Consider the following 144,179-nt stretch of genomic DNA (forward strand, 5'->3'; position numbering starts at 1 on the left):
CAGTCTGCTTTACGGGAACCTTTATTACCGCGACCCGCAGTTCTGGTTCTGGAATGAGGGATCTTCCCTGCGCCGGTGAAACTCCTGTCCCGAGTTTCCTCCCGGGTTTTTTCTTCCCGGATTTTTTCTCGTCCCGGAATTTCTCGTCCCGGATTTCAGCACCAATTCTTATTAGCGTTCTCACGCCCGGCCAGGAAGAACACAACAGACCAGAATCTTCTGCGGCAAAACTTTATTGCTTACATCTTCAGGAGCTAGGAGCGCAAACTCCCAGCCCCAAAAGCGAAAGCCCCTTCTATCTTACATCTTTAGGAGCCAGAGCTCCGGCGCCGCCAAAGCGCAGAGCGCGCTCTATTGTTTACATCTTTAGGCAGCGAGAGAGCGCAGGGCGCGCAGAGCCAGAGAGATGCCAGCGAGAGAGAATGGCGGAAACCCCCAGCCCCTTTTTAGGAGAGTTATATTTTGCCTAGGACGCATCACTCCCTGATTGGCTGCAGCCCATGGCCGAGCTGACGTTCACGGGAAAAGCAGAGTACAAGTAGTCGTAAAATACCCTTGGCACATGCGCAGATTATTTGTTTACCACTTAGAACACAGGATGTCAGCGCCATCTTGTGACGGCGAATGTGGGGGCGGCTCCCAACAGTCCTGTGAAGGCTCTATGCCCCAGTGTAGGGGAATGCTAGGACCAGGAAGTGGGAGTGGGTGGGTTGGTGAGCAGGGGAAGAGGGAAGGAGAGGGGGGTTTTGGAGGGGAAACCAGGGAAGGGGATAACATTTGAAATGTAAATAAAGAAAATATCTAATTAAAAAAATAAAGACATTAAACTCTTAAAAAAAAAAAGTCCAGCTCAGCCCTTCTTCCCCAATTTTGCCTTTGCAGACTTGTCTTAGTTACTTTTCTATTACTGCAATAAAGTGCCATGATCAAGGCAGAAACAATCGGGTGTTCACATCTTGATCCACAGGCAAGAGGCAGAGATCACAGTGGGAGGGCAGGAATCTTTTGAAACCTCAAAGCTTGCTCCCACTGACACACCTCATCCAACAAGGCCATACATCCTAATCCTTCCCAAATAGTCCCACCAAGGGACCCAAGTATTCAAACATATGAGCCTATAGAGGCTATCCTCATTCATACCACCACAAGAATCAAGGAGAGAAGCAACAAGATCCCCAAGTCACTGTGAGGACTAATGTTATGTTCTGAGTTTAAATTACTATGCTTAAGAGCTATGAAACAAAATGCCTCTAAGCTGTAAGTTCCACTTATCCAAGGACAAATGAGTTCTTGGAACACAAGTAGCTGTTGTTCATGTAAGATAACAAGCCACATGTTTTTGCTTGTTATTGCCCCAATTGCAAGATCACATGTAGGTAGGAGGTATATAGACAGAAGTACATCAGGATGTATACTTGTCCCTGAAGGTAGACGTATGTGGCCTTGTCAGTTTTGCCTTTATAAGCCTCTGACTAATGTAATTTGTTGCCATACTCTGGAAATCTCCAGAATGGGCCTGGCCAGTGCCCATCGTCCTGGCCCGTATTTAATAAAGTACTGCTTCAAATTTGGCTCAAAAATTGTAGTAGTGGTCTTATTCTTGTCTGGTTGTGATTAATATCACTATAGGAAGGCCCGGAGCCTCACCTCACATGTGGTAAATGCAAATTTCAGAATTGTTTGTCCTTGTAATAAATCTCACCTTTATCCTCATATATTAGTGGAAAACGAATACTCACAAATGAAATGGGAAATGATTTAAAACATGGTACTGCCTGCTGATAAGCTGAATTTATACGGAAGAGGAGTGTGTGTGGAAGCTAGGCTGGGTTTCTATGCTGGGAGAAACTAATGAGCACTATTTGGATTGGCAAAAAGTGATGGTGACACTAGCACTTTATACCCAACAAGAATGTTTCTGATTCCAAAGTCATGACAAAGGCTCATTTCATACTTGAACTGAGTCACTGTTCAGAGGTGCTCAGCTCCACCAGACGTAATGTCATTAGGAACAGAGTCCTGGTTCCTACTCTTAAGACCAAGGAGGCAAAGGTGCTTTCTTCTGAAATATATAGTTCTAAAGATGAAATATCAATTGGAGAGAGAGAGAGAGAGGAGAGAGAGAGAGAGGCTAACAAGGTGGCACAGGCCTTTAATCCTAACACCCAGGATTTCAAGTTCAAAGCCAACCTGGCGGTACTGTCTCAACAAATAAAAAGAGCCCAAGAAGAGAAAAACAGTTTGTCAATGCTGCTAACCTTTAATATCTCAGGATGTGAATGTATTTGAAGATAGAACCTTTAGTGATCTAATTACATGAGGCCATTAGGTCTTAAGCCATTATGCTTGGCCTCCCTGATAGAAGGGGAAGTTTGGTGCCAGGTGAGGTAGAGTATACATGTAATTCTAGCAACTGGAGGTGGCTGACGTAAGAGGATTTGGGGTTTGATGTTTGCCTGGGTTATACAGCCATATTATTTACCTTTAAAAAGTTCCTGAATTGGCTGAGACACACAGAAGGAAAATGACCTTACTTAAGTCATTGGAAGATCCAGGATAAGACCACAGAGACAGTACCAGTTAGCACCTTGGTCTTGGGCTTCTGAAACTGTGAAAGTAAAATAAATAAATAAATAAAAGAATTAACTTCAGCTAGGGCCTGGGGGAGTTGATGGAGGGGTTAAAAGGAGCATAGAAGATCCAAGTTTGGTTCCTATCGCGCACATCAGGCAGCTCCAGGGTATCTGAGGATAGTCACATGCACACATCTCTGCCACATACACACAATTATGATACACTTTTATATCTTAAGGAAAAACAAGTATATCTCAGCTGGGCATGGTGGTGTATGTCCACAATCCCCATACTTAGAAAGAGAGGGAAGAAGAGCAGAAGTTCAAGGTTACTCTTGGCAACAAAGAGATTTTGTGGCCAGCCTGGGCTGGATGAGACTGACAGACAAAGAGTGTACTGTGGAGATATAAACTGGACAAAACTGATAAGGATCGAGAAAGAAAGAAAGCACGAAATAATCTAGACACCAATAATAGGCAAAACCAAACAATATTCTCTGTGATAATTACAATGTTAATGGGAATTAAAATGAATTTTTAAATGTTCATGAACCTTTGGGGGTCTATTTCCCACATCCCACAGTTGATGACTGTGACTCTCCCCACTCTACCTCCAGAGAGCTTAGCAGCCTCTCCTTCCAGACTTGGCTTTGCCCCAGCTTTGCTGAAAAAATTCCCCTGAAAAGTAGGAGTGTTCATGTTGTTCTAACATATACTGTGGTAGCTTTTCATCTAGGATAAGTGTTTTTTAAGAGCTGCCCTTACTAGGCCAGTGAAATGACTTGTCCAGTAGAGGTGCTTGTTGCCTTGACTGAAGACTCAAGTTTGAATCCAGGGACCCATATGGTAGGATAACTTGTCCTTTGTCCTTTGATCTCCACACATTCATTACATCATGTACCCTACCTCAAATAAATAAACCAGTATAATAAAAGAGTTTCTTTTGACCTGAAGGCCCACCAGTAGTAGGAGACACAATCAAGTCCTGGCCTGTGCTGCTACTGAGGGCCAGGTCTGAGTCTATGGCCATGCAGCAGCAGTGATCTGTGTTGATGACTGTGACTCATGTTACTACCAAAGGCCATGTTGATATCTCTGGTCTGGGCTGCCACCTGGGACCATGTTGATGTTCAAGGCCCATGTAGAATGGCCCCACACCTCACTAGCTGCAGCACTCAGGAGAGCCAGCCCTATATCACATCTGGGTAGCACAGTAGAGCTGGCCCTGTTGGCAGTAGGGTGGTGGTGGGTCAACCTTGAGGCCATGAGCACGGGAGAGTTGGTGCAAAGGAGAGATGCCCTCCCCAGCTTGCTCCTCTAAGCGTGTGACAGGCAGGAAAGATGGCCCTGCCCCTTGCTAGCCTTGCATTGGGTGTGCTAGCCAGGGCAGTAATGGAGAACTCGACCTGATGTAGTAGGTATGGGAGAGCTGTCAGGTTGACCAAACTCAGCTACCACCAAGGCCCAGATCCAGGAATTTGAGTTGGCCCACTCCAGTATTTACTCTATCTATGAACTGCTGGAACATGTGAAGGAGCCAGTCCTGGAGATCCAAAGATGCACAATCTCCACGATATAGGGCAACAACAGGATATCCAAGAGGCTTCCAGGTGAGGATCCAGTATCGATAGTGTAGCAGAAGCCAGAGGCCTCAAATCAGACCAATGAGTCATCGCAATAAACATTTTCAAGTGAAGATGTGTGGACATACTACAGCTTCCATAACAAGATGCTTATTATTATTATATTTTATTTTGGGGAAGATGCTGCAAGAAAGGGTGGAGGACTGATACTGAGGGATAAGGAGATGAGTGGGAATGGGATGCACCAAGTGAAATGCACCAGAGGCCCCAGGTGGCAGCCCAGACCATGGCTGTCAGCAAAAGAATCAATAGCTTTTAAAGTTACCTTTATTGAGTCATATTATGAAAAGTATATTTTCATGGTACTTTAGTAACTTTTAGTTCCTGAAAAATCTAGATTTACATAGTATAATGAAAACCTAACACTCTGTATTACATATCATTCTTTACATGAATGTGATTCAGATGTCAGTTGAAAGCTTTCTTCTGGTTTCTAAGTCTATAGAAGCCTACAGTCTGGTTCAACATTCCTATGCATTTCCAACACAAACACTTATCACCTCTCCTGTTCTTGAGCTGTTCATTGACCACACTTGTGATTCCAGACCACAATGATGCAACACCCCAGACTCAGTCTCTTCTCTAATGTTTACAAGACAAATTCAAGCTTGAATATTAAAAGACTTCATAGGACACACTGGGTTATAAGAAAGTGTTATAAGGTTTAGTCCATACCCTTCTGCCACTGTCTGGGTTCCATCTCTTTATTTTTTTAAAGATTTATTTATTTATTATATGTAAGTACACTGTAGCTGTCTTCAGACACTCAAGAGGGCATCAGATTTCATTACAGATGGTTATGAGCCACCATGTGGTTGCTGGGATTTGAACTTGGGACCTTCAGAAGAGCAGTCGGGCGCTCTTAACCACTGAGCCATTTCGCCAGCCCCCCCATCTTTTTATTTTTTTCTCTACTCTTTTTTCCCCTGAAGGTCAAACATCCAACTTTTAGAGAGATTTATTTTTTATTGTTTTATGCATATGTATGTTTTGCCCATGTATATGTCTGTACACCATGCACATGCCTTGTGCCAGAAAAAGCCCAAAGAGGATCCCTGAAACTAGAATTATGGATGTTTGTGAGCCATGATGTGGGTGTTGGGAACTGAACCCAGGTCCTCTGCAAGAGCAGTTAAGTGCTCTTAACTGCTGAGCACCAAATGTCAAATTTTTCTACCTCTTCTATGTAAATCATTTCACTATGCAAGTAATTGGGCTGAGTACTTCCCTAAATTTTGTAACTGGCTTATTAGGACAAGTCTTTACAATAGACAGGAACTTAGCACAGAATAGCTTAGCGCTGTGCGTGTGTGTGTTGGGGGTGGTGGGAGAGGCTCATGTAATGTACAAACTTATTGTTACTTCTCTAATGCTGTGATAAAATACTATGACCAAAGCGGTTTATAAACGGGTTTATTTGAGCTTACAGTTTCAGAGGAAGAAGAATCCATCACCATGGAGGTTGGGAAGCATGGCAGCAGGCAGGCATGGCAGCTGGCACAGAAAGCTGAGAGCTCCTGCCTTAAACTGCAAGCAAGAAGCAGAGAGAGCAGACGCGGAATGTTGTGTGGCTTTTGAAACTCTCAAAGCCCACTTCCTGTAACACACTCACTCCAACAAGGTCACACCTCCTACTTCTCCAAAAATGGCCACCAACTGGGGACCAAGCATTCAAATGCCTGAGACTATGGGGGGCATCTCATACAAACCACACCTATCAATCACATTACAAGAAGAGAGATTTTTTAGCCCCAAATCCCCTGGAACCAGACTTAGACCTGTTGTTGGATGATAGGCTTTTTTCTTTCCCTCAGTGATGCAGTTATGGGCCAGATTAGACCACATGCAAAGTAGTTAAAGGCAGGCTTATTAGGAGGCAGCTCTCAGGTGGGTTCACTGGTCTCATAGGTGGAGGTCAGTGAAGTCAAACAGCTAGGCTAGAAGCAGGGGCATTTCTGAGTCTTGGGCTCAGGGTGTGAACTAGGAGCTGGGATTGTGTCTACATATGGTCAAAAACTGAGTCTCTGGGCAGGCACTCTTGGGTGCGTTGTGGGAAACATGGAGACAAGGCATGGTGACCTGTTAGCTGGGAGTTCTTTCCAAGTAGGTGGGGGAATTTTTTCTGAGTGGCAGGGGCTAGAGGTGGGGAAGGAGGGCAAATAGGGTTTCCCAGCTTGTGCAGAGGGATGACCAGGGGTTCCAGCCTAACACTGTAGACTAGCATGTTCCTGTATATTTCCTTTGTTTTTTGACCCAGGCTACTCTCCTGCCTCTTCAGCCGTTTTAGTGCTAGGATTACTGGTGTGTGGCCTCTTTGCCAGACTAGGAAGTTTCGGTGCTTATCATTTTATGCAGCTTTGCCTTCTTTTTACATTTCAAAGTTCAAAACCACTTGTGATGGACTCTGGGGGAGGGGCTCAATGTAGCAAGCTGCCTGCTCCTATCCAACTGCCTATGAATTTGTGTTCATATAAGAACATAGCACAGCCGGGCGTGGTGGCGCACGCCTTTAATCCCAGCACTCGGGAGGCAGAGGCAGGCGGATTTCTGGAGTTCGAGGCCAGCCTGGTCTACAAAGTGAGCTCCAGGACAGCCAGGGCTATACAGAGAAACCCTGTCTCGAAAAACCAAAAAAAAAAAAAAAAAAAAAAAGAACATAGCACATCCCAGAGGACACAAACTCTTAAGAAGGGGCTATTTCCAAATAATATTCTTAAACACACACACACAAACACATATACGTGTACACACACATATGTGTATATATACACTATTCTAAAACTAAACATAGGCTAGCTACCTCTCTAAGCATTTAAGTTACCTCTACATTAGCATTTAAATGAAGTCATTAAACCATTGAGGAAGGGGCAACCTTTACTGCCTGACAAGCAGCAGAGAAACACTTTAGAGGTCTCTTAAGGTGAGCCTTTGTGATTGTGATTTGTCAGGCCTAGGGGGGATTCAGGGAAGAGACTTTCAAGCTTGAGCAAATGGGCAGATACCTCCCTCCTCTTTCTAGACTTCTTTCATATGCTGCAGGTGGGATGGGGGATATGACAGGGTACATTTGAAGCCACCAGAAAAGAAGGGATACAAATATCATGTTGGTTGAGAACAGAGGATTAAATGACCCTTGGTTAAAGTGAAATACAAGCAGTATGAATAAGCAAGCAATTTAGCTCTTTGATAACCCGTTATCTGTGTTACAAAAACAAAAAACCAAACCCCCCCCAAAAACGGTAGAGCAAGACCACAGGATGGGTGGAGTTGTTACACTGTGCCTGACTCAGGCAAACAATCACTGCCTCAAGGCCAGGCTGTTACTGCCCACATAGAAACAGGCTTCCTCAAAACAAGCCCCTTTTAGCTTTTTACTTTCCTGCCTGCTGCATGCACGTAATCTAATAAACTGCTTTTTCTGTTTGGAGAATATTTTTTACACTGGAGTCACCCAAATGACACGGCCAGCCAGCACAGAAGGCTCAACTGGTGATTAAATAAGAAAATTCTTTAGTTCCTTGCCTAAGCACATCACAGGTACTCAATAAATGCTAGAACGTGATATTAGCAAATTTTGGCTAGACTCTGCAACTGTTTAAAGTGACCTCGTTGGGCTGAGAGATGGCTCAGCAGTAAAGCGTTCATGCTGTTTTTCCAAAGTAGAGTTTGATTGCTGGCAGCCACAGCAGGCTGAATACTGCTGTTTGTAACTCCAGCTCCAGGGGATTTGAAACCTCTGGCCTCCACAGGTACCAGCACTCGTTCACAAAGCCACATGTACATATACACACATTGCGTAACTAAAAATAAATCTTAAACATATTTTTAAAAAGTTGCTTATGCAAAGCAGATTTTAAAAAAAAATTGCAAAACACTTGAGGATGCTTTTTCATAGTTCGGCCAGGCACAGCAGCATAGAAATGAGAGAAACCAGGAAATGGAAACTAGAGTGTAGATGCTTCTATTCAGCTCAAGACTGATTGTGAGAAAGGAAGTAAGATAGGCCACGCCTTTCCAAAGTCTCGGCCACACAAGGACTTTGCGGCTGCGGGCCTAATGTGGCCGGCGCTCTTGGCTGGATTGCCGGAGAAGGCATCCGCCAGGAGTCGGCTCTCAAAGGCTTTACCAGAGAACGCGGCGAGCCAGGTCTACAGCTCGCCCAGCCGGGCCTCCACTCCGGCAGTCTAAATGAACTTCCACTTAACCGAGCTCCTTTCCCTGCATCCCCCGCGGTGGTGGTATGACGTAACTTCCGGCCGCTGAACGCACGTGGGAGGAAGTGCTGGTGCCCGCGGCTGCCGCTCCTGCTAGTCTCGTTGGTTACACTCTCCCGCTGGCCCGGCTGCTGTTTCGAGCTGCCCGCTGGTCATGGGAGTCCCGGCGTTCTTCCGCTGGCTCAGCCGCAAGTACCCGTCCATCATTGTCAACTGCGTGGAGGAGAAGGTGAGGAGGCGGCCAGTACGCCGGAGTGGGGACCCGGCGTGGCAGGTCTAGGCCGAGGCCCTCGGGGATGGGCGCCCGCCCCAAGCTGCCTCACGGGCCGCTTCGCGGGTTCGCGGTTCCGGAGGCGGTCTGGGCGGAGCGAGGGCGAGTAGGGGGCTTTGGGGGCTTGGGCGGCTCCTCCCCCGCCTGCGAAGCGGGGCACCCCAGGCTCCGCCCACGGCTTTGTTCCCTCCGCGCCGCTCACTGAGCTCCAAAGGGCGCCCAGGCTAGTCAGCCCCCCTAGCGCGGGCAGCAAGGTTGGCAGGGTAGGGACCGCTGGTTGGTCCACTGTCTTGAGCCCGGAGTTCCCGTTGGCTGGATCGCTTGTTTTCCACCCGAGCCTGGCCATTTGTTGCAGTTAAGCGTGCGCGGGCAGCAGCTAGTTACGAAGGACTAGGCTAGGGGAGCGCTCTTTCTCCCTGGCGGGCTTTGCTGTACGAATGCCGGGCAGCTCGCTGTGTTTCACTTCCTGCCTCCGTTAGTTTGCTAGTTTACAGGCAGACTTTTAAGTCGTTCCGATTCGTGAGTGTTGCTTTTGTCGTTCGCGTAATTCTGTCGAGTTCGACTTTGTACTCTAAGTTAGAATTTCTGGATTGGAAAAGTTCCGGGCACATGTGTCCCCTCCCACTTTCGGCTTTAGAACCGCCTCTCTCCAAGAACCTATTTCTCCCGCTGAAGTTATTTACTTTCTCACTTCCTGTCTTAGAAGAAACCAAAAGCTTTGTTTTGGTGACAATCCTAGTATATTTTTGTGTTCTCCAAAGACAAATTGCTAAGCTGAACCATTATTTCTTTATAAACATTGTGTTCTCCTGGGGGGGGGGGGTCTTCCAAAGGGAGAGCCACTTTTTCGTAACAGACACTTTGAACTGTTTTGGTTGTGTCTCTTAATATGGTTAAGTTTGATTTATCGGTTTTAGGTCTATCTAATTTTGGGTAGAAGAGGAATTAGCTATTTATTCACCACCACCCCAGTTTTTCTAATGCTAATCCATAAATCTGACGGTAAAATTTGTAATTTAACGGAGAACTCGTTTAAACGTATATCGGGCCAAGGCGTGGCACATACTTTTACTCCCAGCACTTGGGAGAGAGGTAGGCTTGAGTTTTGGAGGTCAGCCAGATATACACAGAGTTCAAAGCAAACCAAGGCTTACGTAATGAGACCCTCTTGCAAAACAAACAAAAATTCTATCGCCTATACAAAGTATCATTTCTATTTCTAAGATTGATGTTATTTCCCCGCACCCCCCCCCCCAGCTGTTTAACTTTTTGGTTCCCCTGTACATTTTAGTTCTCATTCAAGATTGTCAAACCTTTGACCATACAAGCTTCGATAGAAGCAGTGTTGTTGGCTGTTTTTAATTGTGATTGTAGTTTAGGCTGTTTATCTTTTATTCGCGCTAGCTCCTCCCTTACCCCCTCCCTTTCACCCCTAGTTGGGTACACTTTATACCTTTCCCCATCCAAATTCTTTTATCAGGCATTCCGTCAAGTCCTTTTTTTTTTTTTTTTTTTTTTTTTTTGGTCCATTGCGCCTCTTTTTTTTATTAGGTATTTTCCTCATTTACATTTCCAATGCTATCCCAAAAGTCCCCCATACCCTCCTCCCCACTCCCCTACCCACCCACTCCCACTTTTTGGCCCTGGCGTTCCCCTGTACTGGGGCCATTGCGCCTCTTTTAAGTATTAATTTTTTAATTTTTTAAGTAGGATCTCCCTACTTAGCCACAAACTCCAGACCCTCAGACACAGGCAAGCTGGGATTGCCTGTATACTGCCACTCCCAGCCTGGAGTTGTCTTTATGTCTGTTTTCTTCACAGCACTTTTTTCAGTATGCTTCCTGGAAAGGTGCTTCTTGAGAATTACTCTTTGCTAAATAGCTCATCTTTCTTGGCTTAAATCTATCCTTGGTTTTTACGTTTGAATTGACTTTTTAGAAAATGCCACTGTGTGATCTGAGTTTTCTGTCATTGTAGGTCCCAAAATTTATTTTCTCCATGAGTATGAGTCCAAGCTGGAAAACCATTTCCCATGAAGATGTTGGAAACACTCTTTCCAGCTGTTATTGTTGATGAAAAGTCACATATTTTCTTTTAAGACAAGGTCTCACTGTGTTGCTCTGGTTGGCCTCAAATTTGACTGTCTCTAATTTCCCAAGTGCTGGGATTAAAGGTGCTGGCCCCTAGGCCTGCCAGTTTTGTGACATTTATTTAGCCAGGTTTTTGGTAGCATTTGCCATGTATCAGACCCTGTTCTGGGCACTGTATTGATATTATGGTGTTAGGTACTTATTTCGGAAAAGAAAGTTGTTTTTCAAGCTTTTGAAAATTTTCAATATTTTTGATAACCTATTCAGCTAACGTCAGTACCAGTGTGAAAACTGGGAAGGTCATGTGCCTAACTTATGACCCTCCCCTTTTATTGTTCAGAATTGATCAGTTTTTTGAGTGCTTGTATTAGTTATTTTCAGTGTTTTCATTGTGCCATTTGCACACATTTACATGATATATTTAGATCCCATCCACTCTTCTTTTACATCTTTCTTTTCTAGGTCAACTAACTACCTTTCTACATTGACTTTTTCTGTGTGTGAGCTGGCAGTTAGTGTTATTTAGAAGAATATGGGTGAGAGCGAGCTTTCTTGCTCACACTCTCCCCTTCCCCTTTTTTCTCTTCTATATGGTTTCTCTCCTGGAACTTGCTCTGTAGACCAGGATGGCCTGGTCTCCAATCTCAGAGTTCTACCTGCCCCTACCTACTGAGCTCTAGGACTAAAGGTGTGCACCACCACCTGGTGAAAGTTTTTAAGGATGTACATATGTGCACAGACGCAAGTTCCCAGGACAGGAGTGGAGGGACAGTGACATGCCTTGGCGTGTGTATTGGAGGTCAGAGAACAACTTTGAAGTCAGTTCTTTTTTCTAAGTAAGCACCTGCTGGTTGGCCTCTATGCTACTTATTCTTCCTGGTTCATTGACTTCTATGTTACATAGTTAAATTTTGAGATTAGTTGATATTGGTTCATGTATTAACCATCTCTTTCATTTTTGAAACATTGTCATTTTCTATGCGCAGCTTTAAAAGTTAAAATACATTTATTTGTTGAATATAGTGTGGCTGTACTATATATAATTATATATAATGAATTTCATTATCATATTCTCATGTGCATATGTTGCACACTTTATTCTTTACTCCTTCCCATTGCCTTATTTTGGCAGAAGTCAAAAATCCTCTTGAGACTGTGTCTTACTTTGAATTTTATTGCTGTGAAGAGAGAGCACGATCAAGGCAACTCTTAAAAAGGCAAACATATAATTGGGGCTGGCTTACAGTTTGAGAGGCTCAGCACATTATCATCATGGTGGGAAGCATGGCAGCTTACAGGCAGATATGGTGCATGGAACTGAGAGTTGTACATCTTGATCCAAAGGCAGCCAGGAAGAGACGGTCTTTCTTCCCCAGGCAGTCAGGAGGAGAGTCTCTTCCACGTTGGGAGGAGCTTGAACACTAGAAGCCCTCAAAGCCTGCCAGTACAGTGACACACTTCCTCCAACAAGGCCACACCTAATAGTGCCATCTACTTGGTCCAACCATATTCAAATCACCACAGAATGTACACATTATTTGTCGCAGTCTGGTTGTTTAGCATAATGATTTCCAGTTCCATCCATTTTCCTGCAAATGGCATAATATCCATCACCTCTGTGGCTTAATAATACTCCAGTGTATGTATTCACACATCTTCCTTCAGTGTTCATGAAATTCTTAAGCTGTTTTTATAAACTGGACACTGGTACTTTATAGTCTCAATAAATATGAATGTACAGCTATTTCTGTTTTATGCTGGCTTGGATTCCTTTTAGTCTATATTCTAGAGTGGTATAATAGCTAGATCGTAGCATATGCTAATTCTGTCTTTCTACCTTTTTCTTTTTTTTTTTTCTTTTTCATAATGGCTGCTGTCTAGCAGTGTGTGTGTCAGCACTCCCCAGTATCTTTGCCAGCATATGATGCTTGATTTCTTTATGATAATCATTTCCACTGGGGTGAAATCTCATTGTAGTTTTGATTTGCATTTCTTGATAACTAAGGATTATTTTTCATATTATTGGCAACTTTATCTTTTAAAAGGTTATTTCACTTATTTATTAATTAGATTGTGTGTGTGTGTGTGTCAGGTGAATAACTGTCAGGGATGGTTTTCATTCTGTATGCTCTCACTACCAGTTGCTTGCTTTTTTATGCAGAGACTTAGTTTCATGATATCTCATTTGTTAATTTTTTTTCATTTATTTTTATTCATGTCTGTGTAAGAGTGCCACAAGAGAGCATTGGAGTTCCCCCTAGAGGTGGAGTTTTTGGCAAATGTGACCCACCCATGTTGGTGCTGGGACCCAAACTTGGGTCCTCTAGAAGAGCAACAAGTGGTCTCAACCAACTGAGCCATCTCTTCAGCCTCTCATTTGTCTTTTTTTCCTAGAAATTTCCTTGACAACTAGAGTCCTTGCTTGTGTTTTTATCTTAGTGTTTTCCATATATTTTCTTCTGGTAGTTGCGTAGTTTCTGGTCTGATATTTAAAATCTTTGATCTATTTTGAATTTATGTTGTAATGAACAAGAGATAGAGCTCTTTTGAATGTAAATACTCAGTCTGCAGCATTGTGTTTTGAAAAAACTGGGATTTTTTAGCACTTTTGCCAAATCCATGATGGCTATTGTTATTTATTTCTGGGTCCTCTTTTCTTTTTTACACATCTGTTTTTGTAGTGCATAACTTTGCTGATTTTATTACCTTGGCTCTGTTGTGTAATTTGAGATGGAGTGTAGTGACATCTCTAGTGTTGTTCTTTATGCTCAGGATTGCTTTGGCTTTTTGTACTCCCATGTGAATTTTTTCTTTCTGTGGAGAATGTCATTGCAACTTTGATAGGGATTACATGGAATCTGTAGATTGCTTTTGGGCTGGTCCAAAGCATGGGGGATTTTCATCATCTAGTGTCTGCATCAGTTTCTTCAGTGTTCTATCATCACTTATTTTGGGATTATATGCACAGTGCATGCACAGAGGTGGTTCTTGTGCTAGTGTATGAAGTGGACATAGGAGGACTGAGTATCTTACTCTCTTATTTTCCACCATATTCTTTTAAGAGAGGATTTTCCACTGAACTGGAAGCTCACTTTTTAGGCGAGGCTAACTGGCTATTTATTATTATTATTATCGTTGTTGTCGTTATTATTGCATAGTCTAGCTATGTAAGCAAAGCTAACTTCAAACTCTCAGGATCCTGTTTCAACTGTTGGAACACAGATGCTTACCATATTGTCTGGTTTGACTTGAATTTTTTTTTTTAAGACTTGTTTTTATTTTATGTATATCAGTGTTTGCCTGTGTCTATGTATATGCACCATATACATAGTCAATGCCCAAAGGCTAGACAAGGTTGTTCTTTGCTTTGTTTTGTTCTTACAGTTTTTCAAGACAGGGTTTCTCTTATATCCCTTGATGTCCTTGAACTCATTCTGTAAACCAGACTGGCCTTGCCCTTGCCTCCCAAGTTCTGGGATCATGTACCTGGTGGCCAGAGGACAATTTTTTGGGTCTTTTGTCCACCTTTATGTGACCTCTGAGGATTGAATTCATGTGACCAGGTTAGCCATTTCACTGGCCTAAGTGTTTTAAATTACATTTATTTGGTGGCAGTGGGTAAGTGGCCATGGTATGCATATGAAGGTCAGTTCCTTCTACCATATGGATTCCAGGGGTTGAACTCAAGTCATTAGGCTTGGTAGCAAGGGCTTCCCCCCCCCCCCCCTGAGCCATCTTGCTGGACTTCATCTTTACTGTTTAATGATAATTTTCCTAGATAAAAGTTTTCCTTGGTTAACACTTTCTGCTTTTATGCTATCCTTCTCAGTAAGATGTTAGTCTTACTGAGGTTTTCTAGAAAGTTACTAAGCATTTACTATTACATTATATAAAAATTTTAGACTTATTACGTGTGTGAGTGGTTTGCCTGCATGGATGTGTGTGGTGCTCTTTGTAGTTCAGAAGAGGGCATCAGATTCACTGAGACTAGGGTTACAGATACTTGTGAGCTGTATCCTTGGAATCAAATCTGGGTCCCCCACAAAAGCAACAAGCACTCTTTTTTTTTTCAACTTTTATTCTCATATATTATATCCTGTCTGCAGTTTCTCCTCTCTCTATTCCTCCAAGTCTTCCCCCTGCCTTCCTCCCACCCTCAATTCCCCAGATCAGTTTCCCTTCAGAAAAAAAGGCCTTCCAGGGATGTCCGCCAAAATTACCCTAATAAGATAAATAATTGGGAACAAACCCTCACAGCAAGACTGGATAAAGCAAACCAGTAGGAGGGAAGGGGTCCCGAAGCACAGGCAAAAAAGTCGGAGATTTCCCCCAGTCGTACAAGAACATCCAGCTATGCAACCATAAGGCATATGCAGAGGACCTAGCTCAGTCAGACCCACTTAGAGGTCCTATGAGCTCTGCTTTAGTTGATTCTGTGGGCCATGTTCTCATGGTGTCCTTGAATCCCCGACTCTTACATCTTTCCTCCCCCTCTTCTGTGGGGTTTCCCAGGCTTCACTTAGTGTTTGGCTGTGTGGCTCTGCATTTGTTCTCACGCCCCTCTGATGACAGTTGGGCTAAGTATGGATCTATAAGTATAGCAGAATATCATTAGGAATTATTTTATTGACTTTTTTTTTCCTTTTCTGGGTTAGTGTGTTTGGTTCTATTCTGAGTCTCTGGGCTCTCCTGCCTTTGGTTCCTAGCCATCCAGGCAGTGTCAGGTCTGGATTTCCTCTCATGGCATAGGCCCAAAGTTGGACCAGTCATGGATTGGCCACTTGCACAAGTTCTGTGCCACTGTCACTATTGCCCCAGCATGTCTTGCAGTCAGGATAGTGTGTTGGTCGAAGGTTTTGTGGCTAGGTTGATGTCCCAGTCCTGCTGAGAGCCTTGCCTGGTTACAGTAGAGAGGCCAATTTGGGCACTGTATCCCCCATTACTAGGAGACTTCCCTAGGGTCACTCTCCTAGATTCCAGGAAGTTTCCATCTCATTAGGTTTCTACCTCGCCTTCCAAATGCCCCACTCTACCCTAATTCCAGTCATTTCTCCTAGTACCCACCTCCTTATCCCTCCCACATTGTGTATTTGTACCACACTTTATCCATTCTTCAGTTGAGGGACACCTAAGTCATCTCCAGTTTCTGGCTTTTATGAATAAAGGTGTGATGAACATGGTTGAGCAAGTGTCTTTGTGGTAGGATGGAATGTCCTTTGGGAATATGCCCAGGAGTGGTATAGCTGGGTCTAGAGGTAGATTGACTCCCAGATTTCTAAGAAACCACCATATTGATTTTCAATGTGGCTGTACCCACCAATTAATTATATTCCCACCAATAATGAAGGAGTGCTCCCTTTGCTCCACATTCTGGCCGGCATGTGCTGTCACTTGTGTTTTTGATCTTAGCCATTTTGACTGTTGTAAGATGGAATCTCAGAGTTTTGATCTGCATTTCCCTGATGGCTAAGGATGTAACACATTTCTTCAAGTGCTTCTTGGCCATTTGAGATTCTTTTGTTGAGAATTTGTGGTTTAGATCTGTATCCCATTTTTAAATTGGATTATTTGCTTTGTTGATGCCTAGTTCCTCGAGTTCATTTTGTATATTAGCCCTCTGTCAGATATGTAATTGGTAAAGATCTTTTCCTAGTGTTAGTGTCCTTTGTCTTATAGAAGCTTTTCAGTTTCATGAGGTCCCATTTAGTAATTGTTGATCTTAGTGCTTGTGTTAATGGTGTTCAGGAAGTTGTCTTTTGCCAATGTGTTCTATTCCCTACTTTCTCCTCTATCAGGTTCAGTGTGTCTGGTTTTATGGTAGGGTCTTTGATCTATTTGGACTTGTTTTGTACAAGTAATAGAGATGGATCTATTTGTATTTTTCTACATGCAGACATGTACCAGCACCATTTGTTGAAGATGCTTTCTTTTTCCACTGTGTAATTCTAGCTTCTTTATAAAAATCAGATGTTCATAGGTTTGTGGACTTATGTCTGGATCGTTGATTTGATTCCATTGATCAACCTGTCTGTTTTTATGCTATTACCGTGCCACTTTTATTTCTATAGTTCTAGAGTATGGCTTAAAATCAGGGATGCTGATACCTCTGGGTCTTCTTTTATTGTTCAGGATGCAAAAAGTGCTCTTTAAGTGCTGAGCCAACTCTCTAACCTGTCTGAACTGCCTCCTCCACCCCTTTGTTCTTCAGTGTATTCTCTCTCTCTCTCTTTTTTTTTTGGATATTTCAGCATTTTACTGTGATGTGTGTATTTTAGAGTTCATAGAGCTTCTGTTATATTTTTTATTTGGATTAATTTCAATCTTTCTTTGAATTTTCTGCTCTTTCCTTGTATTTTTTTTTAATATGGTAAAGTTACTGTTTGTTCTTAGAACCATTTCCAAGGATTGCAGATATATACATATATTTGTTGTTTGTTTGTGTCTTAGTCAGGGTTTCTATTCCTGCACAAACATCATGACCAAGAAGCAAGTTGGGGAGGAAAGGGTTTATTCAGCTTACACTTCCATACTGTTGTTCATCACCAAGGAAGTCAGGACTGGAACTCAAGCAGGTCAGGAAGCAGGAGCTGATGCAGAGGCCATGGAGGGATGTTCTTTACTGGCTTGCTTCCCTTGGCTTGCTCAGCCTGCTTTCTTATAGAACCAAGACTACCAGCCCAGAGATGGTCCCACCCACAAGGGGCCTTTCCCCCTTGATCACTAATTGAGAAAATGCCTTACAGCTGGATCTCATGGAGGCATTTCCTCAACTGAAGCTCTGTTCTCTGTGATAACTCCAGCTGTGTCAAGTTGACACAAAACTAGCCAGTACAGTTTGTTTTTGGAGACACTGTTCTGGAAAGAACTCTGAGCCCTCTTGCTTGATTCAGCATATTTTATAGAACCTTCTAAAGGTTCCTCTTTCCATATCCCTCACTGTCAATTACAATACATATTGAAGCTTGCTTTCATGCCTGTCCCTCCCTCTGAGTAAACACTTTTTCTGAAATAGTTTTTTTCATTATTCCATTGCTATTCTCTGTGCATTTGCTGCATATGTATTCAGCCCTAAACGATATCTAATTAATGTGTATTTTCTGCCTCTTAAATTTTTTGTTCAGTGGTGTGTTCATAACTATCCAGTTGCTTTTTAGATCTTACTTGGCCTGGCAGTCCAGTACATGGATACATGGTACTCTATGTTAGCTTCTGAGTTTTATTCTTTAAACAGCTTTATGAGATATTTGCATACTAGGTACACATACTAATAATAATTTTCATACATATAAAATTATTTTAATCATGTTCATGTCCCATTACCCTTGAGGTATAAATTCTATATCATGAAATTCACTTGCCTAAAATACCAGGGTTTTTTTTTTTTTTTTTTTTTTTCCTTTTGTCTGTTTTGGGTTATTTGCTCTTTAAACAGTTCCACTGCAGTCTTGACTGTCCGGAAACTCACTTCATAGACCAGTCTGTCTTCACATGAATAGAGATCTGCCTGTCTCTGCCTCCCACATGTTGAGATCAAAAGCATGCACCATTATGCCTATTGGTGTTAGTAGGTTTTTTTTTTTTTTTTTTTTTTTTGGTTTTTCGAGACAGGGTTTCTCTGTGTAGCCCTGGCTGTCCTGGAACTCACTTTGTAGACCAGGCTGGCCTCGAACTCAGAAATCCGCCTGCCTCTGCCTCCCGAGTGCTGGGATTAAAGGCGTGGCCACCACACCCGGCTGGTGTTAGTAGTTTTTAGTGTATTTGCAGAGTTGTGTGATCATTACTGTTATATAATTTTAGATTTCCTTCCTACCTAAAACAGTAGATACTCATTAATAGTCACTTTTCATTTCTCTCCCTCTTTTTTCGCATTCGGCTTGACACAGCCTTATCTGCCTTTTATTTCTATAGACTTCTCCATGATAGACTTTTTTCATATAGTTATACAGGATGTGGTCTTTCATACAATCACACAGGATAGGTGACTGCTATCTTTTAGCACAATTTTTTTTTTTTAAATTACCTGTGATTTAGCATGTACATGATGGATGGGCTTTTAATGTGCTTTTTCCCGCCGGTTGCTTTGTATGTGTTTAAGGACTCGTACTATTAGTAAGACAAAAATTGGGTCTTGTTAACACAAGATGTCTTCCATTGACGTTCTGGAAGAAAAAGACAAAAGTACTGTCATTATAAAAGTATAATTGAGAGCCTTTGAGAGTACACCCCTACTTTTTGAAGAACTCACAATGTAATTAGGTAGAAATGACAAACTATTCATAAAACTATGACGATCTTACAAGAGTGTAAGCAAAATCCTCAGAAGTGCAGGAAGGAAACAGTTCATTGCTTGGGGAGTGATATGTTACAGATGGACTGTGAAGTTAGTGACGTTTGATTTGAGTCTGGGCTCTGAAAAATTATTGAGGTTTTAGGAAGTGAGTGTTGGTAGAGAGGAAGAAGACGGTCTACCAAGAGGTGCGACAGAAGGAAGTAGTGAGAGGACAGCATTTTCTTGGAACTTGTGTTTTGCTGTTTTGTTTTGTTTTTAGACTTTCTTTTGAGATGAGGTCTTACTCTAACTCTGAAACTTACTGTATAGCCTGTTAGCCTTAAACTCAGGACAATTCCTTTCTCAGCTTCCTGAGTGCTGTGTTTAGGTGCCAATTACTACACACCTGGCTTGTAGGAGCTTTTGAGAAATGGACTGGGTCTCCATAATATCATTGTGGGTCAGGCCCGTTGTTTAGCTCTTTGGTGTGGGAAGCACTGGGAAAGTAGGCAAGGATGACACAAATGCTTTTGTATCTAAGTGTTAAACACTAGACTGGAAATGAGAGTGTATGAAGGTAGTTGCTACTTTCTAGGTATGATGTGATAGCATGATATCATGCTCACAGCATGAAAGGAGATGAGTGGAAAAGCACTTTAGGTTAAATTGACAGAACTTGTTAGTGTAAATGGTGAGAGACACGACGAAGATGACTCCCTTGGCCTTACTTGATTATGTCAGTGCTCTCACACAATTAACTCGAATTAGAAGCTGTTCACATTTTAATGGGAACATTCAATTTGATTCCGCTTATACTTGCACTTCCGAAACTAAATCAAATCATATTGTGCTTAGTACCTGTCATGTTTAGATCTGCACAATTAAAATATTATTTATCACTTCTTCATAGCCAAAAGAATGCAACGGTGTAAAGATTCCAGTTGATGCCAGTAAACCTAATCCAAATGATGTGGAGTTTGATAATCTGTATTTGGATATGAATGGGATCATCCACCCCTGCACTCATCCTGAAGACAAGTATGTAATCCATTTCGGCCTTGATGGCACAAGTCGCAGAAATTCTGTGTTCTAGTATATTGTCTGCTTATCATTATAGACCAGCACCAAAAAATGAAGATGAAATGATGGTTGCAATTTTTGAGTACATTGACAGACTTTTCAATATTGTAAGACCAAGAAGACTTCTCTACATGGCAATAGATGGGGTGGTAAGTACTTAAAAAAATCATTTCGAAGCCTCTATTTTTGTTTTACTATTTTCTGAATATCTCAGTGAAAGTCAGCTGAATAGTAAAAAATGTTAACTTCGGTTAATTTCAGATAGAAAAGTCTCATACTTAATAATTCATTGACATTTTCTTTTGTCATTTGCTGTGCAATGCTATGGATTATTGATTGATGGCTGCCCCTTTATATAGACGTAGACCGAGTGAATTTAGAGTACTAAGTGATACATGCAAAGGTGTTGGGAGAAGAGGCAGTTTGGATTTACTATGGGGTAAAAAGTGAAGGTTAGAAATGATGCTTAGGAATATTTTGAATAGCATTATGTAAACGTGAGATAATACATTTATAGGCACCACGTGCAAAAATGAATCAGCAGCGTTCAAGGAGGTTCAGAGCATCAAAGGAAGGAATGGAAGCAGCAGTTGAGAAGCAGCGAGTCAGAGAGGAAATACTTGCAAAAGGTAAGGAGAATAAGTTGAACATTCCCCCCTCAGAGAATAAAGTTGGAGAGGGATGCTGAGGCCAATTAGAACTAGTTCTCCCTCCACCCAATGTCTGTGGTGTGGCATTTTCGTTGGTTTTATCAGGTTTACTTGTTGGTGTGTGCTATCCACAGCAGTATAGTAGACAGAAAATACACATACACACACTAACTTTTTTATTTTTTTGTCACTAAATTGCATTTTAAGTCTGGAGAAAAAGATGTCATAGGCCTAACATTTATAAATTTTATTTATGCTATTTTAACTTGCTGGACAGTGTGTAAGTATATATAGTTATTTTAGTCATGGCTTGTACTTAAGATTCCCTTTGCCTCCTCCCCAACACAGGGTTTCTCTGTAGCCCTGGCTGCCCCTGATCTTACTGTGTAGTTCAGACTGGCCTTGAAGTCAGAGATCTGTCTGCCTCTGCCTCTGCCTCTGCCTCCTGAGTGCTGAGATTAAATGCATACACCACCACTACTCTGCTGTAGTTAAGACTCTTGCAGCTTGTTTATGATAGAATATTTTAATGATTTATTGAGAACTATTGTCAAAATTAAAACCATTATTCAATGCTTATGTTCTCTTACAAAAGAAGAACCTCATGATTTTTATGTTTTGTGTTGTAGTATCTTTTGTGTGCTTTGTATTTTTTGACAGTCTTGTTAAAGCAGTGGTTCTCAGTCTGTGGTTTGCGACCCCTTTGGGCAGTGGGAAGACCCTTTCACAGGGGTCTGTATATCATATACTCTGCATATCAGATATTTCCATTATGATTCATAACTAGCAAAATTACAGTTATAAAGTTATGGTGGGGTCAGTACATCATGAACTATTAAAGGGTTGCACCAAAGAAGGTTGAGAACCACTAAGTTAAAGCTTAGTTTAAATTGACGGGGAGAAATGCTGCTTTCTTCTTAGAGAGTGGATCATCTTTTTCTTAAGATTATAACATCTTTCATATTTAAATTTTTTTGTTACTCTTCTACCTTAATATTGATTAATGTACTTCAGTTTTTATGGGGAAAACAAAACATTGCCTCTTTCGTCTAGGTGGCTTTCTTCCTCCAGAAGAAATAAAAGAAAGATTTGACAGCAACTGTATTACCCCAGTAAGTAGTCTCAGGCTTTGCTAGCTACAGCTAACTCCTAAATTATAGGTTAATTTTTTCTTTCTATCATTCTAGGGAACTGAGTTCATGGACAATCTTGCTAAATGCCTTCGCTATTACATAGCTGATCGTTTAAATAATGACCCTGGGTGGAAAAATTTGACAGTAAGTTTCACAGTTTGGTACTTCAGAAAGATTAGAGTGATCCTTTGAGGCTGTACTTTGATATGACTGATATTATTTATTCCTTTCCCCCGATAAAATGCTAGTTGACTATCAGAGAAAAGAGAAGCTTTCAAGGTTATTGGAAATGGGTTGCCTTGCATGGTCAGGTTTTATATAGCTGAATTTTCTCTTAATGCCAGTTTTATTCTCTTCACTGTGAAGCTGTAAAATGGGATTCATAATTTTTAAAAATACAGATAAGAATGTAGTTTTTAACTAGAAAGTACATTTGTCATTAGATATCAAAATGTAGCAAAATAAAAGTTGTGGGACTGTATTTACAAATGGATATTTCTCATGAAGACTTAAGTAAAACTTGAGTGAACTTTTTAGTTGTTGTAGCTTAAGGAGTGTTTCTCTTTAATTAGACTTGATAATTGGACTTAATAACTCTTTCATTGATGGTTTGCTGCTGTATCCTTGGTAGTGAGTAGTTAGACCTTGTGAAAGGGTGAGTAGTCACTCTATTGTTTTGCATCCTTTGTGGTAGGTTAGTCAGTAGTGCTGTGGCCTTAGTGTTCAGCACATACCTTCATTAGTGATTGTTCCATCTACTAATACACACTGAGGAAATTGTTTTTTCCTCTTTGTTCTGATAGAAACTAGGGAGGTGAACTAAACATATGAAACCTTTTTTAATAGGTTATATTATCTGATGCTAGTGCACCTGGTGAAGGAGAACACAAAATCATGGATTACATTAGAAGACAAAGAGGTAAAATTCAAAAGAATTTGATTATAATGAATATAACCCAGGTCAGGGGTGTAGCTTAATCATAGAAGACTTACCTAGTACATGCAGGACCTTGGGTTTTTATCCCAGCACTGACTGAAAACAAACAAAAAGGCATTAGCTAGAAAATACTTGGCAAGTTGTGGTTCTTCTGTTGTTTGTTGTATGTTTCTATAAATACATGTTTCTTTTTTTAGCCCAGCCTAACCATGACCCAAATACTCATCATTGTTTGTGTGGAGCTGATGGTAAGTTTCTTCTTGAGAATTGATTGTTCTTGGTTTAAACCAGAGTATGTTAGTAGGTTGTTGTGTGGTGGGTATTTCAGGGTTGGTTGACTAATTCTCAGATGTCTTACTTAAGTTTAGAAGGAATGACTGTTGATTCGTTGTTAGACTGTGGTTGGTTAACCTGTGATGAATTTTGTTTATTTTATTTATTTTTTTAAGCTTTAGATGTCTTGTCATTGAGTTTACAGTGGACAGTTTCCCACATAATCCCTAGTGGTTTATTATTGTAGGTCCATGTCTCTGAATGACTTTATAGACTGAAAACTACTACTAGATGGCTTTTTGATTTTGCTGCTGTGTTCTGTGTTCAGTGGGACTTTTTTTTGTATCATTGTTTAGTAGTACTTTGATTATGGTACAGGATACATCCAAAGTACCATTCATTTGTTGCTTTCTTATTGATAGCTGATCTAATTATGCTTGGTCTTGCTACACATGAACCTAACTTCACCATAATCAGAGAAGAATTCAAACCAAATAAACCTAAACCATGTGCTCTTTGTAATCAGTTTGGACACGAGGTCAAGGATTGTGAAGGTTTGCCAAGAGAAAAGAAGGGAAAGGTAAGAGCTTTAAGATAGACATTACCCTATTTGAAAAATCTGTTATCATGGGAAAATATGCACACTGTCACAAAGTATACCATTTCAACCATTTTAAAATGTGCCATTAACCACCAGGTTTATTCAAACTACCTCATAAAGATATTTCACAGAAATGTCGCTTTTGAAATAATGTGAAGTAAGCCTGTATTCACAAGCTTATACACACTCAATCCCTTCTACATTACATTTTTCTAATGTAATTTATGTCTCCATGATGATAAGTTCCCATAGATAACAATGTCTATTGAATGTGAATTGTTTATGGAAGATATTTGGAATGATTACTATTTCCTTTGAAGGAAATACAGATGTATTAAACATCGTGATACTTCACTGTTTTCTGTTTTCGTGGGCTTACTTGGTTGAAGTCCCTTCTACATGTATTTCTACTTTAAAAATTTGGTGCTTGGGGAAACTGAAGAAACAGTTAAGTATAGTATACTATGTGATTTTGGACAGACAGCAGAAAAAGTGAAGTATACATGGATCTGAGTAAACACTCACACAAGGGTCAGCAGGAATACACATCAGAATACTGATATTGGAGAGACAGAGGTGAGGCCTTCCATGGTAACCTATGAGTTAGAAGGTTTTTTATTTTTTTTGAAAAGGTTTTAATTTAAGTGTTTGTGTGTGAGAGAGAGAGAGACAGAGAGGAGACAGAGACACATGTTTTGAGCTTCTTGATGTGGGTGCTGGAAACTGAATTTGGTTTCATTGAAAGAACATCAACTGCTCTTAACCATTGTGCCATCTCTCCAGCTCCTTTTATATTTTCTAAAAGGTGTTTAAAAGTATTCTAGAACATGAAAGAATATTCATCTGTATGTGTTTTTCCAAACAACATATTCACTGCTGGCCCTTCATACCAAATAATTGCTCACTTCTGATGTAGATGTGATTATTTTAAAATGGTTTGGTGAACTTTTAAATTTTTAGTACTTAAGTATTAAATGGGTCTTAAATTAGAAAAACTCTTTAAGACTTGCATGGCTGGAAAACTACAGGATTAGACTGGACACAGTCTCCACTGTCTTTCTTACAGCATGATGAACTTGCAGATAGTCTTCCTTGTGCAGAAGGGGAGTTTATCTTCCTTCGGCTGAATGTCCTTCGAGAGGTATGTTTTGATGGTTATTAGAACTGGCTTTCATAAAACATGTTCTTTCCATTGCTTTGACGTTAGCCTTCTTTTCTTGTAGTATCTGGAAAGAGAACTCACCATGGCCAGCTTACCATTCCCATTTGATGTGGAGAGGAGCATTGATGACTGGGTGTTCATGTGCTTCTTTGTGGGGAATGATTTCCTTCCTCACTTGCCATCACTAGAGATTAGGTATGTGAATCTGTGTGCTGTGCCAGTGGTTGTCTCAGCCTTCTTGACTTTACAGAGCCCATTGGTTTTAATGAATAATATTTGTCTCCTGGTGGCAGGGAAGGTGCAATTGATCGTTTGGTTAACATATACAAAAACGTGGTACACAAAACTGGGGTAAGTTTATTCTTGAATAATTTAAAAACATAAGTATTTGGTTTTTCTAAGAAGATCATTTTACATGTATTTTATCACTTACAGGGTTACCTTACAGAAAGTGGTTATGTCAATCTGCAAAGAGTACAGATGATCATGTTAGCAGTTGGTGAAGTTGAGGATAGCATTTTTAAAAAGAGAAAAGATGATGAGGTAAATACATTGTAGTAGCTGAAATTGCTCCTGTCTTTCGTAGGCTGTGATGTACTTTTTACCCGTCTGAGAGTGTTGTAATAACACTGTAGTATGTTGTCACTGATGTACTGTCAAGCTTTGTACTTGATTATTCTATAAAGACTGTGATGTTTGCTGGGTGGAACTGTGTATTGTACATTATTTGAGTTGTGTTGCAGGTTTTCTTTTCCTAATCTTATTTAGGGTATAAATCCAAAAACTTGAAGCCTAAGTTGGCAAGCTATCATGTTTTTATAAGAACTATTTATACTCAGGGTTAAGTCTTAGGAGTTTGTATTTTAGAAGTCCAGGTGTAGGGTCTGAGTTGGATGCCATAAGCTAGGGCTGAATTGGCAGAAAAATGGAGGCTCTGTGGAGAGTGATAGCTCTTAGGTAAGTGAAAACATAAAGGAAGAAACTAAAGTAACAAAGCACTTGGAAATTGCTTATGGAGGATCCACAAGTGCTTGTGGAGAAGTCCAAGTTTCTATTTTGGGCAATTCAGAGTTTGTTGATTCCATTCATGTGTATAGGAAATTGGGGTGAGGGACAGATACAAAGTGTTCGTTTTAGAGATGAGTATGAGGGGACTGCAGGATGTCCTACATGGGGCAAATCTTGAAAACAGTTTTAGAACTTTGGTCGATGGAAGGAAGTACTTGAAGCCATGAGGTGGAATGTGAGATTCTGTGGGCTTGTGTGGAATGAAAGTGCCTCTACAAGAACCCTGGGAACATTGACCATTAGTAAGAATAAGGAATCAGTCAGCTAAAGAGAGGCAGAAGGAAATCCCTAAATAGAAAAGAAGCTATAGTTTAGAGTGATGTAGTCATGCTACCCACCTAGTGCTTGAGCAGAGGTGCAAAACCTCAGGAAGCTGATAGGCCGGAAGGAAGGGCAGCAACCTAGAGGCAGAGTGATTGAAGATTGATTGTAGGGGTAGCAGAGAAGACCAGAATGGGGGCAATGAGCTGATAGTAGCTTCTTAAATGGAAAGAGAAACTTTTGTAAGCTGATTTTTTTTAATAAAAAAGACAAATGGCTATATTGAACAAAGAGCAAGTAATAATTATATTATTTCTGTGTTTTTCAACTTTGTGGACCACAATTATGCTCTCTTAGTTTTAGGACTTTGGACCGATGAGTTGACTAAGTAAGCATCTTTTCCAATTGTCTTCAGTATTTAATCAAGTTTTCTAGTATCTACTGGAACAACTGTTTTGGAGTTGGTTGTTTGGGGTGTGTATGAGGGTGTGTGTGTGGAGTGTGTGTGGGTGTGTGTGTGGGGGTGGGGGAGTGTTTGACTATATCTTCAGCACTATATCTTTCACTTTATTACTGTTGATACTTAACAAAAAATAACATATACTATGCTATAACTTGGTATAAAAATCCCATGGAAAAGCAGTCTTTATGTGTGCTACAGCAAATGTTGTACCATTAAATGATAGTGCTAACTTAGCATTAAATTAGCATTAAGTTTAGTGTTTTAGATGTAGTGTGATTTCTTGCTGACCTAGCTGAGAATGTATTTTAAGCTTTTCTGTCCTTGAAGTTAGTCATATTGTCTTTTCTCAAGGCTGCACAACAGAAGAAACATCAGAATTTCAGTATGAAACTTCTAGAAAATATGTTTGTGGCTTTTGGTCATGAAGGTTTTCATAGCACATAAAAAAGGCCAATACTGTTCATACCAGCAGTGTGTTGTTTTGTTTATGTGTGAACACCAGCCTTTAGAGCCATATATTCATTGGGCAGCAGAATGGAAGGAAGGCTTCAGAAAAGGATGTGTAGGTACTTATGAAAATTGAACAGTTAAACCTAAATTGTGCTATGCAGTTCATGAGCTTTGACAATCTTTACTATGAGCAGCCTAGCTATGTGCCAGTGTTTCAATTGCCAGTGATAAGGCAGCAGACAAAAACTAGACAAAAATTCTGCCCTCTGAGAGCCCTCATTCTTTAGGGGAAGATCGACAACAAACATAGTAGCCAGCTCAGCCTATAATGTGGTGGGCTTTTAAGTGCCATTAAGATAAAAACTAGTTGAGATAGTATCTGGCAAACTGGTAATGGCAATATTGTAGTTCTAAAAAACACAGCAAGGGGCCTTACCAAGAGATGAGTGAAGACACGAATAGTGTGAGGGTGTATGACACGCAGATGTTTAAAGAAAGCACTTACAGCCCAGAGACTAGCTCTGGACAAGTGCTGCCTTGTATGTACACTGAACAGCAAGGGGCAAGCAGTATGTGGCAGCAGGAGAGGTGTGAAGTTCTAAAAAGTGATAGAGGACCATATCTAGGTACCCCTGTAGGCTATTTTAAATACTTAGCTTTGTTATATATCAAAGGGAGGTTCTAGATAGAAAACTGATCCGATCTGATTTTTCTCCTACCTTGCTATGGAGAGCGTATTTCATCAGATGAGGCAAGCACTTGTTTTGAAACCAGTGCCAATGGGGCTGGCCAGTGGGCCAAAATGTAGGTTGTAAGAGAGAAATGAGGTGTCAAGAATGACCACAGGAAAGATGGACCATCTAGAAACTGCCATATCCAGGGATCCATCCCATAATCAGCTTCCAAACGCTGACATCATTGCATACACTAGCAAGATTTTGCTAAAAGGACCCAGATATGGCGGTCTCTTGTGAGACTATGCCGGGGCCTGGCAAACACAGAAGTGGATGCTCACAGTCAGCTATTGGATGGATCACAGGGCCCCCAATGGAGGAGCTAGGGAAAGTACTCTAGGAGCTGAAGGGATCTGCAATCCTATAGGTGGAACAACAATATGAACTAACCAGTACCCCCCCCCCCCAGCTCGTGTCTCTAGCTGCATATGAATCAGAAGATGGCCTAGTTGGCCATCAGTGGAAAGAGAGGCTCATTGGTCGTGCAAACTTTATATGCCTCAGTACAGGGGAACGCCAGGGCCAAGAAGTGGTAGTGGGTGGGTAGGGGAGTGGGTGGGGGAGTGTGTGGGGGACTTTTGGGATAGCATTGGAAATGTAATTGAAATAAATACCCAATAAAAAATATGGAAAATAAAAGAATACTATTAAAGATTTAAAAAAAAATTGGAGCAGCAGCTCCTCTAACATTTGGATGCAGGAATGGCTTAGAAGTGGAGATGAGAATTCTGTTTTGGACTTGTTTAGTTCTGAGTACCCAGAAGGAGATTTTGAAAGGGAAGAGATTCTGGTTAGCATATGGATAGTGTTTAAAGCCAAGACAGCAGGTGCTCATTTCCATGGGAAGAGAGAAGTGAAAAGAGGTGTTAGTACTGAGCCCCAGGGAACAATAACATTGAGCAAAGGCGGGAAGTGAGACTAGAGGAAAGCCAGGTAAACGACTGTGTGTGATTCAAGGAAGTTCTGAAAAAGACTAAGATATCACAGTCTACAGCTGGCTTAGAAACTTTGAAGAGAGGGAGGAGAAAAGCTTGATTAGAGCAGTTAGTGAGGGAGCCAGCTAGATAGCTCAGTGGTTAGAGGCACTTGCTGCCAAGCCTCATGCCCTTCATATTTCTGGACCTCATGTGGTAGGACAGAACAGACTCCTAGAACTTGTTCTCTGACCTGCCTGGAGCGCGCACACAAACACTCACGCACACTGTTCTCTCTGGGTTGGATTTCCAGAACCACAGAAATAAAAGAGGAAGAAATTACCAGTTTCCACACTGGTAATCTGAAGGTTTCATGTACTCATACTGGAGTATATTTTGTTAAAAGCCCTCTCCTGAGCTGAGTGTGGTGGTGCACACCTATAATCCCAGCAGAGGCAAGTAGATATCTGGGTTCCAGGACAGCTTGGGCTACACAAGGAAGCTATCTTAAAAACCAACCACAACAAAACCCACCTTGTGGCGGAAAACACCAATTTCAGGTCTCATTAAAGTTTTGTATTGCACTTGACAGGATACACTTAGAAGAGACACAAGTACATCTGCCTGGGGTAGCCTCCAGTACTTGTACCTGCTGGCTTTTTTCTGTTTTAGGCCACAGCAGCAGCCACGAGCATTTTACTATTGTTTCACTTTGCTGAGTATGGGTTTGTAAACCTGTGGAATAGGCCATTGTTAATTGGGAGCAATATCAGCCCAGTTTCAGAGAATCGAAATCATGGCTGTTCTTTTAGAAGAGAGAAAAAGAACCCTACCCTGTATATTAACTTGGCCTAGAATCAACAATAGATCAGAATTCCCTTTTTTCTATTGATAGCTTTAGACGAAAGGGGTTAGTCTTTGTGGAATTCCACTTCTTGCTTGCTTGCCATTCCTGCTGGAATTAGGAGTGATTGATTAGCCTTTAGTAATGCAGCAGAGTGTATTTATTCAATTGTCTTGTAGAATTTTTTTTTTGGACAGGGTTTGTCTGTGTAGCCTTGGCTGTCCTGGAACTCACTCTGTAGACAAGGCTGGCCTCGAACTCAGAAATCCGCCTGCCTCTGCCTCCCAAGTGCTGGGATTAAAGGCGTGCACCACCACTGTAGAGGTTTTAAATGGCAGTTATATTTAGCAACTTAGGATTCATTGTTTTCTTAACTTGTATTTTCTCCATATTGCATACAAGATAAACCTAAGATCTTTGTCATAGCTCTTATATTTTCCTAAACATGTATTTTTAAGATCCTAAAACTTTAAGAATAGTTTACTTGTATATGAATTCAGTTTTCTGCTCATCTAGAGTTCTCATAAACAGGGATCTATATATATAGTGTGTGTATGTGTGATATGTGTGATGCTCAGTATTGTCATATACCCAGATAAACGGTCTTTTGAATCACTCCTGCTAATGTTTAACTCTGATATTTTTGTGTAATTATTTGACAGAATATGTGGATTTTATACTTTTAGGACAGTTTTAGAAGACGACAGAAAGAAAAAAGAAAGAGGATGAAGGTGAGTTTTTAATTTTAATCATATGAGATTAGCCATAGCTTAACTTTTTTGAAGGATGTTATTGTGCAGTAACTATTCCTTGTTCAGTCAAGAAATCTGTATCCAAGTAGCTGTCATGGAGCTGGCAAAAGAATACTGGTATCCTGGCAGTGGTGGCGCACGCCTTTAATCGCAGCACTCAGGAGTCAGTGGCAGGCAGATTTCTGAGTTTGAGGCTAGCTTGGTCTACAGAGTGAGTTCTAGGACAGCCAGGGCTATACAGAGAAACCCTGTCTTGAAAAATCCAAAAAAAAAAAGAGAGAGAAAAGAATATTGGTATCTCTGTCTCTCTGTTTTTCTGTCTCTGTGTGCGCCCCTCTCCCCTCCTGTGTGTGTGTGTGTGTTTTGATAGGAAGTATGTGTATCTGTCTATCTAGCCCAAGCTGATCTTGAGTTCTCAATCCTCCTGCCTCGGTCTCTGAAGTACAAAGACTACTAGTATGTGTCATCATTTTCTTTAAAAAATATGGTTCATTTTAAAAGAAGTCCTTCCTACGCTTTGGAGTCAGGATTCTACCTAATAGAAAGTAGGCAGCAAGTGACACTCTGCTGTTAGAATTATTTGTAAATATTAGGTAGTTTTTGTAATAAGAACAGTTGGCTCTTTGTCTCTTGGAAGTTACTACACTCACTTTCTCTTTCACCTTTGTCAAATTAATTCTCTAGAATGTGACCTAAGCTTCATTTCTCACCTCTGAAATCTCTTAAGACTCCTCAATCCCTCCAGAATTCAATTCTACTTTGGTTTTGGTCTAACTGTCCAGCTTATCTCCTGCTGTCTTCCAAATTCACCTATGTGTGTGTTTCCTTCATTTGTACATCCACGTGCATTATGCCTTTGCTATTCTCTCCAGTCTCACACAGAGACTCCCTTGTTGGCTTTGCTCCTAGTGTTGATCAGTTCTTTCTCTTACTTTGCTGCTGTTTCTCTGTCTGTGATATTGATTCTATACTTAGTTGCATAATACTTTATAGTCACTTCCTTCTTTCTTCCCCCACCCTCCCTTAACCAGATGGAGTTTGAAACTTGTTACCTTTATTATGTTTTATAAGAACTGAGCGGTATCTGGAAACTGAAAGGGAGAAGTGTTGGGATGCTTACCATTGCATTTGGCTTCAAGAGGACTGTCAGAGTTAGAGTTACTATTACTGTGATGAAACACCGTGACCACAAACAATTCAGGGAGGAAAAGGTTTATTTCCCTCACAGTTCCATATAACATCATCATCACAAACAGTGAGGGCAGGAACTTGGAGGTGGAGCTGATGCAGAGGCCATGGAGGGGTGCTGCTTACTGGCCTGTCTTCCTGGCTTGCACAGCTTTCTTTTCTCCAGAACCCAAGACCACCAGCCCAGGGATAGCACCACCCACAATGTACAGGGCCCTCCACTATCAATCACTAATTAGAAAATGCCTTACAGGCTTGTCTACAGCTGGGTCCTCTGTAGGAGCTCTTAATTGAGATTCTCTCTTTTCAGATGATGCTAGCTTGTGTGTCACGTTGACATAAAACTACACAAGCGTATTATTATGTGTACTTTAGGGCAGAGTTATTAAGTATTACAGACTGTTGCTTAGAAGATGTAAGTAATCATGTGATGTTAATGAACATCCATGTGATTTTCAACTAGTAGTAAAGAACGCAGTAAAATAAGGACTATTCCATTGTTTTCTTTGCTTCCTGTCACTGTGTTATAATTTAATTTTCCTTCTATTTACGTTAGAGAGATCAACCAGCTTTTACTCCTAGTGGAATATTAACACCTCATGCCTTGGGTTCAAGAAATTCACCAGGTTGTCAAGTAGCCAGTAATCCAAGACAAGCAGCCTATGAAATGAGGATGCAGAGAAACTCTGTAAGTGGCTTACTACTTCTGTGTGACGTTGGGTGATGAACATTGTATCCTCCTCAGGTTTTGTTTTACAGGTTTTTCCCAACATCTTTTTACTTCATTAAATCTATCTTTTTCAAGACGAAAATCACTAAATGAAGTGGAAAAAAAAAAGTATATGGGTTAGTCAGTACATTACAAGGTAGTTTAAGCAGATAGCTAAGTGGCTGTGGGGTTCCTATAATACAAATGGCCTATAGCTGTTCTTCTCTGTCCTGAAGCACTGAGTAGTGGATGGTGCTAGAGATATGACTGGGACACCCAACTGTTTCAAGGCTGAGACTAGAGAGGACAGTGACTTAGACAGTTGATACAAAGGTCACCCAAATAGATACATAAGGCTTGGGTATACATTCTTCTGATCAAAACTGGTATGCATATTTGAAAGTGCTTTTAAGTTCTATGTGAAGTATAGCTGAACTTTTCTTGGTATGTAGTATGGACTATCTTCATGCTAAGGTTTTTGTTCTGATATCATTAAAGCCTTGTGAGCTCTCAATTTTAAAGTAGTTCAATTTACATGAAATAACTAATCTGCTGTGATTAACAGAAAGAAAACAACTATGAAAATATTTTCTGTTATGACAGTTTTGGTCATATATGGTAACTATAATTGGAAATTTTTAAAATTTTTTAAAAATTAAGTACTAAAATATTTATGATCCTATTGTGATCTTCGAATTTGGTACAAGGGAAAACTAATAACCTAAAGTATTATCCAAGTTTTACAATATTAATAAAAATTTCCACTTTTCTATTTTATATGCTGTATTAAAAAATACATGTAAAATGATTTAGCAGTTTTCAGATGGAATCTCATTAAATTGCTTCTTTCCTGGGTAGTTGAGTATGGCTGACCACTTCATATTTGATTGTATTCTCATGAGCTTTGTGTGTGTGCGATTGTCATTTATTATAGGTAACATATACCATATTGATCATTTTTTTTCCTTCAGAGGTTTTGGGTTTTTTTTTTTGTTTTGTTTTGTTTTTGTTTTCTTTTTAGAACTTTACTGTTTGATAGTAGAGAATGGTTATAAATTCATGGTACCAGAAAACTACTAAAGGAAAATAAGATTTAAGTTGAATAACTTTTTTATGTCTGTTAAGCTATGTTTCTTTTGCTACAAGTTTTATCCTAATTCTTTGGTTGTTAATTTTCTTGGGAAGAGGACTGATGTGGGACAAGACCAGTCTGTTCTTTCTAGATGTGTTTGCTCTGTTCAATAGCTTTAAAAGCTGTTACCGTGAAACTTGGTAAGTGGTAGGTGTTTGATTATGCCTTCTTACATAAAATGAATAATGAAATCTTTCTGTAATATCATAATTGTCTACAGAGTCCTTCAATATCTCCTAATACAAGTTTTGCATCTGATGGCTCCCCATCTCCACTAGGAGGAATTAAGAGAAAAGCAGAAGACAGTGACAGTGAGCCAGAGCCAGAGGATAACGTCAGGTAAAGCCTTTTTTTGGGGTAGCACTTGGTTAGCGGATTGCTGAAAGAGATGTGGTCTAATTAATGCTGTTTAGCTTACAGTGGCAATGCCTTCAGATTCTTGCCTATGATCTTTTTATCCAGCAGTAATTAATGTGGAGAGTTAGAATAGTCACTAATTCCAGGGAGATGTGTAAGCTATTGCTGTTAAACCCAAGTATCTAGATTAGTATGCAGGCAAGCTCTCTGTCCTCCAAGCCACTTCCCTCAGAGACCAAGCACCAGATTAATGAGGCACGAATGTTTAGCTCTGATGATATGATCTGAATGTTACTGTTTAGAGATTAACCTAGAAAGTTCAGATACATTTGGACAGTAATATAGTTTGCCTTGCCTTGAAATGGTTCCTCCTTAAAAATGAAATGTGCAGAAATCATTTTAAGAGATAAATATGTATTTTTTAAAAAGAACTACGCAATTGCACATGTGCAATTTTGTTGCATGGCAGAGGAGTTTCCTTTAACTGCATATTTAAATTTTGTAGTGGGAAACGTTGATTCTGTAATTTGTTTAGAAACTGGACTTAGAATTATTACTTTAAAAGATTATTAGCCTCTCTTACACCTAGGTCCAGATTACCCTGAGCTTTCTGTACAAAAGAACACAATTTTAAAAATTGTAGCTCACTACGAATTTAGGGAAATAGTGTGTTTCAAAGTTCATCAAGGCATACTTCTTGTACAGGAGATAAAATGTGGGGTTTTAATTTATGATTAAAAACTTCATGTATAGGTCATATGTGGCTTTTCTAATATCCTTTAATATCCGATTAGTGAGTAACCATGAGATAAACATTTATTTAATCTTTCTATAGTTTTACCATCTCTGTCACTTCGGTTTTCATCCTAAAAAATTTAAATTTTCTTCATTTTTTTTTTCCTTAATGTGTTTTAGCCTGGATGTATGTATGTGTATCACATGTGTGCCTGGTACCTGGAGAGGCCAGAAAGGGTTGTCAGGTCCCCTGAAATTGGAGTTACAGGTGATTGTTGGGTGCTGGGATATGAATCTGGGTCTTCTGGAAGAGCAGCCAGTACCCTTAAACTCTGAGCTGCCTCTCAGTGGCCCTTCCCTCTTTTTAAAGGCAAGATCTTACTGTCTAACTTTGGTTTGCATGGAACTTGCTTTGTAGGCCAGGTTGGTCTTGAACTGCCAGAGATCTGCCTGCTTCTTCTGCTTCTGAATTCTGGGATTAAAGGCATGTGATTAACTAGATTGTATTTTGTTTATCGTGTAGCCATCATGACAAACACTGGTTTAATAGGTAACTTGATTTATTCAGTAATTTATGGCTTAATACTGGTGCTTGGGATAATTAAGGTAGAACTGTTTTTCTATTAAGAAATGACTGTTTCATGTATATTTTTATGTAAAACAGTAGAGTTAGAGTATAGGCCATATCTTTTAGTTCTGTGACTCCTTTTGGTGTTGGTAGGTGGTTTGAGGAGGATAGTGTCTTCTCTACTGTTACTTTGTTAAAGTTTAAGACTTGGGCAAAAGTCCTTAATGGAGAATGACTCAATGCTCTTGGCCAGTTTTGATTTCCAAAAAGTGTTCTTTAGTTTTTTCTTGTTCTTTGGATAAAGTGTCTAAATCTTTTAGAAAATAAAAATATAAAACAAAATCCATTGGGTAACAATCTATGGGCTGGAGAGAGAGATGAGAGGTTGAGAGCATAAGCTGCTCCGGAAGAGGACCTGGGTTTGAATCCCAGTAGTTCCACTGCAGCTAGCAGCCAGTCTGTAACCCCAGTTCCAGGAGATTCAGTGCCTGTGGGCATGAGACATGCATGTGGTTCTTAGTCATACACTTAGGTACATAAACATAAAAGGTGATTGTGTATTTTCATTGTTAACGATAAGTGACTGCTTATAGGTTATACCAGGATATAAGTGAGGAGATAAGAAGAGAGACAATGCAGAAATGAATGTCTCCTAGTAAAACTTCAGAACTCTTATTTGAAAGAGGAATAAGACAAACAAGGATAGAGAGAAAAATTATGTACACAATCTTTGCCCACTCCATAGATTATTTTATGCCTTATTAACATTTAAAATAACTACCACTTTAAAAATGACTTAACTCATACCTTTAATATATTAATAAGGACTTTGAAATACAAAATATATTCAATACTTTAATCTTAGAACATAGTTTTAGAGTTATTGCACAATTAAAGCAAATATGGAAAGCAGTATTAAAATTGGCACAGACAAGTATCATGTATTTGCTCAATGAATGATTATCCTCTTTTTTTAAAATGTATTTTCTTAATGTACTTATTAGAGTCAGTATTTGGGTTTCTGATGTTTAAGTTGATAATGCTGAAAATGGAGTGGTTAGAAAGCTAATGAATCTGTTAGCTTTTTTGTTCAGCTTCTTCAATATCCCTTAGATATTAAACATGAATTGATTCAGTTTGGGAATCAGTAGACAATCTTTAGTCAGAGATGTATTAATTAAATATAATGTTACTTTACCTGGTTTAGGTTATGGGAAGCTGGTTGGAAGCAACGATACTACAAGAACAAATTTGATGTAGATGCAGCTGATGAGAAATTCCGACGTAAGGTTGTTCAGTCCTACGTTGAAGGACTGTGCTGGGTTCTTCGCTATTATTACCAGGTATCAAAAGAAGTTTTCCTCCTAAGTTTTTGGCTAATCATTTTAGAAAACAAGTAATTTCTATAATTGTACCTAATATTGAATATCCTTAGATAAAGCCTACACTTGTAGTTTTAAACTTACTACTAAAAATTATTACCATGAATAATATTTGTAAAGACTTGGAAGTTCCTTAAGAATTAGTCTATCAATAAAACTTGGTTCTGTTGTGTTAAAGGATTTTAAGGATTACAATGTTTGAGTTGGTCATTAATATTATTAAAGTTTAAGTGGGTTTTGGTTTGTGTGTTTGTTTTTTTAAAGAGTTTAAAGCCAATTGGGCATTTGAAAGTCACTAAGAAACTAAAGAAAAGATGCAGTATGTTGCGTACCAATAAAAATTTGAAAGGAATTTGATTGTAACAATTCTCTTATGTTACTGTGATTTTACATGAGATGAATTGGGTCAGTGTGTCCAGTGCACTGAGTAGTGGTGGAAAGATCTTCCTTCTTGTTTTACAGCACACTAAAAAGGCTTCTCTTTTTCCATGAGCACAACTTGCTTTTGTTTTGATTTTAGTGTATTTATAGTCAAGAGAAAGTTGCCACATGGAAGTATAATAGTACATTTTGGTTGTTTGATTCTCAGCTACTGTTGATGTTCGCAACTACTACTGCCACCTGTTCAGTAAATACCAGGTGAAAACCGTGTTTGGTTTTATTCGATGACAGAAGCTCTGAGATTGGAAAGAAATGTCATCAAATATATTTTAAGGATAAATATCTTAGTGAATTTGTATTTGTAAATACAAAGTTTGATATTAATTACTGATTATTCAAGAAAGTTTACAATATTTTTTAAATAAAGGAACCACTGATATGAAGCAGACAGTTATAAACAGTATTTTGAACTCAGAAAAATTAATGAGTGGAGTATATGCCAGAAATCATGTTTTACAAATAAGATATTATAGACTGATAGTCATAGCTAATTTTTTTTTTTAACCATGTTCATCATTAAGAGTATTTTGCTTTTAATTGTCATTAATGATTTTAGGGCTGTGCTTCCTGGAAGTGGTATTATCCATTCCATTATGCACCATTTGCCTCAGACTTTGAAGGTATTGCAGACATGTCCTCTGAATTTGAAAAGGGCACAAAACCGGTAAGCTTCAAGTCAATGAGAAGTAGGAATTTGAATTTCATAATAATTGGGAGTCTTTAACCTTTCCCTCTCTTGCAGTTTAAGCCACTGGAACAACTAATGGGGGTTTTCCCAGCTGCAAGTGGTAACTTTCTACCTCCAACATGGCGGAAGCTCATGAGTGACCCTGTAAGTCTTAGTGTTTTCAAATGTGTTAGGAACATTAGGCAAAGTTGACTTTGCATGTCATAGTTTTAAAAAGCTGAAATATGCAAAGAATGTGTTTTTTGCTTTTCACTGCATAATGTGGTATTCTGTACTTTCTTTGTCTCTGAGTTTCCTACCCAGTAAATAAAACTGATTTGTTTTCAATCTACATGTTATTATTTTGAGACAGGGAATTACTATGTAGTCCTGGAACTCCCCCTGTTCAAGGCTGGCCTTGAACTCAAAGAGATCAACCTCTGACTCCCCAGTACTAGAATTAAAGTTGTGAGTTAATCACACCCTGCATAATGATTTTTATTTCTTTCAACCCTATGAGAACTTTAAACATTCTATCTGACTTACCTAAAATTAACTCTAAGCTTGTTCTTTTGTGCTGGTTACGTAGTGAGACCCAGCCAGGAGGTAGGAAATGTTGAGTAACTAAACCTTTCACTGCCTGCATGTAGTCCATAACTATCAGTTCTAAAACTCTTTTCTTTGTTTAAAGTTATTTCATGTTTTTTGAGACAAGGTATGTGGCTTTTGTTTTTGATTCTTTTACTTTCTTCCTGAAACAGGATTCCAGTATAATTGACTTCTATCCTGAAGATTTTGCTATTGATTTGAATGGGAAGAAATATGCATGGCAAGGTAAAATTTAGATATCATTCCTTTTTGTTTGTTTGTTTGTTTGTTTGGATTGGGGGTTTCTCTGTGTACCCCTGGCTGTCCTAGAACTAGTTCTTTGGACCAGGCTGGCTTCAAACTCAGAGATCTGCCTACCTCTATCTTCTGAGTTCTGGGACTAAAGGTGTGCACCACCATCACCTTGTTTGTTTACAGTTTTTAATGAAGTTGATCAATCATGACTTACAGGATAAAAAAAACTCTGGAAACCATACTTTCATAATTACATGTGAAAAGTAGATATAAATATTCAATCATAATCATCAGTGATCAATAGTAATTCTAATAGTAAAATATGGTAAGTGGTAACTTACTGAAATAGGTTAAAATAGTGTTCTTTGTGAGTTTTTCTTCAATCAGTAACCCCTTGCCACCTTTCAAAACTGCTAAGAAAGAAACACAGTCATGCATGTTTGGGGTTATGGAAACTTGTAAAATATATAGTAGAAACTTAACAGTTGACATTTTATGTTTTGCCCGTTCTTTACATTCCTTATGTGAATAGATTATGTGGGAAAGCAATTTAAAAATTCACACTAACTTTAAGATGTTAATCACTACTCAACAAAAGTTGGTCATTGAGTATAACACACAGTAAAAAACACTTGCTCATCAAATTCTCCTCTGACACTTTCTTGTGCTGTATCCTTTTTTTTGGATACTAAGCTCAGAATTGTGAGGCAGAGGGGGCGTATCATCAATTTACAGATTGAAGGGCTAAGAAGTAGCTCAGTGGGAGATTATTTACCTGGCATGCACAAGTGCCTTTGATCCCCCCCCAAACCTCATAAAACTCATCACTCCCTCTACCCCTGGTCCCTGCAAAATCAAAACCAACAAAAAATGTACTGTAATTGGGGGTTAGCTTTTGGTTTAAATAGTAGTGATAATTTCTTATTACTTTAATATAATGATACTAAAAAATGCATCCAATATATTGGGGCTATTTAAAATGTGCTTTGGTCACATGTAAATGGATTAGCGTCTCCAAAGGCTTTTGAAGGAACTTTGTAGAGGATGATTTAATTAGAGAAGCAGTGAGGAAATGGAGGGCTAATTAAAATAAGTTAATTAATAAGTAAATCTATTTGTGTTTATTAAGTACATAATTCATTGCTTGCTTAGGTTTACAAATAAACAAGTAAATTTTTAAATATATAAACATACAGATTGCCAATTTATGTAATCATAGTTATTATAGTATTTATATCAATAACAATAAATCTTCTCAATATAGTAATTTTAGGAAGAAGATAAAATAATGCCCAGTGGTTTGAATTTCTTCATATCCTTGCTAATATTTTTCTCCTGGATTTTTTGTTGTAGTTGTTTTGGTTTTTTGAGCTACCCTAACCACTATGAAATGGTAACTCACAGTAGCTTTAATTTACATTTCCCCACTGGTAATGATAGTGGGCATGTTTTCATGTGCCTTTGGGGTACTTACATCTTTAAAGAAATCCTAGTCAAATCCTTTAGGTTGTGTCGGGTTTTAGTTGTTGCATTAAAATTTATAGCCTTTAAGCATTTGTTGATGATTTTTGTGTATTTCCTTCAGTTCTGTGGTTTTCTTTTCCCTTGTTCTGGTGTCCATTAATGTCAGAAACGATTACACTTTGGTGCTCTGCTTTATCTGTTTTGCTTGTCTTTGTGTAACCAGGGAATCATTTGCCAAGTCTAGTATTGTGAACCTTTGCATATTTTCTAGAACTTTTTATAATTTTAGCTTTTATATTTTAGTTTTCAGTCCTATTTTGACTTAATATTTGTATATGGTATAAGATAAGGACCCAGTCTCATTCATTCATATGTGGATAACTACTTTTCTATGAACCAGCTGTTAAAAAGGCTTTTTTCTATTGAAAAAAGCTACTAATCTAGTCTTTATGTCTGGTTTTATCCCAGTACCATACTGTTTTAATGATATCTTAGAGTTATATAAGCCTTAACACTAGAGCTGGGCAGATGTCAACCATTTATGCCATTTTGTCTACTTCCCGTCAAAATCCCTGAGATATTATTTAACATGTTTCACCTGGGCTGCCCCTACTCCAACAGGCGGGCCTTTCATAGTCATGTGCTCACAATCTACCATACTCATGGTGCCTTCTTCCTCTCCTTCCTAGTGTCCCTGCCTGAGAGCCCACGCCCTGCCCCTTCTCTTCTGCCTAGCTCAGGCTGTAGACATCTTTATTGACCAGACAGGGATGACTTGAGGGCACGTTTGTACAACAAAATCTGGTATTTGTGAGGATCTCCTCATTGTGGAGGCTCTCCTTGTTGGTGAAGGGGGCAACCAGATCTTGGGGTACAGAATTTAGCATTTGAATACAAGCAGCAACAGACCAATCCCCTACTAGGACTTTTCTAGGATATTTTGGGTCTGTATTAATTAGTTAGCACTGTGACAAAATCCTTGACACAAGCAGCCTTAGAAAGGAAGGGTGTGTTGTGGCTCATGCCTCCAGGGACTGAGCCTAGCCCAGGGGAGGGTGTGGGAAACCAGGGGAAACCAGCTATCTGGTTACTGTCATTGAAGTCAGAAAGCAGAAGATGAATGCCAGCTCCTCTTCTTGTTATTGGGGACTCTTGCCAGTAAGAGAGATCTTCCCACATTCAAGGGGACTCTTCCTCCTCAGTGGGAACACTCACGTATACGTATATCCCAGCGTATATCCTCAGTGGGAACACTTACGTATACGTATATCCCAGCGTATATCCTCAGTGGAAACACTTACGTATACGTATATCCCAGCGTATATCCTCAGTGGAAACACTCACGTATACGTATATCCCAGCGTATATCCTCAGTGGGAACACTTACGTATACGTATATCCCAGGAGGCCCCAAAGCCAGTCAAGCCGATGGTAAAGATTAACCATCACAGGGTCTCTTAGAAAGTTTGTTCTAGGATGGCTTCAACGTCAGTTTCTTACTTTTTATTTTATATTTTATGCATCAAATTACATTAATATTTTCACTTATACTCCACCCATAGTCCAAAAATGTCAAATTTAGTACTATTAAGAAATATAGTTTAAAACACAACTTTAAAACTTAGTGGAAGCAATGTTAATATATTAGTTGGTAAAGCGTTTACCTGGGTTGATTATACCTTAAAATGATAGGAAGAGAAATGTAGTTGTTTAAAAAAAACAAAAAACATTTTTGACTGTGTATACTTTGACAATATATATTTAATAGCAATACTGGGATTTTATACAATTTGTTACATGTTATAGTTTTGATTACTTTATGTTTTATATATGAACAGACAGCTTAGGTAATTTTGTCAAAGTTTAAGGATGACAAAACCAAGATCTAAACCTAGGGAGTCAGACTCTAGATGAGCTCTCTTGAAGTGGCTGTTACCACAGTACCCAGTGCCTGGGCTGCTTTGGGATGAAGAGAGGATCAGATGGGGCAGTGCATGGAGCTCAGTGGTCAAGGAGGAGTGCTCTGTTCTTCCTCTGCTTACTTCCAGCACATTGCTGGTAACCATTTCTTCCTGCTCCAGGCCACGAACGTGATTTGCTCTTTGGTGATTTTATTACTGTCAGAGGCACTGCAAGCTGTTTCCTGATTAGATTCAGCTTCTGGAATTAATATTGTAGGAAGTTTTGTTATAGGAAAGCCCTACAGAGCTTTCTTTAAATCCTAAGTCAAATGGGTAGAAAATAAAAGATAAATAATGATTTGGGTATTTGTTGGTATATTTCTCTCAAGTGTATGACTCAACAAAATTTGAACAACTTCTTTCCCTGTGTTTGCTAATAATTGAATTAGCCTTGTCTAGATTACAGGTGATCATTTCTTTTAGGCGCTGCAAAATTTATACCAGAACTTAGATTCTTTTATTGCAGTAAAATCAAATGCTTCTTTACTGAGAAAATAATAGTAACTAAGTTAGTAATGTTTGCTTTGGAAACCTTTTCATTTCTTAAAATTTCAAATACAGTAGTTTGTAGTAGTGGTTTTTTTTTTTTTTTTTTTTTTTTTTTAGAATTGTTTAGTTCTATTTCACATTTGTTGTTACTTATTTTTAAGTTTTATTTACCCCAAATACTATTTTTTTCTGAATTCCAGAATAACAAAGATGTGGTCCAGTAACATTTTTTTAGTACTATGATAGACACTATATTAATGTCTCTGAAAATGGTAACTGTAGGCTCAAGTGAAATAATGCCTTTAATTCAGCACACTCGGGTGCCATTTCCAGCCCCGACAGGAACAGTCTGTTCTGTTCCCAACTAGTAGTAAGTTATTTAGGCCAAGCTCTAAAGAATGTTTGCATGCAAATTAATCAGATTAATTATAAACAGAGTATTGTAGAAGCTTGGAAATTAAAGGGACCTTTCCTGTAGTCTGGAAATAGAACTGGGTATGTGAGGTAAATTACATCATTTTACAAAGAATCGGGAAGGCCAAAGGACAAGCTCAAGCTCAAGGAAGATGAGCTAATAGTTGGCCTGAGGGCATTAGTAAGGTGATAGCACTGCAAGTGTGTAAAGTATGGGGGCATTTTTGCCATTACCACCACATATGAAAATATTTACATTTGAGTTTTGGATACATGACAGAGTTCAGTTCTATTTGCTAGATGTTCATTTGAAACAGTGAACTGAAATCAGGTGATTGTAATGGTCAAATGGTTGTTTTCTCCAGGTGTTGCTCTATTGCCATTTGTGGATGAGCGAAGGCTGCGAGCGGCTCTAGAAGAGGTGTACCCAGACCTCACTCCAGAAGAGAGTAAGAGTCACAGCGCCCACTTGATCAATGTGGAGTCTGTCCAGCACAAACTTCATTTCTGTATAAAAGTAGACTTTTTTTTTCATTTGGAAAGTTTCTCATATAGGAGGCATAAATTATTGATTTACCTTTTATAATAGGCAGTAACTTTCCTTCTTAACCTATTACCTGTAAATTGAGTACTAAATAATTATCATTTTAAATTCAAAAGTATTTACTAAATTTGTTAAAGATTAACAGTTCATCTGGGCTTTGGTGGCATAATCCTGTTATTCCAGCACTGAGGGGAGCTAATGCAAGAGGATTGTTGAAAGTTAAAGTTCAGCTTGGGGTACAGGATGAGACCCTCAAAAAAAGTTACAGTTCAAGAATATCTCTTGAAGTATTCTAGGAACAAGCAGGTAACATATCTAATGATATACATTTTAAGCCAAAACTAGTGGAAACATGAAAGTGCTCACTTTTTACTGATTAAAGAACAATCATCAAGAGGATGCTCGTATTCTAAACCCTCAACATAAGTGCATCCAGTTTGATCCAATGAGTACTGCTAGAGATAAGGCCACAGATTAGCCCCAGCAATCCTGACCAAAAAAAAAAAAACTGAATTAAATCACATTCTAGATCAAATGTACTGAGCAGATAATTCAGAGGACATTCATCCCATTCAGACTATAGAATACACTTATTTCTTAGCAGACCATGGAACTATCTTTAAAATAGATGATATATTAGGATACAAACCAAGTCTTAACAGATAAAGGGAGATAGAAATAATTACTTGTATTTTGTTTGATCTTGCAGTCATAAGACTATAAATCAACAATAAGAGAAACCATAGAGCATCCATAAACTTGGCGATTAAACAAGACATTGCAGAACAATGACTGGTCCTTGAAGAAACTAAAAAGGAAATAAACATTCCTAAGTTAATTAAAAAAAGAATCCCCTTTGACTTTTTGATTCTTAATGACATCCACACACATACTACTGCCTCTTAGGAAGGCATTCCTCATTCTCTCCGTCTGCTTTCTTCCAATTATCATTCAAAGGATTAACTCTTCTTGAAAGAGTTGAGTAAGACAAGCATTAACTCCTAGAGGGCTAACTTGAAATGTTAATCTGCATAAAAAGTAGTATCTTATAATTATGGCAGAGTATTTAGATCGCACAAATTGTCATGCTGAACTCAGTTTTGAAAATTTTATAAAGTATAAATATAACAAATTTAAGAAACTATTGATTCATTTTTAGTTTTCCTTAGAGAATGTTTATGTCTTAAGCAAGAAGTCAGCTACTTTATAACTAAGAAAGTCTTGTCCTTTATCATGCAATGCGTCCATGTATGTCTCAGCAATGGCCTCTTTCTTGGGTTTACTCATTGTCGAAACTCATTTCAGAATAGTATTTCTTCCATAGAGCCGCACAGCATGCATTTAAGTTTGTTACTTAGAAAGTGCTTTTCTTCAGTGTTGTGCTGCATTAGTCTTAGGGTATAGATGCTTGCTTTTGTTACAGCTTTATAAGTTTTATTAGATGTGCTTGCTTGACTGCTCTTATGTTTTTTATTTAGACAGGAGAAATAGTCTTGGAGGTGATGTTTTGTTTGTGGGAAAACTTCATCCACTACGCGACTTCATTTTAGAGCTGTATCAGACGGGTTCCACAGAGGTATGGTAGTAGTTTGTTCACTAACTAAGAATACATGAGTTACAGGTTGTGTGTGTTATAATTTACCCTTAACTTTTTCAAGTACAAAATGTTGTAACACTGAGTATATTTAGGATATTGTACAGCTAGCAGCACTGTCCATGTATAGAACTTTTTCTTTTACTCACACAGAAATTGTACCACTAGACAGTTACTAAACAGCACCTCCCCATCCTGTGATCCCACAGTCAAGTACTTATCTTTCTCCATGAGTTTTTTTTATTTCTGATACCTCATGTAACAGGACTCCAATGGTATGAATCCTCAGTAGACTGCCTCATTTCACTTAGTATGTTAAAGTTTATCTACGTTGTAGGCAAGACTGAAGTGTCATTTCTAATAATGACTGATTAATTTTCAATAAGAAGCAAAGGCCACGCTTTGTTTATCAGTTCACTTGCTGATATATCTTCACCTTAGTTTGGCTCTTCTGAATTATAATCCTCCTAACTTAGGTGAACTTAAGAGAAGGCACACAAATCTCTACTGCGTCCTTGTGGTCCATTCTTTCAGTTATAGTATAGAAATGTGTGTTTTGTTTTTTTTTCCCACAGCCAGTTGATGTGCCACCTGAATTGTGTCACGGGATTCAAGGGACGTTTTCTTTGGATGAAGAAGCCATTCTTCCAGACCAGTAAGGACCCACTTGAATTTGAGTGAGACAACTAGAACAAAACTTAGTTAGCTTTTCCTTTTTGTTTGCTACCTTATTTTCTAGTAATACTTATTACTGTGAAAGTTATACTTACAACAAATTCTGCTGAGCTTAAAATAAGGACATGGTTTCCAAAGCCAGCTTTAGCATCTAGCAGCTTTGCTGCCTTTTATGGCTTTCTGGGTTCCTGAAACTAAGGTGCCTGCACAGTCAGAGCTGGCATCACTGCTACTCCTATTCCAGTGTCACTTGCTTTCTCCATTCTTCTCTTGAATACACAGTGTTTTCAGAGACAAGATCTGGATAAGAAACAGAAAAGACAACTGAAATAAATAAGCCAGATTTTTAGATTTTAAAAATGTAACAATGATACTTTTATTTCTTTTAGTTTGGCTTTGTAAAATAAAGTTGTTTAAAAGCCGAATATTATTTATGCTATTTTAGTATTTCGAAATTTTTTTGATGGTTATAGTTTACATAAAAATACTTCAAAATCCTTCATAGTTTTTCCCTCCCATTGAGTGAGTGTGTGTACAAGTGTGTACATACATTCATTCCTGTGGGAACTAGACAGCTATATTGGATGGCTTCCTCATTTACTTTTTACTGTTTTATTTCATTTTCTTTTTTGAGATATATTGTCTCTCTGACCCTGGAGCTGTCATATTGGCTACACTGGCTGGCCAGCAAGTACCTGAGATCCTTCTGTTTATACCTTTTCAGCCCTAGTATTATTAGGACGGATGGCTCTGTTCAGTTCTTACATGGTGCTGGGGATTAGAGCTTAGGTCCTCATAGCAGTTTATGTATAGCAGTTTACTGACTGAATCATTTCCCCAGCTCCACTGCATAATTGTCAAGAATGTAAAAGACTTCTGAGACACGAGTGTTTAGACAGTTACTCAGGGCACATATTCAAGAGAGGACTTACTAATCATAGTGTGTGTTGGGTATTTTAAAGTGGCTACAATATAATGTCATATCTATGATATAGTATAATCTAGTAAATGGTAGTTTGTGAGAGATACTGATACTGAGACATCATCATAACTTTCTGTTAATCTGTTTGTTGGCTTCTTATGGTTTACAGTTGTGTTTCTCCGGTTACTATATTACTAGTTACATTGACCTTCTTTACTAAACTCTCTCACTTTTTTTAAATCCTTTTTATTCATGTGAATTCTTATCTATGTGTGACTAACTGTGTGTGAGTGCACATAGTGTGCAGGCCTGAAGAAGGTATCAGAATATCCTAACCTGGGATGAACCTTAACATGGGTGCTGACAACTAAAGTTGGGTCCTTCAGAAGATCAGTGTTTCCTCTTAACTGCTGAACCCTTTCTCCAGCTCCCATTCAACGTTTATTATTATTGGCTAATCTCTTCCTGCCCCATTTGGATTAATCAGTGAAGGGGAAGTGTCTTTGGCTGTTCTGTTTTACAGATTCTAATATAAACCCTTGCCCATAATTGCTTTCACTTATAATAAACTGGATCATCTTATAAAGGTATTGTTTTCATTAGTACATTTTAATGACTTATTTTTTTCAAAAGCCTGACAAACAGCATATCTTATTTGTTCACAGAGTTTCAGTGTGCACACAGGTGATTTTTCTCATTTCTCTTTAGAACAGTATGTTCCCCTGTGCCCATGTTGCGGGACCTGACACAGAACACTGCAGTCAGGTAAGTTTTCTAGAATTCAGAGCATTCATCCAGGGTACAGCTTAGATTTTTACAAGTGAATTTTAACAGATCTTTAATTTACAAGGAAATGGCAGTGTTAATTTACAGTTCTTTGAGATTGAGAGTCCTTGTGTTGCAGACCTCAGAGCAGAGCCTCTTGACTTTAAATTATGTATATTGTTAAGGTTACTGATTTAACAAGCATGCTTATCTGTTTTCTGGTTTCCCCTGACAACCTCTGATTCTTTGAGGATTAGAAAAGTGGGAGGTAGAAATGGGGTTTGTGAGTAGCATGTCATACAGAAGCAGGCAGACCTTTGTGCCCCAGTGGCTCACACTGCCTTAGGTGTTATAATTATTACTATAATTGTGATTCTGCAGAATTAGAAAATAAAATATGTAGTATATTTTACTTAAGATTAGCTGGCAAATTTATCTCTTACTGTAGCATCTTCTATTGAGTAAAAAATAAAGAACATAATTTAACTGCTATAAATAAAAGCCAACACTCTGCTTTTTGTTGTGGTATAATTGCAAATATTGTTGCCAGAATTTTTGTTGTTATCATTTAGGCAAGACTAAAGCAGATACATTTAAGGATTTGGAAAATACATGATAATTCTTAGTCTTTCTCCCTGACATATTGTTAAAATTGCTCATACTTTCAGGAAATACTTTAGATTTTAATTAAAAAATTTCATTGCAAAATGTAACCAGTTTAATTGGAGGCCTAAATGGATTTAATTAGTAGCTAATTGCCATTCTAAAAGGTCGTGTGTGTGTGTGTGTGTGTGTGTGTGTGTGTGTGTGTGTGTGCACGCACACACTTTTTTCTCTGCTCCTTTTTATATACTTTGTTCTCACTCTCTGTCTTCGTGTTCTTTTGTTAAGGGAGAAGTACAGACTTGAAAGCCATGCTCATAAGCCCATCACAAACAATCTGGCTCTGTCAAATTTATTGTGGACACTGCATTAACCTGTGGGAGCTCAGTGTCTCATTGGTGCCTCAGGCCAGTTGATTACATTCGTTTTCTTTTTGAATTGTCACAGTTTTGTTCGTACTAGTTGGGTTTTCTTCATTTTTCAAAGATTTTACTACCTAGCCCTCTAGAAACAGTTAATTCTACTCAAGCTTCTAATTAGGAAAGAGAACGTTTCCTGAGAGAGTTACCGATCAGTGGATGAGTTTTGCAGTATTTTGGGGTGATAGATGTTGCTCTGCGCGTTCATTGTTTCTGAACCTGAAGGGCATTATAATGTTTGATATGAATGAGTCCCTGTGTTCATTAAATTTACAAAACAAATCCAAGATCTAGGTGCAAATTCAGCTATATGTTGAAAGTTTAACTTCAAACATGGAACTTTTTGAGTTAATTTTGTAAAGATTTGTGGAAAACTTGAGCTAATTTTTATCTTTCAATGTAATTTTCAGCATTTTCTCTGAAATGGTGTTGAGACCATGGTCCAGTTTTCTACAGTGGTGTGTGTGTGTGTGTGTGTGTGTGTGTGTGTGTGTGTGTACATACATATGCAAGTTGCAGTTAAATTTGTTTGGTGAATGAAGACCAAAAAATAGAACTTTCCAGTCAGTGTCTATCTACCTCCTGCTTGAGAAACTCTTTCCTCAGATGGACTTTGGATTGGTTCCTGTCATATCTGGTCTTATCTTTAGTACTGAGAAAGTGTGTTATTACACAAATTACTAGGGTACTTCAAGTTCACGTCTTCAGGAAGGGTTATTTTTCTTTTAATTGGATTGTGTATGAATGGAATTTTAAATGTAACGATTACCACAGTATTTATAAGGCTCACAGCTGGCAGATAGGTAACTATGAATCCAAAGCCTGAAGGAAGTGGAATACACACACTCAGCAGCAGATTGCATGGTGGAAACCACTGGGGAGGGTTTAGCTGACACTGCCTGCAGTCCTTTGTAGGACACTGAACTAGATAACTTCTCCTCATAGAATGTCACAATTCTGCAAACTCTTTAAGTGCTTTAAAATGTCAAGTGTATGAATCATCAAAACTTCCCTGCAAGAATAGTTTGCATTGCCATGCTGGGTTAGCATTAATCCCAGAGTGGATAGGGAAAGGTAGAAGAAAAATGAAGGTTGTCATTTGGAGTTTTCTCCTTGCTTTGAATAGAGTGCTCCCATTCTTAAACAGTAATGTTGAAATAGCATTTGTCAGAATAATTTCTTTTTGTTTTAAAATTTGTTATGAGACATGCAGGTACATGGTGAGCTCAGAGGGCGGGGTTGGGGAGGAGGTTGCACAAGCATATGTGTCGGTCAGAAGACAGCTCTATGGAGTTGGGTCTTCTCTTCCACCTTCTTGTGGGTTTCAGAGATTAAATTCAGATCACCAGGTTTGTGCAGTAAATGCCTTTACCCTCTGCACCATTTTGACAGCTCCTAAGAATAACTCTTAAGATGAACTAAGTCAGAAGAGATGTCGTGCATCTACAGGATCTTCTATGGTATACAAATAAACGTGTTAGTTCCTTATTTTCAACGATATTTAGGATCTACACTTTTATTTATTTCACCTCTATCACATTTGTGAGGAAGTTAAAATGAAATACAACTGGCAAGGAAGGGGTGTGTTATACTCTCAGCTGGTAGGAGGAAACCAATGTTGAAACAGCATGGTTACATCTATGTTAGGTAAAAGCAGGTGAAAATACTCTCAGGTGCATAGAGTTGCATGGAATAATGTAAATCTCAACATGGTTCTCTGACTTGGCTAAGCAGCCTATTGAGTCTATAGGCTGGCCTGGTTTAGGTGCTTTTGTTTAAGGCTTTGTGGCAAGGGTCCTACCATACAGCTACAGGCCATTTGTATACTGTCTTTCCTTTTCCTTGGACTTAAAGTGAGGGTTCAGGTGTTCCTCTGCTTCCTCTTCCTAGATAAATTGTGCACACCTGGTTTCTGTTTCTGGTTGTGGAGATTGTCGATGGTCATCTGTATGTTTCTCTTCAGTGCTCTACCTGAACAATTTAAAAATAATAAACCTGAGAGAAGTGAAGGACTCTGAAATGTTTGGACCTGTATAAAAGATTATCTGTAGCCAAAGATATATCAGTCGGTAACTGTGCTTGCCATTAAACCTGGAAGACTGGTTCGGTCTCAGAAGCCCACATGGAAGTAGAGAACCAGAAAACTCCTACAAGCTGTCTCTGTCCTTCATACTTGTGCCACAACCGTATGTGTGCTGCTGCATAAACAAACATATCAATAGATGAAATGATCTTTTAAAAGGCTTTTGAACTGAAATAGATTTTTTTTCCTCGTTGGATCTTGCCTACTAGGTATTTTGCTTTCAGAAATAAGTTTGTGCTGTGGCTAACGTTACCACATTGGAAATTGCATTTCTAAAAAAAATATGAAAGAACTTTTAAAGGAATTATTTAAAATTTTAGAAGTCTTTAACTTTAGGAGAAAGACTATTCTTATTGTGGCCTCAGATATTCAAAGAAAAGAATGATTTAGTCTTTAAGATTATCCTTGCCCCCTGAATTAGAATGTCAAAATTTACTTTTAGGTACTTTTTCTCTTTCTAAATGATTTGTACTATCTTAAATATAAAAATCATTGTGTGGGTGTGGTTCTGAGAGGAGTTTGGGGAATTTATTTTCTATATTGGCTTAAAAAATTTTTTCCTTCAGAGCATAAGTATGGAAGATGAACATTTTAAACACTTAAAGCAATGGTACATAAAGTCACTTGCATGTGTTTTGTAAATAAGTGTATCTCTCTTCCCAAATGCTAGTTTGAGCTCTTAACTAAATCTCATTGTTATCTCAGTAAGTGCATGCTGGAGCATACCTTTATTTCCAGAGCTTAGGAGGCAGAGGCAGGCAGATTTCTTGAGTTTGAGGCCAGCCTTGTGTACAGATTTAGAGGAAATGATCTTTCGCACCCCAGGACTGTTTTCTCTTCCTGGGAGCTTGTTCTTTTGCTGGTTTTCTTCATTATTCTAGTTTCAGGTCATTCCACGGGTAACTTGCTGGTATATTTGCATCTCAGCCTATCATTTGAACTTGAACATCATTCTGGTTTCATCTCCACATTGCACGTGCTTCCTGACGAGCTCCACATTATCTCAGATGCCTAGTGAAGGCTCTTGCCTGAACTTTCTAGGTTTTTTCCACATGAGAATAAAGACTGGAGAGTTTAGACATTTGTTGTATGTGACTGTAGAATAGTACTAGCTTTGTGTGTTCCTTGGGAGAATTCGGTAAGTACATTATTTTTGTAGGGTTCACAGTTCTCATAGATCTTTATTGAGAAGGACTACTTGAATTAAATTAAGCTTTTCATGGTCTTGGGAAGAAGACCATGCCTCTGTTCCCTCAATTGAAACCTTGACCTGTGTTGACTGTGAGTGCACTGCAGGTGACGGTTCCGTACACGGCACAACTTTAAAATTCCCTGTACATGCAGTATACCACTGTATGCACCACATTTCTTTATCATCATTTTTGTACAAGGCCATATTAGTGACTGTATCTTGTTTATTGCGAATATTGCTGCAGTAGATGTGGAGATGTAGCCATCTTTTTGTTTCTTTTAGTTTTATACCTGGCAGTGGGATTGCCTTATAGGCATTGTGTCTTTTAGGGTTTTTTGTTTGTTTGTTGTTGTTGTTTTGTTTTGCTTTAGAATTGTAAACATTTTTCCATAATGTAACTATAACATGTGTTCCCACAGTAGGTGAGAGTTCCTTTTCCACCCCGAGTACTCAGGAGGCTCAGGCAGGAAGAACAAGAGTTTATGGCCAGTTGGGTTGTGTATGTAGTGACCAGCAATTAAACCTACTAGAAAAGGGAAAATACTTCAGGATTTGGAGTAGGCAAAGATTATTTTTTAAAAATGAGATCCTAAATTCACAGACCACAAAAGCAGCAGCAGTAACACGAGCCTACTGTTTAAAAAAATTAACCATTTTTTAAAATCCCCTTTCTAGATCCTCATCAACATTTGTTACTTTTTGTCTTTTTAATAGTTAAGCTGTAATACTGAATTGGAAGGACTTCTTCTGGTTGATTTGAATTCCTTGCTGACTTGTGACTCTGTTTCTCTCATATAATTGCTAGCCATTTGTCTTGTCTTTTGAGAGATATCCAATAGCCTTTAAATTTTGTCATTTCATTACATAGTCTGGGTACTATAGCTTCTGTCTGGTTAATAGTTTGCATATACGTACTTCCATTCAATAAATAATCTTTGCCTACTCTAAATCCTAAAGTATATTTCCTGTTCTAGTAGTTTAATAATCACTGGTCATATATTTGTATCTTTTGAGTTGTTTAAGGTGAAACATGGTGGCTAGCTTTTATTTTTCTGCATATGTATATACATTTTCCCAACATTTGTTGAGCATTGTATGTTCTTGATACCTTTGTCAAACTCAGGTGGCTGTGAAGACACCAATTAATTTCTAGAGTTTTTGTCATGGTCTGCTGGTTTCTGTGTCTGCATTTTGAAGTCAAAGTCTGTGGCACGTCAGCTTTGTTTGGTTTTGCTCAGGATGCTTTATTTGCTATGGATCCCATGTTGTTTATGTGATTATTCTTCATAATACTATGAAGAATGGTATTTGTAGTTTCATGGCTATTGTTTTATACCTTTAGACTGCTTTTGGTAATATGAACATTGTAGCAATATTAAAGGCTCTGTTTCTTGAGCTTGGGATATATCTCTACCTTTTTGTATATCGTGAACTTTTTGTCACTGTCAGCATTTTGATAGCAGATATATTTTACTTTCTTAGTTTAATTTATTCCTAGTTTTTCCTCCTGTAAAACATTGAATATTGGGGATGATATGGCCTCTAAAAAATGTTTTTTATGTGTGTGTGCTTGAATGTTTGTGCAAGTACCTGAGGATGTTAGAAAGAGATGCTGGATCCTCTGGAACTAGAGTTATAGTGGTTGTGAGCTGCCTGGTGTGGGTACAGGTCCTCTGCAAAGAGCAGCAAGTGCCTTTAACTACTGAGCCATTTCTTTTAGCCATATGAGACTGCTTTTTAAAATTTGTTTTTCAGCAAGAGTTTGTTAGTAATTGGGGGTTGGGGGGTATTGTCTCTTTGTCTCTTTGTCCCCCCTCTTTTCTCTCTCTTTCTCATTGTGTGTGTGTGTGTTGATTTTTATATCCTGTATCTTTACTAAGTCTATCAGTTCCATTGGGGTTTTGGGTCTTCAGGGAATTCTCTATATAAGAGCATTTAATCTGACAGCAGTGTTAGCTGGCTTATGAGGTTTTTCTACTTGGGATGACATTTATCTCTTTGTCTTACTTTATTACCATAGCAAAATTATGTTAGATATGAGTGTTGATCTTTGTATTTTTCCATCTATCAGAGGAAACACTCAACCTTTTCCCTTTAAAGCTTAAAGTTGGTTGTGCTTTTTCATACATAGCCTTTGTTATGTTGACATATTTTCCTGCTATGCCTACCATACTGAGGGTTTTTATCATGAAAGAATGTTGGATTTTATTGGGTGCATTTATTAAGAGGATCATACTGTTTTGCCTTTCACTTTGTTAATGTAATGCTGCCTTAGTTACTTTCTTATTGCTATGATAGAATCCCTGAAATAAGAGGATAGATTATTTGAGCTTACGGTTTTAAATAATTTGGGCCATAGCTGTTTGGCCTCACAAACTTGGGCAAAACATTATGATAATGGAAATGTGAAGCAGAGGAGAGTTGTTTTATTTCATGACTAACCAAGAAACAAAATGTTTTAGGAAGTAGCCATAAATGCATATTCACAAGGACCCGCTCCCCAGTGACCGGCTTCCTCCAGGTAGTCACTTCCTGGTTTCTACAACCTCCACAAATGGTGTAACCATGCAGTAGTGATCAGAGTTCAAATCATGAGTGTATGAAGGACATTACATATTCAAACCGTCCCAGAGGCACTACCTTTATTGACTTGTAAGAATGTTCTTGCATCTCTGGGATAAACCCTACCCGATCACGATGTTTGATATTTTTGATGTGCTGTCAGAATCGGCTTGACAGGATTTTGTTGACAATTTTTATATATGTGTTCATCAGAAATACTGGTTTGTATACTACTTTTGCGATATGTCTTTATGTAACTTGGTGTTTGATTAATTCTAGCCCCATAGAATAAATTTTGACATAGTCTCTTTTTTCAGTCTTTTGGAATGGTTTGAGTAAGATTGGTTTTAATTTCAGGTGTTTTGTAGATTTCTGCAATATCCTTTTCTGCCACTCCATAATTAGTCTCATTTATTGTACCTTAAGTTGCAGCCCCTTGTGTTTTCCTTGATTGCCTGATAAAAGAATTCTCTTGTTCCCTTCCCCCTTCCCCCTCCCTCATTCATGTATACCTTGGTTTATAGGAGGCAGGTGAACACATAGCTTTAACTTGTCATCTGTTCTGTGTCTTTTTTTTTTTTTTTTTTTTTTTGGTTTTTGGTTTTTCGAGACAGGGTTTCTCTGTGTAGCTCTGGCTGTCCTGGAACCAGGCTGGCCTTGAACTCAGAAATCCGCCTGCCTCTGCCTCCCAGGTGCTGGGATTAAAAGCGTGTGCCACCACGCCCGGCTTGTTCTGTGTCTTTTATTGCATGTCTACTCTCCTTATTTGTAAGACAACTAAGAAACATTCTTTATTTCTCAGTTTAGAAGGGGAGATAGCTTGGTGCCTAATCAGTGTCCAGACTGCCACCCTGATGTGTGTATAATTGGAAACCTAGCAGATTGGAAACATACTGGAGGAAGTAAGTCAGCTGTTAGGAGACTGAGTACCTGAGAGAGTATATAGCAGTGTTTCCCTCCTTGTGTTTGCAAAGCCCCAGTGACAGCAAACACATAATTTCTGTGTTCAGTACACTATTCTGAGACATTTTACTGCTGGTCCTGTTTTGCCCTCCTTCCACTTAGCCTAGTAAGACACACTAGGGATAAAAAGAGTTGTAAGTAAACGGAAGATGAACCAACTGACTAAATCAAGTATTGTTCAGTGGTTTCTTGTACTTGTGCTAATTTTTATTTTTAGTGTGATTTATGTATTTAAAATACACAATTGAGGTCTCAGTATGGGTAAGTTTTTTTTTCTGTAACACATGGATCCTAATTGTAAAAATGGTGATACTGAACAAGAAAGAAAAGAATTAGCTGACTCAAAATATCAGCTAAATGATTCAGTTAAAAAAATTACTGACTATAACAACCTCAATCATAAGAGTAATTTAGAAAAATATTAAAAAGATAGGATTGACAAGAAGATAGTGATTACACAGAGAAAATCACAAATAATAAATTGAAACATATGTTTGTTCTATTGTGCTTATATTTTACCCATGTGATATTTTGCTTTTTTTTTTCACCTGTCTTCCAAGAATGAACCTTATTTCTTTAATAAGCTGAAATTCACACATTTAGATTATAAATTACAACATGCTGAATAAGGATGTCATAAGCATTCTTGAGTATAAACCTGATATATAACTAAACTTCTAGAATGGCCATCGCTGAGTCAGAAGAAAGACTTGGACATATACCTAACAATTTAGGGGGCTAGGTATACACACCTACCACCACCAGAAAGGGCATTTAATTGAATTATTCAGTATAGCTTTAAGTGTTAATCAAAACTTTATTAGATTAGGGTGTGTGATGTTTAGTGACGCTCTTAATGTTTGTTTCCCCTCATAGGTTGCTGTCTTTGTTAGGGATTCTATTGCTGTGATGAAAGACCATGATCAAAGCAACTTGGAGAGAAAGGGTTTATTTAGTTTACACTTCATGTCACTTTTCATCATCAAAGGAAGTTAGGACAGGAATTCAAAAAGGGCAGGAACTTGGGAGCAGGAGCTGATGGAGAGGCTGTGGAGGAATGTTGCTTTCTGACTTACTCAAGCCTGCTTTCTTATAGAACCTGGGACCACCAGCTCAGTATTGGCACCGCCCTTGGGAGGCCGGGTCTTCTCCCATCAATCACTAGTTAAGAAAATGTCCCACAGGCTTGCCTACAGCCTGATCTTATGGAGGCATTTTGTTAATTGAGGTTCTCTCCTGTCAGATGACCGTAGCTTATGTCAAGTTGCCATAAAACTGTCTAGCACACTTAATTATCAAATATTTGTGTACACATTTTGTATTTTGTTATAAGTTTTCTCAGCATTTCCAGTATTACACTGGAAATTCTTAAGAATTGGGATAATGTCTTCTTATTTTTCTGTGATCATTTACAGTTATCTAGAGCCTGGCTCTTTCTATAGAGAAAGTTACCTGAAGACAATGCAATAGAGATCAGAGGTAGTTTGGTAAGGAAGATATTTAACCATTTGACAAAATCATTGTCTACGATAACAATTTGGACAGTTTTCAATTTTAGTTATTCTGGTTAGACATCTTTGTTTAGTGTCTTTGTTTCCTTGAAAATTAAAACCAATGACACCATCAGATCATTCAATTTTTCGTTGTTCTCTTTCAGTATTAATTTTAAAGATCCACAGTTTGCTGAAGATTATGTTTTTAAAGCTGCAATGCTTCCAGGAGCAAGGTAACAACAGTAAACTACCTACCTAAGATGTGTGCTTTGTGGCAGTGTTCATCCCTGTATCCTAAATAGTGTATTTTTAAATGGCCAGAAAGCCAGCAACAGTTCTGAAACCTGGTGACTGGGAAAAATCCAGCAATGGGCGGCAATGGAAACCTCAGCTTGGCTTTAACCGGGACCGGCGGCCTGTTCACCTGGACCAGGCAGCCTTTAGAACTTTAGGGTAAGTTGTGTAATTCCTATTTGTATATTATGAGGTTTTTTTATTGTTTCTTGAGTTATTCCATAAACAAGTCAGTATTTCTGCTATAGATATTTAAGAGACGACACAGCACGCCACTTTGTTATCTAGATTAGTGATTTTGATAATCATCTTTTTCCTCCTCCTCCTGCCTTGCCTGTGTCTGTCTGTGTATATATCTCTGTCTCTATTGAGACAGTATCTCTCTGTAGCCCTGGCCTGGAACTCACTACATAGATCAAACTGACTTTAAACACCCAGAGATCCACTTGCCTCTGCCTTCAGAGTGCAGATTAACTTCTTTTTTAGATGTTCACTTCTGTATTTCTTATGTATTGATGATATGTTGCATGAAGAGTATATTCTCCTAGCAGGTTTTTATCTAGTTTTCTAACAGACAAAAGAATGAAATATTGTCTTTGCTGTCAAGTTTTGGATTTGTTATGTATTATTACAAGAGTGTCTTTATGACATATTAACCAATACATTAATTAAATAAATAATTAAAACAAAGGCACTAGGCTCTTAAATTAGTGTTTACCTATGCATGAAAGGTGGTATATCATTGATGTTTGCATTGTCAATGTTTTGCCAGCTAAGATGTTTATTTGATCATCTGTATTGCCTATATAAATTTGTGGTTTTTATCTTTTACCCTTATTAGCTGTTGAATTGTTTTTCTTAGCTATAGAAGAAACTATGTTTAGAGGACTTTGAAACAATGAAAGTTCAGGCTGGGATTAAAAAAGATGGTCTGGGGTTGGTGTGGTAGCACATGCCTGTGGTACTTGGAAAGCTCAGGCAAGATCACAAGTCGGAAGCCAACTCAGGCTACAAAGCAAGACCCTATTTCAAAGCAGCTTGCTGGAGGAAATGCTAATAACACACAATTCAGGAATTAAAATGATAACTCGTTTATAGGTATTTTGATGTTAATGAGACACCGAAAAAGTGAAAAGGTAATTCAGGCAGAAAGTTTCTAGTAGCATGTAATTTATATATCAAATAATAGAAAATTGTGGCTTAGAGGTTAAGAGTAGGATTCCTTTTTCTAAGCTTCTTCCTGTATTTATAAAAGTTACAATACCATCTACATGTCAGTTCCCTAATATGTAAAGTGGATAATAATTGCACCTACCTCATGATGACAAGGTGGTGGCTAAGTAGAGTTCTGAGTTTCAAAGATGTTTTATCTAAATTCTTATTACTTGGAACTTACCTTGAGAAAATAGTTTAAGTAGCATAGCTGTACACTTAATGTCTTGTTCATCAACATATGTAATACTAGCTCTAAATGAGAAAAGGTTTAGTAAAATATGAGACATTAACATAGTGAAATAGTCTAAAGCTTTTATGCTATTGCTATTAAGAGTAATGAAAACCACCTGGCAGTATTTGAGATGGTAAATTGAAATAGCAAAATATAGAATAGTGATTAGTAGTGACAGCAACTAAACAAATACTATGAACATCTTAATGTGGTAGATGAACACTTCCTATCACCATTACTATTGTGTATAGTTTGGAACCTTAGTTTAATTAAAAACCTTATTTTTATATTAATCAGGTCTAACAATAAAGAGGAAACTACCAATGTTTGATTTGTCAGCTTAACATATTAGTACAATCTCTGTATATAGCTCTCTATGTTTTCTTATGTAAGGGTCTCTTTTACAGCCATGTTACACCAAGAGGCTCGGGGACGAGTGTTTATACGAACACTGCACTACCACCTGCCAATTACCAGGGGAACAATTACAGGCCACTGCTGAGAGGTCAAGCTCAGATCCCAAAACTTATGTCAAGTAAGTTTTTACTGATTGGTTATTGTATATTCTAAATAAACTATGACAGCAAAGGTTGCTGCTTTCCCATCCTCACTGCCAAGAAAGATTGTTGCTTTGATTTAGAGATAGAATTAAACATTGCTAGAAAACTTGTAAGAGAATACTTTATACAAATTCTTTCAATTACTTTCTGTCTTGTTTGTATTTAGCTTACTGAATAAGATGAACTGAATCTTCTTTTTCTTTATTTATAAACCTATTTCTGAGTTAACCTATGCAGGAAGAGGTATGTGTTTATCCATTGATAACTAAAGTATCCAAACAGTTAAATAGGTTTATTAGATATGAAATAGTTATCATTTAGATGCTGATAGACAAAAGTATTCCTATCTTGGACCAAATTGTATGTTAGTTTTACCAAACATAAAGCCAGGTGTTAAGTAGTAATATCTCTCATCTGAAAAAACCTTGGCCTCTTTCACCTCTCAAAACCTGAATTATAAATAGTTGATAATGCTAACCATAAAGGAAGTAATATATTTTGATTTCCATAGTAGTGATGGAAAATAGTTGAGTGTTATATATGCTATTTACCATTGATTTTAATTTTATTCCTACTTAATGTTACATTTGAGATCCATGGCTGTGCTTGTTCATCAGGAAGATACAGATCATGGGCCAGGTTCTCTAAACTATCTTCATATAGTTGCTACCCAACCAGACAAGGGCAGCATGGGGGAGAAAAGCATTTGGCAAGAAACTAGCATTTGTTATGTTTGAGGGGCATTGGCACTTAAAAATCTATTTTTTTAATGTTTGTAGTATTTTATAAATTAAATATCAAAAGAAGGGTGTGAGCTAGGGATTTGGCTAAACAGTAGAGCCCTTATCTTGCTTGTCAGGGTTCTGTGTTTGATCTCTGCTACTACCTGGAATAAAAAGTGCTGCTTTAATGCAGAAAACTCAAAAATCTTTAAATCTCTCTCCCTTCTTCCTTTCACTTCTCTACTTTCCCTCCTTTCCAACTCAATTGTTATTACTATTGTTTGTTTATTTTTGAGGTAAGGTTTTGCTAGCCAGTATATAGCCCTGCTTGGCCTCAGAGTTACAGAATTTTTTCTGTTTTAGACTTCTGATGCTAGGACAGTGGGCTTAATTCACCACACCAGACTTAAACCACTCTTGATCCAAATAATACCTCAGTACTGTAGGCCACAGAGCCAGGCATTACTGTTAGGTGTGCTGAGGAGCTGTTAAAGTGCCAGGTCAAGTAGGTAATTGTTAGAAGCGTCTGCTCTGTGCCTATCATGGTTTTAATGTTAAGTTGATTTATAAACCATTTTCTAACTTAAAGCACAGACTTTTTTCATATAGTACATGAGAAGAAATAGGTTCTGAAGGTCTTATTTCTCTCAGGACTCACTTGTTATCATGTATGGGGTCTGATTATGTGACTTTGCTGGTTTGTATGACTCTCTGAAATTGATTACAATGCCATCACTCACTCTCAGAGGACATGGTTCAAATCCCAGCACTTATGTGGTAGCTCACAGCCATCAGTGACTCCAGTTTCGGGGAATCTGCTATTTTCTTCTAGACTTTGACAGCATAGCATGTACATTGTAGACAGATATGTGAAAGTAAAACATCCATAACAGATAAATAAAAATAAATCTTTGCTCGCGCGCATGCATGCACGCACACAGGAAAGGATAATACCAAAAATTAGGTGCTCTGGGTTTACTAACATACATCCTTAGCAGATTGGTGGAACAAAGGTGGGAGGAAGATTCCACAAATTTGAGGCCAGACTGAGTCACAGAGGGAGACCTTGTTTCAACAAAACCCAAACCCACAAAACAAAGTCTAAACTATCCCTCTTTGGTAAGTGTTAGCCTAGGTTAGTGGTACTTTGCTTATTAACAGGAGTCCATAACCTATAGAACATCACTAATGATAAATTATAAATTTGAAGTTTTGGTTAGAAACTGTTTTATTTTAGTAAAATCGAAAACTAAGCCTCTTAATTTTTCAACAGCATTTTTCGTGTCATAATTATTTTATTTAATATGGTATGGTGTAAAATACACTGAAGATGAACCATTTGGTCAAAGTGCCTCTTCTATCAGCTGGTGTCTCTTACTGTTGGTCTTTTACCTTTAATGTGACAGCTTGGGTCACATTATATATACTTCTTTGTTTGTTGATAACTTTTTGGAATCAGGTGTAGCCCTGAGTAGTCAATATGAATAAAGCATCAGTTTTTGCATTCTAGAGAAGGTGGCACATGACTTCTCTTCATTTTGATCAGTAAGCTTGTCACTTATCTGCATTTGAAAAGTGATTTGTTATTATTGCAGTCAGTAAACGTGAAATCTTTCCTGATTTGCCGTGCTGATTGAGTAAATGGTCACTTGAGACACTGTTGTTGAAGCTGGTTGATGTGGCCTTAGAGCTCTAGAAAAGGGATGCCTTCTTAAAGACCAAAGGAAAAATATTAACTGCCCCTCCTTGTTCTTGTGGCTTCTGAAGTGCAATTCATTGTCTCGTAGGTTTTTTTCCTCCCACTCAAAAAGATCTTCTGTTAGAGTCATACAAATGAATGGTAATAAGTTTGTTTTACTGTCTGCTTCATTACTTATAAGCCAAGAAATATTTCTACTTTATGAATACTTAAGGGCTATGTGTATTACTCAGAGCTACATGAAAAAATTTGTTTAAAGGTGGCTTTGAAAATATTTGTGGCTGTTTTTAGCTTTTCTTTTTGGATTAAAAGCAAAGAATGTTTAATAATATATGAGAGAAAAATTTAAAATTTTATATTATTAGTTCAAGTTTTAGCAAAACACTATTTTTGCTAATGCTAAGATTATGTGAAAAAGGGTTGTTCTGAAAATGAGAATTAAATACGGAAGCACTTGATGTACCTGCAAATGGTGACATGGGAATGAATGTTTGCCACCATTTTCTAGCACTTATAGATAGACTGTTAGGAAATGCTCGCCCTTGATGCTTCTGTATTATTGTATTCGTTCTTAAAAATAATCTTATGGTTAATTTAATGTACATCATATTTGAATTTAATATATGTGAAGAGATGGGTTGAGATGCCATTACCCTCCAATTACACACTTTCTAGGAGAAAATAAACATTTTTCCCCTTCATTTTCAGAAAACATTAGGGTAAATGGCTCTTGAAAGTTTATTTTAATGTGCATGTGTCTTTTTCATTGTCTTTAGTTGATCTTGAATAAATCGGGTTTTCATGTGAAAGCTTTTCTAAGTATTGTAGAGGGTATGCATTCTGTGGTTATTAGGATACACCATGGAACCAGACTTTGAGAATGAGGTCTTAATGATAAACATGTTTCCAGGGTGAAGCACAGAGGCATGCAACAGCATCTGAATCAGTCATTCTGGTGGTTTTGTTTTGTTTACTTTTGTCGGTCTTTTACCTAATTTTGTAAATGTAAAGACATAAAAAATACAAGCTTTTAAACATTTTAACGGATTCTTACTAATTTTTGTATACCACCTGAATAGGTCATTGGTCTTCAAGTTTAACAAACAAATCAGAAAAAAGTACAAATAATTTATTTTAATTTTCAGTGGTCTATTTTCTCATAGATTGCAGGTCATTGTTTAGCAAATGTCCTAAGTTTTCCATCTAAGGAAGCCTCACAAAGGAAATAATTGTCATTCTTATATGAATTTCTAGGCTTTACATGTTTAAGGTTTCCTTTGGGGTTAAAGTTTAGTTCACTTGGTAATTGGTCCTGCACAAAGCCACGGGCTCCATTTTCCAGCACCATACTTACCAGGCATGGTCCTGTAGCTCACTCTAATACCAAACAAATAGAGGCAAGAGGATCAAAAGTTCAAGGTCATCTTGGTTACTTAGATTATGAGGCTAGCCTGAGATACATGGGACCCTGTCTCACAAGATAAGATAAAATACTGATTTTTCTGACAATTTCTAGTCTGAATCATTCTGGTCCCAGAATGGGTCACTTTGTTCTCCCATTTCTGTGAACTTCGTAATTAGCTTCCAGAATTTCCACTGAGGTTTTGAGCCCTAGTTTACATCTTTGGACCATTTGGAAGCTTTTTCTACATTGTAACTCAGCTTTACTGCTAGTAATATCATTTTTAAGCAGTAAAACAGGATATAATTCAGCTAGAGAGAATACTTGCTTTTCTGGTGAAGGACTTCCTCTCCTTTTTGAAAGAGGGACCCCCTAGTTGGATGCTGGGAACTGTGCAGGTTGGTACCAGTCATTGGGTAGTATGGCCATATCTAGAGAACAACCCCAGGCTGGCTTTCTCAGACCTGTGGAGCAGGGCAGAAAGCTCAGAGCAGAGGATGTCAGCTGTGTCATGCTACAGTCATCAGTTATCACATACTTTAACTTGGCCCATTTGTGCTTTATAAAAAATTTAAAAGCATTAATTCTTTTGGATTCTTTTTCTTTTGTAATACCAAATTGTACATTTTTTTTGTTTGTTTTTTAACTAGGTCTAAGCTTCTTTTAGAAAGCAATTTTGAAAAGCATGGTTTTTGTTTGTATTTCCATTAAACTGTATGCCTGAATACGTTATGGTAAGCTGTGTTCTTGCTCCTGGTAGTCTGGAGATGGCCACTGTCCTCACATAGTGAATGCACAACTTCTAGACCTAGCTGTTTTAATCAGGTCACAGCAGACCATGCTAGAGGCAGATGATAACTGGAAGGCAGAAGTCAGGAGCAGTGGTTGGTTGATACTACCCCTTTGAGTGTTTTAAATGTGAATGCTGAGCCTGACCAGGACTTGATGGGCCTTTCCTTCATTGTAATGTTCAGTTTATGTAGGAGAGCAGCAGCCATTTGGTTTTATCTAAGTAGATAAAACTTCCAGTTCTGCTTTGCAATAATGGGGTGGGGGTGGGGGCTTGATGATGAGGAAACTACAGAAAAATAGGGGGTTCTTTCATTAGCTTTTCTTGATGGTATGTGTTGGAAAGATTGCATGCTTTCTATTTGATGGTGTTGCAATTGGCACACTCATGAGACAAGTGTCCATTAGAATTAATCCTGCTAGTTCAGTGTACAGTCATGAAAAAGGCTGAGATCCTTTCTTTTATTTTTTTTTATAACATTTAAAGTACACATAAAAAGTCTATGTATGTGATACATAGCCACGCACTACAGGAAGTGAGAGAGAAGTGTAAGTATAGCTAAGGTTGTTACCAAAACTGCCTTGCTAGCCACAAAAATATAACCAACGAGAGTCTGTGCTAATTCTTTCTGTTGGTTATTTTCCATTAATGGCTAGTTCTGACTCCGGCTTGCTTACTTATTTTACATGCTCTCTCCTTCCTTTTTCAGGGACTTTGAATTATAATCCATGTTGGCAGGTGATGGTCGACGCTTTCGCAAGCATTTTGTGAACTCCTCCCATTTGTTTTCCAGATATGAGGCCCCAAGATTCCTGGCGAGGCCCTCCTCCTCTTTTCCAGCAGCATAGATTTGAGAGGTAAATAAAGCTAAATAAAGCTTTTGTGCTTTAGACGCTTCCTGCATTGATATCTGGGGTGCTGCTTACTTATAAACCAAACGTACCTGCTTGGAAAGAATGCTTTTTCTCACCCCAAATATTTTTTTTGCACTTGTTTTTAGGAAATATGTAATTAATCCTTTGAATTAAATGCTCTTGTTTATATAGTTTCCTGTGTTTCTTGGTTTTCTTGGACTTTATTTTATTGATGCATTGAGGTACTCTAAGAAAATGCAACACAGAGCTTAAAATTGTATTAGGTTTTTGTCAAGCTAAACAAATTTCTCTTTAGCAGGGTTGTGCAGTTTAATGAGGCATAACTAATGGTGTTCCACTTTTATCATGTCTGCCAGCAGCACAGCGTTAGTACAGACCAGCTATTGATTCTTACCACAGACCTCTTCAAGTCCTAATCAGCTTCTTTGGTACAACTTTTTCAGGGCTGACAGGCCTATTGTAGAGCAGTGTCACTGTAGGTCAGTAGTTATTAGTTGCCACTGAAAACAGTTTCTTTAACTACTTAAGACTGAACTGAATTAAATGCAGAAGGGACTCAGAAGAGGATTATGGGATCTGCAGTCTAATAAGTACCATGGACTAGGAAGAATGTGACATGATTTAATAACAAGGGATGTTTGACATGTGTTCTGTCATTCATAAGTTCTGTGTTCCTAAGTCAGATGAACCTGCCATGAGAAGTCAGATGGGCATGTTATGAATAACTATATTATCATCTGTAGAATCATTTACTTAAGAGTATAATGTATTGTTCCAAGCTGGTTTTGACAGCATCAATAAATGTAAAACCAAATGGAGTTTCATGAAAGTAAAGCTTCCTTTTTCACATTTCCAGTTACAATCTGTTTTTACTTTGCTGAGTTAGCCATTTTAATCTGTTCACATCTTCAGTGAATGGACTGCATTAACAAATGGTTCCAGAAATAGTGCTCTTCTTGCACAAATACTTAGCAGCTCTTGAGCTCTTCCAAAATTGCCTTCTGTTGTTTTCTTCAAGATTGCTACAAAAATTTGTGTAACTCAGCTGTTTATTGATAGTGTCAGTTACCTCATGCAAACCATATTTTAAATCAAATATGATTGGTAAGTATATGTTGTACATGCTCAAAGAATACTGCACATACTATTTAATTATCATCAAAATAGCCCAGGTTGACCTCGAACTTCTAGTCCTCCTGCCTTACTTAGTTTCTCAAGTCTGAGAGTAGGGATTATAGGTATACACCACCATGACTAGCTTAACACCGTTTTAAAACAAATAAAGGGATAAATTCTTCTAAATTGTTATATTTGTTTTTTTCATATCATTGTTCATTTCTTCAGTATGTTAATAAAAATTTCTAATGTGTTTCTTCACATTATCAGCACTGTGTTAACATCTTCTCATAGATGTGGTGTTAATTTTCATTTTTACAGAAACTGAGACACATTCAGTAGCTTATCCAAGGTCAGTCTTCCATGTTTCTCGTTACCAAGAAATGTTTTAGTAGAACAGAACTCATCAGACTATTTCCTCTGAACATAATATAAAGCCACAGCACATCAAAGGAAATGAAAGATTAGCCTCCACTTCTGGGGCTCTATCTGTAGTTGCAGCAGCTTTCCTTCTGGTCTGTACACATGGAAGGTTGGTCTAGGACTACCATCTGTATCCTCTTCCTTGCTCTGCTGTTTTATCATTTTCTTGTTCTTATCCTATCCTCACCAAGAACTGTTATTACCCTGACTTTGTGAACCCAGAAGTAAGAGACATTTTGTTTGGGTTTTTGTGGGCTGGGTGGGTAGTTTTAGATACTTTAACATCACCCCTGAAAGAAAAAGTTAAAGATAAGCATTTATAGAATCATTAATTCATTGTTATTTAGGGAATGGAACTCTTTATTTTTGGAGGTAGGATCTCACTATATGGCCACATTGGTCTGTAACTTGCACTCTTTCTGCCTCAGCCTCCCAAGTACTAGTGAAGGAAACCGTTTTATTCTCCTAAGCTTCTTTAGCTAATAAGTGGTCACAGCTTATTGCTCATTTCTATACCCTTGTCATTCTCAATAGTCAGACCTTACAAGACAGAGTAGGAACCATTTTTACTTTACCAAAAGATTATAGATAATAGATGGTGGTAGTCTTATGAGAGTCAGGTTTTTCTAATCCTTAGTTTAGAGCATTTCCAGTGTACTATTTTGGGGCGTTGTTAAGAATCCTATTAAAACATGACTTTTGAGTATATCTTGTTCCTAAACTATAATATATTGTCTTGAATTATTTCTTCCCTTGGGACAGTACTTAAATCTCTATATATATCCCTTTGACCTAAAAATACAGCTGGTTGAGGGCTCAGTGGATAAAAGCAACAGCCACCAAGCCTGACAACCTACCTGATTTGTGTCCCCAGGACTCAGTGGTGGAAGAACACTAATTCCTGTAAGTTATCTTCTAAGCTCACACATATATATACACAGGCAAATGTGAACACACAAAAATAAATACATGTGATTTCCTTAAGAAAAAAAAATCAGTAAGAGATAGGTATGGTGGCATTTATCTGTTATCTGGGCACTGAGAAGGTTGAGACAGAAGGATTTGTTTCAAAAACAAGCCATTGTTCCTCTTTCCCAAACAGAATAACTTGTAGTTAATGGTGCTGACTCTGTGCAGTACTAGCCAGCATTTAAGTTTCTTTTCAGCCTGTACAACACAGCTGTTCAGTTTAATTTTTTTACTTGTGGTTACTCAACTAAATTATGGGGAAAAAAAATCTTTAAACAATATGATTAACCACCGTACAAATTTAAACTATCCAAATTGGTGGGCCTTAGTTACCAACTACTCTCTAGAGCAATAATTTGGAAGCTTTAAGAATATTGTTGTCGGCCGGGCGCGGTGGCACACGCCTTTAATCCAGCACTTGGGAGGCAGAGGCAGGCGGATTTCTGAGTGCGAGGCCAGCCTGGTCTACAGAGTGAGTTCCAGGACAGCCAGGGCTACACAGAGAAACCCTGTCTCAAAAAACCAAAAAAAAAAAAAAGAAAGATTATTGTTGTCAATACAGAAGTGGATGCTCATAGTCATCTATAGGATGGAACACAGGGCCCCCAATGGAGAAGCTAGAGAAAGTACCCAAGGAGCTGAAGGGGTCTGCATCCTATAGGTGGAACAACAATATGAACTAACCAGTACCCCCAGAGCTCGTGTCTCTAGCTGCATATGTATCAGAAGATGGCCTTGTCGGCCATCATTGAGAAGAGAGGCCCCTAGGTCTTGAAAACTTTATATTTTCCAGTACAGGGAATGCCAGGGCCAAGAAGTGGGAGTGGGTGGGTAGGGGAGCAGGGCGGGGGGAGGGTATACGGACTTTTGGGATAGCATTTGAAATGTAAATGAAGAAAATATCTAAGAAAAAAATTTTAAAAAAGAATATTGTCACTGTAGTAGCAAGTAGTGCCTTGCCTTATAAGTTACCTCAGTTTATAACCACTAACTCTTGCATTTATGTATGTATGTATGTATTTTGCCTTTTTGTGTTTGTTTTTGTTTTGTTTTGATTTTTAAGACAGTTTCTTAGTGTAGTCCTGGCTAGCCTGGAACTCACTCTGTACAACAGGCTGGCCTTGAACTTACAGAGACCTGCCTGGATCTCCCTCCCAAGTGCTGAGATTAAAGGGCTGCACACCACCTTGCTTTTTGCTTTTTTTTTTTTTTTTTTGAGACAGTTCCCACTATGTAGTCTAGCCTAGAATTCGCTAAGTAGACCTGATTGGCCTTAAATTCACAGAGATCCAATTGCCTCTGCCTCCAGAGTGCTAGGATCAAAGGTGTGCACCACCACATGTAGTCCTACTTACTAGAAGTTAGGGAAGGCTAACCTTAGGGTTTCCACCTCACATTTTCGAAACATTGTTTCAAAGTTTCAGTTTGCTTATATTTGTAAATTAATATAATTAACATAAAAATGATTGTTGATGGTAAATAAATACAGGTGTTCTTGCCAGCAAAGAGAAAATGGTAGTATATACCACTGTTACATTGTTCTTTCTCTTGACATTTTATTACTAATGATTTTCATCATAGAAATTATCTTTGATCAAAAACATTAGTGATCATTTTGAACAAAAAGAAAATTTGTATGTTTTATACTATGCGTTTACCTTCTAACTTATTTTTAGCATATAAAAATGCTTTTAAATTATATTTATAGTTTATATTATGCCAAAGTAGTTCCATGAAATTTACTAAGACTAAAAAGAAAAATGAGTGACAGTCCAGGGTCTGAGCTGCAGTTTTGGTTTGTAGGCTTTGCACACGTGTCCCACATCGGTGACCCCTGATGGCAGTCCATCACCACAGGTCCCTCACCTCTGCAGAGGTCAGAAGCACCGTCCTTACGTGTGCATAGAGCTGTTCTTCTCAGTCACACAGGGCATTCGTGCTAGAATTCACTTGTACTGATAATAACCTCAAGATAATTATGAGTCGTAACCATAGACAACCTCACCCTGACTTTGAATCGACTCTGAATCACATGCAATGTGTTGTATTTGAGCTCTGGTTTCCCTCCTTTCCATAAAGAGTTGCTTTGCTCTTCCTTGAGTCTTCAGACAGCTGTTGTCTTTGAACTGTTACACAAGAATAATTATTTTGCTTTTTTGTTGTTTTGATTTAAGAAGGCTTGTTGTAACTGAAGGGAAAGTAGAATAGCTTCAGATTTGAATAGCTAACTGTAAGAAGAATTAGTCTACTACCCAATGAGCCCAACTTCAGGCTTTTATCCCTAACATTTTCTCTCCCACAAAGAAGTGAAATTCATATGCTGATAGCATTATAGTGAAAGCTGGCTAGTCAGAACCTTGGTGAATATAAGAAATTTTACTGAGTTCTTCCTGGCATCATCTTTGGCCCCAAAATTTCTAATGTTAAAGTATACAGGAACATTTTTTTGTTTATTTATTTTTTGTGACTGTAAGTAGAAGTTAAAAACTTCTTACTGGGAAAGTTCCATTTTAAATGGTGATTATTGTCTTTAGAAATATCTTTGTTACATTGTTTATGTGACAGGTTTTAATTAAGTTATGATTTAATGCCTTCTACCTGTTGTTGTGTATCTAAAAGTTAAAATAGGCACTTGAAGACAATTAAAACATGTCTTTCAACTAGTAATCTGGGACAGCAAACTGGGTTATAATAGCTGTTGAATCTGTGTTCCCATGTAAACTGTACACCAAATGCCAGTCAGCCCATGCCAATTAGTGCTCATGTTGCTAGGTCACCATGGTCAATTGAAAACTGCATCAATAGAACTTGAAAAGGTTTCTTCACGATCAGACCTTCTGACATATTGAGCAGAATAATGGATGGGAAAAAACTGCCAAGTTCCCTACCCTGGATTCAAAATACTGAGCAGTAAGAATTCACTTGCAACCTGCAATTAACTAGAAAGAATAGAATCTAAGAACGAGTCCAGACATTTTTAAAAATAAAGCCTCTTTCTCCTACTTGTACATGTTTACTCTTTTGGACAGCATCATAAATGTAATCAGCTTGCTGATTGTGGATCCAGATAAAAGAAACTTCACATTTAAAACCATATAAAATGTTTTATAAAAGTTTATCAGCTGGCTTTATGCATCCCCCTTTTAAAAATTATTTATTGCGTTACGTGCATACTGATGAGGTGGTAGTGGGATATTACCTCATGTGGAGATTCCAGCTTGGGTTCTGGGAATTGAACTTGGGTCATCAGACTTGTAAGGCAGGTACTTGGACCCTCTGAGCCATCAGCTGTAAACATCCCTTTTAATAAATTGTGGTGTTTTATGAAGTGCAGTACACGTCACTGGTTACCAGAGACACAAAGGCCATCATACTACATAGTCTGTATATCACATCGAGGTGAATTGAGTTGTCTTAAACGTTGGAGGAGATAACCCGTCCATTTTAGGCTTGTGTCGTAAAATAAAGCAGGCTTCACTTCCGATACAAATGTCTTTTTACAGAAGTGTTGGAGCTGAACCTCTACTGCCATGGAACCGGATGATCCAAAACCAAAATGCAGCCTTTCAGCCAAATCAGTACCAGATGCTAGGAGGACCTGGAGGCTATCCACCCAGACGTGACGATCACCGAGGAGGGAGACAGGTAATAAGTACAATGTGGGCTGTAGAGGGAAAGCAGCATACTGCGCACTGTTAACGTTTGTCTCTTAGGAATTCATATTTTGTTACCAGTATTTCTGGAGAAATTGTTAATAGAACAGCTTAGGTGAACTCTTGTCATCATTAAATACACATTTATGTCAAGTATCTCACCTAAATAGTTTATATATGGGCAGTCTTCAAGACTTCCATCCTCGGAGCCCCCTTTATCATAGCTCAGTGGTGATTAACAGGAGTCACAGTCACCAAAACACTTCTTTTTAGCTTAGAGGATATTGTATTATTAAACTAGGTCTGTCATTAACAAATGAAGACTTTCTGGAAGCTGAAAGTAAATTAAATAAGTAAAATAAAATAAAACTAACACAAAAGTACTTGTTTACTGGTTGTCTTTATTCATCCTAGAATTTTCTTAACTGATTGTTGTTGAGTCCCTCCTTGTGGAAGCAAATTTCTCTTTAAAGATTTTTCCACACATTTTTCTGCTAAATGGAAAGTGCCATGTGATGCAGAAGAGCATTATAATTCAATGTATAGATACATTGAGGTGATGTAGCTTTGTCTTCTCAATTCCATTCAGTCTTAGCAAGTTAAAGCTGAGGTCTGTTTAATATAATTCCCCTAGCAATCTGTGAGCCTGAGCAGGATTCGTACTTTAATCCAACACTGCAACTCTGCTGTCTAGTCTTCCTGGAGTCAGGCGCCTGCAGTACATGCGGAGTTTTAAATTGCTTACTTGGTGTTGCCTGCAGGCCTTTGCAGTACTTTGTATATTAGTTTTCTACTTTCTTTTTCTTGCTTTGTGCCCCCACCTCTTTAATCCAAGATCTCTGACGTGGAAGGAAAACCATTTTGATACCTTAAAAGTGTATTTTTGTAAGCCTGTTTCAACTATACAAGAAAATGGTCACCTTAATTACTTACAGTTAATGCCCTTTGAGAAAATGTTGTTATGATTCATTAAAATCATTCCACAGAATTTACATTTTTTTCTACCCAACACCTTTGAAAAGTCATATTAGGAAATTACTGCTGTCTGTGCTACTGGAGTTTAGGTGGCACTAGGCAGTTAAAATAACAGCATTTTAAGATGAAGACATGAGAAACCATGGAAGATTCTGTGTGCAGTTACTTCATTTTACAGTCAGGAACTGAAAGCCTGTGATCTCATAGTTTGGAGGCAGAGCTGGGGACACTGAACCCCAGTTCAAGATATGTAAACAAGTTGGAAGATTCTTTTTTGGAAATATACTCATTCGTTTTAGTCATGTTTCCATGTAGTGTTTGTTAAATTGCAACTATTGAAGTTAGAGTTTATTGTTAAAGGGAATGATGCTTTCATTTTATTTGTAGTGACCTTAATATATCTCAACAAGTCCTTAGCACACATTGCAGCCTCCAGGATCTGTCATGCCATAGAGTGTAAGCTGTTTAAGTGGTAAAATAGAACCTTGTGTCCTAAATAGGAATCCCCTCTTCCCTTTAGACCCAAACCCGGTACCACACTCATCCAGCAAATGCTCTTACTATTGAGCTATATTCCCAAACCTTTAGAAAAAGAATTATGAATTGTTTTTGTATGGAAATGTTTTGTAAGCATTTTAATAACGTTTTGTTAATGTTCTGTTTTTCATTGAGCCATATATATATATATATATATATATATATATATATATATATATATGTATATTCTTAAAAATAACTGGCCATTAGGCCTCAGTAAGTCCCTTCCTTTGGTTAAATGAAGAGACTTTTCTACCAAGGACTCAGAATGGTGGGAAATTTTTAAAGCACCGTCTTTACAGCATGCACAATATCTGCAGGCCGAGACCAGACAGAATCCAGCATAGAGAGGGAGGTGGACACAAAGTCCTTCCCTTAGTTAAGGAGCTATTGGCAACTGGTAATCACTGGGAAATGTTTGAATGGTTTTTGTTTATTTAAGGGTTTAGCTCCCGGTAGGGTGTAGATCCTGGTAGGTTGACTACCAGTAAAGGTCACACAGGCAAAAGTATATGGGCAGCACAAATGGTACTTTGATGGGGTAAAAAAAAAGAGACAAGTTGGGTGGTTTGAGAAGAGTAGGGGAAGGGAATGAATATAATCACAATACATGGAAATTCTCCAAGAACTGATACAAATATAAAAATAAACCCCACTCTACACACTTACAAGAAGCATTTCACTGTTCATTTGTCTGCATTTTAGGGAGTTTCCTAGATGTGGTTGTTATTAATGCTGTGGAGTTAGTGTTCAATAATTCAAACTTTGTTTGGGTCTTCAGCTTTGTTTGAACACACACTTTTGAAGACTTTACATGGGATGTACCTTAAGAAAGAGTCTGCTTCTTCATGAGGAGGTGCTCTTCCACGGAGAGTAAATGTCTACGTTAGGTGTTATTAATCCAGAAGATAAATTCTTTCTTTTGTTTACTTTCAGGGATATCCCAGAGAAGGACGGAAATACCCTTTGCCACCACCCTCGGGAAGATACAGTTGGAATTAGGCTTTTGTAAAGCTTTCCACATTCCTTTTACCAGTCTACATTTTTATGCTATTTGTGGAAAGGTTTCTTTCTCAAGTAGTAGTTTTTAATAAAACTACAGTACTTTGTGTATTTCTTTTATCTGTGTGTATATTTTTACTGATCTGATCTCACTGTTTCATGCTGCTTTCCAGAGATGTGTATGGCATAATACAGTGGGTCTGAATTTATTATTGCTTGTAAACACATTTGACGAAATTAGGAGTCCTGGGTTTTCATTATGGTTAAAATTCAAAACAGCTCTATGCTGATTTTAATGCACATTAATAATTAGGTATGGACATTGAGCTGCACATTCTGCAGACGAGCATATATTGCTCAACATTTCTTTGAAAACATTTCATTAAAGTACTTGACTTACAGAAATTTGTGGACTTTAGTAAAAAAATAAAAATAAAGCTAAACTTTAAAAATGTTGGTGTCTGGTGTCTGATTATCTCAGCTGAAAGTCTTGACTTACGGTGCCTGTGCAAACTTATTTACAGTGCCAACTTAGACAGAAGCAGTTCCTACAATTAAATGTCAAGAGCCAGTCAGTGTCAAGGTATGTCTTAAGAGGATATGATTAGCACTTCAAGAGCAGCATTTATTAGTATTTTACTAATAAATCTTTGAATATTTACATTTTAACAAATTTCATATTTGTGGTTTAGTTTTAAGGGCTTCTAAATCTCTTATTTAGGGATCATTTTTAAAAATTCAAGTTGAAGTTTTTTAGCTAAAGAATCAATACTCAGCATATTTTAAGTGATATTTCACAGTGGCCTTCAGTCTGGATCTTCTCCCTTTCGTTTGAGCACACTCACTCCCTACGTGCATGTTTAGAGTTGACACAGCTATTTTCATTTCATTACCAAAACAAACTTAGGCTGGTTACGTTTCTGTGAAGACTGAGGCTTTCTTTGTCTCAGCTTTTCTAGCCTAATATTGTAAAGTAAGATTTCTTTTGGACCATCTCACTTAGGACGTTGGTTCTTTAGAACACAGCTAAAGCATACTTGTTAATTTTTTATTATGTGGGGAAAACAATCCACCTTTGAATAGACAGGCATTTTGAAACTTAAATACATTGCTGATGATGGTGAAAGCAGCAGGGTCATTTTATTGTTGGAACAAAGAGTAGCCATTAGCAATTGTCAACCTTTGTGTGTTACCTTCATGCCACATTATAGTAATGAATCCTACTATTAATGTCTCTCATTTAGCCTTCTAAATACTCTATCTTCCAAAGGGAACATGTGTCTGTCTTTATATAGTTTCATGAATTCTCCAAACCCACACCAATGCTTTTTATTTCCTCAATCCCCTGGTTTTGGTTTAGTTTTTAAATTTTGGTTTTGGCTGAAGGGTCCTGAAGAAGTCCAAGTAAAGGGCATAATGAAGTTGGCTGACAGTAGGTTCTCTCTTGTGAAACAGGTGGGTGTGCCAGGGAACACCTGCTTAGCTCCTGAACCCTTAGATTCTCTTCTTCTGCCATCTCTTAGTGTTAGAAGAGAAAACTGCTGTTACTTCAGTAAAGTGCTGTTTAAAGCTTTCAAGGATATTTACAGATGTAAATGTTCCCTCAAGTTTTAGTGTTACAGGCAACAGGCTAGTTTTGCTACTTGTATTCCATTATGTTACCTTTGGGGCATCTTTTTTCAGGGGTTCTCACTGAATTGTTTTAAGTCAGTACCTGAAGACATGCTGAGAGGACCTAGTAAGGAAAAAGCAACCTTCTTAGCTCTAGAGCCCCACAGGGGTGATGTGAAAGTATAAAACCTTCTGCAAATAGTTATTGACTGCCATTAAGCTTTTCAAAGGCAAATAGGATGTAATGACCTGTAGGTTATTTATTTATTTATTTGTGCAAAGACCTGGGATATAACAGAGCTGGGTGTTGGGTAGGAATCCTTTCTAGATGGAGGTCAGATGCTCAGGGATTTGGCTAGGATGAAGGTTTGGGATGCACAAGGACTTTGCAGCTGAGGCTGAGCTGCCTGGGAGCACAGGGCTGGCAGGGATATTGAGGGTGAGCTTGAGCTGCCCCTCATAGTGAAGGTTGGGCTGTGTCCCGATTCGCCTCCCTGTGGAATCTGGAGGCTGAGGCAATTGGCCCAGTGTCTCCCCTAAGCCTAGGATTCAGAAGCCTCACAGCCTACCCAGGAACAGACAGATAGATGTGGAAGTAGAGTGAGTGTGTGGAATCTCAGACCTTCAATCTTGGGGGCATTGTAGCATCCTTTCTCCACTCCCTGGATGCAGTACCGCAGTCTGCATATTTACAATTCTCCAGGCAAGGAAACACGCTGAACCTGTAAGAAAGTCAGAAACACTGGCCCCACCCCACCAGGTTCCTGCTTAAAATTCGAAGTTTTGACTGTAACCAAATTTAGCTGTGCCTAGAAATCTAAAATCTAGACATTCTCGAGAGTCAATCTATCCACAATTAAAGGCCACAGGGTGACTTTGCAACTCTGCCTTGATTCTCAAGACTTCTGCCCACGCTTGGTCAGAAAACTAAGATGCTGTATTCCTGGTGACTCTGTCCTCTATTTCTAACCAGGAAAAAGGTCAAGGAACTAACAAAGTAACAAGTGGCCCATTCTTGAAATATGCTTCGTCCATTCATCATTAATTCCAACAGATGTTCTGTGGCTGTTTTTCTTTACCCTACTTCCAGAATTGGAGAAAAAAAGATGGCATGCCTTAATTTGTATGTATAAAATGGCACTACTGTGAAATTGTGCACTTTAAGCTTATACAGCTTAACAGGTTTTTTATTAGAAGTTACCTAAACAATTACTGAAGTTACATAGATTAAAAAAAAAGTTTCACTTCATTACAGATAAATTATCTAAAGCAAAACTGAGCAAAACTAAAACCCTTATGCCAGAAACTTTCATCACCATTAAATTTAGAAAACTTAACCTGGAGACCAAAAAGAACTCTCCACACTTACTGGATAGAGGAGCACTAGGTGACTTGTGCAAATGGTTCCCCAGTCTGGGTATCCTTGAAATTTCTCCAGATAGCTACTCATCAGTTCTCACTAGCCATAAAAGGGCTGCTTATGTTTTATAAATGTATCAGTTCTCTGGCTTGCTGGGCCTGAGGATAGCATTCACAGTGTTTCAAAAAAAAACTAAATTTAATTAACATTCAGAGGTCCACCATGATACTGTGGCACTAAATGGCAAGAAAATATCTGTGCTTTGTATCTGAACTGGAATTTATATTGCTACCACATAATGCATTACTTTCTCATATGTGCAAACTCATCTAAAATCAAATCTATATGCTTTTTAATAAAATTATGGACCCAAATTCATTTTTAGAAGCATTACTGTTCAGTGCAGCTAATAAAGCAAGCCTATGTAAGATATTTGTATTGAGTGAACAGAATTGAGTCTCTGATTTGCTTTAAATTGAAAGTAAACAGCTACTAGCAGAATGGAGTTTGAACATATTTGTGTTAACTATTTGTTCTGACCTTTAGATTGTAGTTCTAAGCAAAGCCTTAAATAGGACAACTGGGTTACACTCTTACCCTTGCGTATACAAAACATCCTTCTTGTGTCCTTCAAATTTGCACGCACTCCCATACTTTAATTTGCATTCTAATGAAGATTACAGGGAAGTACCTGCAATCCCTGCTGTTACCCTCTGCAACTTTCATTCTGCATTTTGGTTTCTATTCCTCCACTAGAAAAGATGCTAGACGCCAAAATGTACTGCAAAATGTCACATCTGCAGAGTTAGCATTTCTGAAACCCGGTTTTGCTATGGCCTCTGCTAAACTTTGAGAGGGCTTTGTTCCACCCAGCCCCTGCTCCAGTTCTCCCTCTTGGCTGTGGAGACACTTATCCTCCTCTTCAGTTAATGAGTTTCACCTAGTCTAGCCGTTTGTATTTTTATAAAGGATCTGTGAAGCACCAACTGCAAAAGAAGGAAAAGGCTTTTGCTTTGCATTAATCAGAAAGTGGAATTCTATAGTAAAAAACATTTCTTTTAATGTTTCAGGAATCGAACCTTTTCCTATGGGGCGTGCTCAGTAAGTCTCTGGGTGTAGAATGTTAAGCCCTCTGCAGCAATTACCTCAAGCTTGGTTTTTGTTTTTGTTTTGTTTTGTTTTTTTCCTACTTAAGAAATGCTGAATGGAAAAAGATATGGCTACAGTACATGTACTTTCAGAAAATAGCAAATGGAAAATGATTGTTTGCTTCTGGTGACATTATTTCCAATAGAGTTCATTTAATTTAAAGGATTCTTTGTCTGGAAATAAGCTACGGGTGTGTGTGTGTGTGCGTGTGTGTGCACGTGTGTGTAGAACTCTTATAGGTTTATTTTTCTTAAGGGTATCATTGCATGCCCATGGACTATAAAGCTATTGGTTTTGTAAGTGATGGCCTGTTAAAAAAAATTATTGCAAATGGTGTGAATTTTTAAAACATGTGCTAGAGGTAGTGTAGTCAAACAGATGAAAACAAAGCACTTTGAACTACAGCACATCAGTAATAGCTTTACCAGCAAAGATTAATACTGATTTCTGAAGTCAATCTACTACATAATGCAAAAACTCAACCTGGGAGAATTTTCTGTATGTTTATCACACCATTTTAAACTATTTTGTCTACTGAGATTTTTATTAAATGCTTTTAAAATTAAATCTCACTCTCCAAAAATGCACAACGGTGGTTTGATAAAAGACAAATCTCTTTGCCCCATGCCCCCTCCCTTTTCTTGCCTTGAAAGGAACTGGAGTTAATTTAGATGGAGAAAAAGAGAGAGAGAGAGAGAGAGAGAGAGAATTTACTTTATAAAATACATTTTGGAGAAAGTGCAAGTTTGACTTCTATGTACCTTTCTATGCAGTCCCTTTGAACTTTCCAGAAAAATGTTCAAACCATGAGAGGAAATAGTGTTTCGCACTCAGGTTTGTTCTAAAACATAGAAATGCAGAAGAGGTTTGGTATCTCTGGTGACCATCTGCTTTGATTCTTTGGAAGCATGCTTTGCGCATATTATTTCTTTAACTTCCATTAGTCCTATAAGTTCACACTATTCAGTCGGTTCTATTTCCTCCAATATGACTATTTTAATGATTAAAGAGCTGTGTTGCCACACTCGCCAAAAGGAAAAAAGGAAAAAAAATCCCTACAACCCTTAAAAAGAAATGACCTCTTGACTTTTAGCAAAAGTACTTAAGGCCTTTTAAAGTTATATTTAAATATTCATTTGAAATGCTGAAAATATTAATTGGCATAATAGAGTAAATATATTTATTTTACAATAAAACACCGATAAAATTGGTGCAACAACTACGTTCTAAATATGATGGAAACGTATAATTATCTTACTTTTTCTGTATATTATGATAACAATTCAATAAATCACCTTTATTCTTTTTAACTTGCTTTGAAGTAGATTGGTGGTAATAGTGTCAGTTTTACTTGTTTGTTCTAGTACTTTGCCAAGGAGTCCAAATTCAGGTAAAAATACTTTAAAGAAAATAAATACCATGTTTATAGGATAAAAGGGTATGTTTATCAGCTGATTTGGAAAGGCCAGATTCTATATAAAAAGTATTTTATAACCCTTTTTAAAAAATAATGAGCTGCATCTTGGGTTGGGGTCGGGATGGGGGTTGTACTCTTCTAGGATAATATACAATTACTTGGTTGCCTAATAATGAACAAAATATTTTAAAATCAGCATTTAAATGTAAAAACGGTAACAATCCGTATACTTAGTGTTTCGATTCTTTTTATTCCATTTCTCTATTTTACCCAAATGGCAGTTATTCCTCAGCAATCACGTTGCTGTGTATATGATCCACTTTGGGCTACAATTCAATTTACTTTCAATCAAGCATTAACGAAATTGCACTTAGGGGAGGGGCTTTGCAAATTAATCTCCCAAAATAAATTCCACTTCAAGGATTCATCGTGAAAAGCTGGTTGATTTATAGAGATACAAACACCAACAAAGTTTCCGACTTCTAAAACTCTTGAGAGCTTTGGTTAGGAACGTGGTGAATGCGTATTCCGTCAGTCAGTTCTTCCGCATAACTTAGGAACTTCTGAAAGAAGGGAAATCACCACCTCAGAGTGTGGTGTCACATTATTCGGTCCGGGGCTGTTGCCTTCTCCCACCCCCAGTAAAGAGGTTCAGAGCAGCCTGACCCTCTCCGTGACTCATTCGTTCTTATCTCCATGCACTAAAGGGTCAGCATCTGTACATTTCCCCCATCCGTTCTTGCAGTTTCTTGGCGGATCCTGCGAGTCGCAGGCAGACCCTCGGGGCTCATCACCACGTTCTGCCATAGAGCAGGTTGGCGCCGAGCACGCCTCCGCCGTAGTCCCCGGTGGCCGCGTCCAGGGCCGCTAAGCCGCCCCCGGGACCATGCAGAGCGGGCGGGCTGGGCGACAGCTCCTCGAGCTCTGGCGCGGGCGTCGGGGCTTGCGGCTGCTGGCCTCCCTGGCCAGGCGTCGGGGTGCCCGCGCCGTTCTGGCACGGCTTGCCGTCCTTCACCAGCACCGGTACCGCCACGCGGCGCGGCGACGGCGGCGGCGGAGGCGGCGGGGGGCCCAGGCCGCCCTCCTGTTGCAGCTGCTGCGCCGCCTTGTCCTTGGCCTGCCTCTTCATCTTGTAGCGATGGTTCTGGAACCAGATCTTGACCTGCGTGGGCGTCAGGTGGATCATGCTGGCCAGGTGCTCGCGCTCGGGCGCCGACAGGTACTTCTGCTGCTTGAAGCGCCGCTCCAGCTCGTAGACCTGCGCTTGCGAGAAGAGCACTCGGCGCTTCCTTCGCGGCGCGGCCGCGTGCAGCGGTGCCAGCGACTTGGCGGCGTCCGCGATGCCGGTCAGCGAACCCATGCCGGCCACGTTCACGCCCGCCGACGGCCCCATGAACCTGGAGACTGGGGAGGGGGCCCAAGAAGGACGGCCGGTGAGCCCCGGGCCTGCGAGAACCGTTCCCGCCGACGCCCCGCTCGTTTTAAGTGACGGCACGGGGCCCCCGACTGGGTCGCGGCGTCCCACGAGCGCCGCGGCCCGAGCCCCACTCCCTCCGCGCACCCGGGGGCCCGGTGACCCCCGTGCGCCCCAGGAGGTTCCCGAGAAACCCCGCGAGTCCCGGGCCGCCCCGCGCGTCCCCAGCCTGGCCCCAGAACCCCTCGCGAGCCCGAGGCCGCGTGCCAGGACCCCCCGCGCGTCGACCCTCGGGCGCCGCTGACCAGGACGCCAGCACCCTCGCGCCCCGGCTGTGGCGGGAAAAGCCCGCGCCGCCAGCCCGCCCTCAGTCCCGCGCGTCTGGCCCCGCTCACTTGACGAGTAGCGCGGGTCCGTGTTGGCGCCGTACCAGCCGGTGGCCGCGGCCGCCGCGCCGCCCCGCATGCCGTCCGTGTAGGCGGGCAGCTCACCCATGTTGCCCAGGCCGCCGTTGCAGTAGCTGCCCATGGCGCTGTGCGGGAACTGCGAGACGCCGGGAGGCATGTGGTAGGTGGCGGCCGCCGCGGCCGCCGCCGCTGCCGCCGCTGCTGCCGCCGCCGCGTTGTGTCCGGCCATGGCGTGGGGCGGCTGCATGCCCGCCGCCACGGCCGCCGCCTGCGAGGAGGGGCCGCTCGGTGGCGCGCGGTAGGCAGCGGCCCCCAGGGGCGCCCCCAGGCCGGGCGGCGCACCGTCCATGACGCCGCCGAACTTCTTGTAGGTCTCCTCGATGGGGCTCAGGATGTCGGAAACGGAGAAGGGCGTCGTGTGCTTGGGGCTCAACGACATGGCTCGGCGGACGGCCAGGTAGGGGGGCCCGGGGCGGGCGCGGGCGGGACGCGGCGGCCGCTCGTCGCCGCCGCCGCCACTTCGGCCCGGCGGCAGCGCCAGTGGAGAGCTGTCCGCGGCGCGGCGAGCCCCCGAGCTGCGGGATCTCGGGTTTATTTTAGTCCAGTGCCAGGTTTACGACAGACTCGGGGGGCGGAGCAACATCCCCAACGAGCAAACAATGGTCATTGACATCTTTTTCTCTCACCCCCCTTCCAGATAACGGAGGCAAAAAAAGGTAAAGGGCCAGTTGGGTGTTTCTGGAAAAGATTGCCCCCCTTTCTAGCTCCATCCTTCGCGCTTCTATCCGGGTTACCTTTAGCCCTAGAGAAATAAAAACTCAGAGGCCACTGAAAGAGCCACGCTTGTTTCATGCAGACTGTGAGTTTTCCTAAAGTGACTTTGTGGCAAAGTTCAGTAGAACGTCGAGGGGTGGGTGTGTGTGTGGGGGGGGGAGGACAAACAGCTGTTAAGTTTGGGAGGGGGATGCTTTTCAGGGCTCTCTTCCTTTCTAGCTATCAGCCCCTCACTGGCTCCATCATCTAAAGTGTTAAAAATAAAGGGGGCTCTTGGGTCCCACCATAAGAGCACATAAAGAGGAGAGGTACAATGACCGTCCTCTGCCATTGTAGGGCTCTCTAATTTATGCATCGTTAGATCCTTTAAAGCGTCATTTTGTAGGCAACCTAACGGACACTTCCAAATTAGCTCAAAGTATACAAATCCAAAGAAGAGGTACAGCACGCAGAGAGAGAGATGCTGACTTGTAAGTATGGTGCTCCTACTCTCAGGGTAGAAACTGAACAAGATGAAGTGTATTTGCTAAAAAAGTTTCATATTTAATTTGCACCTTCATTACCGCTATATTTTCTTTGTCCTCATCCCCAGAATCTGACTTAGGGTTTATTCTTCTGTCACTATCCTGATATGAGAGAATGAGGGAAAGAGAAAAAGAGGGAAGGGAGGGGGAGGGAGGGAAAGATGGAGGGAGGGAGGGAGAGAGAGAGAGAGAGAGAAAGAGAGAGAGAGAGAATTCAAGTATGTCTACTTGTTTGTAATGGATCTTTTTGGTGGTGTTGGGAAAATAACCTGTTTAAAAAGTATCAACGTTGATGTGGATGCAGAAAGCAGGTTAAAACGACAGCTCTCTTGAAAAAATTCAAACCCATAAGCTGATTTTTTAAAAAAAAAAATTCGTTTCTTGGTATACAAATGTTCCTGCATAACAAAGAACTTATACTTTATGAACTTACAGTAAGTGCAAGACAAAAGACAAAGAAGTGTGCAGGTACCAGTAAAATTGGAAAACATGGGGATGAGCAGGGAAACAAAGACACATTTTAAAAGTTTTCCTCAAAACTGGAGTAGAAGAAAGAAAAGTGTTTCTTATGCAAGATTTTATTGTATCTAAAAACAAAGGCGTGACCACCAAAGTTTAACCTGGACTCACATGCCGTGGAGATCTGAACTGCTCCACATTCTCTTTTTCTTGGTTTCAGCCCTGTGGTGTGAATGCCCTTGATGGTTTTGTCTTATTATTTTAGTCAACATCTGTGTTCATTTCAGTGTCCTTTTGCAAAGAATCTGCCTGTTGTAGGGAGAAAAAAAGACCATATGGTCACTCATGGAAAGAAAATGACAACCAGAATAGTGGTTAATATTTTAAAACACATACTGTGGGACAAAATGCCAGGTCCTAGCAGTTGTTTATAGACATCAGTTACTGTCTTAACAAGATTAGTGTTGCTACATTCTGACACAATGCTACTTTTACAGGTCTTTCCTGGACTTGGGACACTTGAGCTAGGTCACTTATGCTGGAACTGCCTACTTATATTTCTTGAACTAATGATACACAAAGAAACCTTTAGGGGGGGAGGGCACTCAAATGCTGGGATCCTTTTACAATGTGGGTTTTAAACTTTTTTTTTTTACCTTAAATTGTATTCCTTACTACTTACTAGCTTAAAAACAACAAAATGTAATCTTAAACTTTAAACAAAGATAAGGTAAGTAAATATAGTTGCCATAATATCTGTGAATATGAAAGCCTCTTGCAAACCATTATTTTTTTCAAGCTTAGACACATTTCAAACATGAAGCAGTTATCATAAACTTCATGCTGATGAGCTAGCCAAGCCAGAAAACTTGGTTAGAGGTCTTTTTCAGATTAATTTTTTATTTTCAAGTTATATATTTATCTTGTGACATTTTATTTGTAAAACTCCAGTGTGGCAATTTTATAAGTGCTTATACTATATTTTGTTCAGTTTATCAATGCACGCAGATCTGGAGGTTTCCCACTATAAAATGAAAACATAAAACAAAACAGAATTTCTAATGAAATTCACTTTCTGACTGTTTAGGAACATCATAGGCCAAGTAGAATTCTTTTCCTGGACATGAAATGTTCTGGAAGAAAAAAAAAATTCTTAAAATCCCCCACATTTTCTTTTATCAGTTATTTGTGTCTTACCCTAGAAATTTCATACCTTTAAAATATAGTTGCTATTTGGATGTGTGCACGTGAGCTTGATAATAGACTCTGGAGGATGTAAACATTAGTATATCAAACTAATGACAAAATAGTTTGATACTCTGTTGAAGATTTCCATCAAACTCATTTCATCCAATTATTCTCTGCCCAAACTGTGAATGGAAATTTATAGTTAGTGATAGTTAAATTCTATTGACTATATGTCACGAAAATGTATTTCTCAGGAATGCTTTCTTGTTATTTCCTCCCCTTTTCTTAGCACTTAGCAGAAAGAAAGGAAAGAAAGAAACTCTTAAAGAGAATACAGTAGTGAAAAGAGATGGTTCTCCTTCTCTTAATCTAGTCTCCTTTCCCATTTCCTCTCCTCACAACACTTGACATTGTATTCTGCTAGGATTGGCTCCACGTCTTGAAGCACAATACTACTTTACATACAGGGGACAGCATTTGTTTGGTTTTTGGTGCCTTGACTCTTTTTCATAGTTTAGATTTTTGTAGTTTCACACAACACTGAAAACATACCATAAGACAGCCTATAGCAGAAAAAAAATTGCTAGACAAAAAGATTCAATAGGTTTATTCTTTGAAAAAAAACCCAAAAATTGACATTTATTGAAAATCTCTGATATGTTAGCTAACTTACAAAAATCCTAACAAGAATCTAAATTAAACTAAAATTCTAAAATCAGAAGCAAGAGTCTTCCCTGCAATTGGGATTTACAGTTGTCAGGCAGCTCAGCCAGAGCGCCTAGGGAGAGAGGAGAAACCTTGTGACAGACCCCTTTTGAAGTAGAGTTCCAGCAAGAACCAAGAGGGAGACTTTGTCTTTCTATGGTGGCACATAGATTGTCAATAGCTCCTGGATTTCTGCATCAGGGTGACTGTTCTTGAAAATATTACTCTTTGCTGAATAACCAAGAATATAAGTGCTGTTTAGAAATGAGACACTTGCTGCACTTAGAATTAGTTTGGAATACTTGTAACTTATTTGATTAGTGAAATTCTCATGTTGGAGAAGTAGCTGAAATATAACAATTGCGATATTTTTTTTAACTTGGAAAGGAATAACGAATCATGTCAATAGAACTTGTTTTGTGCAGCAAAATTTGAAGGTATAAACAAAATGCTAAGGAGACAAAATGAAGTTTGTTCTTAAGTTTTTGATAATTTTATCAATTTCTGGAATTTAGTTTCCAATTTTGTTTTTAGTTTTCCTAGACACTTTTAGTTTTAATTGATTATTTAAATTATTTTACATTTCTTTCTCGGTTACCCAGTGCCACTTCCATATTTTCTCTATAAAATGCAAAAGCTTTGTGATTTAACTACCTACAAAAAGACTCTTGAATGAATCTGAAAAATATTCAGATATTTTTAGATGAAAAATTGTCTTCTGCTTTCTTACCAATGGTAAGTCTAACCAGTGACTTTGTTTTAAGATAGTACAATTATTAGTAGTACATCTTTCCAACAGCATGAGAACAAATGGAAAATATCAGCAGGATTATCATTGGCTAAATAATAATAGTGACTTTTTGATATGATTACCCCAGAACAAAAACAAAACAAAACAAAACAAAACAAACCCTCCACAAACAAATAATATAAGGCAACCCACTCCAAACAATGTACTTCTAACATTATAGGAAAGCTGTAATCTTAGTTTTTAACTTGCAGCAGAAAATAATAGGGTATATGTGTATATGTATACAAAACAAGATGTATAAGTACATCTACTACATTACAATCTCTTACCTTGGTAATATAAACTTAAACTAGGTATTTACACTTTTCTGTAGTTTTAAAAATAATGTGTTAAAGTTATATATGCTATAGGAAAACTAACAAGATTGAAATATAATTTTTGCTTCTAATTAACAAGTTTATATGTATACCTTGCTACCATAGAAAGTTTAAAACTTTGTTATTTCTATTTATTTTTCACATATTTTACAATGTCATTAAATTCCTGTTATAAAAAAGAATACTTTGAATTTTAAGAAAAATAATTTCTATTGTTTTATGCAGGGAGAAAAATCTAATTTTTCTGTCCCTATACATTCTTAATAGGAACTACTACACATATCCTCTTGTTTTGTTTTATTTTGTTTTGTTTTGTTTTGTTTTGTTTTTCAAGGCAGGGTTTCTCTGCCCTGGCTGTCCTGGAACTCACTCTGTAAACCAAGCTGGCCTGGAACTCAGAAATCCGCCTGCCTCTGCCTCCCACATGCAGGATTAAAGGCGTGTGCCACCACTGCCCAGCCACATATCCTTTAAAAAATTATACATCCATAACTTTGTACACAATCAATTTCTCCAGTCTAAGTTAGTTCAATGATTTCAATGCAAATTATATAAATGGTGTATCACCTTAGCTTTACAAATTAGCTTGCAACAATCAAAGGAGTTCTTTTCACACCTGAGCTGGGGAGTTGGGTTATTGTTGTCATCACTTACTTGGAGGGCAACTCCAATGTTTGACATTGGTTGATTACTAGGCTATTGCATTGTCATTAAAGCTGTACTATGTACATTTTAGAAGAAAAACCTAGAGCAATATTACAATCAGAGAATAATTTCTTCACTTTTTTCTTTTTTGTCTATATTGCTAATGTTGAAGTGTTATTTAGTAGTTGTTTATGTATATCAGTCTGAATACTTGATTGATAATTGTGATTACAAGGAAGTGTCTCCCTCATAAAACAGTTTGAGTAAAATTCAAACAATTTAATTATTAGCTCAATAACATGCATTAAAAAGCCTGATACAAAACAGTTAATTACTCCATTCATTGTGAGGACCATCAGGAAAATCTGATTGATAAAGTTGCCTCAAAAAATAAAATCAAGTTGGATGTGGTAACGCCTTGGTAATCATAAATTTCTTGAGGCATACGAATTGTGGGTTCAAGGCTAGCCTGTGTGTTATGGTCAATTTGAAGCCAACTTGGGCTATAGGTGGAGATCCTGTCAATAAATAAGCAAATAGATAGCAGTGGAGGGTTTAATGCTGGTTCAGTTCTGAAGTACTGAGGATCAACCCTAAGGCTAAATGCTTCGAACAACACCCTCAGTAAAAAAAAAAAAAAAAAAAAAAAAAACCCACAAAATGTTTGTCAGATGAACTTGAAAATTATTTCCCTAAAGTACCTACCTGTGAAGTAAACTGAGAATGGGATCTGACCCTTTGACAAATCTAATGTTTATTTTAAAGTTTTTTTTTAATACTAAATATGAAATTTGAATATAGGAAGTAATATAACAGCTATGTGGGAAAGGTTTGTTTGTTTTCCTTTTAGAAAAATAGAAGAATTTCACAAAACACAAAAGCATCACAAAGCACAGGGCATTATAATTCGGTCTAAAATACAACTCCAGAGAAATAAGATTTGCTTGAGAAATTTTGTACTAGTTTAAATGAAAAGCAATTTATTCTTGGTATGGTGTTAAGAATGTATAATAATATCTAATAAAGACAAAAGTGGTAAATTACCATTTCTATAATGAAAAGCCTAAACCTGTAGTATCAGTTTTAAGAACAACACTAGTTCAATAATAAAAAATGGTGAGCCTCAATGGGTGAAGACAAATTATGTAGTAAAGATGAAGTTTTTAAAAAATCTAATTGATAATTTTATACAGTTAACTTTTAGACAATATAAACAATACTGAATACAAGGGATATATATGTCTGAAGTTTGTCTTTATATAAACACTCTGTTTCATATATATATATATATATATATATATATATATATATATATATATATGAGTGGATTCTCTCAATTACACTCTTTCTTTTGGATAATCAATGGTAATGCATATATGATTGAGCTGCTGCTAGCAGACTGCCTTGACATAGCTTTTACTAATGACTTGTAGAGATTAAAAGGGTAGTGGAAATGGTGATTTTAGAAATTGCTTTCTAAAGACACTGAAGGATGGAAGGGAAACCCGGGGCTTCTCGTGCCCTCTGAAATCATCTTTGCATAAAACCAGGTTTAGCAGAAACAAGTGTCATTTTAAGTGCCCTGTCATGAAAAAAAAAACAAAACAGTGGCATAAAGAGATTATTTGACTATAGTTCTTTAATGGCAAATCAGGGTATATGTTTTATATCCATACCAGAAAAGAAATAAAGAATGTTGTGTATAGTCAATGTAGTCTCTGTGACTGAATTTATCCTCATAGATAATACATGGACATGGGTAAAGCATTCATGAAAAGTCAAACACTTTTCATGACTACAAAAATCTACTTATGACTGTAGGCATGGCACACACCTTTAATCCCAGCAGTAAAGAGGTTGAAAAAGGAAGATGGTGGGTTTGAAGTGCTTCATAGTGAGACCTAATCTTAAAAAAAAAAAAAAAAAAAAAGAAAGAAAGGAAAGGAAAAGAGAGAGGAAAGGAAAGGAAAGCTAACCACAAACTGTCTTTATCTTTACTTATTTAGGTTGCATCATTTGTATGCATTCAAGCCAGTTCTACTTGTCACATAGATATTTTGACACCCAGCAGGAATTGTATCAGGAAAATGCAGTTTATTTATTCTCTGATTCTTAAAAATATATGGCAGGTTATCAAGATTTCACAAATAAGAACTTTATTAAAGGAATAGGAAGAAAAATATTTAACTATACAGACTATAAAGTCTGCTAAGTTTATCAGCTTCTCAGAACATGTCCTACTTGGAAGGTGGCAGTAGGTTAAAATTCTAAATGTCGCTAACACTTATGTCTTGTAATATACTCAGCGCTATCATGAGTTTTATGTCTAAGTTAATTGATACACACATAACCTTAAAAGTGTGATTGACACTGGTATAGAATTAAGTAAATATTCTTAATTGGAGAGGAAAGAAGGTCTCGGAAAGTTGTGCATTTCTTTCTTCCGAGTCTGAAACAGTGATGGGTCAAGGTTTATGCTATCTTTGAGTGTCAACTGTTAGAGGCTATTTTTATATTGCCTGATCACTTTAATGGCTACTTACACAAAGTTTACAAAGTTAATACTCATGTGGATATTTTTATCCAGATGGATACAAATGGATATCCAGATGGATATGTGGTGCCCCATATCCACCTCTCCTTTGGGATAGCAAGACAACTTGCACACAGAGCTGGCCTGGAGGGAGGGAAGCTTAATTGGGCAAAAGTGGATGCAGTACAGAATCTTGGTAAGCAATGAATGCATGGGTAATGAACACATCCGGGAACAGCTGCAGAGAACTGGTTCAATTATTAGGGGTAGGAGAAAAGGGGGCATTTATGCCTCTGGGGAGGTGGCCAGAGTCTCTGAGGCAAGGTTTGTGTGGCCATCCATGTACCATTCATTGGCCAGGGCAGGGGTGTTGGAAGATCTTCATCTACATATTGTAGGATCTGGGGATGGGGATGGGAGTCTGGGGACCTTATAAGGTCAAATGAGTAAATCCTGATAACTGTCATGGTAATAAATTCTTACTAGGGTTGATGGTTGGGGAGCTAGCTTTATAGCTCCAGGTTTGGAGTCAGGGGTCGGGTAGCCAACCCCTGCTGTCCTCTTGATGAGGTATCCAGGGTCGAAGCTCCCTCATCCATTCCTCTGTAACCCTGGGTCATTAAAGTCCCACAGATAAGGATATGTGTATATACATATGTTTATATTATGAGTGTAATAGAAAGTTTCAATTGCTTGTAAGTGGTTACTGGATGAAAGATGGTATTTTCCTACAGATTCTTCAGGATTAAAATATTCCCTTAGAAAATTTAACAGTGTAATCTCCCATGTTACAGTGAATTACAAATTTACAGACATTGTTATTGATCATTGATGTCAATTTGGTATTATTAAGATTATAAGTAATAAGGAGAGGTTTGTTGCAAAGTAATATAAAAGTATATATACAAGTACATATAATGTGGGTAGGTGGATTGTACTTAACCCAATATGTCTGAAATATTATTTTCATCCACGAAGTTAATTTTTAAAATTTTGTTTATTTTTATGTTTGTGTTTTACAAGCATGTCAGTGCAATGTGTGTGTGCAGTGCCTGGGGAAGCTAGAAGAGGGTGTTGGATCCCCTGAAACTGGAGTTACAGGCAATTGTGGGTAGCCATGTGAGTGGCTGGAACTGAACCCTGGTTCTCTGGAAGAGCAGCCATTGCTCTTAACTGAGCCATCTCTGAAGTTGCTGTATATGAAAAGTTAAGCTTTTTTTCTCTATGTGCTAGACCTTTGCAGTTTTATGCTTACTACTGGCTTAGAGTAGCCACCCTTCAAGGGCTCAGTAGCCATGTATCATTCATGATTACTGTATTGAGAGGCAGTGCTCCTATAGTGTTTTATTCAAATTTCCTATACATCTAAATGTATGTATGTTCCTTGTCATTACAAACACGTGTTTTCAAAAAAATTCACAGCCAGGCGTGGTGGCGCACGCCTTTAATCCCAGCACTCGGGAGGCAGAGGCAGGCGGATTTCTGAGTTCGAGGCCAGCCTGGTCTACAAAGTGAGCTCCAGGACAGCCAGGGCTACACAGAGAAACCCTGTATCGAAAAAACAAACAATCAAAGAAATTCACACTGATCTGAAATTCGCGCACCAGATTTGGCTTAGCACCTCTTTCTTTTGGTCTCTCTCAATTAAATTGGTCTCTCTCTCTCTCTCTCTCTCTCTCTCTCTCTCTCTCTCTCTCTCTCTCTCTCTCTCTCTCTCTCTCTCTCTCTCTCTCTCTGGCTGGTCTGGTCTCCACTAGCCCAGACTAGCCTCAAACTCATAATAATCTGCCTGTCTCAGCTTCCTCAGTGCTGGGATTACCATGTTCAGCAGTTAAGTCAAATAAATAATATTAGTTTATCTGATGTGAAAACCCCATAAAGCTCATATTTAAGTACTCATAAATAAAGGTTTATTGAGCATATTTACACTCATTTGTCTATAGCTGTGTTCATAACATACCAACAAAGCAGCCACAACAAAGAATATATGTCCCATAGTCCTACATTTGTAACAGATGCTATTAACCAACCCTTGCTAGTAAAATGGAAAATTACCTTTGCTATACACAATCACATATGTGTCTCAAGAACTAATCACTATTAAGGTTTTTATGTGCTTTTTTTTTTAGGTATTTCTTTATATATTTATGTATAGAGGTGTGATATAGTCTATATATGTGTGCATAAATATACAAATATGTATGTGCAAATATGCTCATATTTTGTAGCTTTATGTATCTAGAAAATATTTACATTTTAATGTAATGGTATCATTACATATGCTCTGATTTCCTTTACTCAACTATATTTTTTATCAATTGGCATGTCAGTATTATATGTATGCTCCTTGTTTTATAGGTTTCCTTCTTCTTCCTTTTTATTTTATTTTATTTATTTATTTTTTTTTTGAGACAGGGTTTCTTTGTGTGTAGCCCTGGCTGTCTTAGAACTTGCTTTGTAGAACAGACTGGCCTTGCAGAAACCCACCTGCCTCTTGCCTAGCAAAGAGCTGGGATTAAAGGCATAGCTGCCATGCCCACCTTCCATCTTCTTTCTAATGATCACAGTCTGTTGCACAATATGAGTTCACATAAGTTGTTTACCAGTCTCCAATGAATATATGTTTATTCTTTTCCTCGTTTGTTTGTTCGTTCATTCGTTCTATCCTTCTTTCCGCCCTTACTTCCTGTTGCTCTTTTTCTCCCTTTTTCTTTCCTATTATAAACAGTGCTATATGTAACATACATATAGGTCCTTGTGGTACATATTTTTTATTGGATATTTTCTTTATTTACATTTCAAATGTTATTCCCTTTCCCAGTTTCCCTCCCTGGAAACCCCCTATCTCATCCCCCCACCCACCCACTCCCGCCTCCCCACCCTGGCATTCCCCTACACTGGGGCATCGAGTCTTCACAGGACCAAGGGCCTCTCCTCTCATTGAGGCCTGACAAGGCCATCCTCTGCTACATATGCAGCTGGAGCCATGGGTCCCTCTTTGGTTGGTGGCTTAGTCCCTGGGAGCTCTGGGGGGGGGGTCTGGTTGGTTGATATTGTTGTTCTTCCTATGGGGTTGCAAACCCCTTCAGCCCCTTCAGTCCTTTCTCTAACTCCTCCATTGCAAGGTCAGTTTTGAGAAGTAAAATTTAATCAAAATAAGAGTTTTTTACATTTGGTAGACACTGCCAGATTGCCTTTTAAAAACTATCAGTTTACATGTAAGAGTTCATAAATTTTATCTTCATATTCTCACCAACACTAGCTAATTGCTAAATTAAAAAAATACATTTATTTGTGTTTATGTTTGTATGTGTATGCATATATGTGCCATAATGTGTGCTCATATGCATGCACATGTACATGTGTGAGAGAACATTCATGCGTGCATGCATTTGTGTGTGTGTGTGTGTTAGTGAGGGGGGCAACTTGTAGTAAATAGTTCTATTCTTCTATCACATGGGTTGGGGATTGATTGCATTTGGGGGGCAAATGGCTGAGCCACTGAATCATCTCTCAAGCCTTAAACCCTTTAATACTAATTCATTATTAGATAATTATTTTAGTATCTCCAATACTTTTCTGCTTTTTAAAATACTGTCACTTATTTTAAAAGAACAAAAAAATTAACCAAAGAATATATAAAGTCTGAAGAGATGGTTCCCTGAAATAATGTCCAGGAGTATCACTATATAAGTATTCAAACTTAAAAAAAAAAAGCTTAGAATGTTGTTTTCATTTTTATCCTCATTATTTTAAGAACAGTATTGTATAGTCAAATCAAATGTAATTATATTTTAGAATTACATGGACTTTGGTTGAATCCTACTCCACCAAACTGTAAATTTTGGTGGCAAATGTTACTTAAGCCTTTTGAATTTCACTGTTCTTAACTGTAAAAATGTGACAGATAAAATGGGTTAAATTGTCTGTCATAGAATCCCTTCCAAGGTGTCCACTTTAGTCTTCCTTTCACTCCTTTATAAGAACAACAAAAAGATTACTTCCAAAAATGCTGTTTTATTGCAGACATTTGGGGACCTATATGTACATAGTGAAGGCTTAGTGATAATGTTAATATATTTATAAATCTAGATACATAGAAAGGTTAATTTCTTCAAGGGCTGCCATTTTACTGTGATCTCATGACATTTCTCCTTCAGTTATACCATTCTCTTATCACATGCCACTCTATAGCCAAGATGTGGAATAATACCCTACTTGTTGAGAAAAATATGTATCTCCAGGCATAAAAGAAGTGCCCTCCTCTCTAGTCTCCTTACTTTCTTTTATTTATCTATCCATTCATCCATCCATCCATTTATCATCTCTCCCTCTGTTTTTTAGACGAAAATGGACTGTATAATCCTGGAATCGATCAAATTTTATTAAGCAAATGGTTTGCAGTGGAAAATTACATGCCAAGGAAGAATAACATTGACAATTATGTCCTAGGAAACCATAGATGAGGACTTTATGAACTTCATAGGTCGAGGAGATAGAAGGTGGAAGTCATATTCCAGACAGAAGAGCATTTTAGGAGCATTTATAGAAGCTATGTATGTATATGTGTATGTATGATATGTATACAAATATCTGTTGAGTATACTCAAAAAGGTTGAATTTATTATGTAACCAAAGCTTGCTTTGGATTTACAATCCTGTCTCAGCCTTCTGAGAGCTGGGAGTATAGGCAAATGTCACCATATCTGGTCATTTAAATCAGTGATAACTTAGTGCCTAGTGCATGATTTATGTGCAAGTCTGTGTTTCAAAGCTTCATATGCTGAAAACTTAGTTCCTCTTAAGAGGGACAATGAATGGGGATGCATTTCAATGGAGGAGTGCTTGTCTAGCATTCTAAGGCCCTAAATTCAATTACTAGCACCAAAACGGGAAGGAGGGAGGCCTAGTACGAAACAGGAAATTTATAGATTTTTCCACTTTTTAAATAGAAATTTACCATTTAGGGTATTGCCTTTGAATGGAGTTAATACTAACCCTTCTCCTTCTCCTTCTCCTTCTCCTTCTCCTTCTCCTTCTCCTTCTCCTTCTCCTTCTCCTTCTCCTTCTCCTTCTCCTTCTCCTTCTTCTTCTTCTTCTTCTTCTTTTTTCTTTTAAATTATTTATCTTTTGCATATGAGTACACTGTAACTGTCTTCAGATGCACCAGAAGAGGGCATTAGATTCTATTACAGATAGTTGTGAGCCACCATGTGGTTGCTGGGAATTGAACTCAGGACCTCTAGAAGAGCAGTAAGTGCTCTTAACCACTGAGCCATCTTTCCAGCCCCACTTACCACTTCTTAAAAGAGTGCATTGTATTAAAGCAAGGATACTCTTACTATTGACTTCTCTACTTGTGTCAATTTTCCTACTGTGTTGTGATACAGCTAAGGGACCCTTCATCAGATGTCAAACACATGGGACCTCTTGATCTTGTACTTTCATCCTCCACAACTCTTAGTTAAATAAACCTTTTTTCTAAATAAGTGCACAGCTTTGTATACCTTAGTATAGCAGCAAAAACTAGACATATGCCAAGCCCTAGAAGATGTACAGTGTTCAAGAAAGACATTGTTTCATTCAAATGGAGTATAAGCTTCAAACTAAGAATCAGTGGGAGATAGGATTGGAAAATTTGATAGGATCCAGATGATAAAGAATTTTGCTAAAGATTTGCTAAATATTAAGTATTGGGACTTTATCCTTAGCAATTCCATCATTCATGTGATGCTGCTTTTGCAGGCGTGTAGAATACAAATTATAGAATCATGGAGACATGTAGTGTAAGGAAGTCCTAGAAAGCAGACAGTGTTTCAGATTCTATCGCAATAAGTCCATGAGAGATCAATGTGTGAAGCTCTTAGGTTAAAGTCTAAGCTGTAATGGAGACACTAGGATATTGGACATAGTAGGAATGTAGAATGTCTGCCAAGAAAAAAGCTATAGGCTACAAGTGAATACAGTTTAAGAGAAGCCATATAGGCCTACAGATAGTAAAGCTATAGGGTTGGGACTGCCCATGTTTGGTAGTGCCCACATCAGGTCACCACATGTTCTAGATGTATGACACAAAGGTATGGGATTTAATGTTTTTCCTACTGTATTTGGTCTTATTCTGGTCCGATTTTTCCTTTCTGTGTCCCCATTCCTTTCCATCCCACACTTGGCTTTTCAAACTTGTTTTTTCCAGCCCTGGCTGTCCTGGAACTCACTTTGTAGACCAGGCTGGCTTCAAACTTAGAGATCCACCTGCCTCAGCCTCCTAAGTGCTGGGATGAAAGGTATGCACTGCCAGCACCATAGACAATTCCATTCTTCTCTTAAGAATAGGAATATTAGGGCTGGAGGGATGGCTCAGCAGTTAAGAGCATTGATTGCCTTTTTAGAGAACCCGAGTTTGATTCCCAGCACCCATATGGTGGTTCACAACAGTCTGTAACTCCAGTCTCAGGGAGTCCGAGCCCTTTTCTGGCATCAGTCTAGTGATAGTGCATGCATTTGTACAGACATACATGCAACCAAAACACTCATACACATAAAATGAGTAATTTAAAAAAATTTCTACTAAGAATAGGGAATATTTGTATCACTGTATACTAGAAATATGGAATACTTTTATTTTACAAGAATTTACAGACAAGAGAATGCCTTGAACTTTAGTATGGACTTTGAACACGGTCTATTGAATTACTTTGAATGGAACTACAGACTTTTCATACTGGGCTAGTGAAATTTGTGTAGAAATATAACGTGGCCTTTTGGGGAGACAGTGGTGGGAAATTATGGTTTAAAGTAATGTATTTGTGTGTCAAGTTGGCAAGGGGTGGACTTGTGGTAGTTAATGTTCATGGTCAATTTGACCACGTTTAGAATAATTTAGGGGATTGGTGAGGTGTGTCTTTATTTCTAGGGAGTTTTCATTTAAAGAAGATGATTGAATTTGAATGTGGGTCACAGCACTATATACGTTAGGAATTTGGATAGAATGAATAAAGGAAGAGAAAGCCAGCTAAGCATCGGTATTCCTCCTTCTTTGCTTCCTCTTCATGATGTGTGCTTCTCTGGTATGGTTTCTCCACAATAAGCAAATGAATAATATGAAACAATGAGCATAATAAGCCCTGCCTCCCTTTAGTTTTTCTACATCAGGCTTTTTTTTTTTTTTTTTTTGGTCACAACAATGAGAAAAGTAAAAGGCTCTTCTTCCTTGCTTCTTTTTGGGATCTTTGCTTCAAACTCACACTGGCTCCTACCTGTTCAGATTGGCTCCAAGTGACTTGTGAGAAAGGCAAAGCTGGTGTCTCTTCTACACCAAACTAAGGGTGTCTTATTATATCTTGAAATAAATATAATGGAAGTATTCCTATCACAGAACGTTAAAAACCTACATGTTAGGGCATTTTCGTTTGTTTGCTTGCTGTTTGGAAACCAGTATACCAGTTGCTTAATTCCCGGTTGGCTTAACTACCAGGAATTCATTTTCTAACCAATCAGATCCATGGGGAGTGGTCCCCTATAGCTGGTTACTCTCTACTCTCAGCTTCTTCACAGCTCAGATCATGGTGAAGGTGCTTGAGTAGCACTGGCACAGCATCCCCTACTTCTTTGCTGTTCACCACATAGATGCTCAAAGTCTACATATTCCTTTGAAACTTAAGACCTGTAAATTTTAAGTTAGTGTGGTTAAGACATAACACGGTTATCAGTATTTTTCTACTTATTTAATCAGTGACATGCAAAAAAGATACAAATAAGGGCTGATGATATGGCTCAGTAGGTACAGCGCTTGCTCCCAAGCCTAACTGATGACCTGAGTTCAGTCGCCAGGGCCCATAGGGTAGAAGGAGAGAAGAGAGTCCTGCAAGGAGTCTCCTAATTCCCACATATGCTCTGTGGTTTGTGCATAATGCCACCCCACAAATAATAAATAATAAATGTAAACATTCTAAAGTGAAAAGTAACTCTATATATTCTCTATATATCTTTTAATTTAAAAGATGCCTTAACCAACCATATTCATTGACATTTATATATCAGAGGCAAAATTAAGAGATTATATTTGGATGAACCCTTTCAACACTTCTATCCTAAAACCAATTATGTTGCCAGAATAATGAAATGAAAATGTTAACATGCTTAAACTTGCCATCTGAAAGTCTTTCTAATATCACAATGAAATGTATGCTATCCTTGTCACAGGTTGTCACAGCCCCATAATTACATTCCAGTTTCTAGAAATATCTGTTTCAATATTAGAAATATTTAAGAATGAAATATTACTTAGAGTAGAAATGCATCTCCGAACTTCTGACAAATGATTCTTTCTTTTTATCTGTATATTATCTAAATGAATTTGAGATGTAAGAATGTGCCTCAAGCTAGAGGGGGGACTCCAACTTCTCCCTTGCCTACACCTGAAGCAATTTTTCTTTGTGGTTTTTGACAAGACCTGTATCATGCCAGCTGTTTGGCTTCTAAACTAATCCCTCCTTCATGCTATACTTAGATGTAGATAGATTTTTGTTTCTATTGTTGTTGGTAGTGCAGAGAGCTAGGGATAGAGGACCCATTACTAAGCACTGGTTTTTTTTTTTGTTGTTGTTTTTTTTTGTTTTGTTTTTCCTCCAGCACCTGGAACTGTTTATTGGACATTGTTGACAGTTGCAGGACGATTCTCTTTATACTACCAGAGGCTCTCAATCACTCTGGACACCACCATGACTGAGGAGTGAAAAGAAATGTGAGGTGACTTGATACACATTTTCTGTACCATCCCCCAGTGATTCTTATCTTTAAACTATTATTGGGTGGTAATAGAAGCCACCATTTCTGTGGCCTTGGAAACTTTTATCTCTGTCTTGACAAAAAGAACAGTCACTCACCAACTTTACCTGCCTCTTTCTCTGTTGTATGTATATGATTGAGCGCTTGACTCCAAAAAGTTTGATCTAGTCTTACAGATAGAAACATTCACTACATCTGCTGAAGGTTGTATCAGGTCGCCTTTATATACTAATATACTGTGTAATTTCTGCTTGCCAGATACCCAGACCCCTTTATTCTGGTTGATAACCTTTAAGGTTTGTTTTTTCCCAGTAACTCATTTTCTTGATGACATTTCCCTCAATCTTTGACAAAGTCAATTGCCTTCTTTACTATACCCTGCACCAGAGCAGAGCACAAGTTCTTACTCCAGGCTTCAGGGCTGGGTAACAAGGGTTCCATGGAACTTTGTAATTCTCCTGCACTCGGCCCCCAGCCCAAGATTACGACTTACCCTTTCATCTCTCTTGAAAACATTACAACCAGGAATAACAAGCTGGGTAGTAGAAAATAAAATGTGTCTAATCCTCCTGATTCAGCCACTCATTTTCATTGTGCGGATAATTTACTTATAGGGAAACCCTGTATCTGAAAACACCTATATCCTTAATATCCCAGTGCTTGGGGGTAAAGTCATCTGGAGCCAGAAAGAGACTGATTTCACTCGCAAGCTCTATCTCTTGCCTTGCTTTCTGTGTCTGAGTTGCACATGGGGAACCTGTATAAATGATCCCCCAACTTTTAGACACGCCTTTCCTTAGTCTCTTCACTAAGATATGATGTCAGAGTTAGCCATTTAAAAAAATACAGTTTTTAGTCTTCTACATTATCTTATATTCTCTTTACCCCTTTCCCTCTCCTCATAGAGGCAAGGATAGCCTTGAATCCCTTTTTTTTGTTGTTGTTGTTTTTGAGACAGGGTTTCTCTGTATAGCCCAGGCTGTCCTGGAACTCACTTTGTAGACCAGGCTAGCCTCAAACTCAGAAATCCGCCTGCCTCTGCCTCCAGAGTGCTGGGATTAAAGGCATTCGCCACCACACCTGGCAGCCTTGAATTCTTGATCAACCTCCTGCATCAGACTCCCAGATACTGAGTTTATAGATATTCACCAATACTTCTCCAATCTCTCTCCTTCCCTTCCCTTTCCTTTTGTTTTCTTCCCTTCCCCTTCCCTCCCTCCTTCCTTCCTTCCCTCCCTCCCTCCCTCCCTCCCTCCCTCCCTCCCTCCCTCCCTCCCTCCCTCCCTCCTTTTTTTCTCCCTTGTCCCCAGATGATACGCAGACTGTAGGCTCCTCTGTCTATGTACTTGGTGGTAATATCCATGTTCGCTGTCACATGAAGTTCCTGTATAGTTATATCATTGTTCAGTTTATTTTGTCTTTATTGAATAATGTTAATCAAAATTTCAAATATTGTGAACAATTGCATTGATGTCACTGTATGTACATCTTTGTACACCTAAACAGTGATTTCCTTTGAAGGGAGCACCAATATTGGATGGCTTACAACTTCCTGTAACTCTAATTTCAAGGGGGATCTGGCCTCTGGCCTCTTTACTCACATATGCATAATTAAAAATAATAAAATAAATTCTTTTTTAAAGGGTTCTTTATTAAACACACACACTAATACTTTGCCCTGTGTATATTTTGCAGACATTTTTTTCAATTTGTCATTAAATTTTGGTTGTATTGTCTCTTTTGAAATAGAACTTAAAGTTTTTATATAGTTATTTTTTAGCTTCTGTCTTCTCATACTTTTCTCAGATATAAAGATATGGAAATGCTTTTTGATATCTTTTTGATATTCTTAATGATTTTTTAAAAAAAAAATCTAAGCACAGAGGATGTGTCTTGTTATGAAAATGCTGAATGGTGGAATGGAGAAAGGTAATATAGTATGAAGTCACTCTAAACAGAGCTAATGATACTGAATAGTGATTCTCAGCCTGTGGCTCATGACCCCTTTGGGGTTGAGCAGTCCTTTCACAGGAGTCACCTACCAGCTGTTTACGTTATGATTCATAACAGTAGAGGTCAGAGGCCACTACTACATGAGGAATATATTAAAGGGCCACAACATCAAGAAGGTTGAGACCCCTACATAGAATCTTATGAATACCACATAAATAAGGTAAGACCAGGAGTCCAGTTTGATGGTGTTGTGTCCTCACAGTCATTTCCACAATTGTTCTGAATGTGCCCTAAGCAGATTAGACATAGATCCTCTTGTCATTAAATTGACTTTTTTGGGGGTGGTGGGTGTACGTGTGTCTATAGCTGTCACCAAATCTATACCAGCACTGTAATTTGTAAAAACACTAACCAGCAGTCTGGATTTTACTGATTAAAGAAAAAATCCAGGGGGTGGAGAGATGGCTCAGCCATTAAAGGCTAGGCTCACCACCACCAAAATCCAGGGGAAAGAATTCCTATTTCAGCACATATATTATGAACCAATCTGTTACCACAGGGAAAAAGAATGGACACCTTTTCAAAATTGGTTTCAGGTGTTGCTACTAGGGACTTAACACACCAAGAAGGTATGAGATACTTTGTTACATACATAAGCAGTCCTGGAGAAAGCAGAACGGGCATTCCAAACAAATCTGACATGGATCAAGAAAAGCAAGAAAGGAGTACCTAGGCTTTCCCCTCACCTTGTCCAGATGTGAAGACAACTAATAGAACAGGGAAAACTCAAATGTAGATACTCAGAAGTAAAAAAAAAAAAAAAACAAAAAAAAAACAAAAAAAAAACAAACTAGTGGTCTCCATTTTTCTGAGCAGTCTCATTTCCATTTCCATAGGTTCCTCTAAGTGACGACAGATGGAAAAAGGATTCACTCATTCATAGGTGAGTTAATACTCAGATATACTTAATGGTTGTTAATAGCCAGAAATAGCCAACTACCTGCCTTAAAAAATATGTGAGTAGCTCCCAAGATCATGATGTGGATATTCATCACACTCAGCCTGAGATAGCTGGATAGCTCAGACATTTATGTTGAGACAGACCGTAAATGATTATCAGCATCTGGGTGCACAGTGACCTTATACTCTTCTAACAGTAATGCCCCAGTCTTCGGAGTTTCTCCGTTACGTGGTGATTAGGTTACTAATGTTCTGTGAAGCAGATGTCAGCAGTGCATTTATTTCTAGAATAGTGAGTATCAAAGCTTTGATAAACTGGAGCTATTTTCCTTTGTGAAAATTCTATTTGCTGATATATGATTTTCTCATTTCCTCCTGAAATCACTCCATCATTGTCAGTAATTTCATTCTATTTCTTTAGGCAGCAGTTATTGCCCTTAACTGCTTGCTTTTCAGATTTTCTGTCTTTCTTGGTAACCACTTTCAACAGTACAAACTGACATAATAGAGAATTTTTTTATAGATATATCTGCTTCTGTGGAGTGTAAATGGCCATTTGATTTCAGTGGGGTTTTTTTTTTAACTTGGATAAGAATTGTGTGTGTGTCTGCGCATGTGTGTGTATATGCACACACATGTATGAGAGAGGGAGGGAGAGGAGAAGAGAGGAGAGGAGAGGAGAGGAGAGGAGAGGAGAGGAGAGGAGAGGAGAGGAGAGGAGAGGAGAGGAGAGGAGAGGAGAGGAGAGGAGAGAGAGAATATTTAGTTTTGAGATAAATTTGGCTCATTACTTATGTTTGGCCACTTCATGCTATGCAATTAACTTTTGCATTCTGTAAAATGTTGTTATAATCAAGCTCTTGAGTCATAAATGTTTTGTAGTTACTTGTTTTTAAAGCTTAGTTGTCTATCTTTTTATTTTATACTGTATCTTTTAAAATCATATCTACAAAAGTTTGCTTTCTTTTCCAAAGCATTAATCAAGCACATTTCACAATAAAACTCCTTTGTGTTCTCTTTGTTTATTAGAATTCCAAACCAGAAACTGACCGTTCAACAGGATCAAGTTCATGGAATCAAAGGATTTTTTTTTTTGCTGGAAATATTTGGTAAAAATGAAAACTTGATATATAGATACTTCAGAAAATGAAAATAAGGGCTAGAGAAATGACTCAGCAATTGAGAGCCCTTACTGCTTTTTCAGAGGATCTGAGTTTGGTTCCTTGTTTCCCCTTGCCAGGTGCTCACAAATACCTGTATCGATAGCTCCAGGGTATCCAACACCTTTGGCCTCCACAAGCATCTGAACTCATTTGTACACTCACACAAACACACACATACACACTTAAAAACAATATTTTTTAAAATAATGAAAAATATCCACTGATCAAATTTTGGAAATATGTTATATAATTTGTCACATAAAATGAAGGCAATAATCTAATACGATACTGTTGGCTTACTGCACTTAAAACTAGAACTCAAAGTAAAATGCAAAGAGATTATAGATTTTCTTATTGTGTCACATAGAATCAAATCAGCAAACTCTAATTTCAGCAAGTTCTATGTATGGAAAAACATGTACTACAATATAGCCAGTGTCATGATTGTAGCATATCAAAATTGCTGTCAATACACCAACATGATGACTATTGAAAGAAAAATATGTGTCACTGCTCATAAAAATAAGCATAATTCAGTGATAAAACCGTGCTATAATAATGTAAAGCTGATCGTAACAGCCATGGTTCCTAATAAATGATATCTAAAATCTTAAATCTTAATCAGTTTTTTGCATAGTGGGCAGTATATCAGTTTTATAAAATGCTAAATTTTCATACAGTATGATCCTCCAACATTGCTTGTCAATGTTCTGAATTCTTAATACATCAGATACTGTTAACTTGTGAAAACTTGTTCTAAGCTGCTCTTTAGTAGTTATTTTCAAGTGATTCAGAGTTCAGCATGAAATTGTCTGGTACTCTAATTCATTTGGAAAGACTGGACTATATTTCATTTGATTACCCTTATTATTTTAGACTCTGCTTTAATTTTTGCTGATTATTGTCTTACAATTTGCTGATAATTGTCTCTTATTATGTTTAGTACAATGCTAGAAATAATATGCTTTTAATGTACTAACACATTTTCTATAATCTAGTATTTGGTAAAAAAAAAATGTAAATGCTGCCTAGATGCTGGCTAGGAAACTTAGTTCAATTTTAAATCTAAAAGCATTTAAAATTTTTTTTATTTATTTACTTTATGTGCATAGATGCTTTGTTTGCATGTGTGTCTGTGCATTCTGTGAAGGCCAGAAGAGGGCACTGGTTTTGCTGGAACTAGAGTTACAGAAGATTGTGACCCTCCATGTGGGTGCTGTGACTCAACTCAGTCCTCTGGAAGAGCATCTGGTGGTCTTAACAACTGAGCCAGCCCTCCAGCCCGAAAGGCACGATATACTTTTAAGCCAACTTTTAACTTTGTGTTATTTAGATTCTAGTGCTTCTGACTTGGATCGGAAGCAGCATATCAGAGTAATCTGGGGGATAGATGCCCAGTTCACCTCTCATTCCATAGATTCCCATTCTGATACAGTGGTCCTCACGAGATTCTAGCTTCTCCTATTTTTGTTAAGAACAGTACTCCCCTTGCCCTGGACACAGTGATGACTATTAGCAGCTTCTAACTTAGAGCTGAGTCAGTCTCTAGAAATTGTTTTCAGTAGAGAGATTAAGCTTTTCTGAGGTGTATTATGCACCTCAGAGACTGATAAAGAAATACAAAGTTGTGGGTTTGTTTTTTTTTTTGGTTTGTTTGTTTGTGTTTTTTGTTTTGGTTTGGTTTTTTGGTTTTCCTTCAATGGGAAATTTGTTTTGAAGGATCCTGCCAGCTCCAGAGCTTCCTGAAGGATATATGGTGCTTAATGTAACTACAAGCATAGTAACTAGAAGCATAGTTTAGGTTCCTTTTGTACTAATCCAGTTTTCACCATTCCCTCGCAATTTTAAGAGTGCACCCAATAAATCTCTTGCAGGCAGTAGCTTCTCAGAGTCTCTTTCCAAGGAACCTGACCCACAATAGTTACCTTTTGTTTATTTGATCTACCAGTGGTAATTGAAAGATACTGAGAGAGAGTGAAAAATTATTTAAGCCCCTAGACCTGTGTCCAAAATAGACCTCACTAATGGCAGGGAGTAGAACTTGCCCCATTGTTCCAGGATGCCAGGTGTTTGCGGTTTTTGCCTTTCTATAGCCCAATGCCAGGTGTTTGCGGTTTCTGCCTTTATAAACCCCTTACCCCTTGAGCTCAGGGTCGATTCCTCTACCCCTGCATGGGATACAAGTCGTCCCCAGTGCACTGGTCTTTTCTGAATAAACCTCTTGCAGTTTGCATCAAGACCGTTTCTCATGAGTGATTTGAGGTGTTGCCTCTCCCGAGTCAGAACGTGGGGGAGTCCTCATGTTGTGGGTCTTTCACAATCATTGAAAGATTTCTTTCTTTATGTCTGTTCTGCCTCTTACAACTACTGCTCATATAAAAATTTGGTAGTTTGTTTTTGTTTTATGTTGTGGTTATTTAGGTTTTATTCATAACCATAAACAGCTCTGCAATCCAGTTAGACTTAGAAGGGGATGAGTATTCTGTTCTTAGTTACAGAAGAAATGGTCTGGTTGTTGAGATGAACACAAGTCAAAGATACTAAGAGCTGCCAGGTGGTCTTGCTAGCCTTGTATATTTCTTAACTTAAAATGCTTCATGACTTCTGTAAGACTTCTGCCATCTTTTATCTTCCCAAAGAGCATATGCTTGCTATCCTATTATGCACTCTCATTTGTGCAGATGACAAACTTGTCAACTGTGGTTGAACCAATTTAAACTTATCCATGTCTTGCTTATGAATGAATGAGACTCAGACTATGGTTAACTAATTTGGATTTGACAATTATTGGGGGATAACCCCTAATCTACTTTCCTACTGCTTCTCTGGCTGTTTCCCCAGCGGTGTACCCCAAATATTTGCTGTTTCTCCTGGCCATGCATTCATGGTTCACCTCCTCTCATCATGGCTTCCACCATTCTCCTCTGCAAACTTCAACCAGGTCACTAAAAAGAACCTACCTCTAATCCCTCCAGTAATTGTCTGTAGCCATTCTTATATAGTCAATAGTTTTAAACTTAGGAGCAAGGTTACATAGCATCATTTGGTGTATTAATTAAATAAAGATGACTGCAGCCTGTAGCTGGGCAGAAGAGAGAGGTAGGTGGAGCTTCAGTTCTCAGGCTTGGGGTCTAAGGCAGAGACGATGAGGAGGATAGGGGAGAAGAAGACACTATGGTGGATCATGAGAACATGGCCATGAGAGCTGGTCAGTTGGAGTAGGAGTGGCCCAGGTAGAACATGGCAAGTTACATCTCAGGGTTATTGACAGGGAAGTAGACAAAACAGCATAGAATGTTGAAACCTGCCCCCCACTAGTGCTTTTACAGCTTATTATAAATGTATAGGTTGTTTGGTTTTTTTATTGGGAACTAAATGATCGAAGGTGGGGTAGAAACCGCCAAATATTTACCAGTCAACATTTGTGTTTGTTTCAGCATTTGCCATGAATAAAACATTGGTGTACTCTGGTTGAAGTTTTCATCATTGATGGACTTGCTGTTACAGTATGTAAAGTCACATACCTGGCACATGAATCCTAAAATAATTCTATAACAGGAAAAATCCTTATAACCCACTCTCCTTTCTTCAGTGCTTAGACAACAAAACTTTCCTACTATCTTTGGAAACTGGTCTGCAAACAGCTCAGGAAGCTACAGAAACTCAAATGCAAGTTATGGATATATATTTTTGTATATTTTAATGTAATTCTACTTAGAAAGTACAACTTAATGAAATGAATTCATTTTGAAACATTCTTTTATCTGCTTTAATGTCTTTGCCCAATTAATGTTTGCCCTAAATTCTTAGCTGTTTGATATTAATTTTGTAACCTGATTTTGTGTTCTTTGAATTGCCTGATTAATACTCACCTGACCTTTTGGTCTTTTTGATGAGACATTGTTGTTACTGAGTCAAGGGATTTGTCTGTTAAAATATTTTAATTATTATTATAATTGGTATGACTTACTTTGCTTTTATCATCTTGTTTTGGTTTTCTTTTTTCCCTCTATTTTTTCTTTTCATAAATGGTCCTGGGCATTTTTCTGCATTTGCAGTGATCAAAAAGGCATATTCCTGTCTTAAAATCTACCAGTAATTACTTTCACACTTTTTAGATAAGCAATATGTTTCTAAGAAATATCTTCTATTAGTCAAGAGATTTGGTATAATTGTATTTTTCTCTCATCACTGTTACTATTGTAATCAAGTTTTATATACAAATAATGACACACTTTTATAGTTCATTTTTTAACATTTATAAAGTTAGTAGTATAATCTTACTTGCACTTACAATTTTTTTAATTTAAGTGAAATATTTTGCTGGCTATGATGTGATACAACTTTACTACACACACTTAGGAGGTGGAGACAAGAACATTAAGAGTTCATATTTACCTTATAGCAAGCCTCAGCTATATAGTAAATTAGAGACTAGCCTCGGACATCCTGCCTCCAAAAACGAATTAATATTTTTCCACAAATTTTTTATTGTTAAGAACCATAGACAGAGGCTGGAGAGATGGCTCAGCGGTTAAGATCACTGACTGCTCTTCCAGAGGTCCTGTGTCCAATTCTCAGCAACTGGGCGGTGGCTCACAACCATCTGTAATGGGATCAAATGCCCTCTTCTGGTGTGTCTGAAGACAGCTACAGTGTACTCATATACATAAAATAAATAAATAATTCTTTTTTAAAAACATAGAACAATTTTTATATTTAATTTTTGGTTTTATAACCAAACACTTTCAATTCTGTCTCCTTTTTAAAAATGCAAACTACCAGTTTACCTCTCTTATCTTCTGTCTCATCCTTTACTTAGTAAAAGATTAATTTACTTTCCATTTGATGAGAAAATAACAATCAGCTGTGATGTCATGTTTCTAAGCAAAAATGTCAATGATAAATCATATGAGGAAAAAAGGAAAACTATGCCAAATAGTTATGTAAAACTGAATTGAGGTGCCTGGTGGGCAGATTAAATCTCTTGGGAGTGGTTACTATTGTCTTATTTCACTGGTGCTACAAAAGTGGCTTCAGATTCAAAGTGGGTTGGGTAGCTAGACTTGGTAATCCTGGCACTTAGGAGGAAGAGGCCAAGGAGAGGGAGGGAGAAAGAGAAAAGCCAGTGCACCAGCCAGCCCCAACACTATCACTACCACCAACAGAACCCTCCCTAATCTGGAATGATTATATAAAATTGAAAGGAGTTTAGAGCCATTCAATACACACAATTAATTCCAGCAAACATTATATTGGTATTTGAACTGGATTCATATTAGAATCTGTAGCTCTGTTTACAGAGAATTATCTTCCTGACAATATTGAACTATACAGCTTATAAACATATTTATCTCTAAACATTTTATAGCTTTTTTTTGTTTTTTTACATTGTAAGTAATATACTTTCATTTCAATTGTTGTTAGTATGTAAAATATATCTGACTTAAACATATTTGATATAGGTTTCATAAATTTTTAGGGATTTTTGCATCTATATTCTACTTTTTTTGTTTTTTTGAGACACAGTTTCACATTGTAGCCCTGTAGACCAGACTGGCTTTACCTAATGGAGATCGGCCTGCCCCTGCCTCCTGAGTGCTGGGATTAAATTTGTGTGCCATCATGCCTGGATTCCATGTACATGTTTTTGAATTCTGAGTTTTCCCTTCCTATTTCTGGTCTTCTGGAGTACATATTTTCATATCTCTTTCCTAAAGAATGTAAACGTTGGTGCTATTATTAGACATTTACAAAATTAATAACTCATGATATATAATAATCCAATTGGTGTCCCTATAATGAAGATGTGTGTTGGGGAGTATACTGTATACACTTATTTTAACTTTTCTTAAACTCATTTTTCACATATTAGTATATCCTAGAGATTACTGTGTGGAGGTAATATACATTTCCTATTTCTTGAATAGGTAAATGATGCTTCATTTTATGGATGTGTTATAATATATTCACCTAGACCCCTTCTGATTGAAATTTGAGTTCTTCCAAGTCTTTTACTATTACAAAGCATGCTGTAGTGAATAATATATATCATTTTATGTTTTTCCCCAGGATGTGTGTGGGGTATAGGATGGAATTACTGGGTTAAGAATCGCCTTTGTAATTTTACAACATATTTCTAAGTTCTTTTTCAGTGAAGGTTGTGTCATTTTGTATTTTGGCAACTACTGTTTTTGATAACTTCCTTTAATCTGGTAGATGCTATTTCAGTATTCTCTTAATTTATATTTCCCTTATTGCAAGTAAGGTCCAACATCCTTTTATGTGGTAACGACCTTTTCCCATGGCTAAGACTTTCTTTCCTATTCCCTTTCCCTTCCTTTCTTCCTGCCACACAAGAGAATGAACCTAGAAACACTATCCTGCTAAGCACATTCTCTGAGATATATCCTCAGCTGTGCTGGATAGTTTTGTCAACTTGACACAAATTAAGGTCATCAGGGAAAAACAAATCTCAGTCAAGAAAATGCCCCATCTGATTGCCTGTAGGCAACTATAGGAGGGCACAGCCTAGGTGCTATAATAAAGTAGGCTGAGAAAGCCATTTGAAGCAAGCCTGTAAGCAGTTTTTCTCTGTGATCACTGCTTCACTTCTTGTCTCTGGTTTCCTGTCTCTGGGTTCCTGCCTTGGCTTCCCCTGATGATGGACTGTGACTTGTAAGGAAAACCCTTTCCTCTTCAAGTTGCTTTTGGCTATAGTGTTTTATCATGGTAATATAAAGCAAACTAGGATGCAGTTTGAATTTCCTGTTAAAAGTTCTGGTCCTTTTTTTTTTTTTAAGTTGGGATATGGACTATTTCCTTTTCTTTTGTTTGGATTCTCTTCCTATATAAGAATGCCAACCCTGTATACCTTGCTATAAATAACAAAAGTAATTTCCTAGTTTATCTTTATAAGCAAGTGTAGCAAAACTGCCACCCTAGACAGGAAGAAAAGTTTATTGGTGGACAAATTGTCCAAAGTCTACTAGAGTAGAAAGCAGCAGCTTGACAGGAAAAGATTTGTCAATTTTGTCCTGGGAGGTGGCCTGTAGGCCAAAGCAACCTGTGAGTTAGTTAAGGGACTTTGCAGGAAGAGATGAGACTAAGGGTTAAAGTTTTCTGAGAAACATTGGAGGTTAGATTTCTGTTTCCTAGCAAAATCATCTATGGTGGGACCTGAGCTTCCATCTTTAAACATACCATCAGGCTGCCGTTTTGGAGCCTGCTTGTGAGCTATTTTTCCTTTATCCTTTCTAGATTTGTGTTTGTGTGTTTTTGTGTGTATGGTGTACATATGAATGTAGATGCATTTGCATATGTGTTTATGTGTAGGCCAGAGACAACCTAGGGTATCATTTCTCAGGAGGTATCTGCTAGGTCTTTTAACGACAGATTCTCTCACTGGAGTCTGGGGTTTGCCAATTAGGCTAGACTAGATGGACAGTCAGCCTCCTGTCTTTGCATCTCTGTCTGCACTAGAATTGCAAGAATGCATGACCATGGCTCAATTTTTATGTGACTACTAGAGATTGAATTCAGATTGAATTTATTATACTTGTGCAACAAGCACATTGTCAACAGAACTATACCATAAGTCCCTTTCTAGATTTTAAAGTCTTAATCTCATTTTTAGATTATAGAGACATCCACTTTGGTTTCCCACCATCCCTCTCCCCTGGTATTCCTTCATTTTTTATGCTGAAAAAAATTGTTTTGAGGTAGGGTGTGGTCTGTAGTTCCAGCTGGCATTGAACTGACTATGTAGCCCAGGGTGGTCTTGAATTCATAGCAATCTTCCTTCCTCAGCCTCCCAAGATTACATTAAGTAAAGATGAATCCAGCCGAGATTACAGCCATGCCCCACTACATGTTTTTTTTAAATACTTTTTATTAGGTATTTTCCTCATTTACATTTCCAATGCTACCCCAAAAGTCCCCCATACCCTCCCACCCACTCCCCTACCCACCCACTCCCCCTTTTTGGCCCTGGCGTTCCCCTGTACTGGGGCATATAAAGTTTACAAGTCCAATGGACCTCTCTTTCCAGTAATGGCCGACTAGGCCATCTTTTGATACATATGCAGCTAGAGTCAAGAGCTCCGGGTACTGGTTAGTTCATAATGTTGTTCCACCTATAGGGTTGCAGATCCCTTTAGCTCCTTGGGTACTTTCTCTAGCTCCTCCATTGGGGGCCCTGTGATCCATCCAATAGCTGACTGTGAGCATCCACTTCTGTGTTTGCTAGGCCCCGGCATAGTCTCACAAGAGACAGCTATATCTGGGTCTTTTCAGCAAAATCTTGCTAGTGTATCCAATGGTGTCAGCATTTGGAAGCTGATTATGGGATGGAACCCTGGATATGGCAGGCTCTAGATGGTCCATCCTTTTGTCTCAGCTCCAAACTTTGTCTCTGTAACTCCTTCCATGGGTGTTTTGTTCGCAATTCTAAGAAGGGGCAAAGTGTCCACACTTTGGTCTTCGTTCTTCCTGAGTTTCATGCGTTTAGCAAATTGTATCTTATAACTTGGTTCCAGGACTCCTCTGAGAGTATTCTGCACAGGTGAGAGTGTAGAATACAGAAGCTAACAGCTTCTGGGACAGGCCAAAACAACTCAGCTTCGGGACAGGTCCTCTTTTGGGTCTTCATCTTCTGCCAGGAGGGAGGTTCTAACGCCAGATATCTGTGCACCTTCCCTATAAGAGGAGAGCTTGCCTGCAGAGAGTGCTCTGACCACTGACACTCAGAGGAGAGAGCTAGTCTCCCAGGTTTGCTGATAGAGGCTAACAGAATCACCTGAGGAACAAGCTCTAACCAGAGACAACTAAATCAACTAACTCCAGAGATTACCAGATGGCGAAAGGTAAGTGTAAGAATCTTACTAACAGAAACCAAGACCACTCACCATCACCAGAACCCAGCACTCCCACCTCGCCCAGTCCAGGGCACCCCAACACACCCAAAAAGCTAGACCTGGATCTAAAAGCATATTTCATGGTGATGGTAGAGGACATCAAGAAGGACCTTCATAACTCACTCAAAGAAATACAGGAGAACACTGCTAAACAGGTAGAAAATCTTAAAGAGGAAGCACAAAAATCCCTTAAAGAATTACAGGAAAACACGACCAAACAGGTGATGGAATTGAATAAAACAATCCAAGACCTAAAAAGGGAAGTAGACACAATAAAGAAAACCCAAAGCAAGGCAACGCTGGAGATAGAAACCATAGGAAAGAAATCTGGAACCATAGATGTGAGCATCAGCAACAGAATACAAGAGATGGAAGAGAGAATCTCAGGTGCAGAAGATTCCATAGAGAACATTGGCACAACAATCAAAGAAAATACAAAATACAAAAAGATCCTAACTCAAAACATCCAGGAAATCCAGGACACAATGAGAAGACCAAACATACAGATAATAGGAGTAGATGAGAATGAAGATTTTCAACTCAAAGGACCAGCAAATATCTTCAACAAAATTATAGAAGAAAACTTCCCAAACCTAAAGAAAGAGATGCCCATGAACACACAAGAAGCCTACAGAACTCCAAATAGACTGGACCAGAAAAGAAATTCCTCCCGACACATAATAATCAGAACAACAAATGCACTAAATAAAGATAGAATTTTAAAAGCAGTAAGGGAAAAGGGTCAAGTAACAAAGGCAAGCCTATCAGAATTACACCAGATTTTTCACCAGAGACTATGAAAGCAAGAAGAGCTTGGACAGATGTTATATAGACACTAAGAGAACACAAACCCCACTACATGTTATAGTGAAAGTAATCCATTTAAAATTCTTACGGTGAAAGGAATAGATAAAATCTAGCCTTTCCTATATAATCACCCAGTTGTCCTAATACCCGCCAGCTCTTTTCTTCTGTGACCGCAAAAATGCCTGGCTCTTCAGTTACTTTTATTTAGTGTGTGCTGATGTGAGGGTTGTATGGTGTATGTATGTGCAGTTGTGTGTGTGTGTGTGTGTGTGTGTGTGTATGTGCATGGATGGGATGACAGAGAAGGACATCTTCCTCTATTACTCTTCCTTACTGCCTTGAGACAAGGACTCTCACTGAACCAGAAGCTCACTATTTTGACTATGCTGGCCGGCCAGTGAATTCTCTCGACTCACCTGTCTTAGCCCATCAATGCTGGTGTTACAGGCACCCACATGCATGCCTGCCTTTTTACATGGGTGCTGGGAATTCAAACTCAGGTTAGAGCTCATGATCACAGAGCAAGCTCTTTTACACCCTGAGCCATCTCCTCAGCTTAAATGCTTACATTCACCACTACCAGATTTCAATTTGCAGGTGGTTTTGTGTTTTATGCTTTTATGTATGTATTTTTTAAAGATGGGTCTGTAGATAGTAGATATTTCTGGGATATCATGTGGTGTTTCAGTTCATGCTTACAGTGTTCCATGTTCAAATCAAAATAAAAAAATAAATAATCTCTTCAAACTGTTACCTTTACGGTGAAACCATCAAAAATTACTCTTCTATGTTTTAAAAAAATATACAAATGCATTATTGCTACATTCACTCTATTATGTAAAAGAACAACAAAATGTATGTTTTCTTAAATATAGGTTATTATCCTTTGGCCAGTCCTAAGGAGAAGTTTTGATGAGTAGCAGTCATTTGTGTGCCCTTAAATTATCTTCTTAAAGGTGGATTATTATTAGAAGAAATTAGACACACTGTAATTAGGTGATCATGATTAACAATACTAAAGAGAGACAGAAGCCAATGAGAAAACATTGTATGCTTTCAAATAAAATACTGAGTGAGAGATGACATCACCTGTACATTATTCTACTTGAGTATTAGCTTGAACCCAAGGAAACATCAGATACTTGCAAGATGAAAAGTCTTTCTAAAAGCAGGATTTACTTCTTGAAGAACCTAAACCAAGATGTTCCTGCTTAAAGGCCTTCTTGTAGAGTGAGAAATCACTTTCACGTTAATGATTATACAAGTAAACTCAAATTAACCATCACTGGGCCTTTGCTTGTAATTGGATATACTTATTTTAAGTGTCGTAGAAGACATTTTACTTGGAAATGACCCGTGCATTATTTAGAAAATTCACCATTAAAACAAATAAAAAATAAAGGACAAATGCATGCTAAACATAAGTAGAGTGCTTACATGAGCTCTAGGAAGTGAAAATTAAGTGAAGATGAAACCAAAAGGATATAGTTTCTGTTTCTCTGAATTTGAATTCTAAAAACAAAACAAATACTGGCACATACCATGAAGTTTGAATTTCTTCCTAATCACTGCTTTCTGTTTGCCATGCTTCTATATTCAGAAAACTGAAAATGGTAGTTGCTTATACACACAATCAGACACTTAACAATAATCCCAGGAAAATTATCCTTATCTTTGTTTTATAATGAATTCCAGGAACAATCAGGTCAATGGAGAATCTTAGGTGCTGCTGAGAACTACCAATTTTATGACAATCATTGAAATTGTGCTGCATTACAGCCTCTTTGAGGATGTACAAACAGACCAGGATGTAAATAACCCTCTTCTATTTTCTCGTTTCGGCTCTTTTCTCCCATGTTAATCAAACCTGCTGCTATTGAAGACAATAGAGTATAGAAACTATATCTGATTTTTCTAGGTGTTTATTATTTTGCAATTATCCGGCAGAATAAAGACTGATGTTTAGTTAGTTCCCATATGTGAGACATTGCCTTTCTGCATTATTTACAATATATGAAAACCTACTTAGCAAACATAGAAAAATATAATACATTCAGCAATCAAAAATTGTAACAATGAATGGCTCTAGATAAGATGAGCTAGTGTTGTGAAATGGGTTTTCTTGGGAAACTGTTTCAGCATTGTGAGTGGTGATGTGTAAAGCTCTCTTCATAGGAATGATGAAAACTGAAAATACAGTGGGCTCAAAGGCTGCTGCTGCCAACTGCCTAGATGACCTTGAACAAGTTTGCTAACCTCTCTTGAGTGTCATTGTTTTGGTCTGTAAGTTAGAATTTCCAGAGATGCTCTGTGATATGTCACTAGAGCTTACAGGGTCATGCCGATGCAGAACACTTCACCTAGTAGGGGCTGAAGAATAGTGACAATATTGTTAGTAAAGAAAATGAGATTCCATTTGGGGGTGGGGGATGTAATCTCTTAAATAAAAGGATTTTCAAAAGACTAAGAAGAAAGTTTGAGGGCAATTTTATTAGATTTTGAAAGAAAAGCAACAATATAGACAAACTAAAAATCCCAGCGACCACCAGAAAGGTTAACTGAGAAAAACTCATGCCTTTTATGTTAGCCATGGAGGTCAGAGAAACAGTGAGGAATGGTAGGAAAATATGCTTAGAAGCTGCAAATATAAATCAGAGGATATTTGATCTCAGGCTTTTGTATCCCAGGGACTCATTAGATCTAGAAATAGAGAGCACTCCCAGGAATAGAGGTGGGCTAGTGAGTCGAGGAAAACAGCCCCCCCCCAAAAAAAAATCCCTTCACTCAGTGTATGGCCATTCACAGTTTTCCCCAACCTCTCTATGCTTTGTTCATTGGATTTCCAAATATTAACCTTGATGTAATTTTCTCCAGTTCCCACTATCCTGTCACAAGAGAAAAGTATAAAAGTCTTTGAAGAGAATTTAATTGTTACATCTACCTATCCTTATAAGTCAAAGTGTAATCCCATCTCTTTCAAAAGAGCAAATTTCAGAGAAGAGGGTAAGCCAGGGTTAGCACATGCTTATAATCTCAGTTCTTAGAAGGATGAAACTGGAGGATTAGACCTGGACTAAGTTTCAGATCAGCCTGGCCTACATAACAAGATCCTCCTTTTTCATAACAACAGAAGTGGGGGGCATTAAAGAGGAAGATGGGAGATGGCAAGAGGGAGAAAGAATAAAAAGGGAGGGAGAAAAACTACAGATGAGGGCAAGAAAAAGGAAGGCAAATACCAGTATAGTACAATAATGCATAATAGGACAGAGCAGAGGTAAAAAGTGAAGCTAGGGAAAGGAGTAAGCTGTGATTGGTTTATCAACAGAAGCACTTCAACATAAAATTGACAGGTTTGGCTTGAATGTCTCAGGGTAATTGGCATAGTTGTAACAGGGAGAAATAAAAGTGATCTGAAACATTTGTTGACAGCTTACCACGTGTGTGTGGGGTTGCTAGAAATGAAAATAATTGGATCATAGGTAGCCCCACCTCCTAGGAGTTAAAAATATGGAAGGTGAGACAGGTCCATATGCCATGCCAATTTTAGTCTGCAGATAGCATGAAAACAAAAGTTCAAATCAAGTCTTGATGGTGGCCCAGAGAATTAAATCTAGTCCAATCAAATATAGCAGGAGGGAACTGGAAAGAAAGATTTATAATGAAACTGTTATTTAAACTGGGCCTGGAGATAAGTAGGATTGTCAGATGGAGGGTTAAGGGAAGAGCAGAGAGAAAAAGCAAGCATGTGAAGAGAAAGAAACAAGAAAATGAGGCCATGTGATGTAACAGTCAGAAACCAAGTAAAATAAGTATGACGAGAGATGGGGAAATGTGTTAGGGGGCAGAACTTGCACTACCCGTGGATCAGCAAGGGATTTGAGGCACTCTGACTTATCTGCCAAGGACTTCAACTACAATCTAGTAAGAAGGTGGATGGTGGTGTTAATATGGCAGGCCTCTAGTGCACTAGAATGAGCCCTGTTAGAGATCATGAATGAGTGAGGAGTATCAGCCTTGCATTACTGAACTAGAATGAATGCTTAGGGATTTCAGTGACTGAAATATATTTGAAAAGGGAGAAATCATTAGTTTGGAATATCTGTGAAAGCTCTCAACTGGTTGATAATGTAATACTGGAACTCAGGAGTGTGCCAAGGTTGGCCAGGTATCTGTGAACTAGTTTCGTTTCTATTGCTGAGACAACTTACCTATAAACTTGGGAAAGAGAATGTTTACTTTAGCTCACATGTCCATGCCCCAGGCTATCACTGAGGGAAATCAAGACAGGAATTCAAAGAAGGAACTGGGAGAACTCAAACTCAGATTGTATAGAAGAACATTGCTTACTGACTTGTCCTTCATGGCTTACTGAGCCTGCTTTTTTATACCATTCAAGACCACCTACCCAGAAACAGCAACACCAAGTGGGTTGGGACCTCCCATACCAATCATTAGGCAAGAAAATGCCTCCATAGACTTGGCCACAGGATGGCAGTTCCTCATTTAAGATTTCCTCTTTTCAGATATGTCTAGTTTGTATCAAGTTGATTGAAACTAACTAGCAGTCATAGGGGAAAAATGGTGAATAGAAAGCGAAGAAAGTAAAGATGAGTCTTGAGGAACAACCACAAAGAAAAAAAGCATGGAATATACCAGAAAAGATAAAGAATATAAAAGGGGGAATGTGTTGTGAAACACAGGTAGCTAAGAGTTTACAGTAGATTGCAGTTTCCCCTCCCTTCTCTCCTCCCAGTGCCTCCTCCTCACCTTTTTATCTCTTTCCACCTCTACTTCGTAGAAAAGGGGAGGCCTCCTATGGATATCAACCAGCTTTGACATATCAAGTTGCAGTAAGACTAGACACATCTATTGAGGCTAGGCAAGGCAGTCCAATTAGGAAAAAGTGATTCAAAGTCAGGCAATGTAGTCAGAGACATCTCTGTTCGTGTGTGTGTGTGTGTGTGTGTGTGTGTGTGTGTGTGTGTGTGTGTGTGTGTGAGTGTGTGTCCCATGCATGAAGGTGAGCCTACCCTTGACACTATTGATGATATTCTCAGGAACCTAACATGACTGTCATCAGAGAGACTTCATCCAGCAACAGATGGAAACTAATGCATAGACCAAAAGCCAAACATTTACCCACACACAGAGAGTCTGTATAATGTTATTGGTATATATGTTTTCAGGGCTAACCTTGTGATGTTGGATAATCAGTTGATAGGTTTTTCCCTAAAGACAACTACTTAATTGGCTTCAAGACTCACTAAACAAGAGGGAAACCATGCTTGGTACTAGAAACCTGGTCAACTACCCAGGGCTAGAGAGGTCACAGAGGAGACTGCTAATAGTAGGAGTATAATAGGAGGAGAACCTACTACAGCATTTTACTAAACAAACCTAATCATTAGCTACACTCTACACACTTTTCCTTGTACCCAGAGATAAATGTCCTCACCTCTCATCAAAGAAACTTCTCTTTTCTCTTTACCTTTTTGTGAGCTCCTGCCAATCTGTAGAAATGCCTCAATAGCAGAGTGAGATTTCCAGTGAAGACATTTTGGCTCAACACTGTGACATTAGCCCCTGTCTCAAGAGTTGGGCCTGAATCTCTGACCCATGGAGTGCTGACTCTAGTTCTTCCAGCTATAGGACACGGTTCATTCAGATGAGTCTCTCCAGTGTATCTGACTCCATTTATTTATTTGGATTAACTAAATTTCATAATGTCCTTTGTTGAGTTCTCAATAATTGAAATTTCCTTAAATATTTATTTCAATAGTCTTAAAAATTGTTCATATATTTGTTTGGCCAGTTTATTTCCATATGTTCAATCTGTAATTAATAGGTACATAAAATATTTTAATTAATCTTATATTTATTCAAATACAAATTATATCTTCTGGCATGAATGAAAAAAGATTTTACAATAAAGAGTTTTTTAAAACCTTAAAGGTGGTCAATATGTTTAAAAGGTGGAAATAGGATAGGCCATTAGGCTATATATAAAATTGTCTAGGACTGGGGCTCTGCAGAGATTTCTCTGTCCATGTGAACTTTTTTGTTGGTGTTGTTTTTTTTCCCTCACATCTTGTTTTAGGCAGTCATGTTTATGAGACTTCATTGGCATTTTTAGGAGACACAATCTCATAGCAGACTTCCTGTTCCTCCAGCTCTTAGAATCTTTCTTCCTCCCTCTTTGATGTTCCCTGGAGCCCTACGTGTAGAAATTGTGCTGTAGATGAATTAGTTGGGGCTGGGTATTGCAGGATCACTTGTTATTTGCATATTGATTTGGTGTGGTTTTCTGTAATGGTCTCTGTTACAAAGAAAAGTTTCTTTGATGAGCGGTGGGAGCTACACTTATTTATCTTTAATGATTTTGAGTTAGGAGCCACAGATGAGAGAGAATATATGGCATTTGTCTTTTGGTCTTGGTATCTGGGTTACCTGACTCAGTATAATTTTTTTTTCTAGTTCTAGCAAATATCCCCTATGGGCTTCAAATCCCATAGGACTACAGTTATAGATGGTTGTGAGCCACCATATGGGTGCTGGGGTTGAGCTCAGGAGCTCTGCAAGAGCACCCTGTACTCTCAACTGCTGAGCGTCTCTCTGACCCCTCTCCAGGCCAATCTTTTTTTTTTTTTCTTTTTTTCCATTTTTTATTAGGTATTTAACTCATTTACATTTCCAATGCTATACCAAAAGTCCCCCATATCCACCCACCCCCACTCCCCTGCCCACCCACTCCCCCTTTTTGGCCCTGGTGTTCCCCTGTACTGGGGCATATAAAGTTTGCAAGTCCAATGGGCCTCTCTTTCCAGTGATGGCCAACTAGGCCATCTTTTGATATATATGCAGCTAGAGTCAAGAGCTCCGGGGTACTGGTTAGCTCATAATGTTGTTCCACCTATAGGGTTGCAGATCCCTTTAGCTCCTTGGGTACTTTCTCTAGCTCCTCCATTGGGAGCCCTATGATCCATCCATTAGCTGACTGTGAGCATCCACTTCTGTGTTTGCTGGGCCCCGGCATAGTCTCACAAGAGACAGCTACATCTGCATCCTTTCAATAAAATCTTGCTAGTGTATGCAATGGTGTCAGCGTTTGGATGCTGATTATGGGGTGGATCCCTGGATATGGCAGTCTCTACATGGTCCATCCTTTCATCTCAGCTCCAAACTCCGTCTCTGTAACTCCTTCCATGGGTGTTTTGTTCCCAAATCTAAGGAGGGGCATAGTGTCCACACTTCAGTCTTCATTCTTCTTGAGTTTCATGTGTTTAGCAAATTATATCTTATATCTTGGGTATCCTAGGTTTGGGGCTAATATCCACTTATCAGTGAGTACATATTGTGTGAGTTTCTTTGTGAATGTGTTACCTCACTCAGGATGATGCCCTCCAGGTCCATCCATTTGGCTAGGAATTTCATAAATTCATTCTTTTTAATAGCTGAGTAGTACTCCATTGTGTAGATGTACCACATTTTCTGTATCCATTCCTCTGTTGAGGGGCATCTAGGTTCTTTCCAGCTTCTGGCTATTATAAATAAGGCTGCTATGAACATAGTGGAGCATGTGTCCTTCTTACCTGTTGGGGCATCTTCTGGATATATGCCCAGGAGAGGTATTGCTGGATCCTCCGGTAGTACTATGTCCAGTTTTCTGAGGAACCGCCAGACTGATTTCCAGAGTGGTTGTACAAGCCTGCACTCCCACCAACAATGGAGGAGTGTTCCTCTTTCTCCACATCCTCGCCAGCATCTGCTGTCACCTGAATTTTTGATCTTAGCCATTCTGACTGGTGTGAGGTGGAATCTCAGGGTTGTTTTGATTTGCATTTCCCTGTTGATTAAGGATGTTGAACATTTTTTCAAGTGCTTCTCTGCCATTCGGTATTCCTCAGGTGAGAATTCTTTGTTCAGTTCTGAGCCCCATTTTTTAATGGGGTTATTTGATTTTCTGAAGTCCACCTTCTTGAGTTCTTTATATATGTTGGATATTAGTCCCCTATCTGATTTAGGATAGGTAAAGATCCTTTCCCAATCTGTTGGTGGTCTTTTTGTCTTATTGACGGTGTCTTTTGCCTTGCAGAAACTTTGGAGTTTCATTAGCTCCCATTTGTCAATTCTCGATCTTACAGCACAAGCCATTGCTGTTCTGTTCAGGAATTTTTCCCCTGTGCTCCAGGCCAATCTTATGGAAGCATTTTCTCAGCTGAGGGTCCTCCTTCCCAAATGACTCTAGCTCGAGTCAAATTGACATAAAACTCGTGTTTTTGTTTGAATAAGATTGCCCCCCCCTCCCGCCCTGTAGGCTTATATATTTGAATGCTTGGTCATCAGAGAGTGTCACTGTTTGAAAGGACTAGGAGGTATGGCCTTGTTAAAGTAGATGTGACCTTGCTGAACACCCAAACTAAAGCTGGGCATGATAGCACGCCTTTAACCCAGCACTCAGGAGGCAGAAGCAGGAGGGTCTGTATGAGTTCAAGCCCAGCCTGGTCTACAGAGTGAGTTCTAGGACAGCCAAGGCTACACAGAGAAACCCTGTCTTAAAACAACAACAACAAACAACAACAACAACCCAAAGCTAGGCATCCTGTCTCAGCCTCTTCCTGCTGCTTGCCAACCGGGGTGCATTTACCTGCATATTTCATTATCTCAGTTTGCTTTACAACTGGATAGTATTTCGTAATATGTAGGCACTACATTTTCATTCTCCATTCATCAACTGAAGGGCATTTAGCTTGATTCCATTACCCAGCTGTTGTGGATAGAGTGCCAATGGACATGGCTGAGCAAGTATCTATGGGGCAGGACACTGAGTCCTTTCTGAATATATAATATTCTATTTCATCTAAAAAATGTTGCAGGGTAAATGAAAGGCTGGGAATATTCTTCAAGGTATGATAATAGAGTAATACCATTTCTTGGTCTTAATATAACATATTTTATTATTTAAAAGCAGTCAACTATCCAAAGAAATGTTGTTAACTGGGGTGAGGCAGAGGAAGTTATTACAAGCAGTGTTATTTAAGGTTCAGAGAGAAAAAAAACCCCCAGCTGTTCATGGATAGAATTTTGCCCTGGTGAAATTCTGAAAAGTAATCATAGACATACAAAATGGTATTGATTGATATGGCAAATGCTGAAATATTTAGAATTTTAATCTGATGGAGAGCCGTGTATTGAGTTTTCACAAAAAGCCTTATGTGGCCTAAAGAATCTCTTTAAGGTTCTTCAAAAGAATTACTTAGTCTGCTGAATGAAAAATATATAATTGAGCTCCTACCTGCCAAGCCATGTAATACCCAGCTCTCCAGAGTTTAGGTCAGATGGTTTGATTCTCAGCTCTTTCTAAAGCAGAGATATGATCAAGTCCACATGAGCATCCTTCAGAACATACTTGCTGTAGGGGTGCAGGAGAATTGATGCAGAGGTTGGTCACAGAGTGTCTGAAGTGGAATTTAAGCAAACCATTGAAAAGCTTCAAAAATCACTGACCACAGTCAAGTACTTAATCAGGATTAAGTACTTAGTAAAGTACTTAATCATTTACCAAGATTCTAGGTAGAAAATTCAAGTGCAGGTAAAGAAACATGTGGGAAAATATGTGTCATTTAAGCTCCATATATATCAAGCTAGGTTAATTTGCAAATGTTTAGGACTAGAAACTAGTGTTGTCTCTAAAATATTTGTCTGATGGACCATCTTAATTGTACAAATTTAAAATTTTTCACATAATTTTTAGAAAAGTGGTCTGCATTTGGGAAACTTAGTTTCTCTTAAATGAAGATTATTAAAGGTTTCTGATTTAAAGAACTGATAACATGGGGTGTGGTGGCTCACTTCTTTAATCCCAGCACTCAGGAGGCAGAGGCAGGAGGATTTCTGAGTTCGAGGCCAGCCTGGTCTACAAAGTGAGTTCCAGGACAGCCAGGGCTACACAGAGAAACCCTGTCTCAGGAAAAATAAAAAGAACTGATAACATATTTTATAAAGTAAAAATATATTCAGATAGACAAGTTTTCATATACCGTACTGTTCTCTAAATAAAGCAATAGCAATTAACGTCAGCATTACTCAGTACTGACAAATGGTGTACTCCAGAATGAGACGGTTTTCCCCAACTGGTGTCTAAATCTGAAAGACAAAATTAAATTAGAAGATAGCTTAATACAGAAAAATCAGCAGCAACCATATACATACAATGCTCTATTTTCATATAGATAACCTCTTCAGAGGTAAAAGCTGTTCTTTAGTGGCTTTAATAGGAGCCAGATTAGCTGAGACTTGCTTGTCTCATTCAGGCCAAAACCAAATACTTTAGAAACAGTTTGACAAGAAATAATTACCAGGAACTGAAGACATCATTAGAAAAACTATGCTAAGCAAGAACTCTGAACAATTAAGTTTTCATATTCTGTATAGATACACATCTATCAAACTAGAATAACCATTATGTTTAGTCATTTATTTTAAATATCTACATCCTAAAGAAAATTGAATCTCATACCAATAATCCAAATCAAATAAGCAATGTTGTTTCTTCATCTGAAATATATAGTTATCCAATCTTGAGTTTGTTCATGTTATATTGCCTGTATACATAAAACCTAAAAGAAACAATTATAGATGACATAAGTGAAATATGGAAACATGTATTCTATCAGTCTTTAGGGAATCATTCTCAACCCAGATGGGAAATTTTCCTTTAAGCTATATATGTCAAGTTATTTATAGACTTACATGTATTATAAGTTCTCTAGTTAAATTGTTAATGGTATTATTCCTTATGACTTTTTCACACATCCTTACTGTTATTTTACCCTCTTGCCTCCTATATTTATTTCCTTCTTCCATTCCTAGAGCCTCCCTTTTACCCATTTTCAAATAAGATTAATTATACCCCACTATTCACCTCTCTATTGCTCTCCCACACCCCACTCTGGAAATATACCCCTTTTATTTTCTTGGTTTCTGCAGTTATTCCAGGATGTGTACTCTCATCTGAAGTACACCTCATTGCTAGGAGCCTTCTGCCAAGTCCCAACATGCTACATTGTCTTCCTGGGTTTGGGTTATCTCACTCATTATGATCTTTGCTAATTCCTCACATTTACCTGTAAAGTTCATTTTTTTTAATAACACAATAGGATTCCAGACTATATACATACCACATCTTATTATGCATTTAACCAAATAATAGTATACAGATTTAGATGATCAACTAAAGGATATTTCATAAACGTGGAAAAGAGCAAAGCAGTGTATATAGCAGACTTTGGAGGGAGGAAAGGAAAGGAGAAATGATATAAATATAATCTCAAAAATAAAATAATTTATGAATAAAAGAAAATACAAATATCCCCAAATTTGAAAAAAAATGTATAAAGTCAGAAACTTTTGGTCCCAAATATTTCAGGAAAGGGATATTTATCCTGTAATTATTGTTGTTTTAAATAATCATATTTTGTTTGTTTATGTGTGTATGTCACTACAGTGGGTGCCCAAAGACACAAGAGGCTGTCAGATCTCCTGGAACCTGAGTTAAAGGTGATTGTGATTCACCTGACATGGTGCTGGGAACAAAACATGGGTCCTCTTCAAGAGCTGCCAGCATCTCTAACTGCGAGGCCATCTCTCCTGCTTGTAAAAATGATGAATGCAAAACAAATGGAGTTGATTGAAAGAAGAAACTGCATCTCAGATGTTTTCATGGAAACCTGCTGAAGAGTGGTCATATCTGTGGCCAGGCTGCATCTCCAGTCTGGGCAGAACTAATTGGGTTCAGAGCTGATGGCAGTCAAGCAGATCTCTCATGATTGTTTAGAGTGCCAGGATCATAGAGAGAGGAACAAAATAATGAAAACTTTTTTTTTTTAAATTTCAGTAAAATTCAAAGGTAGTCCTTTGAAATGATAAAATAGAGTTGTAGTCAGGAAACAAAAGAGCTGTTACAAACCACAAAGGGGTAAACAGTTGCAGGTGCAGAGAACAGGAGTTCGAAGATAATTCTATGGGAAGACAGAGACCTGCGAAGCACGGTGCCACGAAGCACTGGCACAGAAAAACACACACAGATCTGCCTGCTGCCATGCCAGGTGGGCTGTAAGTGCTGACAAAGGAGGTCAGCTAGGAGTCTGCCAGCTGCGTGGCCTCTGCAGTAGGAGTCACTACAAGGTGCAAGGATGTGGTAGACAGATGGGAGAGAAAGAGAAGTGGAACAGTTTGAGCAGGATCTCCATGACACAGGGTAACAATAGAACAACCAGGAGGTGTCCCGGTGAGGATCCAATATTGATGGTGTGACAGAAGCCAGAGACCTTGAACCAAACCAATGGCTCATTGCAATGAACATTTGCAAGTGAAGATGTGTGGACAAAGGGGTATACTGTGAGACACACTGTGACATACTATAACTTCAACAATGAGATATTTTCTATGCTTTGTTTTTAGTTTTTGGTCCGTTTGTGTGTTTTTTATTGGTGGGGGGGGAAGGTTGCAAGGGTGGATATGGGGAGATGAATGGGCCTGGTGTGCATGATATGAAACTCATAAATCAATAAAAAGTCTTAAAAACTATGGGTAAGCTTGTATCAGTTATTTAAAAAATAGATGAAGTAAGTACTTTTATCAATGGAGAATTGAATCATCACATACATCAGTTACAGAAATTCAGGAAACATAGAAACAAACTTTACAAATGTCAGAAACAAATGCAGAGTATGAGCTAGTCTGTACAACACATCAATATCCAGAAGCAAGAAGGAGTAAACTGTGCCTTAAGCAAAGTCAGATATACAGAGTCTGAAAGCAAGTGGTGGTTTTTTAAATTTTATACTTGACAGTTATGAACGTGTATATAATGCACTGAAATTGTACTCATCCCTCATTATTCTCTTTTTTTCTCTCCTGCTCTGACTGACTCTTCTTTGCAACAAGTTCTCTCCTAACCCCATGCTGTATGTGCATGTATATATGTGTGTGTGCATGTGTGCACATGCACATATGTGTAGTCACAACTGTTGTGTTTGAGATTGTGATAGCCATGCCATATTCAGACAGTGCTTCATATAACTCTTCTCTGTCCTCTGTCCCTCACAGCCTTTCTATCCTTCTCTCCGTGATCTTCCTTGAGCCTTTGAGAAAGTGATAGAGATTACTCATTTAGCATTCAACTTATTCTCAGCACTTTAAAAATAGTGTCTTTTAAACTTCAGATTTGAACAAACCAATTTTCATTTTGTCTCATGATAGGGTTTTCTCTGTGCAGCTCTGGCTGTCCTGGAACTCGCTCTGTAGATCAGGTGGGCTTCCAACTCAGAGATCTACCTACCTCTGAAATAAAGGCATGTATAACTACCAACTGGCACAAACAAAATTTTAAAAGAAAAATTGAAAGCAGCATGACTATAGACTGGGTATTGAAAAACAAACTTGTCTGGGGTTGAGGTGAGTGAAGTGTCTTAGAGGGTATACCTTAAAATGTTTTTGTCCTGTGGAGATAACACAGCATGGCTCCAGAGAGCAATGCTTCCTTCTGTGACAAGCCTTCAGCTCCACCCTTCACTTACCTGGTGTCAGCTATGTAAAACAATGATCTCTGCAACAATGTGACCAGGGCATTGCCATTATGTAAGAAAGTACCCACAGGGAGAAACCACGTGCTCAGACTTTGCCTTAAATCATTTTAGCAAGAAAACAATGAAAAAGGATAAATGAAGCAAATGTGACAATATCAGGGTAAATAGGTAAACTGAGTGGTGGACAAGTAGAGAGAGTATCTTGTGTATTATATGGATGTTTAACATGCCAATTAAAACAGCCTATGGCCTATAGGAATAGAAGTTGGAACATCCAGGAGAGAGAAAGAGTTCTGGGATGGAGTGAGGCACGAGAGGATTTGCCCAGGAAGATGTGTCAAGATAGACAAATGATACCTGAGCACAGGTAACCAGCCACATGGCGGAATGTAGATCAGAAGAAATGGGTTATATTAAGTTATGATCTAGTCAGAGAAAAGCTTAACTATATGGCCAAAGTATTTGTAAATATATTTTAAGTCTGAGTCTTATTACTCAGGGAGTCGTATTACTGGGAGCATAGTGTTGGGAGGAAGAACCAGGCCAGACTTCTACATGTACAAATGAGGGTTTGTTGTCTGTTCTTTTGAATTCCTGATAATCTTTGTATTAAAGTTTGTTTTCAAAATGGGCAGTTACATGGGCACATTAATAATAGTTTTACTCAAATGGATGTATCTGCTGATCTCTCAGATCTTGGTCACTCTGGTCTCTCAGTCTTGCTTGCCACTTTCTGTTCCTAGGCCTTAATGTAGACAATGTGCCCTCAGTCCCTACCAATGTCCACGCCTACAGAATTTCAGAGTATTTATCTCTGCTGCAGGAATTCCAAGGAGTCTGGGCAAGAATAAGAGTTATGTGGATATGGACTCTACATGGAACTTTAAAACTTAAAGAAAGAGAAGCAGCTAGCTCCATGAGTAAGTGTCTTGCTGAGCAAGTGTAACGGTTGGATTTCAGATCCCCAGCAACCAACATAAAAAACAAACGTGCTGACCCACCTTCAAGCCCAATGCTCGGGAGGTGAAGATGGGCTCCCTAGGGCAAACAGGCTACTTAGACTATCTGAATTGTTGAGCTACAGGCTTGTCGAAGAGACTCTGCCTCAGAAAAAAGTGAAGATGGATTGGGAAAGACATGTCAAATACTGGCCTACACACAAAATAATTGAAATTGTGGATCCTTAAAAAAAAAATGTCTGGGAGTTGGAAAGAGCTTCAAAGACACAGGGTCAGATCTGGATTCAAATCTGAAATCTGCCCTTAGCAAATTACTTGGTGGTTTTTGTTTTTTGTTTGTTTGTTCTTGTCCTTGTTGGCGTTTTGTTTTGCCTTGGGATTTAGTGGTAGATAGTTTGTTTACCAGACTTCAAGGGGAAAAGAAGAAGAAAGGATTGCTATGAGAATGAAGTGAGGCAGTGTTTGTGACGTCTCTAGCCCTCCTACCTAAGATCAGGTGCTCGCCTTTTTCCTCCTTGAAAGTCTGAAGCATCTTTAGGCTGTGCTTACACATGATCTAGGTAAGAATTCAGTTTCTTTGGGACATAAACATGGTACCTTCTGAGAAATGCATGTTACCCGTGGGGCAAGTAGACTGTCCCACCAGACAAAAGAACTGGTAAAGCCTAAATCCTGGAAAATCTCAGAAGTGAGGACAGCAGGCATGAGGCCAGCTCCCTGCCAAGCTACCTGATCTGGACCATGTAACCACCACACCCAACTAAGAGGCCCACGACAATCAGTCACAGAGCATAAAAACCTGCTATGCTAATGAGGTGTCTAGATGGGCCTCTAGTGTTTAGCCAATGAGCTTTGTTTCCTGGGTTCTTTCTACACAAGGTTTTTAATCCCTAGTTCACTCTGAGTAAGATATATACCATCAAAGCATTTTGGACAAACAAGGGCTGTCTCCTTTGTTAAGGATCAACATTGCTGGAGAGGCCTTCAATATAAAGAGCTGCACCTAAATCTTCCAAAGAAGGCCTAGGGGAGGCATGGACTCATGAACCTGTGGACCCCCATTCCCAACTCCTTGAGGTCCCCGGCAGCGTCGGGAACACAGGAAACCAGGTCCCAGATCCTGGTTAAACGTCATCATACTTATATACAATTTTGCATCCTTCCCATTTAATATGAAATATAATTATCATGTTACTATGTAGCTGTCATATCCATAGTTTTGATGGCTAAAGAGTCTTTTACTAGGTAATAATTTATTTCAGTGTGGTATGACATAAGAACGTGCATTTGCTTATTTTATGCTGCTAAAAAGTATATTTTTGTGAACTATAGTTTTTAACTATTAAGAATATATTTCAGCTGGGCACGGTGGCGCACACCTTTAATCCCAGCACTTGGGAGGCAGAGGCAGGTGGATTTCTGAGTTCGAGGCCAGCCTGGTCTACAAAGTAAGTTCCAGGACAGCCACGGCTACACAGAGAAACCCTGTCTCGAAAAACCAAACCAAAACAAAACAAAACAAAAAAAGCCAAAAAAAAAGAAAGAAAAGAAAAGAAAAAGAATATATTTCAAGTTTTGAGTCATGATGTTTAAATATTTTAAGCTTTGGATAAAATTTTCAAATGTTTCCAAAATGCATAATTTCTTCATATACAACTTTATTCTTTGCAGGCTCTCACTATGTCGATCAGTCTGACTCAGAGTTCTTGATCCTCCTGCTTCAGCATCTTGAGTTTTATGATTACAGGTATGTACCAACACACTTGCCTACAGCCTTCCTATGGTTTTATGAAGGTCACCTTTTATTTAGTGAGGGAAATATGGAACTGATGAATTTGTTGATACATATACCAATTTCCTTAGCTATTCCAAAATAACAGTGGAATTTATGTGCATTTCTATTTAAAAAGCAAAGAGAAAAATATGGTATATGGTATCATTACTGTAGAGGAGGGGTTTGTGGAAAACTTGCACTTATGGTAGTTTGTGTAAATTACTAGTCCTTTGCCTAAAAATGAGACAGAAATATCCAGATGATGGGAGAGAATGAAGCTTTCCCCTAACAGATAGGTAACATTTCTAATCCTTTGTCATCTATTATCCTAAACATGTTAATGGGGACACTGCATGTAGAACTGCACAGGAGGCAGAACCCATTCCCTCACTCGCTCAGCACCTATTCATTTAAACTTTTATTGTATTTTATGTTTTTTAAAGATTTATTTATTATTATTTGTAAGTACACTGTAGCTGACTTTAGACAGATCACAAGAGGGCATCAGATCTCATTACGGATGGTTGTGAGCCACCATGTGGTTGCTGGGATTGAATTCAGAACCTTCAGAAGAGCAGTCAGTGCTCTTAACCACTGAACCATCTCCCTAAACTTTTATTTTTAATACATGTATTTTCCCATGATGTCTTTCCTCTTTGTAATCATGATGAACACAAATGTTAAGAACATAGCATTTCTTCATTTGAGTCTCTCTTTTGTTCTTTGAATTGTAAACTGCTGCTCTTCTGAAGGAGGACTGTTACAAAAGAATGGAACATTTCAGACAGTGTGTAGTACGTTATAGTTTTAAGAGGCTTCGTGTCTGCAACAGGCAAGTTAAGCAGCCTGCCTAATATGTAGACAACATCTGTTACACTAAGTCACCATTAATGATAACACGGGGATCTCCTTTGTGGCTGAGCTCCATCCAGCTGCACCTACCCATAAAGGGTGCCAACAAAGAGGCTGCATATTTAGCTGTCAGTTCAGAGTAACCTGAGAAAACTGCACGTAAACCAAATAGAATCTCTGGAACCTTTGGAATCAGAGCCTCATTAATCATGGAGAAAGACAGCATATAATCTTCTCCCAGCTAACTTATCATTTCCACTCTGTGTTTCATAAGATGCTCCCAGTCTTAGATTGTTAGTGTAGAAGAAAGCCACACACCGAGAAACAGCTTTATGGTGCCTACCTGCAAAGGAATCAACTCAGACAATAGATCCAGTAACTACAGTTTCTTCAAAGCTTATTTTCAGGCAACATTTCCAACCACACTAGCAAATCTGATACTCAATAAAAACAAAATTCTCAAGTATGGGTATAGTTTTATTTGATTAACTCTTACTATTTACTTGGATTAAACATTACAGTGTCAAGCAAGGGCTCGGCAGTAGTGGTGCATGCCTTTAATTCCAGCATTTGGGAGGCAGAGGCAGGCGGATTTCTGAGTTCAAGGCCAGCCTGGTCTACAGAGTGAGTTCCAGGACAGCCAGGGCTACACACACACACACACACACACACACACACACACACACACACACACACATACACACACACACACACACACACACACACACACGCACACAGAGAGAGAGAGAGAGAGAGAGAGAGAGAGAGAGAGAGAGAGAGAGAGAGAGAGAAAGACCCAAACAGTTGTCAAGCAAAAGCCATAGAAAACTACTAGAAACATTCCCCTTTGCCTGTTAGAGTGAGGTATATAAGTTCTCTCACAACTGGGTTGTGAGTCCATTCTCCTATACATTCAAGGCTTTTGTTGTTATGCATGAACCCAGGGCCTTGTGCATACAGGCAAGTGTTCTACCACTGAGCTAATATCCCCAACCAAACACTGCAATAACACAGTTTCTTCTCTGGGTTCCTTTGTGGTTATGTATTTTATCATATAATATATCAGTTTACATATTTGATATCCACTCCAGTACCTTTTGTATTTCAGACTTGATGCTAGGCACTAAGAATATGCTGAGGAGGAAACCAAAGTTCCTGCTCTCAGATAGTTTTACTGACATTATTCGGATAACAAATGACTATACTTATAAAAACAAGACTAGTTGGGAATGGCATAGTAAAGTCCATGTTTAAGGAGGGCTCCTATTTGTCTGAAGTCACACATTAAGCAAATGCAAGAGCAGTGTGAGTGTTCAGGGAAAGAGCACCTTGGCCTAGTGAATAGCAACTGTGTGGGCTCCAAATCTGCCAAGTACAGGGAACAGCACCGAAGCCTGCCTGGCTGGATGCTGATGCAAGAGTAAAGAGATGTGACAGCATAAGTGTGGAGATCAGCAGAGACCAGCCCTCCACAACCCTGAAGATTATAGTAAGGAGAAGAGGTTCTCTGAGGGCATACTATTCTAGTCTGTTTAATTACTCATTATTATTTCTGTTTGTAAGTCAGGGTCCTATGTAGCCTTGGATGGCCTCAAACTTGCTTTGTAGCCAAGGCCTGTCTTGGATGCCTGTCTCATCATCCAACTACTGGGATTATAGGCAATGCACCTGCATGGTAGGCTTGTAGTCTGTTTATAGTCATCTTTTTGATTTTGTTAAGATTTGCTTTATTTTTAATTGTTTGTGTGTATCTCTCTGTGAATGTATGCCATGTGTGTACAGGTATCTACTGAGGCTGGAAGGAGGTATTGAGCCCCCCTCCACTCCCCTTCCAGAGCTCAACAGTTGTGAGACGCATGACATGGGCTCTGGGAACCAAACTTGGCAGTGCTTTTAACCATGAAGTCATCTCTCCAGCCTTGGTTTATATGTATCTTAATTCAATACTAAATTCATCTAAATATATAATTTCCATACCAGCTGAAAGATCTCTTAAGTTATAGAGATCATAATGTAATACTCTGATTTCCCATCTATGACAAGATTTACCTAGTCAAGGTGCAGGGTCCCCTCTCCAGAGTTCTGCAGCAGGAGGGGAACAGGGTCATCTCACCGGCTCTCATGACCTCAGGGCCAGCTCTCCTGACTGCCACAAGAGGTGAGCTGCCAAATGGTTGGACCTGGAGGGCATCATCCTGAGTGAGGTAACACAATCACAAAAGAACTCAAATGATATGTACTCACTGATAAGTGGATATTAGCCCAGAAATTTAGTATAGTGAGATATAAGGTACAATTTGCAAAACACATGAAACTGAAGAAGAACGAAGACCAAAGTGTGGACACTTTGCCCCTTCTTAGAATTGGAAACAATCACCCATGCAAGGAGTTACAGAGACAAAGTTTGGAGCTGAGACAAAAGGATGGACCATCTAGAGACTGCCATATCCAGGGATCCATCCCATAATTAGCCTCCAAACGATGACACCATTGCATACACTAGCAAGCGTTTGTTGCAAGGACCGTGATATAGCTGTCTCTTGTGAGACTAGGCCAGGGCCTAGCAAACACAGAAGTGGATGCTCACAGTCAGCTATTGGATGGATCACAGGGCCCCCAATGGAGGAGCTAGAGAAAGTATCCAAGGAGCTAAAGAGATCTGCAACCCTGTAGGTGCAACATTATGAACTAACCAGTACCCCGGAGCTCTTGACTCTAGCTGCATATGTATCAAAAGATGGCCTAGTTGGCCATCACTGGAAAGAGAGGCCCATTGGACTTGCAAACTTTATATGCCCCAGTACAGGGGAACGCCAGGGCCAAAAAATGGGAATGGGTGGGTAGGGGAATGGGGGGGTGAGGGTATGGGGGACTTTTGGGATAGCATTGGAAATGTAATTGAGGAAAATATATAATAATTAAAAAAAAACAAGAAAAAAAAAGAGGTGAGCTGCAAGATGGGCAAGGCATCATTTCTACTCCCATGACATCTCACTGGAGACAAGTACTGGGGCCAACTCTCCTAAGCTGTCACTCTCAGGATTGGCTCACCTGCATTCCCAGTCATTAGGGCCCTCTCTCCTGAGTGTTGCAGCAGGTGAGGGACAGGGACAGCTTTCCTGCTCTCATGGTCCTAAGGCCCAATCTTTCAACTGCTGTACGGTGAAGGACAAGAGGGAAAAGCATCGTCCCTGCACCCACGCCACCTCATGTCAGATAAGTGGCAGGGTCAGCTCTCCCTTACTCTGCCCTCAGGACTGTCTTACCTGCTCCCCCTTGACCAGGCCAGCAGCACTGCTGTGCTGCCCAGATGAGGTGCTGGGCCTGTACTCCCAAGTGCTACATTCAATGAGGGGCAGGGGCACCTCTACTTTCCCGATTCTGAGGCTAGATCTCCAGACTACCACAGTGGGTGAGGGGCAAGTGGGGGAAGGCATCCTTCCTGCATCTATGACACCTCACAGCAGACAACTCATGGGGGCAGCTCTTCCACACTCAGGCCCTCAGGGCTGGCTCACCCAGAACTGATCCACCAAGGTCGCCTCCACTGTGCCGCCTGGGTGAGGTACAGAGCCTATGTTCCCATGTGCTGCTGCTGGTGAGAGATGGAGACAACTCTCCAGAGTGCCATATCCAGTGAGGGGTGGAGCCAGTTATGCAAGCCCCTTGATATCCACACAATCCCCAGAGGCTCATACATCTTATAGTCCCTCAACCAGAAGTATTCCCATGTTCTCTAGTGGTAATGTGAGCCATGGACATCGACACATGCCACTGCCCTTGTGTAGCCATGGACTCAGAAATGGCTCTCAGTAGCATCTCATGCTGGGACCGCACCATGTCCCTATGTGGCAGGGCTGGCCACTCACAACGGGTTATTTCTCTCTACTCTTGAATCTCCAATTCCATCTCTTTTCATAATGCTCAAGTGTCTCCACTTCTCTTTCTCTCCCATCTGACCACCCCATACTCACACATTGTGGTGCATGTGGCTCCTGTTGCAAGCTGACCACACAGCTAGTGGGCCCCTGTGCTGCATGGCATGATGACAGGTGGGTGTCCATGGCCCACTTGTGCCATGCACACTGGAGGGCAGGTTTATGGGTGGCATGGTGGTCCACAGGTTTTTATCTTTCTCCTCCTGTGCTGTGCTGTCTGGATTTGATTTGATTTTGATGAGATCTAGGTATAAGAGAGTTTTAGCCACCAAGGCAGGCATCAAGCTAGGATGAACAAAGAACTGCATTCTGCTCTGCCCCTGACTGATATAAGAACAACACCAAGGTGTCTCTTTGCCCATTGCCAGGGAGGTTAATTAGCAGACTTTAAATGAGTGACCTATTGACTCATTCCCTTTTATCATCATTACCAAAATCTTCCTCAAGACTCTGTCCCATCTGATAAATTATATGACATCCTTCATCACTGTTTTGTGTCCTTTGTCCTTGACACATGACAATGGATGATACACAAGATACTTTCTTTTCTATTATTTTACCTTTTCCCATCATTCAGTTTTCATAATACCAACAACTATGGTTTTTTGTTGGTGCTCATCTGTTTATTTTTTCTTGAAAAATTTTTATTGCCTTTATTTTCTTTACAGCCCAGTCATTGCCCTCCTCCTGATCTACCCTAATATAGTTCCTCATACCATTCCTTCTCTCCCCTGTCTCCAAGAGGATGTCTACCCTCCCCCACTTGTCAGGCCTCCACACTCCCTCGGGCCTCAAATCCCTTGAAGGTTAGGTGCATCTTCTCCCACTGAGGCCAGACCAGGCATTCCTCTGCTGTATATGTGTTGGGGGCCTCAGACCAGCTTGCGTATATTGCCTATTTGGTGTATCAGTGTCTGAGAGATCTCAGGGGTCCTTATAAACTTAGACTGGTCCAAATAATTCTGTGACTTGTTTGGATGAGTCTTTGAATGGAAAAACTCATTAATATCACAACAGTAAATTAGTAGTTCAACTACACTAAGATTTCTAAAGATAATGGCTTCTTTATCCAGTCATAAGTAAATTTCTTTTTTTTCCATTTTTTATTAGGTATTTAGCTCATTTACATTTCCAATGCTATACCAAAAGTCCCCCATATCCACCCACCCCCACTCCCCTACCCACCCACTTCCCCTTTTTGGCCCTGGCGTTCCCCTGTACTGGGGCATATAAAGTTTGCGTGTCCAATGGGCCTCTCTTTCCAGTGATGGCCGACTAGGCCATCTTTTGATACATATGCAGCTAGAGTCAAGAGCTCCGGGGTACTGTTTAGTTCATAATGTTGTTCCACCTATAGGGTTGCAGATCCCTTTAGCTCCTTGGGTACTTTCTCTAGCTCCTCCATTGGGAGCCCTGTGATCCATCCATTAGCTGACTGTGAGCATCCACTTCTGTGTTTGCTAGGCCCTGGCATAGTCTCACAAGAGACAGCTACATCTGGGTCCTTTCGATAAAATCTTGTTAGTGTATGCAATGGTGTCAGCGTTTGGATGCTGATTATGGGGTGGATCCCTGGATATGGCAGTCTCTACATGGTCCATCCTTTCATCTCAGCTCCAAACTTTGTCTCTGTAACTCCTTCCATGGGTGTTTTGTTCCCACTTCTAAGGAGGGGCATAGTGTCCACACTTCAGTCTTCATTCTTCTTGAGTTTCATGTGTTTAGCAAATTGTATCTTATATCTTGGGTATCCTAGGTTTTGGGCTAATATCCACTTATCAGTGAGTACATATTGTGTGAGTTCCTTTGTGAATGTGTTACCTCACTCAGGATGATGCCCTCCAGGTCCATCCATTTGGCTAGGAATTTCATAAATTCATTCTTTTTAATAGCTGAGTAGTACTCCATTGTGTAGATGTACCACATTTTCTGTATCCATTCCTCTGTTGAGGGGCATCTAGGTTCTTTCCAGCTTCTGGCTATTATAAATAAGGCTGCTATGAACATAGTGGAGCATGTGTCCTTCTTACCAGTTGGGGCATCTTCTGGATATATGCCCAGGAGAGGTATTGCTGGATCCTCCGGTAGTACTATGTCCAATTTTCTGAGGAACCGCCAGACTGATTTCCAGAGTGGTTGTACAAGCCTGCAATCCCACCAACAATGGAGGAGTGTTCCTCTTTCTCCACATCCACGCCAGCATCTGCTGTCACCTGAATTTTTGATTTTAGCCATTCTGACTGGTGTGAGGTGGAATCTCAGGGTTGTTTTGATTTGCATTTCCCTGATGATTAAGGATGTTGAATATTTTTTTCAGGTGCTTCTCTGCCATTCGGTATTCCTCAGGTGAGAATTCTTTGTTCAGTTCTGAGCCCCATTTTTTATGGGGTTATTTGATTTTCTGAAGTCCACCTTCTTGAGTTCTTTATATATGTTGGATATTAGTCCCCTATCTGATTTAGGATAGGTAAAGATCCTTTCCCAATCTGTTGGTGGTCTTTTTGTCTTATTGACGGTGTCTTTTGCCTTGCAGAAACTTTGGAGTTTCGTTAGGTCCCATTTGTCAATTCTCCATCTTACAGCACAAGCCATTGCTGTTCTGTTCAGGAATTTTTCCCCTGTGCCCATATCTTCAAGTCTTTTCCCCACTTTCTCTTCTATAAGTTTCAGTGTCTCTGGTTTTATGTGAAATTCCTTGATCCACTTAGATTTGACCTTAGTACAAGGAGATAAGTATGGATCGATTCGCATTCTTCTACATGATAACAACCAGTTGTGCCAGCACCAATTGTTGAAAATGCTGTCTTTCTTCCACTGGGTGGTTTTAGCTCCCTTGTCGAAGATCAAGTGACCATAGGTGTGTGGGTTCATTTCTGGGTCTTCAATTCTGTTCCATTGGTCTACTTGTCTGTCTCTATACCAGTACCATGCAGTTTTTATCACAATTGCTCTGTAGTAAAGCTTTAGGTCAGGCAAGGTGATTCCCCCAGAGGTTCTTTTATCCTTGAGAAGAGTTTTTGCTATCCTAGGTTTTTTGTTATTCCAGATGAATTTGCAAATTTCTCCTTCTAATTCGTTGAAGAATTGAGTTGGAATTTTGATGGGGATTGCATTGAATCTGTAGATTGCTTTTGGCAAGATAGCCATTTTTACAATGTTGATCCTGCCAATCCATGAGCATGGGAGATCTTTCCATCTTCTGAGATCTTCTTTAATTTCTTTCTTCAGAGACTTGAAGTTTTTTTTTTTTCCATTTTTTATTAGGTATTTCGCTCATTTACATTTGCAATGCTATACCAAAAGTCCCCCATAGCCACCCACCCCCTCTCCCCTACCCACCCACTCCCCTTTTATGGCCCTGGCGTTCCCCTGTACTGGGGCATATAAAGTTTGCGTGTCCAATGGGCCTCTCTTTCCAGTGATGGCCGACTAGGCCATCTTTTGATGCATATGCAGCTAGAGTCAAGAGCTCCGGGGTACTGGTTAGTTCATAATGTTGTTCCACCTATAGGGTTGCAGATCCCTTTAGCTTCTTTGGTACTTTCTCTAGCTCCTTCATTGGGGGCCATGTGATCCATCCAATAGCCGACTGTGAGCATCCACTTCTATGTTTGCTAGGCCCAGGCATACTCTGACAAGAGACAGCTATATCAGGGTCCTTTCAGCATAATCTTGCTAGTGTATGCAATGGTGTCAGCATTTGGAAGCTGATTATGGGATGGATCCCCGGATATGGTAGTGTCTACATGGTCCATCCTTTTATCTCAACTCCAAACTTTGTCTCTGTAACTCCTTCCAAGGGTGTTTTGCTCCCACTTCTAAGGAGGGGCATAGTGTTCACACTTCAGTCTTCATTTTTCTTGAGTTTCATGTGTTTAGGAAATTGTATCTTATATCTTGGGTATCTTAGGTTTTGGGCTAATATCCACTTATCAGTGAGTACATATTGTGTGAGTTCCTTTGTGAATGTGTTACCTCACTCAGGATGATGCCCTCCAGGTCCATCCATTTGGCCAGGAATTTCATAAATTCATTCTTTTTAATAGCTGAGTAGTACTCCATTGTGTAGATGTACCACATCTTCTGTATCCATTCCTCTGTTGAGGGGCATCTGGGTTCCTTCCAGCTTCTGGCTATTATAAATAAGGCTGCTATGAACATAGTGGAGCATGTGTCCTTCTTACCAGTTGGGGCATCTTCTGGATATATGCCCAGGAGAGGTATTGCTGGATCCTCCGGTAGTACTATATCCAGTTTTCTGAGGAACCGCCAGACTGATCTCCAGAGTGGTTGTACAAGCCTGCAATCCCACCAACAATGGAGGAGTGTTCCTCTTTCTCCACATCCACGCCAGCATCTGCTGTCACCTGAATTTTTGATCTTAGCCATTCTGACTGGTGTGAGGTGGAATCTCAGGGTTGTTTTGATTTGCATTTCCCTGATGATTAAGGATGTTGAGCATTTTTTCAGGTGCTTCTCTGCCATTCGGTATTCCTCAGGTGAGAATTCTTTGTTCAGTTCTGAGCCCCATTTTTTAATGGGGTTATTTGATTTTCTGAAGTCCACCTTCTTGAGTTCTTTATATATGTTGGATATTAGTCCCCTATCTGATTTAGGATAGGTAAAGATCCTTTCCCAATCTGTTGGTGGTCTTTTTGTCCTATTGACGGTGTCTTTTGCCTTGCAGAAACTTTGGAGTTTCATTAGGTCCCATTTGTCAATTCTCGATCTTACAGAGCAAGCCATTGCTGTTCTGTTCAGGAATCTTTCCCCTGTACCCATATCTTCAAGGCTTTTCCCCACTTTCTCCTCTATAAGTTTCAGTGTCTCTGGTTTTATGTGAAGTTCCTTGATCCACTTAGATTTGACCTTAGTACAAGGAGATAAGTATGGATCGATTCGCATTCTTCTACATGATAACAACCAGTTGTGCCAGCACCAATTGTTGAAAATGCTGTCTTTCTTCCACTGGATGGTTTTAGCTCCCTTGTCGAAGATCAAGTGACCATAGGTGTGTGGGTTCATTTCTGGGTCTTCAATTCTATTCCATTGGTCTACTTGTCTGTCTCTATACCAGTACCATGCAGTTTTTATCACAATTGCCCTGTAGTAAAGCTTTAGGTCAGGCATGGTGATTCCACCAGAGGTTCTTTTATCCTTGAGAAGAGTTTTTGCTATCCTAGGTTTTTTGTTATTCCAGATGAATTTGCAAATTGCTCCTTCTAATTCGTTGAAGAATTGAGTTGGAATTTTGATGGGGATTGCATTGAATCTGTAGATTGCTTTTGGCAAGATAGCCATTTTTACAATGTTGATCCTGCCAATCCATGAGCATGGGAGATCTTTCCATCTTCTGAGATCTTCTTTAATTTCTTTCTTCAGAGACTTGAAGTTTTTATCATACAGATCTTTTACTTCCTTAGTTAGAGTCACGCCGAGATATTTTATATTATTTGTGACTATTGAGAACGGTGTTGTTTCCCTAATTTCTTTCTCAGCCTGTTTATTCTTTGTGTAGAGAAAGGCCATTGACTTGTTTGAGTTAATTTTATATCCAGCTACTTCACTGAAGCTGTTTATCAGGTTTAGGAGTTCTCTGGTGGAATTTTTAGGGTCACTGATATATACTATCATATCATCTGCAAAAAGTGATATTTTGACTTCCTCTTTTCCAATTTGTATCCCCTTGATCTCCTTTTGTTGTCGAATTGCTCTGGCTAATACTTCAAGTACTATGTTGAAAAGGTAGGGAGAAAGTGGGCAGCCTTGTCTAGTCCCTGATTTTAGTGGGATTGCTTCCAGCTTCTCTCCATTTACTTTGATGTTGGCTACTGTTTTGCTGTAGATTGCTTTTATCATGTTTAGGTATGGGCCTTGAATTCCTGATCTTTCCAAGACTTTTATCATGAATGGGTGTTGGATCTTGTCAAATGCTTTTTCTGCATCTAATGAGATGATCATGTGGTTTTTGTCTTTGAGTTTGTTTATATAATGGATTACATTGATGGATTTTCGTATATTAAACCATCCCTGCATCCCTGGAATACAAGAACAGAATACCAACTTTAACAACAAAAATAACAGGAAGCAACAATTACTTTTCCTTAATATCTCTTAATATCAATGGTCTCAACTCCCCAATAAAAAGACATAGACTAACAGACTGGCTACACAAACAGGACCCAACATTCTGCTGCTTACAGGAAACCCATCTCAGGGAAAAAGACAGACACTACCTCAGAGTGAAAGGCTGGAAAACAATTTTCCAAGCAAATGGTCTGAAGAAACAAGCTGGAGTAGCCATTTTAATATCGGATAAAATCGACTTCCAACCCAAAGTTATCAAAAAAGACAAGGAGGGACACTTCATACTCATCAAAGGTAAAATCCTCCAAGAGGAACTCACAATTCTGAATATCTACTCTCCAAATACAAGGGCAGCCACATTCATTAAAGACACTTTAGTAAAGCTCAAAGCACACGTTGCACCTCCCACAATAATAGTGGGAGACTTCAACACACCACTTTCATCAATGGACAGATCGTGGAAACAGAAACTAAACAGGGACACAGTGAAACTAACAGAAGTTATGAAACAAATGGACCTGACAGATATCTACAGAACATTTTATCCTAAAACAAAAGGATATACCTTTTTCTCAGCACCTCAAGGGACCTTCTCCAAAATTGACCATATAATTGGTCACAAAACAGGCCTCAACAGATACAAAAATATTGAAATTGTCCCATGTATCCTATCAGACCACCATGGCCTAAGACTGATCTTCAATAACAACATAAATAATGGAAAGCCAACATTCACGTGGAAACTGAACAACACTCTTCTCAATGATACCTTGGTCAAGGAAGGAATAAAGAAAGAAATTAAAGACTTTTTAGAGTTTAATGAAAATGAAGCCACAACGTACCCAAACCTATGGGACACAATGAAAGCATTTCTAAGAGGGAAACTCATAGCTCTGAGTGCCTCCAAGAAGAAACGGGAGAGAGCACATACTAGCAGCTTGACAACACATCTAAAAGCTCTAGAAAAAAAGGAAGCAAATTCACCCAAGAGGAGTAGACGGCAGGAAATAATCAAACTCAGGGGTGAAATCAACCAAGTGGAAACAAGAAGAGCTATTCAAAGAATTAACCAAACGAGGAGTTGGTTCTTTGAGAAAATCAACAATATAGATAAACCCTTAGCTAGACTCACTAGAGGGCACAGGGACAAAATCCTAATTAACAAAATCAGAAATGAAAAGGGAGACATAACAACAGATCCTGAAGAAATCCAAAACACCATCAGATCCTTCTACAAAAGGCTATACTCAACAAAACTGGAAAACCGGGACGAAATGGACAAATTTCTGGACAGATACCAGGTACCAAAGTTGAATCAAGATCAAGTTGACCATCTAAACAGTCCCATATCCCCTAAAGAAATAGAAGCAGTTATTAATAGTCTCCCAGCCAAAAAAAGCCCAGGACCAGACGGGTTTAGTGCAGAGTTCTATCAGACCTTCAAAGAAGATCTAATTCCAGTTCTGCACAAACTATTTCACAAAATAGAAGTAGAATGTACTCTACCCAACTCATTTTATGAAGCCACAATTACTCTGATACCTAAACCACAGAAAGATCCAACAAAGATAGAGAACTTCAGACCAATTTCTCTTATGAATATCGATGCAAAAATCCTCAATAAAATTCTCGCTAACCGAATAAGTAAATTTCAAATGGAACATGACATTACCATGAAGGAATTCTAACTCCAGACTGTTGAAAAGTTAACCAAGATGGCTTCAAAGTAGACTAACTTGACATGGCATATTTAAAATGAAGGCACTTGGTGATCTGATGATGGGTTCCCAGAAAGGTAACATGACTTGACCCAGGTCTCACAAATCAATTTTTAAATGATATTTGAGTAAGATAAACTTACAAGTTTTCACTGTAACATTTATGCTACATGTACAGAATATATGTGAAACACTATGGCCTGTTGTAAAATCTGTGGTATTGTTTAAAAAAATATATCACCCAATGTCAAACTATCTAGTGTTGAGAATTGGTGATTGTATCAGAACTATCTCATGGAAAACTAAGATAATTAGCTCAGAGTACATGTGTGACATCCTTAGCAAAAATTTCCTTATTTCTTGCAAAGCAAAATAGTTTGTTTTTACACACACACACACACACACACACACACACACACACACACACACACACACACACAAGTATCTTCCCAGGGCCAGTCTGCCTTGGTGACCAAAAGAAAGATAGTCAAATAGTGCTGGAGAGTTAGCTCTGGTGGTATGGGAGCAGGAGGGCTGGTGGCAACTCAGCGACCATCCAGGCACATATTCATGGGTTTGAGTTGACCCATCCCAGCATCTACCTCATCTATGAACTGCTGGAGCACATGAAGGGTCCAGTCCTACAAATCTAGAGCTACAGGGTCTCCTTGACACAGAGTAACAATAGGGTATCTAAGAGGAGTCCTGGTGAGGATCCAGCATTCACAGTGTAGCAGATGCCAGAGGCCTTAAAACAGGCCAATGACTCATTGCAACAAACTTTTGCAAGTAAAGATGTGTGGACAAAAGGGTACACTGTGTGACACACTGTGACACACTAGAGAAAGCTTCCATGACAAGACAGGGTTTTTGTTGTTGAGTTTTTTATTCTATCTTGTTTTATTTTCTTGGCAGGGAGGTTGCATGGCAGAGGGCAGATACAAAGGGACAAGGAGATGAGTAGGATTGAAGTGCATAATGTGAAATTCACAACAAATTAATGAAAAAATTTTAAAAAATTATATACTTCATTCCAGTTTTTTAACCTTTTCCTAGTTTGGAAATATATTCTCAAGAAAAAAATGTATAAATCTATATAATTAATAACTAGAAAGGAAAATTCAGCATTCATGTTTGAGTGGAGATATTTGCAGTATCAGGAACTCCTGTGAGGTTCTGCTTCATAACGTATTTTTCCCAGAATTCCATTGTCCTGAATTATCACTTTATTGCCAGTGTTTCTATTTGTAAACAGTGTAAACTAACTTTATGTGATTATTGAAATCTGTGTCCTTGTGTTCAAAACCCAAAGCTATAGCAAAGTACCAGGAGGTACAGTGAACTTTTCTACGCTCTTTAGCTGAAATCCTAGTTGTAGTGTTTTATTGTGTTTTGTGTCTTAATTTCCATATATATATATATATATTTATAACATGTATCTACATATACATATGTGTGTATGTATTTGCTGAACTATTGAAATAAATATGAAACCCTGTTTTTTTAAAAAAAGAAAAGCTGGGGCAGTGGTGGCACATGCCTTTAATCCCAGCACTTGGAAGGCAGAGGCAGGTGGATTTCTGAGTTCAAAGCCAGCCTGGTCTACAGAGTGAGTTCTAGGACAGCCAGGCTATACAGAGAAACCCTATCTCCAAAAAAACCAACCAACCAACCAACCAACCAACCAAATAAATAAATAATACAAAAAGAAAAGAAGGTATCATGGTGTTCAGGCTCATGATCAGACTATTGTATTTAGCAGTTATCAGTATGGGTAATAACAAAAAGTATACAGTAAAGTGTTTTACACTCTCCACAGAACAGAAACTGAAATAACCAGTTATTAAATTAGTCACAAGTATTGTTCTGAAGGGTTTTTGCCCATATGCAGAAGAACTGTCTAAAATGTATCCTTTTTATAGACTCTAGGCCTCACCACCACTATGCTTGGATGAATTCACAAATCTGTTGTAACCTGTAGTTTTCCTGTTGCCCTCTGCCTCTCCTCATGATAGGCTCCTAAGTCCTGGCAAGAATTAGAACATTTCAGCTAGTGATACTGGAACTACCATACCCACCTTGGTTTTGTGACTTAACAGATATTGGCTGCCAGCAACATAAGGGCTAGAACTTTTGCCTTCAAAGTTTCTTCCCTTCACTGCTCCAAAATTTGAAGACCAATAGTTGTAATTTCACAAATCACTGTAGCTTATAACATCTCCAAAATTGCTTCCATCATTACTATTAATTATAACCACCTGCACAGTCACCATACTCTATCACCACAGCTGCCACCAAAGACACATGGACACTGAAGAGCACTGTGATCAAAACTGTAACTGCCACCAAAACCACTTACAAGACAACTACCAAAGTTTCTGGAACCACTTTGAACTCTTTGGGTGGATAAAGAATTAGCCATTTCTTGCTTCATTGGACTGTTTCTTACTTCACAGTTGTAGCCATTTATAATATTGTATTTCTGAATGACAGACAGTCTCATTCACTGAGCCATGGTCACCAAAAGTGAAATAATGTCAGAAGTCATGTTCTTTGGTTTCTTCTCCAATACCAAAAATGATCTTCTTCACAGTTAAGCAGATACCTGGTCTTTGAGAGTCTTTTCTTGACCCAGACTCTCTCTTGTTCCACAACTCTTTATCCATTTTTTGTGTGGTCTTCCATTCATATTTGCATCCACTCCCACTGTCACTGTGTAGGTGACAAATCCGAAGCCTTTGGAGCGCTTGGTATTTGAATCTCTCATTACCGCACAGTTGGTGAGCTCCCCATTGCTTAAATGACTCCTCAGAGACTCACCAGGTGCGTTGAAGCCTGGCGCTCTGATGAAGCTGCTCTGGCTCCTTAGGATGCTCTGACTTAGACGGGACAGCAGGGATGAGCACCTTAGCAATGCTTCTTCCCTCACCGCACCAGCAGGCAGAAAGCTGAATTGGTGATTTTCTTTTTTTTTTTAAATTTTTTATTAGGTATTTAGCTCATTTACATTTCCAATGCTATACCAAAAGTCCCCCATACCCACCCACCCCCACTCCCCTACCCACCCACTCCCCCTTTTTGGCCCTGGCGTTCCCCTGTACTGGGGCATATAAAGTTTGTGTGTCCAATGGGCCTCTCTTTCCAGTGATGGCCGACTAGGCCATCTTTTGATATATATGCAGCTAGAGTCAAGAGCTCTGGGGTACTGGTTAGTTCATAATGTTGTTCCACCTATAGGGTTGCAGATCCCTTTAGCTCCTTGGGTACTTTCTCTAGCTCCTCCATTGGGAGCCCTGTGATCCATCCATTAGCTGACTGTGAGCATCCACTTCTGTGTTTGCTAGGCCCTGGCATAGTCTCACAAGAGACAGCTACATCTGGGTCCTTTCGATAAAATCTTGTTAGTGTATGCAATGGTGTCAGCGTTTGGATGCTGATTATGGGGTGGATTCCTGGATATGGCAGTCTCTACAAGGTCCATCCTTTCATCTCAGCTCCAAACTTTGTCTCTGTAACTCCTTCCAAGGGTGTTTTGTTCCCACTTCTAAGGAGGGGCATAGTGTCCACACTTCAGTCTTCATTTTTCTTGAGTTTCATGTGTTTAGGAAATTGTATCTTATATCTTGGGTATCCTAGGTTTTGGGCTAATATCCACTTATCAGTGAATACATATTGTGTGAGTTCCTTTGTGAATGTGTTACCTCACTCAGGATGATGCCCTCCAGGTCCATCCATTTGGCTAGGAATTTCATAAATTCATTCTTTTTAATAGCTGAGTAGTACTCCATTGTGTAGATGTACCACATTTTCTGTATCCATTCCTCTGTTGAGGGGCATCTGGGTTCTTTCCAGCTTCTGGCTATTATAAATAAGGCTGCTATGAACATAGTGGAGCATGTGTCCTTCTTACCAGTTGGGGCATCTTCTGGATATATGCCCAGGAGAGGTATTGCTGGATCCTCCGGTAGTACTATGTCCAATTTTCTGAGGAACCGCCAGACTGATTTCCAGAGTGGTTGAACAAGCCTGCAATCCCACCAACAATGGAGGAGTGTTCCTCTTTCTCCACATCCACGCCAGCATCTGCTGTCACCTGAATTTTTGATCTTAGCCATTCTGACTGGTGTGAGGTGGAATCTCAGGGTTGTTTTGATTTGCATTTCCCTGATGATTAAGGATGTTGAACATTTTTTTCAGGTGCTTCTCTGCCATTCGGTATTCCTCAGGTGAGAATTCTTTGTTTAGCTCTGAGCCCCATTTTTTAGTGGGGTTATTTGATTTTGAATTGGTGATTTTCAAGTTGTATTTATGTGTACCCATTTTGGGTTCTCGTTCAAAATTGTACAACCAGTCTA

At 39.0% G+C, this 144,179-nt stretch overlaps 2 protein-coding genes, 1 long non-coding RNA gene, 1 other non-coding gene and 1 pseudogene across 12 annotated transcripts; 2 read left to right on the top strand and 3 right to left on the bottom strand.

The window, feature by feature from the left end:
* Window positions 1-8,217: 8,217 nt before the first annotated feature.
* Xrn2 (5'-3' exoribonuclease 2) lies at window positions 8,218-73,463 on the top strand. 5 transcript variants are annotated; one of them, NM_011917.3, is made up of 30 exons: window positions 8,462-8,659; window positions 19,971-20,098; window positions 20,178-20,289; window positions 20,658-20,769; window positions 21,844-21,902; window positions 21,978-22,067; window positions 22,770-22,842; window positions 23,058-23,108; window positions 23,556-23,713; window positions 24,801-24,875; window positions 24,958-25,091; window positions 25,190-25,247; window positions 25,332-25,439; window positions 30,317-30,361; window positions 32,127-32,258; window positions 33,632-33,750; window positions 36,279-36,414; window positions 37,451-37,558; window positions 37,637-37,726; window positions 38,323-38,395; window positions 43,098-43,181; window positions 44,755-44,852; window positions 45,446-45,525; window positions 47,176-47,232; window positions 56,712-56,780; window positions 56,869-57,000; window positions 58,696-58,823; window positions 64,255-64,318; window positions 70,348-70,489; window positions 72,946-73,463. In NM_011917.3, the coding sequence occupies exons 1-30, from the start codon at window positions 8,585-8,587 to the stop codon at window positions 73,009-73,011; spliced, it is 2,856 nt and encodes a 951-aa protein (NP_036047.2). In that variant the 5' UTR covers window positions 8,462-8,584; the 3' UTR covers window positions 73,012-73,463. The 5 variants fall into 5 exon arrangements, with proteins under 5 accessions (XP_011237821.1, NP_036047.2, NP_001343332.1 ...); NM_001356403.1 differs by having other exon boundaries at window positions 23,660-23,713; NM_001356402.1 differs by lacking the exon at window positions 21,844-21,902.
* Window positions 73,464-78,799: 5,336 nt separating this feature from the next.
* Nkx2-4 (NK2 homeobox 4) lies at window positions 78,800-80,902 on the bottom strand. Of its 2 annotated transcripts, none has more exons than XM_006499301.1 (2): window positions 80,454-80,902; window positions 78,800-79,952 (listed from the first exon to the last, which is right to left on the bottom strand). In XM_006499301.1, the coding sequence occupies exons 1-2, from the start codon at window positions 80,806-80,808 to the stop codon at window positions 79,339-79,341; spliced, it is 969 nt and encodes a 322-aa protein (XP_006499364.1). In that variant the 5' UTR covers window positions 80,809-80,902; the 3' UTR covers window positions 78,800-79,338. The 2 variants fall into 2 exon arrangements, with proteins under 2 accessions (XP_006499364.1, NP_075993.1); NM_023504.1 differs by having other exon boundaries at window positions 79,339-79,952; window positions 80,358-80,808.
* A 99-nt stretch (window positions 80,903-81,001) lies between these two features.
* On the top strand, window positions 81,002-123,495 carry Gm34889. Of its 4 annotated transcripts, none has more exons than XR_375058.3 (5): window positions 81,377-81,613; window positions 96,957-97,073; window positions 99,962-100,008; window positions 101,055-101,134; window positions 122,414-123,266. It is a non-coding gene; the product is annotated as a predicted gene, 34889 (long non-coding RNA). The 4 variants fall into 4 exon arrangements; XR_001783499.1 differs by having other exon boundaries at window positions 96,957-97,068; XR_001783500.2 differs by lacking the exons at window positions 81,377-81,613; window positions 96,957-97,073 and adding an exon at window positions 81,002-81,085.
* Window positions 123,496-132,254: 8,759 nt separating this feature from the next.
* Window positions 132,255-132,392, bottom strand: LOC115489619. Its single transcript, XR_003954204.1, has one exon. It is a non-coding gene; the product is annotated as a small nucleolar RNA SNORA48 (small nucleolar RNA).
* On the bottom strand, window positions 141,874-142,709 carry Gm14116 (predicted gene 14116; annotated as a pseudogene).

Source organism: Mus musculus, chromosome 2 (assembly GCF_000001635.26).
Source record: "Mus musculus strain C57BL/6J chromosome 2, GRCm38.p6 C57BL/6J".
Lineage (NCBI taxonomy): Eukaryota > Metazoa > Chordata > Mammalia > Rodentia > Muridae > Mus > Mus musculus.

What these genes read in the sequence shown, in the direction of transcription:
- Xrn2 (NM_011917.3), top strand. Translation starts at nt 8,585, where the DNA reads ATGGGAGTCCCGGCGTTCTTCCGCTGGCTCAGCCGCAAGTACCCGTCC. An exon ending in GGCTGAATGTCCTTCGAGAG is followed by an intron (nt 24,876 to 24,957) that starts GTATGTTTTGAT and finishes CTTTTCTTGTAG; the next exon opens with TATCTGGAAAGAGAACTCAC. An exon ending in ATCAGACGGGTTCCACAGAG is followed by an intron (nt 44,853 to 45,445) that starts GTATGGTAGTAG and finishes TTTTTCCCACAG; the next exon opens with CCAGTTGATGTGCCACCTGA.
- Nkx2-4 (NM_023504.1), bottom strand. Translation starts at nt 80,808, where the DNA reads ATGTCGTTGAGCCCCAAGCACACGACGCCCTTCTCCGTTTCCGACATC. An exon ending in GGACCCGCGCTACTCGTCAA is followed by an intron (nt 79,953 to 80,357) that starts GTGAGCGGGGCC and finishes CCCCCTCCCCAG; the next exon opens with TCTCCAGGTTCATGGGGCCG.